Raw genomic sequence first — 144,179 nt, forward strand, 5'->3', positions numbered from 1 at the left:
AAAGGGGGGAGTGTCTGTCTTGTAGTGAGGAAAAGAGAGAGGTGATGCGCCCAGCCTTTTGAGGCAGTAGATTTTCTTTAACTTCATGCAAGTCAATAGAGTCAGGAAGTCAGAAATGGCAAGCATTTACTCACAAATAGATTCAACACTGAAATCCCCCACTTACTATTTAAATCAACTTGTGTGCTTGAGGCAAGCTTGCAGCAAGTCAGTGTGTGTGTGTGTGTGTGTGTGTGTGTGTTAGAGAGAAAGAGAGAGAGAGAGAGAGAGAGAGAGAGAGAGAGAGAGAGAGAGAGAGAGGGAGGGAGTCATGTGGACACTGATCATGGATCTTTTTTGAAGAGTCTCTCACCCACTTTGCCTTGTTTCCATGCCTGGGATAAACTCCAGAAAGTGAACATAGAAGCCGCTTGTAAGGTAAAGATCAGGAGTAAAGGGAGAGGGGAGTTGTATGGTATGGCATTGTATTGTTTATTTAGTAGCCACATTCTAGCCTAAAAAAACTTCCAAAGCGGCAGAGAACATGAATGCATGTTATTCTATAAATACAGAATAAAAGTGCAATACAGAAAATGATCAATCGAAACAATATAACATAGTGGCAGGATTTTCAATGGCCAATGCTGCACCCATGGGGCAGGGAGATGTTCCACTAAGAGCAGGACCAAGGAAGGTACTCCGTACCAGAAGGTACTGCATTTCCAGCAGACTTAGACAACCACTTCATTCCTGCATCCCCGCCCTTAAGTACCCAAGTAGAGAGGAAAGAATGGACAGCAGCTGTCAGAAAGACAAGCAGAGGGCAACAAACAGCAGCCCTGCAAGTTTGGTCAAGCTAGATGCTCATTTTACATAACTCACAAGGCTTCGTGGGTCATCTAAAATTGATCCCCAGCTTTTCTGCCATGTATTTTTCATTACTTCTGCTCTCTGCCTTACAAGGCACTTTTGTGTTCCAACTGGGGAAAATAGGGATGCTTAAGGAATCTTTTTGAATCCCAGCACAAACAGACCTGATCTGCTTCTCCTAGGCTGTTGTGCAGATTCGGAACATCATTGTTCATTAGATTTTCATACTTCTCTGAATGTTGCAATACAGTCCTTAAGAAATATTTTGAGATGAAGATATAACCCTAACCCTCCCCAAGACAAATCAAGTTTTTGAGCTATTTTTAAGGAAATACACCCAAAAAAATCAACATTTCTGACATGGGTTGCAATACACCCGGGTTTCCCCAGACATTTTTACCGATTTTCAGAAGTTCCACCAGGACACTATTTCCGACAGGCAAATCCCAGATATGTCTGGGAAATACCAGATATATGGTAGTCTTTCCAGTGGTGTTTAGACCTTTTCCCCAGCCCTACTACAAAATACCAGGGCTTGAACAAGGGACCTTTTGCCAATTTAGTATTACTAAGAAATAAGACAGAGGTTTGCAGAAGTACAACACACACATTAAAAATGTGCTGCTGAAAACACACACACACAGCGTCCAAGGAGGATTGATCACGGTCAGTATCCATAGGACCCTGAGTAACAGTTGGAATCTTGAGTAAAACAGGAAACTGGGTTGCGGGACATATCTTGGAGTAAGGCATGACTGGCTTGAACCCTGAACAATTCCGAGCACAATTCAAAGTGTTGGTGCTGAACTTTAAAGCCCTAAATGGCCTTGGCCCTGTATACCTGAAGGAGCATCTCCATCCCCATCATTCAGCCCGGACACTGAGGTCCAGCACCGAGGGCCTTCTGGCGGTTCCCTCACTGTGAGAAGTGAGGTTACAGGGAACCAGGCAGAGGGCCTTCTTGGTAGTGGCACCCACCCTGTGGAACGCCCTCCCATCAGATGTCAAGGAAATAAACAGCTATCTGACTTTTAGAAGACATCTGAAGGCAGCCCTGTTTAGGGAAGTTTTTAATGTTTAATGTTTTATTCTGTTTTTAGTGTTCTGCTGGGAGCTGCGCAGAGTGGCTGGGGAAACTCAGCCAGATGGGTGGGGTAGAAATAATAAATGGTGGTGGTGGTGGCGATGAACAAGAACACTTCTGTTTAGAGGTGAGGCTATATTGCAGTGTTTTGTTCTAAGCCCCACTTGTAAATATTGTAGCAGTGTCTGAATTGAAATGCAGCACCTGCATTTCATCAATGTTGTGAATTGCCTTGTATGCATGTGTGTGTGCACGTACGTACACACACACACACACACACACACAGAGAGAGAGAGAGAGAGAGAGAGAGAGAGAGAGAGAGTGTTTCTGTAACAGTACCTTTTCCTCACAGGATTTTGCTGTGTAAAGGGCACTAATTCATTACACTTCATAGCTTTTTTCTTGGATCACACAGAAAAGTGCTGAACTATTGTAGCAGAGCCAAATTTTCTCTACAAAGAAATCTCTGCCACTAAAATAATTTTTTTTTATTGTATGAAAATAGTAGGGGTGGTGGATAAGAATGGTCTTTTAAGAAAGGTCACTTCTGCTGCAGTTGGTGAAACATGAAATCTTTGGTATGTTACTCACATAAACCACTGTTCTAAAATGCGAGTGGATCTGTAACCTCAGAGATTAATAATATAAAAAATATTCTCTTTCTTTGGTTTGTTTGTTGTGGTTGCTTTTATTCGGGTGATGAAAATAGAACAAAGCAGACCATGTTCAAACAGCAGTTATTCAGTAGTCTTTACAGATATTGTCTGAATCTAATTGGATTTTAATGAAATGATATTTCCTTTGTGATAAGTACATAAAAATTATGTTTTTAATTAACATCACAAGGTATAAGCTATAGATACCAACCCTCAACTGAAATAATATTACTTTAATGTTTGCTTCATTATAAAAAGGACAGAAGTAATAACAACATAGCAAGGAACTTGTGTAAACTGACTGGACAATGATTGCTGCAAATCACTTTCCTTGCCAGGGACAAGTAATGTTGCCAGTGATGGGCTAGCCACCCTCCATTTCCTGTGACTTGTGGCCTGATCCTATGAGCTACTGTGGAGGGGGAAAAATGGGGTTAGGAGCTTGTAACCTCACTTGCTGCAAAATTGCAGAAACTGACTTCTCCATTCCATTTTCTTGCACTATTGCTCTGGGAGGGCTGCTCATCGTCCTGTTTAGCAGGAATGTCAAAAATATTTTCTGTGGCGCACTGAAGAGCTCTGGGTTGTTTTAAAACACAAGGTTTTGGGGTTTTTTTAAAAAAAGTGAAAAGTTTCTTTTAAAAACACTTGCACTATTCTGTTTTCACAAGAGCAGCAGAATGCAGAGCTCACCACAGCTCCACTGGCAACATTTTGGACAGTTCTAAGGTATACTGGAGACCTGCAAGGACACAAACAACCCATTATGTGCCTGTGCTGGCAATGATGATGAAAGCAGAAACTGCAGAAAATCTATGGACAGATGAGTATACAGTGGTACCTCAGGTTAAGTACTTAATTCATTCTGGAGGTTCGTTCTTAACCTAAAACTGTTCTTAACCTGAAGCACCACTTTAGCTAATGGGGCCTCCTGCTGCTGCCGCGCTGCTGGAGCACGATTTCTGTTCTCATCCTGAAGCAAAGTTCTTAACCTGAGGTAGTATTTCTGGGTTAGCGGAGTCTGTAACCTGAAGCGTATGTAACCTGAAGCATCTGTAACCCGAGGTACCACTGTAGTTGGGATTGCACCTCTTTTTTCCATTGTACCCAACCCCAACCAGTGGGGTATTTTCACCTGCCTGCCCCAGAGACGTTCCTTCATGGCTTTTCCCAGTGCCTTCATTTAGCGCTCGCTTTGACTCCCATCATTTATTCATAACAATGCACTTACCATTAGACATCTTGTGGCATCATTATATGAGTTCAGTATAGCTAAGACATTTTATAAACTGCTGTGCCAGTGACACTTTTATTAAGTAAAGTGAATGTTACTTTTTCAGGAAGAGTAGTAGCAGGCTCTTGTAATTACTAAGACTCTGTCCTATTGAGGGGGCAAACCTGTCACCACTGCAAGGATTTGGAGAGTAACAAAACAAATGTTATACAGAGGCATGAATCACGAATTGTCTTGTGATGCGCAGATTTCCAAAGACGCTGCTAAGTGTCATTGTTTTTTTCAGTCTTTCCGATTTATAGCAGGAGTTAAGCACTGGCCTGTGGAGGCATGGAAATCAGATATTTGATTCCAGTTAGTCAAATCGAAATTGTCAGGGAGGCAGGCTCTCTGTGTGTACACTGAAGCCAGGAAGTGCGAGGGTCTTCTTGGAATGTGTTTCAAGACAACTGATGGGCTCCTATGCATGTTTATATAGAAGGTATTCCCGCTGTTTGATAAGGCCTGCTCCCAGGTGTGGAAGAAATTTGGTCCAGTTTGCATTTAAAGGTGAAACCCCCACCGAACTGGCACAAAAATACAGGACCTGGAACACAGTGATTCTTCAAAATTCACACCTCTCTCAATTTTGCAATGCATTTTTGCAAGCAATGTGTACAAAAATGCATACACTAGCGTATGGCTTGCATGAAAATGCAAATATTAGTGAAAACAACGTATAAAATTATTAAATTCAAGAAATTGCTTTGCAAAGGGTCTATAATAGGCAAATTGCATGCAAAAAGGGGTATATTAAGGGAACTAAAACATGGATTAATTTCCATGAGGACTCTTTTTTATCAAATTGGATGTGGAAATCTGGAGGTCCAACAGTTACCTCCACTTATGGAAGAGGTGAGGAGGTAATTTTGCCCATTTCCTTCTTCTTACCGCAGCCCAGCTCACTGACACCCCCCCCCCATCTCCAATGCCATTCTGGAAGGTTTTTCAACCTGTTGTTGTTGCTATCATCATCATCTTTGCTTTTTATGGAGCTCCACCTTTTATGGAGCTCCACCTTCCATTAGCACCCTTGCAGAGGCACTACAGGAAGGAAGGAAGGAAGGAAGGAAGGAAGGAAGGAAGGAAGGAACAAGTAAGTCTCTGGCCAGAGTACTGCTACTGTACCAACCACTGAGGTCACTACTGGCATCATTGATCCACATTAGCCTGTTAGATATTGGCAAACAGCAAGCAGAGGCAGAGATCACAGGAAAGCTTCAGGAGGCAGCAGAAGTTGTGACTTATCTGATAATGCCAACCTGGATGGAAGTCATCTGGATACGGTTCATATCCCCCTCAGATGACCAATTCATTATCAAAAACATTGAGTGGCATTTTGGGCAGTCTAAAGATCTCCATATGTTTGACACCTGGAGAGCTTAGAAGAAGTAATGTGAATTATTTGTGTCCCTGGCTGCACTGTTTCCATGAGATAATCTATTTCACGAGAACTTCAAAAGCTAGATGAAAGTCTGTCCCTACGAGGCACCTCAAGGGACTATGATGCTAGCACCACTCATCATAACTTTGCTATCTCTGTGATTATACATTCCATGAAATGAAATGTTGATGATACAATTTCTATTTTTTTTTAAGAAAATGAAAAAACACACACCTGGTATCCACAATCAATATTATGCTTTGCTCATTTCAAAATAGCACAGTGCTTTCACAACTGGCAAGTTCAGCTCATTTCTTGACTGTGGTGAGCTTCTTCATCTTTTACTTTGCCATTGAGGTTTAAGAGTACTTATTTTTCAGATTGCTTTTCTGGTTTAATCTTCAGTTTAATACTCATTGAAGCATTAACCCTGATTACTTTTATTGATGTTTAGAACATTCAGTCACAAGGGACCTATCTGCTTAAAATAAGAGCCCCACCCCCATTCAACAGATGGAATAAAGCAAAATCTTAAGAAATCTACACGTTTTTTTTGGGGGGGGGAGAATAACCTTGGGCCCAAATACATTGCTCAACAGCACAGAGCATGTAAGTTGTGCTCTCCCTAAAATGTATTTCAGATTTTTCAGATGAGCATGTAGGCAGCTCCACATTCTTCCACCAATGGTGGCTATGGGTGGCACATGTTGGTTTGTTTTCATGCTGTGGCTGACCATGAGAGAAAAGGGCATATAGAGATGTAAACCTGTCTGCAGGCAATTCCTTTACACTCTTATAAGCAAACAATTCAAAAATCAATATATTGACTTACAGATAACTAATGCAGTCATCTGCATGCTAAAGCAATCACAATACATTTCTTTAGCTCCAGCAGATAGAAGGATCCTGAAATGCTAGACTGAACAACGTTTCTGAAACCTACTAACCATCACTGAATAATAGTATTTCATTCCAAAAGCACTGGACTCTTGCTTCAAAAATAGCAGAGACTTGAGACACTTTATAACAACTAGAAAAACTTCATTCCCATCTTATCTGGCTACTGAGTAGCTGTTTTAGGAGACCTAGAATTGAAATTCACTTAGAAATGTTATTTTGATCTTTCAGATTCCCTAGCCCTGTTTAGGGGACAATAGTGAGGAACTTGTGGGATACACTGTTTGTCTAGTTCATCTGAATTTCTGTTATAAATGACAAAAAGACAACTCCTGGGAGACTTATCAAACAATTTAACCCCTTTATTGGACAGGTTGAACGCATTGATTTCAATAATTCACAATTCACTTTTAAAAGATGCCTTGCAGGGTCTTCCTATTAACAATTAAATAAATTTGAATTATTTCTTTCCACCATACTGCATATTAAAAGCTAAAGGTACCCCTGCCCGTACGGGCCAGTCTTGCCAGACTCTAGGGTTGTGTGCTCATCTCACTCTATAGGCCGGGAGCCAGCGCTGTCTGGAGACACTTCTGGGTCACGTGGCCAGTGTGACAAAGCTGCATCTGGCAAGCCAGCGCAGCACACGGAACGCCGTTTACCTTCCCGCTGGTAAGCGGTCCCTATCTATCTACTTGCACCCGGAGGTGCTTTCGAACTGCTAGGTTGGCAGGCGCTGGGACCGAAGGACGGGAGCGCACCCTGCTGCAGGGATTCGAACCACCGACCATGCGATCGGCAAGTCCTAGGCGCTGAGGTTTTACCCACAGCGCCACCCGCGTCCCTATACTGCATATTAGCAATAAGCAAAAACCTTTGAGCACGATCAGCTGAGAATGCATTTTGCAGAAGTCTCATTGGAATAACTATTATTTTCAATGGGATTGAAATCAAACGTTTTGCTTATCTGAGAGTGGATGTCGTGGGGCTGCCCCTATGCTCACGGCTCTGCAACTGTGAGCTCTGGAAATAGGAGACAGAAGGCAGTCAGGTCAAACCGACTCTGAACCAGACTTTATATCCGAAAGGTGTTCATCAAATGAATCAGGCAAAGATATGGAAATTCTTCATACTGGGGCCATCAGGAAAGTGTGGAGTTAGCATAAATCCTCATAACATAATTAAACCGAAACATCAGAGCCATGGTGGACTTGAACCACAGGAGCTAGATGGGAGTCCTGTTCCTTGAGCCACTGCATCCCCATGAAAAACAAGATGTTTCCTCATTATAAACTGTGTCCGATGGAGTTTTGTTCTTAGTATGTTCATGGCTAAGTAGAGATTCAAGCCTAGATCTCCTTAGTCCTAGTCAAGACACTCTAGCTATTACACATTGGTTCTTTACCTTGCTCTAGTGTTCCCCAGCATAACAGATCATCCACCTTTCCTTGTCCTTCATATACTTTACTCACCAATAACAGGCTGTGCAGGAAAGTGGCTACTGCATGCAACTTACAGTCTCCCCTCCATGGTCTGGTCCTCTCTTGTCTCTGTTTTCATTTCCTGATGCTGTAATGTAAACCTGTTCCTGGTTCCTTGGTTCCACCAGTTTTGCTGTTCACTTCTCTTTCCACACTTTCCTTGCCTTCCTGGATTTTTTTTTTTTTTTGAACCTGCCTCTCTGGCAACTGTTTCACCTTAGAGTTTTAATCAGGCACCTGACCCAACAAACAACAAAAGCCTCAGACTTCTGGAACCTTCTCCAGTTCCTCTGGGAGGCTCTGATCCTATGGAGTGGAGGCCATAGGACCCCCTATTCAAAGCCATTTCCAAGTTATATAGCCCCATGAAGAGGTGCCCTTCCTTCAAATATACTTTTTTTTCCCCCAGGAGAGCCATCATCTGTGAACTGTCCCTGACTTTTTCTTTTTATAAACAACTTCTTTGTTGGCTCCATCTTGCATGCCTAAAGCTCTGGCTCTGTGGTACAGAATGGAACCTTTGGAAGTTTTGCTCTGTAAGGATTACTTGCTGACTAAAGGGTGCTATAATCGGTTTACACACTTAGCTATTGATTTAATAAACCTTGAGACCTTCTGCCAAGTTTTCTCACAAAGTGTGTGTGGCTGTTCATTCGGGCATGTCTTCTGCCATCAGAGTAGCTAACAACTGGAGATGAGCCACTTTTCAAAAGCCATTCGCTTCCCCACTCTTTTTATCCATGATGGGCGCCTTGCCCGCTTGTTCTCCAAAGCAGGATATTCCTATCACATTGCCAGAACAGGAAGGAGATTAGGGTGCTCTTTTAACCAATTAATCCTTCAAATATTTCCTCTTCTCTCTCTCTCTCTCTCTCTCTCTCTCTCTCTCTCTCTCTCTCTCATTTTCAAATCTCTCCACTATAAAAAGTTCATTGAAGGATGGGTTCCTTTTTATAAAACCGCTATTGTCAACCACCATGCATACCTCCGGAAAAAGAAGAGAGAGGCAAAGGCTGTGATGCTGTAACAGATGGCACCTTCCTCCCAGAGACTAGGGACTTATCTTTGTCAGCAGCTAAAGACCTGAGGTGAAAAGTGTTTTGCTGAACTGGGACCTCAGCACTGAATGTCATGGGCTCCAACCCCACAGTTCATCCAAGAAGGATTAGTCGTATCAGCAACAGTTTCAGCACCAAAAATAGAGAGTTAATTTAGAAGACAAGGGGAGCTGATAAAAAGCAGGCAAATCTACAAAAGAGCAGTTGTAGAAGTGACTGCTACTGTGCTTGGCCTGTTTTTCCCCCTCCACTCCTTCTCTGCACATGCTATTAAATGCTCGCAATTAACACAAAACACTGTGTTGAAGGTTGAGGTTGTGACTTTCCACAAAGCCAGAAATTACAGAGGTAGGAGACCGACTGTAGTCTAAGGAAACAGTGAAATCTGAAGAGAATATTCTCTCTAAGATTGCTGATCTTGCTCAAGTGGCATGCATTATAAAATGGAGATTTATTTTATTTTATTTTTTTGAAAAAAAGGAAAAATACAAGAACCACTGTATAAAAAAATGGTGTTCATAGAGTGGTTTGTTAAGCATATAAAAGTATTTCTGAGGTCTGCTAATTCTCAAGAGGGTCAGCAATGAAAGTAGAATCTTTTCAGTGGAATATAAACAGAAGATGATGAGGGAATTAAAGGGGCTGGGAGGAAATTTAAAATCTGGCCAAACTACTCTTTTGACTGAATATTACTAATACACCCCAAATTAAAGGCCCAAATGTATTTGCTAGGTTTTTGTGTGTACACACACACACTGACAGATAAATAAACAGAATATACCGGTAACCCATCTATGATAAGTGCTAAGTTACTCTACTCTTGTCATCAGCATCAATGCAGATCAGTCACTATAGAAAGAACACTTATATTGCCTGATGTCAGTTTGTTTCCCTGGAGGCAGTTCCCGTGTTTGGCTCAGTGTCACTAGGGGCTGCATGCATGAGTGTACTAAGAGCGCATATCAGCCTCCTGTGTGCAAAACTGGAGCCACTGAAACCAACAATGGGGCCACCACTGACTTCAGTGGGCTCTGGATTTCATAGAATCACAGAACTGTAGAGTTGGTAGGGACCCCAAGGGTCATCTAGTCCAATCCCCTGCAATGCAGGAATCTCAACTAAAGCATCCAAGACCTATTCTTCAACTTCCAAGGTCAGAGAGTCCACAACCTCCCAAGAGAATCCGTTCCACTGTCAAACAGCTCTTACCACCAGCAAGTTCTTCCTGATCTTTAGTTGGAATCTCCTTTCTTGTAACTTGAAGCCATTTGGTTGGAGTATGTGGCGTTTGCCCTCCTAGGTGACATCATGCTGGGTCATAAGGAAAGGGTTAAATGAGTGTGAAGTGATTGGCAAGTGGGAACCCAAGGGGAGGAGTTAGAGTCAGAGTTAGTGTTGTTAAGGAGTCAGTCGGGTGTTAGAGAAGAGAGAGGGAGGATAAGTCTGTGGGTTGGGATAGTTTGATGTGAGAGAGTGAGAGAATCTGTTAAGAGGAGTCAGATAGACAGTTGGGATAATCAGTTCGGAGTTATTAGGAAGGTATAGGCGGGTAAAGAAACTAAGATTAAGAAACGGACAAGAAAAATTATCTGAAACCATAAACTTGTTAAGGCTTATAAAATAAACTTGTTTATTTGGATTAATGTTAACAACTGTCTGGACTCCGTGTGTACCCGAGAGAAACGGGTTGATGGCAGCGGGGAAGCAATCACAGTGGTGGCACAGGGATCAACAGACAGTCAAACGTCTGGGGACCCTGTGTGATCGCCACAGAGTCCTACCCTGAATTGGGTCATTGAGACGTGAACATTATTTCATATTCAGCCTCTATAATTATTTCCTATGCAAGCTGGAAATAAGGTCTGTTGGCCCAGCGTGGCTCATATGTTCAGGTCCTGCTCCCCATAGGCATCCGGTTGGCCACTGTGCAGACAGAAAGCTGGAATAGGTGGGCCTTTGGTCTGATTCAGCTAGGCTTTTCTTATGCACTTATGGAAACGGGACAGAATGGACTTAGGGATGAACACATGCAGAAGTGATATGAACTGGGAATAGTCTGGTTTGCTCATCCCTGGTTTTAGGAATAGCACAAGCACCCCTAGAATTGTGTCATCCCACTTGGATGTCTGGGCCATTGTCCTTTCCATGGGGAGCAATCCATGAACAGCACTTTGTGTTCGAGAGCAGTATGAAAGCCAAGGTTTTAAGGCTGCAGCCTTAAGCATAAGAGAGATGTGCCAAGTTTGTGAGAAAGTGATGAGCAATGTTGTTAAAACTATGACATAAACAAAGTGCAGAGTAAGACAAACTGTGGAAGAAATCTGTGATAGAACTTAAAGCTTGCAGTTGCATCACTCCAAGCATGTTTCCTGAGGAGGAGATCCAGAGAGTGGTTCCTCGAAAACTTCAATATTTACCACCAGCTTTTAATATAAAAATAGCTGTGAGTGGCAACAGTCTGTCATCAAACTTTTCCAAGTTCAGGGTGGAAAGCTGCAAACTTTGACACCTAGTTAGCGAGGTATATTTGCAAGCAGTCAAAACTGACTTGAAACCAGCTGGATCTGTCAGAATAATTCCTGCCATCAAACATCACTGAGTTAACTACCAAAGCACTTTCACAGGGTGGCTTCAAACATGAATTTACCTCCCTACCTTTAAAAAGATAAAGCATGGTTTTTGTGTCGCAGTGTTTGGTGGACCAGAAAGGCATGGGGACAACCTTTCGACAAACACTTGCTGGGTTTTTTTACCTGGGAAAAAATTAAATAGGCATATTTCATTTCCCAACTGACCCCAAAAGTGTATATATTTTGTGTTGATGGGCAAATCGATACTGATGAAATGAGGAAATTTGGTGGCTGATTTAAAAATCGAAACTGGGTGTGTGTGTGTGTGTGGAAAAGTGATAGTCACCAACTTGGGTGATTGTAATAGAGGATTATCATGAAGGATAAAGTTATCAATGGCTGTTAATTCTGATGGCTATGCTCTACCTCCACTCTAAATGCAAGTTGCTGGAAACAGCAGGAGGGGGAAAATGTTGCTGTTCTCAGTTCCTGTTTGCATCTGATTCCACAGGCATCCGGTTGGCCTTTGTGAGAACAGGTCGCTGGACTAAATGGGCCACTGGCCTGACTGAGCAGGGTTCCTCCTATGTTCTTAAGTTGCATTGCTTTGTTTAAACAAATGAGAGAGAGAGAGAGAGAGAGAGAGAGAGAGAGAGAGAGAGAGAGAGAATTATCTGAAGACAGTCCTACAGTAAGCACATAACAGGACATAGGTTACAAAATACACTTCTGCCGGGCTGATCTGAAAAGGCGCATTATCAAGAGATCTACGCTTCACTGCTCTCTTTCTCTTTTTTGTTACCATGTTTCCTTTCTGTGAGTAAGTGGACTTCAAAACAAAGACAAAGGAATATTCACAGAATCATACAGTATTACATATAATAGACTATTCCAGCTAACTGATGGAACGGCTGTTAAGTTCTTATATTTCTCTAAACTGTCTTTTTAAAAAAGGGGTGGGTGGGAGGGAAGAATGTCCTGTTGTTTCCCCGTCCTTTATCCATTCCACCACATGCTCAGTTACTCCTGGATAAATACATGAAAGACCATCGATCTGAAGGAACTTGAAGTTTTCAAGAACTTAAAAGATAGGAAGGACTGAAAGTGACTTGCTCTTTGATTTGCATTTGAATTGCTGCTCTCTTAGGAAGAAAGCGCTGCTTTCTGATATCATGTGGAGTAAAATAGCAGTTGTCATATCTGCGCATTTCTAATTTGAAAATAAATATTTTTCCCCCCTGGCACCTCAGAAGAGGACTCATCAGTAGCAATAGGAAAGATGCAAGGATATTTCTGTCCCCAAAATGCCTGCACCAACTCCCTACCCTGCAAACTTTTGGCCTTCCAGATATTGTTGGACTGCAACCCCCATTAGCCCCAGACAGCACTGCCACTCCAGGATTATGGGAGTTGGAGTCCCAACAACATCCAGAAGTTCACTGGTTCCCTATCTTTACCACATGATCAAGTGTGGTGTAGTGGTTAAGAGCGGTGGACTCATAATCTGGTGAACCGGGTTCGCTTCCCCGCTCCTCCACATGCAGCTGCTGGGTGACCTTGGGCTAGTCACACTTCTCTGAAGTCTCTCAGCCTCACTCACCTCACAGAGTGTTTGTTGTGGGGGAGGAAGGGAAAGGAGATTGTTAGCCGCTTTGAGACTCCTTAAGGTAAAGGTAAAGGTACCCCTGCCCGTACGGGCCAGTCTTGACAGACTCTGGGGTTGTGCGCCCATCTCACTTAAGAGGCCAGGGGCCAGCGCTGTCCAGAGACACTTCCGGGTCACGTGGCCAGCATGACAAAGCTGCATCTGGCGAGCCAACGCAGCACACGGAAACGCCGTTTACCTTCCCGCCAGTAAGCGGTCCCTATTTATCTACTTGCACCTGGGGTGCTTTCAAACTGCTAGGTTGGCAGGCGCTGGGACCGAGCAACGGGAGCGCACCCCGCCACGGGGATTCGAACCACCGACCTTTCGATCGGCAAGCCCTAGGCGCTGAGGCTTTTACCCACAGCGCCACCCGCGTCCCGAGTTGAGACTCCTTAGGGTAGTGATAAAGCAGGATAACAAATCCAAACTCTTCTTCTTCAATGCTGAACAAGCTGTTACATGGTGGATTCTGAAACCAAGCACAGGATCCCATTCGGGAAGTGAATCCTCTTCAGAAAAATCTGGAAGGTCAGCTGGAAGGAGGATCCAGGTCTCGAACTCGGAGTCAAGCCAAAGGCAGAAATTCAGTCCGTGGAAAAGAGTCTGACTCAAAGGAACATGGGAAGAACAGTTGGAGATGCAGAGACAAGCTGGGTTGGAGGAGGCATGGATATCCAGGAAGTGAAGCAAAAAGACACACACTGTGGGAGGAAACAACACCTGTTGCTTAGAGCTAGAAAGCATGTGAAAGGGGAGGTCTACTACCAGTTCTCCTGATAGTTGACTAGATTAAAATATACCTAATTGCTATAGACTCCCCTTTGCTATATATAAATGCAATGCAATTAGAAATATTATATTAGAAATTTTTATAAATTCCCCTATACCCCCCACTTCCCTTCACCCATGTGTGATCTCAATATTTTTTTACTTCTTCGATCTTGTTGTGTTGTTACGTGGGAGCCAGTTGAAGTTAAATCCTTCGAAGACAGAGGTCCTTTGGCTGGGTTGGGACGATATGGGGGGGCAACTCCCATCTCTTGCGAGGGCGCAATTAGTGCCAGCACCGTCTGTTAAGAGTTTGGGTGTAATCTTTGACACCTCCCTTTCAATGGAGGCACAGATTGCAGCTATAACAAAGGCGGCATTTTTTCATCTCCGCCAAGTTAAGCAGTTGGCTCCTTACATCTCTCGTCCTGACCTAGCCACGGTGATCCACACGACGGTCACCTCAAGACTGGATTATTGTAACTCGCTCTACATGGGGCTGCCCTTGAGACTGACCCAGAAACTCCAGCGGGTGCAGAATGCCGCGGCGAGACTCCTTACGGGGTCCTCGCTGCGGGATCACTTTCACCCAGTGCTATACCAGCTGCACTGGCTCCCGGTGGAGTACAGGATCAGGTTCAAGGTGCTGGTTTTAACCTTTTAAGCCCTATACGGCCTAGGACCCTCGTACATACAGGACTGCCTCTCCTGGTATGTCCCACAGAGGACCTTACAGTCTCCAAACAAAAACATCCTGGAGGTCATGGGCCACAGAGAGGTTAGGCTGGCCTCAACCAGGGCCAGGGCTTTTTTGGCTGTGGCTCCGATCTGGTGGAACGCTCTGTCACAAGAGACTAGGGCCCTGCGGGACTTGACATCTTTCCGCAGGGCCTGCAAGACAGAGCTGTTCCACCAGGCCTTTGGCCAAGGCACAGCCTGACTCCCTCCTTTGGCAATCTTCACAGAACTCTAGCCCAATGGTTGCCATCAATTTCATTTGAACTGATTTTATAATGAATTGATTTTAGAATGCTGTATTATTTTACTGTTGTTAGCCGCTCTGAGCCCAGCTTTGGCTGGGGAGGGCTGGATATAAATAAAATATTATTGTTGTTGTTGTAGTTGTTGTAGTTTAATAATTATTCAATTGATTCTTTTATTATTTCCTTGCTTATCCCTGCACGTTTTACACATTATCTATTAATATCTCCTGATGTCTTTTTGGTCCAGTTTGAATAAGGACCCCAACACTGGGAGGTGGGAGCGGGGAGAGGATTTTAACTTTGGTCCCCACCCCGTTTCCTGGCTTAAATTGCCCATAACTAATAGCTACAGAGGGAATTTGACTTGAAAGTGATAAAAAAAAGTTATCAATAGTAACAGATGAGGTACAATTACCAACAGTTGTATGGTTTTATGTTCTAATGTTGTAAACCACTTTGATTTTTTTTAAAAAAAAGAATAGTGGTATATAAATATTTTTATAAACAATTAATTTTTTTATAATCAATAAAAAATAATAAGGAGCTGATGTAGCAATCTGATACATACCTTTGAGAAAGCCTACTACTGAGGACTTCCGGGTTGGCGCCATCGTCTAATGGCGGATTCCCTCCGAGCTCCGGAGGGAATCTGCTCAACAGGGGTCGGGTTCTGCCGCGGCGGCGACGCGGGGACCCTTAGAAACCACAGGCGCTGAAGCCTGTGGACCTGGTGACTCGGTGGGCACCATTTGCGCGCCCCCCCGACCCGCAAAGAAGCCTTTTTAAAGGCTTCAGAACAGGGGACGGAGGGAGGTGTGGTGCTGAGAGTTTGACTGCTTCCCCTGCTGAGTGAAGCCGCATGCCATGGACGGAGAGCGTTAACTTCTTCTTTTGAACTTTTGGATCAAAGTAACGACCCGTGAGTAACACGGTAATTGGACTTAAAAGGGAAAATTACTTCTGGGAATTCGGCAAGATCGGGTAAGGTGCTAAAAAGGAAGTCAACCTGCCCGCCTTGTAAACATCGTAAAGCAAGGATTTTATTACTAAGGTTGTGTGAATGTCTTTTGTTTTTTGTGGGAAAGCGCAATTAACTTTATATTGGGCCAATTTAAGTGACTGTGCTGGAGGATAAGAGAACGGAATTCACCCCTCCCCCAAAACCCGGGAGCGATCGGGCAGAGAGCCTGTGGAAGAGGTTTATAGACTTTGACAGCTGTCAAATTAGCTGTCAAAGCTGGAAAAAAAAAGGAGAACTGTGTCTTTGCTGTCTTTGCTGGTTACATTTGATACAATTTGGTAACAAATTGTTAAAAACAAAGAAGAAAAGGTTAATTTGTCATTAAGTAACTAGAATCCCTCTAGAGGGGGTTCAGGACATTACAAAAATGGCTGTAAGTGGAAAAATACTGGCTGAACTGGAAAAGACCTTTCGTCTTTTGGGAAATCTACAGAAGCAGACAGATGTTTTGACTATGAGTGTAATAACAATGAAGGGAACAGTAAACAAAATTGCTGAACCTGGAAAGGATATGATTCAAGCTCCTGCAGATGAACAGGGAAGTGTTGTTGCTGATACAAAAATCCTTATAGCCAAACAGGAGAAAGAGTCTGAGTCATTTGAGATGCCATTTAAAGAATATGAGAAAGAAGGAGGCGCTGGGATGTTGCAGATGGCTAAAGAGAGCCAGAGGCCTGTTAAGTTGGAAACAATTGAAAATAAGAACATGACAATGAAAGTTTGGCTGGAAGCGAAGAATGGAATCTGGAGAGATCTCCTCTTATGGGGATCTGAAGACATATGGAATATAAATATGGACAGTACAGAGTTTGGAGTCTTTGGGACATTTGAACTTATGAGAAGCAAGAAACAAGATTTTGGCTCCATTGTTAAATATGGAGGTCTGGCTGGAAGAAATATGGATTTTACTGGAACAGAGCCTCTTCGAGATTCGGAATTTAAAATAAAGGACTATCAAGAAAACCGGCAGAGAGAAATTGAGGAGGGTTAAGTGCCTCGGATGTGAGATCGCCAGGCTGATTTTGGATGGACTGATGGACTTTGGTTGGGGATCGAAACCGGGAAAGGGGGTGGGAGGGCTTCGGGAATTTAAAGGGTGTAAAAATATGATTCTGTTTTAATTAAGTTGGCTTTTGCCACTAACATAAAAATGGGGAATTTGGGGAGAGATTTGGGGCCGACCTTAGCAAAAGATTATCAAAAATAAGTGTTTCGTGTATAAAGATTGGGATTTTTAAGTTTAAATAGGTTAATTAAATTGATGGAGGAATTTAGGGAAAGTATATTAAGAATAAGTTTTGAAATATAAAGATAGAGGTTTAGAAGTTAAAATTTGTTTAAGACAATTGAATTAGAGGAAATAAGGTAAAGTGGGGGGGATAAAAATTGCTGAGCTAAAAATTGGAATTGGAATACAAGAAGGGTAGGTGTGGGGAAGTCAAGGAAATTGGGTATGGAATATAATTATGGTAAACTTTTTAAATTGCTGTTTTTCTTTTTCTTTTCTTTTTTCTTTCTTTTTTTTTCTTTTTCTCTTTTCTGTTTTCCTTTGTATTCTTTTTTGAAAATTTTAATAAACATAATTAATATAAAAAAAAGAGAAAGCCTACTACTGAGTTTTAGTAAAGGGCTGTGCCATAACTTCACTATTTCCAAAAATGCTTATCTCAGCTCGCTTTGCCACAGAAATTCAATCATCACCTGATAAAAATAATGAACTCAGTGTGCTTCTCTGCCTCCCAATTCTTCCTCACAATGACCCTGTGAGGTAGGTTAGGTTGAGAGGCAGTGACTGGCCCCAAATCACACAGCGAGCCTCATGGCTGAGTAAGGATTTGAATTTTGGTTCCTCAAACCCTAGTCCAGCCCACTAACCTACTAAACCACACATACATGGTCCAAAAGTTTGTCTTAAAACAGTAACACTTTACTTCAGAAACCAACAATGGTTTGCTTAAAAAAAAGAAGTGGGAAAGATCTGTTTGCATTTTTAAAATAAGAAAACTTTGCAAAAGAGCGCTACTCTAAATTATGTTAAATATGCCTGTCCTCACATTTTGTGCCTTAAAAAAATAAAATGCTGGAAGTTGCCTTGTATTCATATCATTCAGCTAGATGGGATTCATCCGTCCCTTCAAAAGAACTGTAAGTAGGTAGCCTATCTTTAAAATAAATAAATAATACTCTCAGTGCTGTGTAATCTCATTTTCACTCAGGCAGCTATATTCTGTGATGTTTTTTCCGCCCCTCCCCTCTGCACTCTCCTCTGGTATATTAACAACAAAGTTTTCTCAGGCCAAAGTTTATCAAGAATGAATAAACAGACCTCACTCCTGTATAGTTCCTGGGTCTAATTCTCATTAACTGGGAAGCTGCATTAACCTGTTCTGGCAATGTAAAAGGGCCCCGAGGTGAGAATAAATGCAATTTGTACCCACTTTAAGGCACTTTCCCATTGCCAAAGTGGTGTCACGTTGTCTTAGCATAAATGAAAATTAGACCCACTTTGGAGCTTTTAATGTGGTACTACTCATGTTTCAATATAGAACATTTTTCCTTTTTAGTAAAATCAGGGTAATAAGGGTCTGAAAGGTGTGCAAAGCATATGGCAAATAAAGTAATTTCCCTGTGAGTCTGCGATATTGCCATTTCCCTTAACAGTCTTGAGTCTCTTTCATAATAGAAGTTGCTGAGGGCTTAGAGTACTAGAAAATATAAAATACCTATGGGACATATTCCAGTACTGTACATTAAATTTGAGGATTTTACATGTGATAAAGTATGTCAGTGTTGCTTACAGGGAATTCCAGTGATACCTCAGCTTTCTTGGACTTATTATAAATCCTTTGTTGGAATTATTGCGGCTGGTTCAATAATTCAGATTAGCCCTCATGTTTATTAATGCTCTACATCTGTGCAAACAACATGTCAAGCAGAGAGTTTATTGTAATTGCCTGAGCAAACAGAACCTGAAAGAAGCAATTTCCAGTTACAATGTGCTATGACAAGTAATGAGGTAATTGGCATTCTGTCCTGATTACTTCCACCTTCCTTTTCATCAGGTCTATATTGTGTGTGATAGATAGTTTTATAAGAAATGAAGGTGTTTGATAATATGGTTTGCTGCTGCTTAAGGTTAGTGATTAAAGACAATCATCATTTTCTCTCAGAGATCTTATTAGCTTTAACATTATTTATTCATATGTGTAAGATATAGGCCCCAAACCTATCTTGTGGCACTATAACATACGAGTTAAAAAAAATAAATGTGAAACTCAAGTGCAAACAGCGGATGTAAAAATAGGTTCTAGGTTTCCAAGGATGAAAACAACAGAACAACTTTTCAGTAGTGGGGAAATCTCTATAGTAACAGGAGGAGATAGAAAGAGCAAAATAAACGTGTTTACAAGTACGGTAATGTGATGTGTTTTATGTGGGTACACTCTTTTGACATGCTCAAAATTGTAAGCGATTTCATTCATTCAAAGCCTGACTACCTAGAATTTGTCAGATGATAAAACACATTTGATTTTTATACACTGGGAAAGGAGAGCGGGGAAACTTTTGTGCGATCCTGTTCATGTTTCTTCGGAAGTAAAGCCTAGTTGTGTTCAGTGACGCTGACTTCTAGAAAAGCATGCATAGGCTTGCAGCCTCAGTCTATTTGCAGCCTGTGTCACCTCTCACATCTGTTCACCCATAAGTTCATCCAGCCTCGTCCTGTTTAAATGCATTTTAAGCCACTAACTGCATCAGAACATTCCAGAAGTGTGAAATCGAGTGGATAACTAAATTCTGATCCACACATTCATCCTAGAGGTGCAGAGCAGGGTCAGTTGATACTGGAATTTGTAGAGATTGAATTCGTGCCTCCTGAATGTTGTGAGAACATTGAGCAGACACCCCTTTCATACTTAGTCATTTCCCCCTTTTTATAATGGAAGAGTCTAATAGATTTTAGTCTGATCACTGGGTGGGTGGGGAGAAGTTTGGAAAATATGCCTACAGTCTTTTAAAATACAGTGGTACCTCAGGTTAAGTACTTAATTCGTTCTGGAGGTCTGTTCTTAACCTGAAACTGTTCTTAACCTGAAGCGCCACTTTAGCTAATGGGGCCTCCCGCTGCTGCCGCTGCGCCACCGGAGCAAGATTTCTGTTCTCATTCTGAAGCAAAGTTCTTAACCCGAGCTAATATTTCTGGGTTAGCGGAGTCTGTAAACTGAAGCGTATGTAACCTGAAGTGTATGGAACCCAAGGTACTACTGTACACAAATGTGAAGTTTTGGAAAGACCGCAGTATAGCGCTATGACAACCATTCTGTCAGTGCAAGCATTTAATCTTGCCCGGGCACCCCCAAACTCGGCCCTCCAGATGTTTTGGGACTATAACTCCCATCATCCCTAGCTAACAGGACCAGTGGTCAGGGATGATGAGAATTGTAGTCCCAAAACATCTGGAGGGCCGAGTTTGGGGGTGCCCCATCTTGCCAGACCGAACCACCCCCTCCTCTCCTCCCCTTGTGCATTATTCTGGTGGGTCTCCTGACCCCCCTGAGCCAAACTGGGTGGAGGCACAGAGGGAATGGAGGGAGGAGAGCACAGGTTACACAGGTTGAAAGTGGAGCTGAAAGATGGACTTTCTTTGTTTAATAAAAACTTTTTTTAAAAAAATGAGCCACATTACCTGTAGTAGAGTGGGAAGAATGTTCATGTGGTAAAGTAAAGGTAAAGGGACCCCTGACCATTAGATCCAGTCATGACCAACTCTGGGGTTGCGGTGCTCATCTCGCTTTATTGGCCGAGGGAGCCGGTGTACAGCTTCCGGGTCATGTGGCCAGCGTGACTAAGCTGCTTCTGGTGAACCAGAGCAGTGCACAGAAACGCCGTTTACCTTCCCACCGGAGTGGTACCTATTTACCTACTTGCACTTTGACATGCTTTCGAACTGCTAGGATGGCAGGAGCAGGGACCGAGCAACGGGAGCTCACCATGTCATGGGGATTCGAACCGCCGACCTTCTGATCGGCAAGTCCTAGGCTCTGTGGTTTAACCCTCAGCGCCACCTGCGTCCCGTTCATGTGGTACAATTCCACAATTTTCCTGGAATGTATGCCACATGGGTAGGACTTGTGAACTAAACCCTTTCATTCCCATGCCACCACCAGGATGAGATTTCTATGCTCACACTCCTAGAACAATGCAAATTATACCTTGGTGTTGCTCAGGAATGAGGAACCTGTGGTCTTCTATACGTTGTTGAAACTCAGTGCCCATTAGCCTCAGCCAGATCAACTGCTACTTGAGAATGATGGGAGCTGAATCCAACAACATCTGAAGGGTTGCAGGTTCCCCATCCCAGGTGTAGCTTGCTTGCACATCAGATCAGCTCAAGACAAAGTCGCCTGCCTATTTGTGAAAGTACCTGACTTTAAATTCCTAAAAGTGCTTTTCTTAATACTAACACGTTTGTCCTTTTTCTATTCCATTCATGTGGTTCAAATCAGTTAAACCTCTTCTCGAATATTCTTTAAAAGGCTGCTGTGCTTGGATCCTGGACCACGGTTTTGCAGTGACATACAAATATAGGAGTGCTCCTTTGATCATCTCTATGGACAGGGTTAAAAACAGTGACATGAATAAAAGTGTCAAGGGAAACTCATCAGTCTTGTATAAAGTTCAGAATCTGTTGTCAGAATCTGGCCAGAAATCATTTGTTGCTTATGGAGGGATGTTGCAATAAGGAAAAGAAAATGTTAGTGTAAGAACAGTGCTTCTCTCTGCAAGTATTTTACTTACCTTTCTGACCCTCATAGTCCAAAAGGTCCAATTTAGAAACTTGCCCTATCATGTCTTGACGGCGAGCATTTAAGCATCAAATCTAAGTTGCAAGAAACTCAACAAGAATAATACGAAGCCCTGATTGCTATGCAAAATGTAAGATAGCATATGTTTAAATTCGACATATGCTAATATGTTCAACAAAATGTTGATATTTTTCCAAATATTGCTTGCAGCAAGAACTCACACAATTTTTATTCCATTTTTATTAAGCGATTGTTGTCTTACGGAACAGAAGTGTTCCTCCAGAAAAAAATATATATCATAAGGTTTATTTGTCTGGGTGTTTTTTTTTTTGCTTCTGTTCTGTTTTGCATCGCTTAAAAAATAAATAAATAAATAAATAAAATCCAAAGGGAACCCAACTGAATAACCTTCCAAAGCACCGGTGTCAGCTTTCTACATTTTGAGAATGGCCCTTGGAGATTATTGATCAGAGCTTTGGGGAAGGAAATAGGAGTTTTCCTGCTTGTAGATTCATTACTGAAAGCATGCGAGACACCACCAGAAACATAGCTGTACCTGAACTACTGTACATTATGTGCATCCACTGGGATTTGCTCCCTTTTATTATCAAAAGCAGTAGGCATTTCCTCAATTGGTAGGAAGGCTAAGGCTTGCAGGTAATGGAGCTTCAAATTGAATTCTGGATTTAATCCATGCTGAGTTGCCAATCCAGCTCTTTGTATCCTTTGCCAATAGCTTTGGCTCAAGTGAAAGGAACAAGCTTTGTTCTAAACTGGTGCAAATTCCTTGGTTGCTGCGATTGTAGCTTGTTCAAAGTCAGTGATCACATATGTGAGTCTTAAGTAGTGCCGGGCAGAACTTGGCAGATTCAGTTCACAAGGGGTTTAGTGAAACTTTCTTTGGCTTCAGCTCATGTGGGCTTTGGATTAGGGATGCAAAACTTCAGTAATGTCAAGGAAGATGTCATTTATATACATGCATATCTTAGGGCTCTGGAAAATACTCTCTCATGTTGATATTCACTTCGAAAGTAGCACGTTAAATGGAATTAAGGATATTACCCCCCCCCCCAAATGCTCACAATGGGTGGTATCCAACTCAATTTTACTCAGGGTAAAAGGTAAAGGTAAAGGGACCCCTGACCATTAGGTCCAGTCGTGACCAACTCTGGGGTTGCGGTGCTCCCCTCGCTTTATTGGCTGAGGGAGCCGGCGTACAGCTTCCGGGTCATGTGGCTAGCATGACTAAGCCGCTTCTGGTGAACCAGAGCAGCGCACGGAAATGCCATTTACCTTCCTACCGGAGCGGTACCTATTTATCTACTTGCACTTGGACGTGCTTTCGAACTGCTAGGTTGGCAGGAGCTGGGACCGAGCAACGGGAACTCACCCCGTCATGGGGATTCGAACCGCCGACCTTCTGATTGGCAAGTCCTAGGCTCTGTGGTTTAACCCACAGCACCGCCTGCGTCCCACTGACTGGAAATTGTAGTCCAGTGTTTGCCCCAAATGGACTTTTCCTTGACATACCAGCTTCCAGGGTGGGTGGGTGATATGAGTTGGAGCAGTTATGTGCATGCATGTACATGTGTGTGCTTCTTCCTGGGCTGTTTCTCTGCTTCACATCATCTCTCCCAATACAGGTTTTTTTTGGGGGGGTCAGTGCCGGCGGAGGCTGCTGAATGAAAGTTATATACAGTATGCATTCAAGCATAATTTCTAGATCAGTGTTTCTCAAACTTGGGTCTCTAGCAGTTTTCAGACTACAATTCCCTTCATCTCTTACCACTGGTCTTGCTAGCTAGGGATGATGGGAGTTGTAGTCCAAAAACAGCTGGACAAATTTCGGAAACACTGGTTTAGATGCGGCAACAATTATAGGGGAAGGATGGAGAGAACTGTAGAAAAATGTTTCCTAGATGGAGGTTTCTTATCTCATGCCTCTTTCCCAGTTGGGGAGATTGAGAATGTAGCTATTTAAACATGAACAATGCAGTGAGCAAGACAACTCGACGATGATGATGCTCCAACCACAATCAAACCCAACTTCAGGTCTGAATGAAATTGAGGATCTGATATACCCAAACCCACATAGCAAAGTGCAGGTGATAAAAGAAGTTACTCACCTAATGAATAGCCAATAGCTATGGATTTGTTCTAGTGCAGATTAATGATGGGGGATAAATTCAATTCAGCTTGCATTGAAAGCTGAACCTACCTAGTTTGCGCTTTCCGGTGCACTACATGAACCAAAACACAGGCATCCTTTAAAATTTGTAATTTCCCGGATTTTACAATGCAGTTCTCCTGCCAAATAAAATTTACAAAATTGCATACTAAAGCATGCATTAAAATGCGTTTATTAGTGAAAATAACTTACATGCATTATATTATGTAACGTTTCTCTGCAAAAATGCTTATACCAGGGGAAATTGCACTCAAAAAACCCAGAGGTGAGAGAACTCCCGAAATAGTGGGCATACCTAAGATTGCTGTGGGGGGACGGGACAGAAAGCCATGACGGGGGGTTAATAGAATAGAGAAGCAGTGGCTGGTGTCCACCAAGATGGGTGAGTCAGAATGCAGGGAGCCCATGCAGTAGGCGGAGCCTGAGCCAATAACTGGCAGAGCCAACTAATTCTGGTTTGGTCTCCATCCTCTGTTCTACTGAGTTCGACACAGGTAACACTGACAATGAGAAAGAAAAAGCTGTAAGATGGTGCCACTTCCCTGACTGGTTGCAGGCAAGAAGGCTGACAGGTAAGGGTAGGCTGAGGTTGGTGGGGCAGAGCCCCACTTGCTCCAATGGATCAGCCCTCACTGGAACAGAGTACAGTGGTACCTCAGGTTACAGACGCTTCACATTACAGACTCCACTAACGCAGAAATAGTACTTCGGGTTAAGAACTTTGCTTCAGGATGAGAACAGAAATCGTGCTCCGGCAGCGTGGCGGCAGCGGGAGGCCCCATTAGCTAAAGTGGTACCTCAGGTTAAAAACAGTTTCAGGTTAAGAACGGACCTCCAGAACGAGTTAAGTTCTTAACCTGAGGTACCACTGTATTCTGAAAAGCATGGCTCAAGAGCATTCTACCCTGTAACATTTTGTTGTAGGTCCCACTTGTAATATTATAATAATAATCATTTTCCGTGCAGCATTTAGCATTCCAGTTTTCCAAGAAGATGTTTGAAGCTCAGTTCACTTTATTTTTTCATTTTTTTCATTCACCATGCTGTGCAATGATTCCATTGATATTTGTTCTGCACTGAGCTGCAACCTAACAGCAGATAACCGTCTTTTTGCTCTCTTTTTTAAGTTGAAATCTTTTTCAGTGCAAGATGTTGGTTCTGTTTGGGTCCTAATAATGCAAGGAAGTAAAAAAAATAATTTAAAAAAGGAAGTGGGGGGGGGGACAAATTGCTCCAGTGTAATATTAATTTTATGACGAGCCACTGAAAATCCTTGCTGGATTGAATGGAGGCAAGAGTGGCCACTGTGGTGAGGCAGAGCTCCTCACAGACGCATCACTGTAGCAGCTTACCTAGATGGCAGTGAAATGCGAGCGATGTGGGAAAGTTGGGACTGCGATGATGCACCAGTGGCAGCACAGGATTGGCTGTGCTGGTGTATCTATGAAAGAAAATAAAAAATGTCCTTCATCCCCCAAAAAGATAATATACAAAAGTGACAGAATTCATTATAAGCAGGTCCAAAATATAAACAAATTAACTGCTTCGTCATAAAAATAAACAAAAACAAAAGACGGCAAGGACAATTAGAATTCCCAATTTAACCAAATACCTGTGTAGAGAAAAGAGGATATCAACTGACCGAAACAACCAGATGGCCTTAACAACATTTCCTGACCCTCATCGCTCACCTGGGGCAGCCCACTGTCTCAACTTCTTTCTCTCACATAACAAGGGCAACCTAACATGTTTCACCACCACCCTGCTATCCAACTTACTCAGGCTCTCACCTCTTGGCAAGCATCCATAGCAAAAAACCTCCCAACCACCTTTTCCACAAAAACAACAGAAAGGGGGGGGGGGGACCTGGGTTGGTTGAACATGCATTGGATATGGCAGCCATTCTGCCAGTGTAACAGTGGCAGATCTCCCCTCCCTGGCATAATGTGAGTACATAGGATTCATCTGTCTGGTGGTTATGTATTTGCTATGTTTATCAGCCTCATCATTGGGGAATGGCTTTAGTGTGAAATGCCAACACATTTTCAAATGGATTGGTGTAATTGTTTTTTACAATTTGTACTTGAAGGGCAGGATATGACATTTACAGTGGTACCTCGGGTTACATACGCTTCGGGTCACATATGCTTCAGGTTACAGACTCCGCTAACCCAGAAATAGTGCTTCAGGTTAAGAACTTTGCTTCAGGATGAGAACAGAAATCATGCTCTGGTGGCGCGGCGGCAGCAGAAGGCCCCATTAGCTAAAGTGGTTCTTCAGGTTAAGAACAGTTTCAGGTTAAGAACGGACCTCTGGAACGAATTAAGTACTTAACCCGAGGTACCACTGTATATACAGAGCATAAAAAATATTTCAGCTAGAATTGCTACTGCACCGGATTCCCACAGCTTGGAGGCCTTTCATTTCCCACACACGCCTTCCATTGTGGGTTCCCCCCGTATTTCTTCTTCTTCTTACAACAATGAGATCAGTATCAGATAAAAGGTACACCCTGTAATTTGTGAGGACCGGTGCTACCTTTCTGCCTCAGGCATAAAGGGAGTTCATGCTTGGATGAAAAGGATCTTTAAACTACGAACTTGAGCTGCTGGAATCACCCACAATTATCCCCTTTGCCATGCAGCCTGCCTCCTTATAACAGCAGGCCATGTTATAATGCATATCAACATTACAAGCTCACAAAACAAAATATCTGATAGTGCCTAGCCTGAGGACACAGGGTGCAGTCATCTTACTGAAGCTGAGCAGGTTTAGGTCTATACAGGAAACGCCTAAATGGGAGACTGCCGAAAAACGCCACATATGTTGCCGTGACTTCCGTGAGGGAAGAAAGCTGGCATATCAAATATCAGATACTTTTCATTTAGTTCATTAACACAAACTGAATGTAAAAAAAAAAGGAAAAGAACTAACCATAATGCAATAATGCAAATAGTATTTGTTGGATCAAGTTATTTGAGAAATCTATAATCTAGAAATCTGATTTCAGTTGTTGAGGAAATGTTCTGATGGAGTGAAATTAAGCCAGCCTTAATCATTTTAACGCACCAGTCTCTCATGATTTGTTCCTATGATACTGCTAAGTAGTTTGATAGGTTGCTGAAGAATGTTCTGTTAAATAAGTAATATTTACAAGAATTTCTCTCCATCCCTGCAGGGATAATAGAACATTATAGCAGTTCCCACACAGGAGAAAGCTCTCTACTTTTAACTCCTGCTTCTGTCAAATCTAAATATCATTTTACCTCTCTAGAAATATCAGCCTATTTATTCAATACAAAGTGGTTATGCAACCTAAAAGCCTGTGGAGAAGAACTGAGAGGGGATGTATATTTGTTTGAAAAACCCCTCATGGAACATTCCAGAGAGACTTCTTTCTGCTGTGGGAAATACGGTTGCTCTTTTAATCTATGGACCTAACGCTATCTTTTGAACCATATCTTAGAAACTACTAATCACAAGAGGTCTAAACACCTAAGTCATCTACTTGAAAGGCATGCTTTCATTTAAAAAAACAAACAAACACCAACAACGCATATATAAAAATGTGAAAACTCTTAGCTGTTTGTTTATTCTGTTGTAACAGTAGGAATAATGGTGACACTTATTATATTTATAGCATACTTTGTAGAGAGCAATTCATGCACAATTTCCGCTCTGCCTGTTAGTCTCTGGGACTGAATTTTATTTATGTTTTAAGTGATCTTCTTTGTATGTATCTATAGATAAAATCAATTAAAAATGTGAAAAATAAGAGTTACATTTTCAGCCCTTAAGAGAGCAAGCCTACAGCCAGATCTGCCAGGGTGAGTGGTGTTAGGGATCCAGTGGATCTCTGGCTACACCGGCTTCGCTCCCTCACCCTCAGCTCCAGTAGAGATATGCTGGTGTGTCTGTCCTGTCCCCACCCAGCCAGCTGATCTGAGTTGATCAAGGCTGCAGTCCTAACCTCAGTTACCTGGGAGCTGAGATGGGAGAGAAATTTGACTGTTTCCTGATAAAGAAAAGCTGCCTTTCTGCACCAATACAAGAACGAAAACACAGCCACAGCCATTCTTGGAAATCCTAGGCTCCACATTTTGCAATGTGCTTCTTCAGCCAAGCAATGTGCACAAAAATGCATATAATTGGGGTAAAATGTGCATAGGAATTCATAAATAATAAGAGTAGCATGTTAGAGGAAATTGCTTTGCAAAAAATGTATATACAGTGGTACCTTGGGTTAAGTACTTAATTCATTCTGGAGGTCTGTTCTTAACCTGAAACTGTTCTTAACCTGAAGCACCACTTTAGCTAATGGGGCCTCCTGCTGCTGCCGCGCCACCGAAGTACGATTTCTGTTCTCATCCTGAAGCAAAGTTCTTAACCTGAAGCACTATTTCTGGGTTAGCGGAGTCTGTAACCTGAAGCGTATGTAACCTGAAGCGTATGTAACCCAAGGTACCACTGTATTAGTTAAAATTGCAAACAAAACAATGTATATTAGGAGAAATCAACACAGCATGATTTCATGAGGACTTCTTTTACCAAAAAAATTTTTCAAACTATATAGAATGTGGAGAACTGAACTTAAGAGTGGAAGAATGAGAAGCTGGGATAAACCAAAATAGATGGATTCTCCCATCCCTGCTGGAGAGAAACCCCATTTGATGAAATAGCTCTTAGATCTGAGTAGACAATCTGAGAAGTAGGGATGCCCTGAAAGCCTTTGAGACTGTGTATACTCCTAGGGAAAAAACCCAAAACCCTTGCTCCCACCATCAATTCTCCTTCCCTAGAAAAATACCTTAGGAAAAGTAAAGGCTTATGGCTGAAGTTCCTGCCATGGCTATAGGCAGGGCTGGCCCTAATATGAGGCAGCTACAGGGAAGCAGATGTTGGGAAGTGGTAGTGAGGCATCAGAGGACAGAGGTGGATCTGCCATGTGGCCTGATATGCACTCCTTAAACGAGCCTCCTGCCCTCTGGTATAGTGGAGGGTGTGGTCCCATTTGTCAGTGTTGAACCAAGATTTGACTGCCAGTCCAGTCAGCTTCAGTATGTGGAACGTAGGAAGGGGACACTAACAGTTGCCTCAGAGAGCAAAATGGCTTCTGCCAGCCTTGGCTTCTAGCATCCAACCTGGCAACCCCATGAGGGAGATATCTGAGCGTCTTTGCACACCTTTCAGAACTTCTTATGAGGAGGATTGCACAGCTCAGTAATGAAGCATAAGCTTTGCATACCATTTTTTTTCAGGTCCAATCCCTAGTATTTCCAGTTTAAATGACCCGGGCAAGATAGGTAAATAAATTCAGCTCAGTATGACACATTTTCATTCCCCCCCCCCCTGGAGGCATTCATTGCACTGGTCCCTGAGGGACCGTCAAGTTCTCACACGCCTCCATTTTGAAAATTGCCCACATATTTCTGCTCTTTGCTTTCTGTTCTTTAGCCAGTTACTGATCTGTAAAAGGCCCTCTCCCCTCATCCCATGAATGCTAAGGTTTTTTCAGGAGGCTTTAGTGCAGAACTTTGTCAAAAGCTGTTTGGAAATCCAAGTGTCTACTAAAAAAACCCCTGTCCATCCGCTTGCAGAGTTCTTAAAGACCTCTAAAAGATAAGTGAAATGGGACAGGGGTCAACATATGTTCCAGAGAAGAGGATCACACTTATATAGATCCCAACACATTATCTCTGAATGTCCTGGTACAGTTTGTACACTGGAACTGGCAGTTACGTGGTTATTCTTTTTTCCTTTTTCTTTTGAAAAATGCTATTCCCAACACCTATTTTGTGGCATTTCCTTTTCTTCTCTTGGTGCCCTTAAATCGTCAGCTTCCTTCCAAGTTTTGTTTGTCACTACAGCAAGTGGGTGACATCTCCTCTTCTGCCAGCTCCTTGCTTTCTTTTTATTCTTCTGGAATATGTTTCATTCCTTCCCTCTTTCTTGTTTAGGCTAAATTAGCCAATGAACAACCTGACCCAGCTGCTCAGCTGTTCCCTGATCTGCATTTTACTTCTTAATGAGCTCAGAGTGACAAGCTATTTAGGCTGCTTGTTCCAGCATCAGTTCTGACTCCATCTGTAACTTTAGCGCCACTTCTTTGTCAGCAACGCCAATTTCAAATATGTGCCTTTCTCATTTGCAGCATTTGAGCAGTAACACCCACACTGCACACTGTATGTTCTTCTCTGCCTTGTGCTGCTTGTAACCGTTTTTGAATGCCTTAAGACTCTCGCTTGCCAGCATCTGCTGAAGCTTTGCCACTGACCATCTTCTTCTGCAAAAGTGATGCCCTCTTTGGGTAAAAGGTAAAGGGACCCCTGAACATTAGGTCCAGTCGTGACTGACTCTGGGGTTGCGGCGCTCATCTTGTTTTATTGGCCAAGGGAGCCGGCATACAGTTTCCAGGTCATGTGGCTAAGCCGCTTCCAGGTCATGACTAAGCTGCTTCTGGTGAACCAGAGCAGCACACGGAAACACCGTTTACCTTCCCGCTGGAGCAGTACCTATTTATCTACTTTCACTTTGACGTGCTTTCAAACTGCTAGGTTGGCAGGAGCAGGGACCGAGCAATGGGAGCTCACCCTGTCAAAGGGATTCGAACCGCCGACCTTCTGATCGGCAAGTCCTAGGCTCTGTGGTTTAACCCACAGAGCCATCTGTACCCTCTTTGGGTAGCCCGCTACAAAACAACAGGGACTTGTATTTGTCTGTTCTCACTTATCCCCTACATATTAACCGTATAACAGACACTCTACTGGTGCTTCTATATTTCTATAAAAACTTTAAAACTTCTCTATTGGGCATAATATTGAGTTGGAAGCGTGGATAAAATTATGGAAGGAGGGTTTGAGATTTACTGGATGTATGGCTTTGAAGGAGAATGTATTAAAAATGATGTATAGATGGCATTTAACACCAACAAAACTGGCTAAAATGTATAGAAAGAGAGATAGAAGATGTTGGAAATGTAAAGAAGTAGATGGTGATTATTTTCATATGTGGTGGACCTGTGACAAGGTTAAAAAAATTTGGGAATCAATCTACAATGAACTTAAAAAGATATTTAGGTACACCTTTCCCAAAAGACCAGAAGCTTTTTTGCTATGTCTAATGGGAACGGAGATTAAAACAAAAGATCAGAATTTGTTTATGTATGCCACAGCCGCCACAAGAACCCTACTGGCCCAAAAATGGAAAACACAAGATTCATGGAAAATGGAAAACCAACCATTCAGGAGTGGCAGGTGAAGATGACAGATTTTGCGGAACTTGCCAAATTGACAGGGAGGATCCGGGACCAAGAAGACCAGAGATACAAGAACAATACTTAAAGGAGAACTGTAAAAACTTAAAGACACTAGCAGGACTGGAATACCTTCAATGTAAAATAGCAGAGATACAAGAATAATATACACGATAAGAATCTGATAAATATACCAACTGTAGGGAGGGAGGGAAGTCAAGACTCGGCAGAGTCAAAGGGAATATATTGTGATAATAAGGACTGTTGGAAAAGGAATATTTAAAGAAAATAATAAAAATTTACTTGAAAAATAATAATTCTCTATTGTACTTTTAAAAAAACTGTCTGAAGGGCTTTGAAAGCCATATCTCTTTAGCATCACAGCAACCCTATGAAAGGGGCCACAATCGTTCACATAGTTGAGAGGGTTGTCACCCATTTATACAGATGAAGCAACAATAACATGCAATCCACTGGATACTGAGGTGCTAGGATTTGCAACCTGGGTACTAGCGGGGGCTGTCCAGTCTTTTTTGTTTTTTGTTTTGTTTTTTAAGCAACTTGAATGCATATTGCTGCTGATGGGAGGAAGGTGGTAGTTGACTGGAACCAAAATACTTCCTGTAATGAAACCCAGAGTCAAGTCACTCAGGCTAGTCTAGAAGTTTTATTTCCATGCTTGCATCTCCTGTGATAGTGTCACAAACCCATGTGTTCAAAGTTTGGCCATGAAAATATTCCACTTCCATGTCATGTCATGTCCACTGCATGCCATTGTATAGGAGCTCCTTATAATGCAAAACCTGGAGCATTAAGCCAGGGAGCGGACTTTTTCATTTCAGTGCTCTGATCTGAGGTGATTGTTGCTTTCATCTCCATCAGTTTTCTCAGTTTTTAGCCAGGCGTCTTCTTTGTCCCACTTCCTTTGCCAACCATACTTCAGCCTGGCTTCTGAGGCCACCTTCTTCATAGCATGCAAGCCCTTAATGTTGACATGTATCCCTGGTTTGATATTAGATTTTTCTCAGAACCCCTCTTGTCTCAATTTCCAGCCTTTGTTCATGATCTTCCAGTGATATCCCTCCATCCCACAGCAGACAGTTTGGGATGTTCAGGAATTGGAATATTGCACCAGGTTAGCCAATTAGTGTTCCCCAGTCAGTGTCAAAGACTTCCCTGAAACAAGCTTAATCTAAAATAGATACTAAATAACACCCCCCCTCTTTTTTGTTCCCAAACCCATTATGTTGTTGGTATTTTTACTTTTACAGAAAGGTGAATTGGAAGCTTCATAGTATAGCTGGCATCTTCTCAGGAAAACTATGAGGAAAATTACATTGTTTTCACAACTGGTATAAACTGAATATTTAATGTGAAGCTTATGCCAGGCCAATGAGAAGCCCAAATCCTGCAACGTTGGACATGTAAATCTTATAGGTAAACACTTCGATATTCATTGTTCATAGTGATAAAGTACCATTCTCTTCTGTGCATGTTGTTTTGCATCTGTATTTCTGGGATACACGCACTTTTCTCTTTTGCGGCCATATTTATTTCTATCTTGCTGAGGTAATTAAATACAAGTAAGTGTAAATTGACATGGGCTGAAGTATATCCTAACTCCGTTAGCATTCAGGCGTGATGACTGTGGAGTTTATTTTTATTTATTTTATTAAATTTCTATACAGCCATCCATCCAAGGATCACAGGGTGTTTTACAATATTAAAACACAAAAATACATAGCATATTAACAAACAATAGCAATAACCCCCTCCCCAGTTGCTATCAGTTCACAGTCATTTTGAGACATCATGACTTCAGTGGCCACCCCCTCATGTCCTCCTTAACTCTGGGAAGACAGAAGTACAGAGGAAGCTCCCTGCCTGTGCATGAAAGACTTAAAAGCAGAGATGGGGGAGAAATTTGTTTCAGTTAGCATTTAAATTTGAATCTACCTCATTCACACACTAAACAAAAAAATCACAAACTGATGTGGAGAACTGAAGAAAGGAAAAATGAACAACTGGGAGAAACCAAGGGTGGTACTCCACCTACTTTTACTCAAAGTAGACCCATTAGTAGACCGAGTAGACTCGGTCATATTCATTAATTTCATTGTGCCTGCTCAGAGTATCAGTTAGTGGAGTTCCATCCAATAACTGAAAGAGGCTCTTGAAGCTTGTGGTCCATGAAGGATAGGGAAGTGTGAAATGGCACAACCAAACCTTTGCTGTCATGTAAAATGGACCCTGGAAGAGAAGGGCATTTCTTCACAATAACCACCAACTAGGAATGGAGGAGAATACCTAATTCACACTTCCCCCAAACAATATGCAGACTGAAACACATCTATCCTTCAAAATTTGCACATCTCTGATTTTTGTGATGCAGTTCTCCAACCAAGTTGTGTGTATGAAAATGCATATGTTAGTTTGTTTAATTAAAAAATGCAAACTAATGATGAACTGAAGACTGGGGGGGGATATATGAGAAGCTGAAATTAAGAGAAGCTGAAATCTCTACCACCAACCCATAATCTTCCCCCTCAAATCCACAAAAAAACAGAGACTATTTTCAAAATAACTATGCACCAAACACGTGGTAACAGATCTTCTTCACAAGCCATTCTTCATAAATTCCACAAATTCTTTTCCTCAGCTGAGAAGGTCTGAGTTTCAGGTATGCAGCGCTGGGTCATCTGCAGGAAAGGAACCCTCAGTGAACTTTCCTGGAATAACCTCAAGCTGAGATGTAGAAGGAAAGCACAGAGTCGGCTCAAGCTATTAAATATATTCTAAAACCTTTAGAAGATGATTGAGAAGGAGATATGAATATTTCAGCGTTAACACCTTAAGTAACACTAATCGTTAGAATTAAAAAGGTCATGCCAGAAGAAAATTAATGCTCACAAATAGGCCAGTGTGCCAATGACAATATGTTGCTTATTACTGAGTTTTTGTTGCTCTTGCTGCTGCCTTTTCCCCTGTGGTGAACAGCCAAGTCTGGTAATGTATCAGAATAGCACGGGAATGGAAATAGCAATCTAGAAAGGATCTCTGATCTGCAGGCGTCCACATGAGTGTAATTTTGAGGGATCATTGAACACAGTTCTGCCTCCCCCAGCCACATATAAGAGGGTACCTGAGCTCAAACTGGAAAAAGCAACAAATGCCAAGGAACTTGCAGGAAGCTACATTGGACTTAAGGCATTTGCACAGCAGGACTGTGGCTGAGAGCACATCCTTTGAATTAGGCTCCAGCTTCAGTCCCTGGCATCTTCCGTTGAAAGTTTTAGCTCCCCAAAGGAACCCTCACCACAAAGGATTAAGCAGGCAAAGAAACAAATAGTAGAAAAAAAGTACTATATCTACAACGTAATGGATTAAGGAAAGAGAAACTAGGAAAGGAGAAAAAAACATGTAGAAACAGGGGGTAATATGCAATGATATTATGCTTGGAGCAGACCCAGGGGGAACCAATGGCTGCTTTTTTGTATTGCTGTGTTTTGAGATTTTTATTGCTGTTTCTAACCGATTTCAGTGTAAATCAATTTGGGTTGTTTTTTAAGAAAAGCAACTAAACAACAACAACAACAGTGATGATGGCTACATTCTACTTCTCCAGTCTAAAGCAGTGTGCCTTTGCATACCAGTTGTTGTAAATCACAGTTGCGGTGCCTGCTGTTGCATTCAAGTTCTGTTTGCGGTGTTCCCAAAAGCACCTGCTTATTCTGGACTGGATGAGCCCTTGGTCTGATCCAGCAGGGCTCATTTTTGTCCTTGTGGACTTAAGGAAATTAAATCCATTTATTTCATGGGGTCTACTCTGAGTACGACTGAGCAGGATATAACTCAGGGAAGTGTGCAGTAGCTAAAAGGTAGAGAACATTTGTGTGATATTGTGCTGAAGCTGCCCTTACTGGCAAATTGATCCAGAAGAAGTGACTTCTGAGCCTAGGTCAGGAATTCTACATTAGATTAATAAAAAAAAAAAATCTGTTGCAGCTGATGTTTTAAGTTTCAGGTGTTCTTGAAAAATTCAAGGATTTGAGGAAGGAAGACAGCACCTTCTCAGTAAAAGGCAGAGAATCTCAGAATCAGTGCCAGGGTCATGCCAGACCTATGAAGCCTCTTTCTTGTTGCATATCACAACTTCAATTCCACTATGTTTTGTTTCATTTATTTTTAGATTGGGGTATCTGCTGCGCTCTTGCCTTGGAGTTTTCAAAGCATGTTCTACAAGCAACTGGCAAAACTGTGTGACCGCTCAACTCATATAGGGAACATAGCAAATAGGGATGCTTGATAAGTAAGGGGGAAGCAAACTTGGACTGTGAAGAGCTACCAGAATTCAAAAATATGAAAACATGCATGCAGAAGAATGTGTTAATCGTATTGCATATTTCACAAAACTATGTATTTTAGCGAACTTATATGCAGACAGTTCGTAACAATCTGGTCTGTAGCAACAGAATTTGACTTGAAAACACAGACAGAAGAGAAAGATGGAAATCTGTCCACCCTTAATGGCAAACACATTTTACTGAAATTAAGTCCTAAGAGTTCAGATGAAGGCATGCTTGCAGCAAGCCCTCAAAACTGAAAGTTCAGTTGCCTCTTTTCCAAAATTGACAGTCCGACTGACTTGTGAATTTGAGGCTTGTGTTTTGCAGGGCTTTTCCAATTTGGCTGTTTTTGTAGCTATTTGGGAAATTTAAATAATTGTTCTGAGTAGCTAAGCAAGCTTTTTTGGAGTACAGAACATTTTCAGCCGCCCCTAGAATTGCACCTTCCTCTTTCACCAAAGGGGTTGCCTTGCTGATCTGACACTGTGGACAGGTCTGGTATTAATTTCATATTGCTTGGAACAGATGGACATATAGTCCAAAAATGACTGGAAACAATCGTTGGTGGTGAAAGTGGATAGGTTCAAATCTGAATGCTTAAGACACTCCTTCCATGCATGAATTTTCTGTCCAAGTGAAGTTTTCAGAGCTCAGATTTTATTTGGAATTATCTGGAAGCAAATGTCCACGATATGGGACACTGAAACATCTAGGTTGTAATGCTAGATGCTGAAAGCTACCGTACTTTGATGCTGATAGATGCTGATAGCTACTTTGATGTTAGGAATGATGCTTAGTCACTTAACTATCAAACAAGTGCTTGCGCCAGAGATATCTTTATTCCCATCTAGCACTGTCACATGTCACATGAACATAGTTGCTATCTACTAAAATGCAACACGGCCTGGTATTTATGCAACCTGGAAACAATGCTGAATTGTCATTAACAGTGCATTTTTCCTCTGTGGAGCCACATTATTTGAAAGAGTTTAAGTGAGTTTGTGATTCTCTCCCCTGCCTTTCCAACCACTAAAACAAAAAATAGATAATAGTTTGACTTTGTTTTATTCTATCAGTTTGGAGACAACAGCTCTGTTACTTGTGAAAATTTAGCCACATTAGTCCAGTGACCAGGCCTTGACTTTTTATTTATTTATTTTAAGCATTGCAGCATAAATGCATATGCAAAATAAATGCATTCACAGTAAGGCCTCCTGGCATTTTCCTCTATGTTTTCTCAGGAGCTGTATGCTGTTACAGCCAGTGAGCTTTGGAGGGGAAAAATGGTCTTCTGTGTTGCTTTATAGTCCTCTTGCATTAGTCAGTTCTTCTAATAAATCAGATACAAGTTGTGACACGTTGCTAATTCGATCACTAATAACCTGCTCAAATTGCAAATCTATGTCAGCAGGTTGGTGTTGATTAAGTTGTAGTCCTCACTAACATATTGTTTTAAATGACTGATAATTTTTATTTGCTGCTGCGATAGGCTGCCTGGTCTATTCTCTCTCTCTCTCTCTCTCTCTCTCTCTCTCTCTCTCTCTCTCTCTCTTCTCTCTCTCTTTCTCTTGTAAGCTTAGAAATTACACAAATGCCCCAGAGGTGGTCTGCTGTAGGCCTTTCATTTTCTGTGTTGTTGCAAATAGAGCCGGTAGCCACTAGAGGGGAGGAGACTGCTGGCTTTCCCCAAGCGTTTCCACCGTAGAGCATGAAGGTGAAGAAGCTGTCACAGAACCGGTTGCCCAAGAAAAAGCTTTTAAAAGATGGTGGGATGAAGGTTAGTACAGAAAAAAAGGTGTTTTTTTCCTTAACGTGTGCAGTTATTCCTTTCTCTTAACATAGGATCTTTTAAAATATCTCCTAACCTAGTGAAGCAACATCTCCAGTTATGAAAAATGCTCTCTGCGAGAAAATGCTTTAAATATAGAAAGAGATATTTCGATGCGTCCATGTTTGTTTGTTTCTTCGCACATATAAAAGATTAAACTGAAGAGTTGCTTAACAGGCTGTAATGTTTGGAATTTGATAGGAAATGAGAACTCTTTCCCAACTGTTCAGTTATAGCCTCACTTCCCTTCACCCAGAGGAGGGGGGAGAGTTTTGAAGCTGTATAGAAGTAATAACTACTTCAGCCTGGTGAAAACTTCGCTGCCTTTCTCAGGATCCATATTAATCTTCTACCCTGTGATACACAAGACCTCTCTAATGCAGTACTCTTAATTTTGTCTTTGCCTCATGCTTATAGATAATTGATCGGCGGTTTGACCTTTTATGTGTTTATTTGTGAAAAAGAAGAATGCTATTCGTCGCATTGTTAAAGAGCTATAATGTAGAACTGTGGCTTGTTACATTTACTCTCCTGAGTGTAATTGCACTAAGATCATTCAGTTTCCATTTGGAAAGCCAGTGGCAATTACTGGAATACAATGTATCATGCATTTGCTCACTGGATATAAAACGTATATACTAATTCGCAATAAAATGTAACAGCTGTCAGTGCATTTTCTGCTCTGTTACTTCAATAAATTGGAACTCTGACTAGAAAATGGGAATATTGCATTTTTACACACTCCGTAATGTGTTTGCTTTTCGCAAATACAATTTATTTTTTTCTTGGAATGAAGAGGGGAAAAAACCAAACACCCCACGTAGCTTTGTTATTACTGCTAGTGGATAAATATTCTTATATCAGAATGAATTACATATAGAATCTGTAAAGAAGTGATAATATTTCCTGTATTTTACTGCACCCTGTCTCCAGTAAACAATATGCACTTAACCAACTTCTGTCATATGTTAGGTTTATCTTGTTTATATTGTAGTGGCAGAGTGTGTGTGTATGGGGGGGGGGGAGTTTATTTTACCATACTTTCACAGGTGTTGTGAATAGCTAGTTACCATTTATTACATGATGCTATTATGTGTGAGTGCACACTTAATAAGTACAATTCTTTAATGAAATAAAATCGTTGAGGACTTCTCTCTGTGTATGTATATGTGTGTGTGTACATGCATTGCCACACATATATGTATATGCAAATCCTTCTGCAAGCTAGCTAACAAGAATTCTTGATACTCTTTTTTTAAAAAAAGACTCTTGAGTTTTGTTTAAAATAAAATTCCTGCACATTTGTGTGATTTTGTTACTGGAGGTCAGACTTTTCACAGATAATTAGCCTTTTACACACTGTGAAATCAACCTGCATTGGTTTATTTGGCTAGACTCTTTGCTTCTGTTCTTTATTTCCCAGAAGGTTAACATGCTGAAAATCTAGCTGCAAGCTCAGAGTACTGTCTCTTTGTGTTGTTAATTATCCCGTTGCATAATTATTAATATCAGGAGCAGGAAGAGGAAACAAGTATACCAAATAGTCGTGAATGCTAGTGTTCTGGCAGGAAGCAAGCCTTGCATTAATAAAATGTGCCTCTGCCAATATCAGAGAAGATAGGGAGTGTTCCTTGTTAAGGATCATTTATTAACTGAGATCATCTTTTAGTTCGCCTTGGGGTAATGACTAATGTCAATGGCAAATTTCACAGTTGTCTAGAGAAATGAATTAAATTTGTAATAAAAAGCCCTTCGGCTTGTAGTACATGTTCATTTATTGGAGTAGTTGAACTAGGAGAACTGTAAGGCAACCGAGAACATCGGCTTAATTTTCCTTACATATAATAGTGACCTTTCGCTCTGTGTTGGGAAAAGTTGCCTATTATAGGCGGGCGAGTTAAATGAGAAGTTCTCTCAAATGCAAGATCAACTAAGTAACTGTGGTTACGTTAAACAACCCTTGAGCTTGAGAGATTATTATTTTTTTGGCAGCGACAAGATCCTCCTCTGTGTACATTTCTTCTCCTTTTTAAGCCTTTGCTGAGGTGGTTTTGAGATCGGGCCACGCCTAGGAAGATCCCAGAGGCATATAGAAAAAAGTTGCCAGTATTGATTAGCTATCCTTTGCCCTGTGGTGATCTTCTTCTCTCTATCTCTGTCTCTTTCTCTCATAGATTCTATGTTACAGCATAGCTGAGGGTTGAAAACTTTACTGCCTCACAATAATTTATACCAAAAGGCTATTTGATTGACTGGAGGCTTACTTCCGAGTAGACATGTATAGGAATGCATTGTAAATGAAGACATTACATTCATCCTGCGTAACAAGATCATTGGGACCTATAGCATTTTTTTAAGGTTGTGAGATTGTGAGTGATGCCTGACACACTTTCCTGGAATCACATGACTGCAAAGGGAACTTACAGTTATCCTTTTTAGTACATATAGAAAATCTATTGATTCCCCCCCCCCAAAAAAAAAAATCATAGGAAGGAATTTATTTGTAGGAATGTCAACCCTCAAAGAGATTATGGTCACAATGATTTGCTATGATCAAGATCCAAGCCATCTTTATATGTATTTTGGTAACTTTATAAAAAGCTTGAAAATACAATCCTAAATATCACCTGAAGAATGTGAAGCACCAGTTGAGTCTATTAATTTATTTAACTCGAGTGACATGAAATAAAAGTGAATGGAAATTGGTAAGTGCTTTTTTTTAAAAGAAAAATGCATTTCTATAATGCTACAGTGCTGCAGAAAGATCATATTTATTATCTATGCAAGTATATTCATTGATTTTCCCCACCACATCTTTCTAGAATATCCAGATCATTTATGAAAGATGTTGGACCCCACTTGATTTTGCACTTTTCTGAAGACATGAAATAACATTAGTTTTCCCACATTTAATGAGACCCAAAAGAGTCTCAAGTTTTGCACCCAGATTTCTTAAGCCATAGATTAAATAAAGCAAAATAGGCTGCACAAAAAAGGAAGGGTTTGCACAGATAATGTCTACAAATAAATTGAATGTTTTGCTTACATTAAGTTGCAGTGACTTTTCTGCAAGGAATTGGTTTGCTGTGATCAAATCAGAAAGGGGTCAACTGATATATATATATATATATATATATATATATATATATATATATAGTCCATCTTGTGATTCATGTACTTGCTAGATTTTCAAAAACAACTTTTAAAATGAATGTTAATGGTTTTCTTGCAGACCTAACGGTTTACAGAAGACTAATCTTTCACAGGATAAAGTTCATTGTTAACATAACTTACCTTTAAAAGAAAACACTAGGAGAATTTTACTTTTCTGAATCATTGGGGGGACTTTTAGAATTGAGCACCTGAAGAGAAATAGGCTCGTGTGTTTAAAAAGAACAGAAAATATTTGGTGTTATGAAAGGGTCATATATCTATACCTTTATGAGACTTGGCAACAGTCTCACAGGAAAAAAGAAAACATATTCGGATGCCAACCTGGGTATGCTTACACAGCAATAATTTCCAGTGGCCTCAACAGGATGTACCTGCATGTCATTCCTTAAGCTTAGAGGGTCACTGCATTATAAGCCTCTAAAACGAAACCCAAACTGGATTAATGGTCCACATGATCATTAATATTTAATTCAAAAATTTCTTCTAATATATTCTATGTTTGACTATCCAGAAATGCATTCTGAGTACTTCCCCTCCCCCATTCTTTCCAGAATGGAAATCCCATACGCTCTCCTTTCAGAATGAATTCTCATAAATTTCCATCCTCAGCAGTGGTGAATTTACTACACTTGAGACTCACATCCTTGTGTTGCCTAAAACAGAGGATGCTCTTAAAAATATATATGAGATGATGTAGTTTTTACAATATTGCCCAATTTTGCAAAACACAAAAACCAAAATCAATCACAGCATCATTCACTGAAAATAAATCTTTTGTTCTTTCTAGATTTTAAAATAAGCCTCCATATGTGTCTTCAAGAATATACGTCAGTATGTCTGACAGGGATGTGAGCTTTTCGTTTACTTTTTTAACAGACGGAAAACACACGTACAGCCAATGCTTCCTTTCCCCAACTCTCTCTGGTAGTTGTGTATCTGTTCCACTGACCCTAAACACCTTTGTGTCTGGATTCTGTTTGTCTAAATAAACTTATTTCCTGGCATATATTTTTTAGCCTTAGAGCCCTCCTCCTCCTCCTCCTCCTCCTCCTCCTCCTCCTCCTCCTCCTCCTTCTTCTTCTTCTTCTTCTTCTTCTTCTTCTTCTTCTTTTTGCAAGCCCCGAAATGCTTTATTTGAGGGAGAAAATAAAGCTGGAAAATGCATTTGATCGACATGCATGTGTACACCTCTTTACTTATAACCGTGGCACACAATTAATATTAATTTTATGGCATGCAGAAGGCATAATCAAGAGGCTATAAGCATGCTGAGACTTCTTGCAGTACAAGACCAGTAATCTGCTGAAGTTCTTAGTTCTGTTACATCATCTTAAATTCAGTGCAAGTTGTGAGTAGTGGTACCTAACACCTGTCATTCATCTGTTTATCTGAGTCATATATCGATTTTGCTGATAGCCAGTTTTGAGCGATGCCATAGTGCAGTCCTCAGAAAATGTTGAGTTCATATTTTATTTCAGCGGGTGTAACTCTATTCCTTTTTGGCATCAATGAAAAAAAAATTATATTGATTTCAAACAAGCAAGAATCTGAGTTGCAGCTCTTTTGTATTATGGAATGGTAGATATCATTTAAGGGATCTAAAGAACCTGGAAGACCATTAGACAGACACTGAGTCTAAGTGGGCCCGTTAGATCATCGTTTTCTCCTCTCGATCTGGGCAAAATTGTAACTGACAGCGCAGACTTGAATACTTTGTCCTTTCCAATTTTTAGTGTCATTTGTTGATGTCTGAAAAATCTGGCCGTGAAAGCAAAATTGGTCATTTATATTGTGGCAACACCATGGTCAAAATGAGCTTTCACCTCTCCTCCATCTCCCAATTTTCACACACTTTCATAGATAAAAATGTGATGCACCTTGTGTGAAAATTGCTCATTTTTCAGAACATTTCCCATAAAGAATCCATATGTACAGTATCAAGCCATGAATGAAAGCAAAGTGGGTGGAGCTGTCCCAAATGATCCTCTCCCTCCATCCCTCCACACACACACACCCCGTGCTGGTATACAATTCCCATTTATTCAGAGAGAGGCAGTTTTAGAAATGTTTTGAAAAATGCAGATGTGCAATGCATTCTTAATAGGAACAGGAATAGAGTTTGCACTCCCCTTTTAACCACTCTCTCACCTCGGCCCTTTTCAGCATGTAACCTTATTCTCTGTGGTATTACTTGGATGGAAACCAATTAGGGAACTGCTCAGACAATATAAATGCATACAGATTAGTACAGATTGAACAGTACCATTGCCAACTAATCATACAGTATATAAAGCCTTAAACAATATAGATATTAGGGAGTGATGGGGAACCGGATTTATATTGTCAGGAAACTGAGCACAAAAATGCAAGCTGTACAAACTATTTATTTAAGTAATAAATAAAGTATGGGTCTGTTTTCCTTGTTTGCTCTGTGGCAATCTTCCCATAAGTAACCAACTTTGCATTCTGCATTGCTTAATATTTCTACAGCTATTTTTCTCTGCCTTTTTATGTGTGTGGTGGGGAATCACTTTTGTTCTTTTTTAAAAAGTGCCTGTCTATTTCTTGATTCAGACATTATGTTTCTGGCATGGTATGTTGGTGTTGGAGTGTGTGTGTGTGTGTGTGTGTGTGGTTGCATTCCCTGTCTATCATTGCAAAAATGTTACCAGATGTGTTCTTCCGTGTCCAAATCCTACTACTGATGTGGGCTTTCATTCACATATCGTACTGACATGTTGTAACTGTCATATGTTTGGTGTTGTGGCAAGAAAAGACACATTTTATGGCTTATGTGGTCTTCCAAGGTGTTACTGAGTCTGGTAAGAGTGGCAAGCCCTATGTATTTTTCTAAATCGCTTTTCGTGTGTGCAATTGACTAGAGTCGGTTATGATGCATTTTTGCAGCAGGAGTCTGAAGTTGTTTTGGTGGGGAAGCAAACACATGCATGCATGAGCATTGCAGGTAGCTCTTTCTATATGCATGCAACAACACTGGATCAAAATAATACATACTTGTAATTGGGCCACTGCTACAAGCCATGGGGCAGTTTGAAAACAAACCACATGATAGCACCTCTTTGGTCTTTTCCATCCTCACGTTTCATCCACTTCACATCAGTGACTGGATGCATGTCTCCCCATGTTTTAGCATTATTTTCCTTGTTGAATGATACCAAGCACATTCCAGATCTGTTGTCCGTCTGAATACAGTCTGAGGAAATGCAGTCCTTGGAGCAGATTCTTTTGGACTCTGGTACCATTGGGGGCATTGCAGTGCTCCTGCTTCCTGAATCTCCTAGTTAACATGAAAAGCCCTGGACCATGGGAGAAGATTCTCATTTGTCTTTCTGGGGCACCTTTCCTTTGCCCCACACCACCATCTAGAAACTGGGGTAATGGCTGGTGCTGAACAGAGAAGCATGAGCTCTTCTCACACTGCCCATGGCTTCCCACATCAACAGAGTGCATCAGCAGAAAGAGGATAAAAGAAGGCAGAAATTTAATTTATATAGATGTTCCCAGAGGTGGAAAGAAGAAAGAGTCCCTACCAGAGAGGAATAGCAAACTAAGCTGATGGGCTATGCTGAAATGGCAAAGCTGACTAGAAAGCTCAGGAACCAAGAGGACAAAAACTTTAAAAAAGAATGGGAAAAAATATAATTTACTTAGGAGACCACTGTAAGCAGATAAAAACATTAGCAGGATTTTCATACAACTTGTAACAGGTATTATGGATAATATGGATGAATATAAAATATAGATTAGGAAATAATATGTAGCTGAAAATGTTCACATTAGGACACATGGAAGGGATCTTTATACGGATATGCATTTGGCACTGTTATAAATTCATTTTTGTAAAATCAAATAAAAATGAATTTAGAAAATTATATAGATGAATGGATATATAGGGAGATGCAAATTTCTACATAATTGACTACAAGCTAAGTAGGAATGCAGTGCATCTCATTGCAATGGGTGAAGACCTGGTTGTGAGGTGACCTGGGGGTCTGCTCTGTCTGCTGCCCAAGTGCTGTTGATGGTCACTTTCTCCCTTCTTGTAGTTCCTTCTGATTAAACCAGACTTGGACTGGACAGCCCTTGAAATAGAGGGCACCTTCAAACAGAAAACTGTCCTTTGTAAAATGATATGACCTTTCTAAAACAAGGCCTCCCTAGTCTAGCAGTATGGGAAGTTGTGATGCTGTACCAGGTTCTGATGCCATCGGGGTATAATGCAGGAATGGCTGGAAGACTCTTCACATATTGAGATAGCATCTGCTTTGTATGCAGATAGATGTTCTCTGGTTCAATCTCCAGCATCTCCACACAGAACTGGGAATGTCTAGTACCTGCCAGCTGGTGTCAACAGTTCTGCGCCAGATGGACACATTTTTTTTGACTCAGTATAAGGCAGCTTTCAATTTTCCAGAAGGACATCGCAGCCCACATTGCTTACCTGGGTCGCGTAGACCTGTACCACAAGGAGTGGCGCCATCACATCTATCTTTCCCAGTAACCAAGGGTTGGGCACAGTTTGGGGAGCTGAAAGCTCAAGCCACAAGCTCCTGATTCCAATTAGCAGCTCAACATGATCAGGGCACCTAAACGACCATTCACCATTACTGCACAGAGCCCCTACGCATCAACAGGAGCTCATGTATTGGACTATCTGCTCAAAGAACAGCACACAATGCATAGTTGTTGCTGTTTCTAAGTGAATTCTGGGGTAGGGCTAAAAGGACAGTCCCATTCCCATATCCTCCAACATTTCTCTGATGAAAATAGTGAAGCCCCATTCCATAATGATAATTTTACCCCACACATCTTACTGGGTTGAGAGAGCCAGTGTGGTGTAGTGGTTAAGAGCGGTAGACTTGTAATCTGGTGAACCGGGTTCGCGTCTCCGCTCCTCCACATGCAGCTGCTGGGTGACCTTGGGCTAGTCACACTTCTTTGAAGTCTCTCAGCCCCACTCACCTCACAGAGTGTTTGTTGTGGGGAAGGAAGGGAAAGGAGAATGTTAGCCGCTTTGAGACTCCTTAAAGGGAGTGAAAGGCGGGATATCAAATCCAAACTCTTCTTCTTCTAGCCACTCGGGGCAGCTTCCAACATATATAAAAACATAACAAAACATTAAACATTATATATATATATAAACCTACTTCTTTATACAGGATTGCCTTCAGATGGCTCGGGGGTTGGATAATGCAATACCCTCCAATATTTCTCCAATGAAATTAGGGACATCCTAAGGAAAATTGGGTACTCTGGGATTAAATCAGAAACCGGTACGGCTTCTCTAAATCAGGGACGTTCCTGGAAAATAAGGACACTTGGAGGGTCTGTGACTCCTTCATTTACATGCTTATGCCTTACATGTAACATGTGAATTTGATAGGAACTATTTATACTTTCAGAAGACCTGAATAATAATTTAAATGATGTAAGCTTCCTGGTAGCAGAGGACCAGGGAAGTGGGCATTTTCACTTCTTAAATAAGTGTCATATTTAGAAGGCAGGAAAAACAAGCTGTGTACAAGCTCCCATTCACTCTGCAGTGTGCTTCCACTGCTGGTGAGCTGTATTCCCTCTCTTTCCTGTCTCTAGCCTGTTGTTTCTTATGAAATATGACATTTTGATGCATTTTCCCCATACCAGCTTCGATCCAATTTGAGAAGAAGAATGATTTAGCTGCATTTTAAGAAGTTTTATATATATATATATATATATATATATATATATATATATATACACACACACACACACACACACACACACACACACACAACCACTGTTTCCTTCTCTCTTTTAACAAAACGTGTTTGTTTTGTTTTATAAAAAAATTATGGGCTCCTTTTTCAGATATTGGTGACCGCTTTAACCAACAGGGTGTTGTTTTTGTTTTTTGCACATTCAACACAGGATGCGTAAAATTCTTCTAAGCGTGTGGCAGAAAGATAACCAGAGTAGATAGAGGTGAACTTTTAACAAGTGGCAAATTAGCAGAGTCTGCACGTGATCCTATGGTAAACTGCTTCTCCGTAATTTCTGGCCAAGTGGTAAGGAGGATTTTCTACGCATCAAGTGCAGATGTGTGGTAAAAAGAAAGTGTGGGGGGGAGGTCCCATGTATCTGTGAGACAGAGGCCTACAAAGTGGACTGTTCTCATATTTTTCGCTGCTTCAGGAATAGCTGGGACATGTAAAGGAAGGATTCAGGGATGATCATGGACAGATTGAAAGAACAGAGGGATATTAAGCCTTGACCTACTAATGCAGCTGAAAAGGGGCACCTGAAAGCTACCCGTTGCTCTCCTTCTGTTTCTGGCTTGCATTCACATATTTATTTTTTATTTTTGAAAGCAATACATTTCTCCTGCAGTGGCTACAGCCTTATTTCCATGCAGGCTTGGAGATATTTCTGTAGGAAAAACTGCAAGCCACCTTCAAATGGAAGCTATCATGTAGCAGCAAGCGCTGAGCATTATAATTAGTGCACAGGCCTGCATGAGAAAATACTGCAGTAGAGGGTTTCCTATTGCATTACATTTGATAGGAGTGAACGCCTCAGATGGGATATTAACAATATGACATCTCTTTAGATTTGATAGGACCGTGGTTTCTTTTTTCTTTTTTTTAGCTATTTATTTTACTTGGTTGTGCATTCTGCTTCATATTATTTCATATTTGCATATTAGAAGAGTCACAATTTGGAGGGATGCGGGGAGATAAGCTTTGGTCATGTCTCCCTTGCCTTCATTAAATTTGCTTTCAAATAATATTTTGGGCTGATTTGGGGAGGCTTTGGTTAAGCTGCCAGAGGGCTGCGGTTTAATATTTATGATGTTCTTAACTGTTTAATTGGATCTTAACTTCCATTTTAATGGGCTGTAGTAATTGTTTTTAATCTACTGTTACCCACCGCGAGCCTTCCACATGGGGTGTGGGCTATAAATTTTAAAGGAATGCTATTGTTCTTTTCCCTTTTCAAAAATAAAAACACCATAAGAAAACATGGCAAAAGCTTGAAAGCCCATAAGGAACTTGCAGCATTATTCATAGCCAGTCACCATTAATATTTCAGAATTATTCAAGGAATATCTTAGTTTCTTCATTCCAGTGCCAAATTCTTCATTGTTTCATAAACGAGGCACAAGGTTTGAAATAGGAAGTACTTACTTTTAAAGGCTCATATTATACTTCTGAAAAATAATATTCTATTAGCTACTCATACCTCCAGTTAAAATGATTTTAAAAATGAACTCATATATTTAAAAGTTTCAAATTTTGATGGCTGTGTGTCAGTGCAGTTCTTTAACTTCAAAGCCCAACAGCCTATATTCTTTTAAGTTAAAAAGTAGTAGTTTGTTTTTTGTGGTGTTTTTTTTTTTTTTTAAATTGTATTTCAATTCAACCAAAGTAGAAGATGTGAACAAAACAAGATGAGTTATAGCATGGAGAAAATATCTGTCATCTATGAAAACAACAACAGCAAACTACTCTTGTAGCAGTGTTTCTGAGAGAGAGAGAAATGAAAATTGTTTACTACAGCATTCAGGAAGAGGATGATTACAGACTATGTGCTACTTTGGAGTCTTTTAAACTCCTGCTTCAAAAAAGAAAGGAGGGATAAGTAACTTGTAATGTTACATTTATATTACTTTTTTGTTTTACTTTAATTATATTTTGCTAGAGAGGGAGATTGATGCCTGTAGTCTGTTGGGGAGGAATAAGCCACAGAAAAATCCACAATACCTACTAGATCCTGTTGGCCATTTTATTACATGACAAAAAACACTTAACTTGAAGAAGTTATGTAGTGGAATTCTGGTCAGTGCCGAGTAATGTTTGTCTTGACTTTCTCTGTGGTAAAAAATCAACAATTTGTGAAATTCTGAATATTTAGCTCTATGTGCAGGCTGTAGGATGGGCTTTATTAATACATCACCTGCAACTCATATGGCACATCTAACACCACTCTAAGGCGTACCAAAGTCCCTGGAGTGGTTTTTGAGGGGAACTGTGGCTGAAGCTGCAGAAAAATTCTGTGACCTGACTCATGTGTAAACCAATTCACTTTCCTCATGCATGGGGAATCTTTGGATCAAGGCTATTATTTTTGGTTAATTTATTGGGGATGTTTAGGTAGAGGAAATAAACTGATAATGTAATCAAGTTACCTAATATATATAAAAGAGCTGGCAGAGCATTTATATATTTAAAAGTTTCAACCCGGACACTGAGGTCCAACTCCAAGGGCCTTCTGGCGGTTCCCTCACTGCGAGAAGCGAAGTTACAGGGAACCAGGCAGAGGGCCTTCTCAATAAAGGCACCCTCCCTGTGGAACACCCTCCCATCAGATGTCAAAGAAATAAACAACTATCTTACATTTAGAAAACATATGAAGTTTTTAGGGAAGTTTTTAATGGCTGATGTTTTAATCTATTTTAAATCTTTTGTTGGACACCCAGAGTGGCTGGGGAAACCCAGCCAGATGGGTGGGGTATAAATAATAAATTATGATGATGATGATTCTTAAAGTCCAGTGATCCTTTGACTCATTTTAAACTTTAAATCCCTTTTTGGGATCCAAGCGTGGCCTCTTTCATCTGGGCTAGTGAAACAGAAGCTCTGTGTCATAGTACAGTGGTACCTCGCAAGACGAAATTAATTCATTCTGCGAATTTTTCATCTTGCGAAGCACGGATTCCCTGGGTATTAACGGTTTTAAGAAAAAGGAAACAAACTCGCAAGACGTTTTTGTCTTGCGAAGCAAGCCCATAGGGAAATTCGTCTTGCGAAGCAACTCAAAAAACGAAAAACTCTTTCGTCTTGCGAGTTTTTCGTCTTACGAGGCATTCGTCTTGCGAGGTACCACTGTATAGCATTATACAGGGAACAACAGAAGGCTTGTGTACATAGAATTTAGAAATAGAGATGCATACCCTCCAACATTTCTCCAATGATAATAGGGACTTCCTATTGCATAATAATAATCATTTTATTATTTATACCCCACCCATCTCACTGGGTTGCCCCATCCATATATGTTGGTGTCTTCCAACATATATAAAAGCATAATAAAGCATTAAACATTTTTTAAAAATTCCCTATACAGGGTTGCCTTCAGATGCCTTCTAAAGGTTGTACAGTTGCTTATCTCCTTGGCTCAGGGGTGACATAACTCCATACCCTCCAATATTTTTCCAATGAAAATTTACAGCTTCTGCAAATCTGAGACTATTCCTGGAGACAGCGGAGCAAACTTTGGCTCCAAGCTATGGGTGCCTATTTACGTGACATCATGACGTCACGTTGCAACATGACATCATGCACACCCCCTGGCCTCTGAACCTGGCATCCGGTGCCACTGGAAGTCTGGTTCTGAGGTCTCGCAAGGCCTCGGACAACATCTCTGAGGTCTCATGAAGCCTCGGACGTGACTTCCAGTGCTTTCCAAGGCACCAGATATTGCGTCGGGGGCCTGCGGTGTGGATGCTGAGCACCCACAACAATTTTTTGTGGGTGCTCTTCACCCAGAACCCCCTATAGTTGGTGCCCCTGCCTAGGAAATAGGGACACTTTGAGGGTCTGCAGATGCAGACATCGAATTTTGTTCTCAAAACCTAATGCTAACTCTAGAAATTTCTCAAAAGTTATGGAAATACTAATTACAGCAGCAAAGCAAAATATTGTATTTTTATTTGCCCTTACACTGTCCTGATGTGCCAGCCTAAAAAAATGGCTTGACAAGGTCAAGGTCAATGCAGGCTACCAGACCCTTTTGCGGGGCTTGCTATCTTAAATGACAGCCCCATTGTTTCTGCCATTCAATGCAGGAAGTAAAAGCATCAAGAATAGCAAGACTCTGCTGATGTGGATGGCAGACTGGGTTGGTCTGGTGGTCCACAGCTTGTACAGATCTTCCTAAAATGCCTTTTAAGCTTAAACCTATGCAGGTCTATTTCAGTTCAGTGGGGCAAGGTGTATAAGGATTGCAGTATCCATCATGTTATTTTCACTGGTGAATGCAAGTAAATAGTCCATTCAAGAAAATGTTCTTCCCCAAAATGCTTTCCTTCCTACCAAAGATGAATAACTATTCAACAGATTTTAGCATTCCTTTTCATGTATTACTATGAGGGGGAAAGAATATCTGCCGCTTCCTGGGCGGCCTAGGACCCTCGTACCTACAGGACTGCCTCTCCTGGTATGTCTCACGGAGGACCTTACGGTCTTCAAACAAAAACATCTTGGAGGTCCCAGGCCACAGAGAGGTTAGGCTGGCCTCAACCAGAGCCAGGGCTTTTTCGGCTGTGGCTCCGATCTGGTGGAATGCTCTGTCACAAGAGACTAGGGCCCTGCGGGACTTGACATCTTTCTGCAGGGCCTGCAAGACAGAGTTCCACCTTTGGCCAAGGCACAGTCTGACCCCCTCCTTTGGTAATCCTCACAGAACTCTAGCCCAATGGTTGCCATTAATTTGATTTTGATTTGATTTTAAAATGAATTGATTTTAGAATGCTGTGTTACTTTTATTGTTGTTAGCCTCTCTGAGCCCGGCTTCAGCTGGGGAGGGCAGGATATAAATAAAAATTATTGTTGTTATTATTATTATTATTATTATTATTAAACAGAGGTGTGTACCATCCCTCTGCTAATATGTACTGGAAGAGAAGACAATATATAATATATTTCAATATGTGAAAGGTTTTAATAAATCAAGATTTCTGACTTCTTTCTGGTGCTGAACATTCATGTATGTAAAGCCAGACTCTAGCACCTCACCATAGCTCTTGGCATTGAAACCAGCAGTGGCACATAAGACGGGGCAACACAGTAATGGCTTCTGCTCTGTGGCAGGGCTGTGTTTGCTGTGGTGATGTGAGGTGGCAGTGAGGCTTTGGGAGCCTTAGGGTTGGTCCAGCAGTGTCTTACAAGTGCATGGGTGGGTGTGCACTTGTGAAATGACAACACAGTCAACTCAGATTCCTCTGACCTCATTGCCACCGTGCCCCATCCCTATCTGCCACTGCACTCTCTCACATGCCACTGTTGATTAAAACCCAATGAGAGCATTCATAATTTGCTCATCTTTTTTGTGAGGCACAATGTGGTTATGCAAGAGCATTTGTGCTATGCATCTGAGGGCAGAGAACACAAGGGGTTGATGTGAACATCCAAATGGGTTCTGAAGCTGCAGATGGAAACCATAGAGGACTCTGCTGGTAGTGCTTATTGAAGAAGAGACTATTCCTCTAGTAGTGGGAGTAGAATGTACAACTAGTTTGCTATGGCTAAAATGCTTCTGTATTTGTAGTATCTGTCTGAGCCCTGCAATTGCTATGGTTTTCAGAAACAGCCAGAGTATAACGCTGCAATGTTTATATAGACGAGACCCCAGAAACATTTTGGCTAATATATCTGAACTAACCCAACTAGGGATGGGTAAATCTGTCAATTTAGGTTTCCACATAGGTTTGCAAAAGAAAACCTCAAGAAAAATCAAAATTTTGCATGCAATTTTGCCTGCTGTGGTACATTTCTACATGTTATTGTCCACTAGTTTTATACATGCTTTCCCCTAATGTGCTTGGAGAACTCTATCATAAAATTCAGAAAAGTGCAATTTTTGAAGGACAGCTATGTTTTCATTTTGCAAGTTAGGTAGCATTGCATGAAAATGTGAACCGGACAAAATTATTCCCCAAACCCTAATTAGATCTTAACTGTACATATTAGTTTAGGGCATGGTGGACAGAATCTAGTGTAGTGCCTGTAGTTTGTTCATTTTTCTAGAGCCCTCAGGTCCACCAACCAGAGCCAAGTGCAAAATTGTGATTCAGCCAGGTGGACTTCCACTAAGAATTAAGGAACAGGGTTCACATATCCTTTCATACAAAAAATCCTCCCCCTGCCCCACCAGCATTTTTTTTTTAGTAACTACATTTAGGGTGAGAAGGAAAGCCTTTTTAGTTGCTGCTATTGTTAGACATTAAGAATCAGGGAAACTTTGCCAATCTACAGTAAATCCTCCAGAGATCTATTAGCAGATCACAGTCTATCTTCTGCACACCACCAGAAATGGCTTGCTAGGAGAAGCAGAGCTGCTGTGTTTGCTTCCCAGCAGATGGGTTGTTATTGCCTACATAGAGGAGGAAGGAGAAGGGTGAGGTGGTGGAGAGGTTGGCATGGTGCAAACACACTGGCAGAGCCAATCTGGCACTACTGCCAATGTATTTTGCACAGCACCGCTCTTCCTGCCACCTCATGTTATCTCTCCTCCCAGTAAACAACAGCAACCCATCTTCCAAAGGCTAGCATAGTGACTCCAACCCACCTAGTGAGCTGATTCTGGTGCAGGGTATATTTCTTACACATTTTGCATGGTTGTTGATCAGCTTTGCAAAGAAAAGCACCTTTTATTATTACTGAAACACAGGCACCACTCATTAGGTTAGCTTATTTTGAAGCAAAAAGGCAATTAGATCTAAGGTTACCAATTAATTTAAAATACTCGCTTAATAATTGTAAGGCAAATGTATTTCTAAGCCAGTAAATTCCAAGTCATGATGTTATGCGTAACCTTAACTCTGACCTTGAGTGATAACTCCTTCTTTCATTCATGCCCATGTAAATCAGGGCTAACTCCGTTAAACTGTCAAAATGATGTGAATGGAGATTCACCCCTACACCTTGAGTGTTGCATGCATGCTCCAATCATTTTAGAGAAGTTTCATATCTTTGACAGCAAATGAGGAAGTAGTATGTTCTAAACATCTGCTTCAGTATATTTCATAGACTACGGTATTTTGACATCTGTGTCTAATTTTTGTAGCAAAGACAAGGTAAATTTGCATGTTGCATGTTTGGAAAAGAATCCATGCTGGATAGTACTATGGGTCAGGAAAACAATCTATACCGAAGAGCACATTTTTGGCATGCATTCTGAGAGAGAGAGATCATATATGTTTTTGGAAACATTGTTTAATTTTGCAAAACTTGATTATCTGGTAAACAGAAGCAATGTTGCAAAAAGCAACCCAAGAGACTTGTGTATTTAGTTTTAGAGACAAATTAAAAGCAAATGTTAACACCAATAAATGCCTTGAAAAAGGAAGGTGTAGCAACATTGAAACTGAACATAGTACAGCACACAGTTGAAGTTCAGAGAAAAGATTTTTAAAAATCTTTTCTCTTATTTTGTGTTTGTATTCTATCATCAGCATCATATTTATATCCCACCTTCTCCCCTGACAGGGACTTAAGGCGGCTTACAGATAAAATAGAAATAGCTAAAACCATGGGGGGGGCACAATCATTAAAATAAATATATATTAAACATTCTTCTCTCCTAAATGATGAAATTATCCACTAATAAGGTATTTTAATTCTGGGATGAAGATCCTTAGCAACTATTGTGTGGACCCAACTGAATTTCATCATGAAAATAACAAGCTGGGATTTCATTTTAATTGGATTCTTACTTTATTTTCACACTGCAATTCTAAACATGCCTGCCTGAGAGCAAGTCCCAATGAAATCAATAGGACTTACTTCTGAGTAGACATGATTTTGTTGTTGTTTAATTTCTATCCATTATTGATATCTTGAATTGACATTAGAATTCGGAGATGAGAATTTTTATCAGGCTTTTGGTTTTTCTTTTTAGATACTGAATTTTTTTCTGTGTAGTAACAATAATGACCTCAGGAATTTTTTTATATGTGTGCACCAAATGTTATTGCAAGCAAACTGGAAAGAAGAAATATGGGGATAGGACTGGAATCTAGTATTCCAATGAACCATTTTTGTATAGGAACAAGGGACTATTGCCAACATTCACTATTAAAAGCAATACTTTGGTTTTGATGTTTAGAAAATGTTCTGATACCTGTCACGTTATAGTAGAACCCTGCCTCCCACACTTTCCCCATCAGATTACCGGTACATTTCATTTTCCTTTTAGATCATATCCCATCCATGTAGTGAAATGTATCATATTTCTATCCTTGATCCCAACATGCCGTTTTAAAGCACACACTAGTACTATCAAAACGATTATAAAAGGGTCATCTCCTCCATAAAGAGACTGACCGAGAGAAGACAGAGCTGCTTGCAGAAGAAAAGGAAGATCAAGAAATAGGTCTGTGACAATGGCTTCTTTCAACCAAGCCACCAAACAGGGTTTAGATGATGAGCAGCTTGCATCTGCCGGCAACCTCTTTCCCTTCCCTCTTCAATGGTTTGTGATCCCAGTATGTGGGCAAGCTATGGTTTGCTTAACCCTGGAAGTAATTAGCTAAGCTGTTTGAGAGGTAGAGACAAGGGGAAGTACAGAACATGTCCCCTGGCCTTCAGACCATGGTATGGAGGATCTTCTGAACAGAGCCACTAGCTTTTGGTAGACTGAAAGCGGTATAACAATGCCTTTGTTGTCCTTGGTAAACATATTTTCATTCCCATTTCTATTGTGGCCACAGTAGAAACAGGTTTTGTAATGTGGAAAGCTTCTTTGGCTAGAGACCATAGAGGAACAGCTGAAGAACTATTGCCTTCCATTATTTGTTGAAGTCTTCTCCTTCTATCATGCCCAGAATATATATGTAGAGGCACAATAAAGATCTGTGCTGGGGAGTCGCATTATATCATCTTTGTTGTTTTTCTTTTCTTTTCTTTCCCCCCAAATCCTTTATTATTTTATTCACATAATATACATTCTTTACAACAAGCAACTCCAAAATGAACAGACAACTCCAAAATAAAATCATATGTAACGAAACCATAAGTCTCATGTTTTCATTTGCACTGATCTCCTCTCTGATACCTTTAGTTGATATTTCTTGCTGCTTTCTGCTTTCCTTATAGAATCTTTATAAAAATTTAAATCTCTTAAATCCTATACCAATCTTTAAGAATTTCAATTAATCCCTTCACCTCCCTCCCCCGCAGCCCAGTACATCCCTCCACCCGTGTGCGATCTTCTTTACCTACTATTATTTTTGTTATTGTTGCGTTATTCACTTTATTTGTTATTCCATCCTTAATATATTATTATCCTATCTCCTTGCGACTTTTAAAGTTTTGCATATTAATTTTTAAGACATTAAATCATATTTTACTATCTCCGTATGGAAGGGCAATGCACCAGATCCTGCTGAATCCTGGATCCTGAGCCAAACTCTGAGATTTGCCTAGATTGGATTGAGGCACATTGGATCGGGTCTACCTAGAGCAATTTGGGGCTGTCAAAAGGTGGGAGGGGTGACCTGACAGCAAGGAAGAAGGGAAGAAGATGTGCAGGGATCCTGTGTGTCTCTCCTCCCCCCCCCACCTTCTTGAACCAGTTTGGGGTCCGGATCTGAGTTGGGTTTACTCCTGGAACATCCTGAGTCAGACTGGAGCCACAAATCACTAGATCAGGCCTCTAATTTGGTCAGGGGCCCTGGACACACTTCTACCATCTAATCTGCTATTGTCTACTCTGACTGATCGGCCTCAGAGGGCTTCATGCAGAGAGTCCTTATCATCTACTGCTGTCTGAACCTTTTCCCCTCACCATAGCTGGAGATGGCTGGGATTGCATCTAGAGCTTTCTGTGGGAAACATGTATGACCTACCAGGGAGCCATGGTCTCTCTTAAAGGAGGGATTGCTTCTGTACTACAACATGTGGTGAGGGGAGGTACTGAACCATTTTAGAACTCACTCATTCTAGAACTCTTTCCCAGTCGGGATGCTGCATTCTCTAGTACAGTGGTACCTCGGGTTACATACGCTTCAGGTTACATATGCTTCAGGTTACACACTCCACTAACCCAGAAATAGTGCTCCAGGTTTGAATGAATGAATTACAGTCATAGACCAGGATTAAGAAAAGCATATAGATAAAAATAGCAGTTGGGATTTTTGACCGATAATTGTTAGTGCTTCAGGTTAAGAACTTTGCTTCAGGATGAGAACAGAAATCGGGCTCCAGCGGCGTGGCAGCAGCAGGAGGCCCCATTAGCTAAAGTGGTGCTTCAGGTTAAGAACAGTTTCAGGTTAAGAACGGACCTCCGGAACGAATTAAGTACTTAGGTACCACTGTATTCCAAGTTGGGCCTTTGTACCTCATTGTGATACTGGGAATGTGGAAAGGAAGAGCAGTGACATATTTTTATTTGGCCTGAAATCTCCCTACATTTCCAAACTGTTCAGGAGAAGAGAACTGCAAGGTGGGAAACCCCTTTCAGGAATATTGTGCTGTGAAATACGGTGCCACCGACTGAAAATAAGGTCAAGAACCACTGGAGAACTTGATCAATACAGAACAGCTCAAACCATGCTTCATAATATCTACAGTGTTGTTTGTTGTAGAGAAAAATAAATAAGAGCCAGGTCAGAGAGTGAATAGCTTTGTAAAAAGGAATTGGTGTTGTCTGAGTACTTTTTGCCCTCGCCTGAAGCTGCTTATAACAGGAGGTAATTCACTGGCTGGTTCGGCATTGATTACTTGAAGGAAGTCTTGATTTTAAGATATGGCTTTTATCATTTGTGCATTAAAAATATTATTCGGACAGTGGTAGACCAGGCCCCACATTTCCTGGCTGTGGAACAGGAAATTGAGGGATATTATTATTTATTAAGAATATTTGTTACCATCACCACCCTGACATGTGCACTCGTATAAAATATCAATGCAGTGTACAGATACAAATGAATTAAACACAAAACAGCATAAAAACAATGGCTCGAATTTTTATTAAATTTTAAAATCTTCACATATAAATTCCAGATTTCAAATTTATTATACCTTTCTCTTTAAACTTTGACTTCCCATTTCTCCCAAACATTTATATGAGTGGCTTATCTTAAGAAAATTAAACACCTGAATAGACCTGTTGGCATAAAAAAAGAAATGCCTAATGGTTAGTAGCAAGGAGGCCTACTGAATCTCTTCTGAAAGGGCGTTCCATAACATGGGACTGGTAATACAACATGCCTGACTTGTAGTAGACACAAGTTGGACTTCTAATATGAAGTATTTCATAGGGGAGTCCTTCCATCAATTGCAGTGCTCCTTGGTGGAATAATGGGGAATCATTGATTTTTATTCTGATTTTGTTAGGGACATGGGAAACTGCCTTGTATTGAGTAAAACCATTGGTCCAGCTAGCTCAGTATCGTCCCACTCATTGGAATCATATTTCCAGGGTTCCAGGCAGGAGATACCCCCCAGAACCTTAATGGAGGTGCTGGCGATTCAACCTGGGGTCTACCGCTAAGCTACAATTCTTTCCCAACTTTACTAAATGCACACAGTATCCTTATGGCATTTAATGAGAAACAGAAAAATGCAATGGCCATGAAAGATCTCCTTTAAGTATTTTCTTTCATTATTTCAAGTTATAAATCAAGTTATTGTTTGTTTATGCATCTACTTACGGACTTCAGGGACAGAAAATGAAGGAGTGAGGTGCTGTCTACAGCCACAGAAGACTTTGCAGGGATTTTGTATTCAATTATTTCACTTCCTCCAGCATTTCCCTTGGTGAGAATTTGGATTTAGCTAAGGATCAAATTATATTTCTTTCCCTCCACGTTTAGATCGCACGGAGGCATGGAATGGTAATTTTTGCTCCATCCCCGATCCCACATAAAGTAACCTCGTCATACGAGGATGGCTTTGTCATTTTGCTTTACTTTATTTTTTAAAAAGGAATTTGTAAAAAAAAAAAAAAAAGTGACACACAGGTCAAAATCAATATGTATCTGAAAGCCTTTGTGGCAACAAAAGATGGAAGAACTGCTTTGAGACAAAAAAAAATTAAAACAAACACTGCAATTAGCTTTTATTTAGTCTTTTTAAAAGAAAGACAATGATTTTCATTTCATATGGAAATGTAGATTTCTTCAGAGTAATTTCATGTTCTTTTTGGTTTAAAGGAACTTTTCTCCTTTGATTACTGAGATATGCAGTTCTCTCTGTTTAACACGTAATACAAAATCAACGTACTTCCCCCTCCTTCCCCCCTGCAAACAGTCAGCAGAAATTGTCTTCTCAAATGCCCCGAGCACAATAGCATCGATCTCAACTTAAGTTGAGAGTTGTTTTGTGCCACCTTCTCCTTGTCACTTTCCGCTGTCATTTGTTAAGATATCAGCTCTAAATTATTAAACCATTTTACGAGTATAAATAATTCACTAGTCAACAAATAAAAGTGACAGCTAATTAATCAGGGTCTGTACATGTGCTAAGGTGTCATGCGCTAGTCCGTGTTGGGGCATGAATCCTGCTGAGGTCCACATCTTTGCCATTGCCACCTCCCGTCTTTTTCCTTTCACCTCTTAAAAAAAAAGAACCATTGTTTTCCTGTGGGCTTCCTGATTAGCTGGAGGCCTTGCACTTTCTTTTCCCCCTGCTTGCTTTATTTGTCATGATCTCAACATGTAGGCCAAATCTTGGGATGAAGGGGGAGTTAAGGGGAAACCGTAATTGACAGTTGGGATTTGTATAATCTTTGAGGTACTTGTCACAACCTTTGGCAGAGGCAGGTCTTGAAAGGGAAAAGGTTGGCAAGCATCCTAAGGCATCTCCTAGGGCAGTGTTCTTCAAGCTTGGTCCCCAGATGTCATTGGACTACAAGACCTATCCTTCTCAACCAGCTTATTCAGTGGTCAGGAAGGCTCAGAGTTATGGTCCAACAAAATCTGGGGACCCAAGTTTGAAGAACATTGTTCCTAGCAAGATGCAGTCCCAGAGGCTAGTGTAGTTTGCCTATCCTCCAACATTTCTCTGATGAAAATAGGGATGTCAAATAACAACAACAACAACAATAATAATATCCCACCCATCTTGGATATTCCAGCTTCCAATTAGCACAATAAAAGCTTAAGCATTAAAAAACTTCCCATTACAGAACTGCCTTTAGATGTCTTCTAAAGCTTGTATAGTTACTTATCTTCTTGGCTCAGGGGCAACATAACTCCATACCCTCCAACGTTTCTCTGATGCAAATAGTGTCATCCTAAGGAAAAGGGGGACATTCCAGGATCAAGTCAGAAACTGGGAGGGCTTCTCTGAATCTGGGACAGTCCCTGGAAAATAGAGACAGAGAGTCTGAGCTTGGGTTTGGCTGCTTTTAAAGTCTAGTGTTTAGTGGGTTGGGGACACTTGAACTGGTTAGATATCCTCACTCATTTATAGGATATGGGCAAGGGGAAGCAGGATGTAGTGTTGGTTTAAGGCCACATTAACTTGGTTTAGGATGGCTGCCTTTATTATTATTTGTAGTTTATATAGGCCACTTTAATATGCTTTAAATTTCTAATTTACTGCTTCAGTGTGAGCCAACCTATCTAAAATCACCAGTACGATTCTGGCCTGAGCAGAAATTTCCCCCCACCCCCTCCATACATTTCAGGGTTCCCATTGTCTACTGTATTAATACTGGCCTCCATGGTTCCTATTCTGTACATCATAAATGTGGTGCACCTACCAAATGGAAAAATGGACAAGACTCATACTGCTAGCCAGTTGCAGTTGATAAAGATTTTATGGTTACCTTTAACGATAGTGCCTAGTTTTAGCCACACTCGGGAGATCTAGGAAGATTTTATTTTGTGTGTGGCTTATTCAACAGAATAGCTTCCACGTCATCCAGAACAGCAGTATAGCCTTCCTAACTGAACCATTTTTGTAGTGCTAACCTATGTGTATCTACTCATATATAAGCCCCTTAATTTCTATTAGGACTTACTCCAGGACAAGTGTTTACAGGGTTGTGGCATCAGTGATCCGAATGAAGCCTTTTCGGGATAGTTTTAGTGCATTGCATTTCAAATTGAAATGGATATTTTACTTTACATTTTGGCTACATATGGCGCAAGATGTATAGTTATTTGTTCTGACATCCAGTTTTGACTGAATTTTGAACACTAAGGATTCCTACCCCTGGCTCAATTTGATTTTGACTCTCAAACTTTTCAGCACTCAAAGCCCCCTAAAATAATGGGAATTGCCAAAGTTAACAGATTGTAAGATGGGTTACACTGTAGCAAAAATAATCAGCAATGTGTTGGTTGTTTTAGTTTGTTTGTGTTTAGTGTCATGTTTAGTGACTAAGGTTAAAGTCTTATGTGGAAGTAAGCACCATTGAACTTAATTAGACTTGCTTTTGAGTAGACATGTATGGGATTGTGCTAGAATTTCCAAAAAATACTTGTTGAAATCTGTTTCTTCACCTGCAGTACATGAATTTGGATTAATTCTAACATTAACTTTGGAGTGTGAAGGGGATGCTACTATTAATCTTTCTTGTATGCATTTGCCATCTCTAGAAGGATTTTAGATATTTGCATGTTTACTGAATGTGATGATATGCAAATTTACGCAGCACATTGCCTCTAACTTTGAGGGTGTTTTCGTAAGTGACGTTAAGAGTGCCCGTTTTGACTTTAATACATCACTGTTGATGTAGAATGTAAAGTAGGTATTTTTCATTCAAACCATGCTAAACAGAAATGTGTCTAATTTATAAATGATATGGTGGATATAATGTATTCCTATTCCTTAAGAGTGTGTGTGTGTGTGTGTGTGTGTGTGTTGCAGTCTTTGTAAAAAGAATAGCACAGCTTCCGGGCACTCCCATATGATAAAAAATTGAGAATTTTCTAAGAAAAGAATTCTTAGAAAAGTTTCTAAGAAGATGAAATTATTTTTGAAAATGATGTCAGAGCAACCTGTGTCGTGCATCAACAACATGCTGAAAAATATAGAAGAATGTATTTTTTGTAGCAATCTGAAACTGGGCTAACAATAGAGTTTATCAACCATAGCCATGCAAATACTGAATTCAAGCAGAATAAAAAATATGGTATGGTAAATGCAATGAAAAATGAAATATTTTCGGCATTTGTACTGCAGGTGAGAAAACCCCAAACCAACCCCATTAGTGAGTTGTTCACAACTATGGTGTGAAAGTTAATGGACAGAATGCAGCTAAAACAAAAAAATTTTTTCCTTCCAGTAGCACCTTAAAGACCAACTAAGTTAGTTCTTGGTATGAGCTTTCGTGTGCATGCACACTTCTTCAGATACACTGAAACAGAAGTTGCCAGATCGCTAAATATTCTCAACCAATTCCATTGAAATGAGTGGGCTTTGCACTGCGGAAATTCTTGGTGGATTGTGCCTAGTGTAAATACATTTTTAAAAATGTATTCACATTTCTAAAGAGGAAAAAAATGCTTTGCCACTTTGGGAACATTTTGGTATTTCTGTTCTTGTGAAATGCATCTCTGAAACACACCTAGCTGCTGTTTTCTGTAACTCTGATGGAACAATAAGAAAAATCTGTCTTACATCACATTGCCAGAACCAGTATGCAGACCTTGAAATCACCTCCAAAACCAGCTTCTGCCTTGGTTCCCTATGTCAATAGCTTCATTTGTTAATTCAAAGCTCTAGCACATGAGTAATGGAATGTTCATTTATTATATTTCAGACTGCTTCTTCAATATATCAACATTATAGATAGCTTTTGTAATACATATGGCATGTTGCTTTTTAGCTTTTATTCATTAGACATTTATTTTACATAAAGTAATCATATATCCAGGTTTCTCTTATATCCTAGAGATTTCAGAAGACCTGAAATGCCTTGGGTTTTGTTTTGTTTAAAAAACAAAACACCACACCAAACACACAATCAATCAAAAGTTGTGGCTTTGCTTTGTTTCAGATATAAATGCTAAGTTTGTTCAACTTTCTTGTATTCAAGAACTGCATGCTTCAAGAATTACACTGTGATGAAGAAACAATATAATAATCAGGCTACTAATACTATCAGTGACTATGATAATAATGCTTATGATAGTAGTATGAGCAGCAGTAATACTGTGGTTCCTATCAACTTGAAAATTGTGGTTCCTAACCACTTGAAAATTGTTAAGGGTCTTAGCATATCACTTAATGATTTTTCTACCTGTTGTAGCCATTGTAATGCACTGTGCTAGATGCTGTGTGATTTTTAATTGCATTTTAATTGCTTCCAGCATTTCTTACATATTGTACTTTATTCATTCGAATTCTAATATACTAAAATACAATAAAAAAACACAAAAGAAGCAAGAATGCAATTAAAAACCAGTAAAAATATTTAACGATATAGATCTGCTGGCCTGCCGTCTTCAGCCGCAAATTCACAGGTGCATCGTGGGCCATGCCTGGATTTATCTTGTTTATTATTTATTTATTACAGTTATATCCTGCTTTTCTGCCAAGGCATCTGAGGTGCTTTACAAATTTAATGCTAAAACAAAGAAATGGTATAGAATGTAAATTTGGGAATGTTGGTGGTAGAGGCAGTCAAGCAGAGGCAGGAAATGATGTTGTCTGACTGTCTCCTCAACTCATTTTCTCTTCCCATGGGATGAATGTCATGGAAGACTTTCCAAAAAAAATTTGATTTGAGCATTGTGGAATTGTACTGGGCAACCAAGTCACATTTTGTGGTCAAGTCCTTATTCCATACAGGATCTTTTCGCAGGGGCAGACCTTGGTAATATGCCGCCCTGTAAGAGGCCAACATTTGATGCCCTTCCCAAACTGAGCTTTGGGAAGGATGCATGAGACTCTGACTGGGTCCTCGAGCCCTTCTACCTCCTTCCCAAAGCTCAGTAAGCACTTCTCCAGTTTTAGGAAAGAGGCAGGAGAACTCCAGGGCCCTGACAGAGCCCTCATGCCTCTTTCTCGATGCCAGTCAAGCACACCCAGTGAGGCTCACACTGCCTTAAACCCCCCTATGCTTTTCGTTCTTCATTCATTCTTGCAGACAGGCCCTACTTTGACAACCACTTATATAATATCGAGGGCTTTTTTCCCCAGCCAAAAGTCACTGGAACTCAGTTCGGGCCTCTCTCAGGTGGGCACCAGTGCCATTATAAGAGAACAAGGCAGGCACTCATGGTGAGTTCTGGCACCCTTTTTTTCTAAAAAAATAGCACTGATAATATCTATAACTGGGTTGCACACAAAGCTTCCACAGCCAGAAGGCATCTTATGCTCGTATTGCGTGAAACTCTAAATCCAAAGATGTTCTTCCACTTGAAAAAGAACTTGCCAAATCTCATGCACAAGCAGAAGACTGCTCTAGAAACTACATCTTCTAATATTCGGCAGGCTCACGTCTTGTGCCAGCTGCTGCCCAAACATTTGTAGTACTGTGTTAGCAGCTATTTTTGTTAAGACTCCAACCTATACAAAATAAATCCCCAAGTCAAACTGAATGTTACGCTGCTTCTCCTGAGCAGAGAAGCTGTGGTAGCAATATTTGATGGAGAAAAGACTTGGAGTACTTCAACATCCTTCTCACATTAATTTCTTTGAGATGGCGTACTGCACACTGGCACGGGAGCCCGCAGATGTTCCTAGCCACAAAACATTTACTGGATTGCCTATTCACAAATATTGGTTGCCAGACATTTGTGGCACTTTCTTCAATAGCCTGGGAATATTTTCCACTTTACAATAGCTTCCTTATGTGCTTGCCTGAAGCCAATTCTTACTCACCATGTAAAAGGCTGCTTGCAGCAAGCTTGGAGTTTTTGTCACTTCTGCATGGGTGATTAAATGAATTCAACTCCCACATCACAAGATCCATATTTAGCCTATCTTGGAAAAGTTTAGTTTTCTGTAATTTTCCAGGACATGTTAAATATCTTTCACTATTTATGTCCCTATCCAGAAGATTCAACTATGACAGATAAAAGTCCTTTGGTAGTGACTATTCCTTATGAATCAGTTTACATGCTACATATCAGTGCAGAATGAATAAATACTTCACACACTACCCCTTCAGAGTACTTTTTATGTATATTCCCAATTAATATAAACTGAGTTATTTCTATTGCATTTCTATGCCACCTTTCCAACAAGAAACTCAAAGTGACAAACATGGCTCTTCGTCTCCACATTTTATCCCACAACAATCTTGTGAGGTAGGTAGGCCTGAGTAGTCCAAAATCACCCAGTGAGCTTAATGACTGCATGGGGAATTGATCCCTGATCTTCCAAATCCTACCTAGCACATTAACCATTATGCAACACTCTCTTAGAGAAGGAGCAGCTTCCTAACCCCTTGTGTATATCAAATATACATGCTAGTCTTGTTTCAGTGGAAACTTCATCCTCATGCAATCAGGCTAATGAACTGAAGCCATTTCCCCCCATTGCTTTAGTCAGTAGTACTTGCCTCTGTTTGCCCTGATATGTGGTACTGCATCTTTAAATGTTAATTGGTAGAACAAAATATTTGCATTTATTTAAACATTTGTCGTTTTCCTCCTTGTTTATTTTTGATAAGCGTACTGAGCGGAAATACATAAATTCCTAAGGACGGAAGCATAGGAGGTGATTTTTCACCTTATGAACCCTGTGAAAGGTTACTTAACAAGGACTTTCCAAAAGTGAAATCCTTGCATCAGAGATGGGGAAACCTATTGCCTTCCGGACATTGTTGGATTCCAAACCTCAGTCACCCCCAGCCAGTGGTTGGGAATGATGACAACTGGAGTCCAGCAACTCTGGGAGACATATGTGCTTTACAAGGTGCTATTGAGAACCTCAGCTCTGAACCAAACCTTTTCATCTTCTTAGAATCGATACACTGAAATTCAGCACTGCAAGCTAGCCACTTAAGAAAGTTAATGATATCACATACACAGAAAACAGCAGTGCCAACCTAACGTTGAGACCTTGTATCTGTAGCATTTGAAAATAGCCCAGTCTGGTTTGGATCTACTCTGCACTGTGCAATTCAATTTATTATTTGGGTACAAAGCTAAACTGTTAAATCCAAAGCTCTGTTCTCCTGCAAGGGCAGATCTCACCATTTTGGGGTGGGAAACCAGAAATCTCATTTCTTCTCCTGGTTTCTATTATTAATAATTTTATCGTTAGCCATCATTTTGAAAACTGGTGGCATGGCTAAGAAACCTTCCAAAAATTCAAAGAAATCAGTCCGTCGAATATCATGTGAGGTGATTTTTACCCTCATTATAAATACCTGAGAAAGTCACAGGTGTTTTTCTTCACTATCTCTCCCACCCTCTGTGAAGAAAAGAGACAGAGATGATTTTAAATTGTTTGTTAGGAAAAAGAATGATTGGGAGAGAAGCAGGCCACACCAATAGTCTTCTTCTGCCGTTTGTGCCCTACTCTAACAGAGATAACTCAGAGGACAATGACAACCCACAGGAAGAAAAACTCCTGTTTTATTTACTCTACCATCCCCACCCCAAAACCACTGTGATAGAAGTGCCCTCAGACACAATTCACTGTGATTGAAAGCTAGACATGTCTGTCAAAATGATTCTCCCTCCACCTTAGTCCTCTCCCCTCTACACCCCTCCTCTCTGCTCTTTACCCCTTCGTCTCTCAAGCTCTGGGTGTTTTTCCAGGCAGCTTGGTTTCATTTCTCAGAAAATAAAGGGGGTGGAATAAAGGTCATTTAGCTTTTTGGGAAAACCTGAAACCATGAGGTAACTTGGAAGTTCGGAGTCCTTGATCTCTCTTGCTAATGGTGTGATCCAGTTCAGGGATGCGAGATCATGACTTGAATCACCCCAATGCGCCTTGTCATTCAGGGTCACACAGAGCTGATGGAGACCCCCAACATATCATATAGTGTTAAATTCAAATTCCGTTCTCCAGCATCATAAGATTTCCTCTCTAGAACAAAGCTAATAATTGTACAGAGGTGTGCATCCTGGTTCAAGACATCTTCAGAACTGGAGCATATTCTGGTTATAACTTTGGTCCTCAGCAAAGTCTAGATGGTCAAGGCTTTCATTATTGTCTTTTCCCCGAGTTTAGAGTGGTACTTACTCATGCAGCAAACTGATGCTGACATCTGCAAAAAGAATTTCATAGAGAATTTTTTTTTTTTTGCAAGCTGACACTGCCTTTTTCCTTCAGACCTACAATATGTGCTTTCATTGTTCCCATACCAACTTATGAATATGTTGATGCCTTTCTCCCTCTCCCTCTTTCTCCTATTTTTTTTTAAAGCTCCCATCTGAGTTCTGTTCATCACAGATGTTTAGAAACACAGCTGTCCATCTACAGTGGTTCTGCATGAAAGACCATGGCTGTTGAGTACAAAAGAGGGGATTCAAGCAGATATGCACTATAAATAGATAGCATTGTCTGCCTCCTCATTTTCCACTACAGTCCTAAATTTTGGCATCGGAAAATGTACTACAGTGTCAAAGCAGTTTGTACCTCTTCCTTGCTCGGCATCGTGAAAATTGAAATATGAACCAAATCAGTGTTGTTGCTATTGTTTCGTGACCAATTAATCAAAACGTGTGTTCCCTCTATACCAAGAAGAAGATGGTCATTCTTCAATAGCCATAAATAGCAAGTACACAGGATTTTTTTTAAGCATATGCACCAAACACAGCAGCTTCACTGGTGAAGTTCAGCAACAACCTCAATTTGAAAATCAATTTGTCCTTGAATTTGCTTCAGACAAGTTTCTAATTAATAAGTGACTTTTGTACTTTAAAAAAAAGTCTTAAGTCATGACTATCCATGATCACAAATCTGTTCTAAAGGAGAGAGTGGAAGAGATGGTATCCTTATGTTTTCTGTCAGTTGCATCCAATTCTGGCCTGATGAACCACAATAAGGTTGCAGGATAAGAAACGTATTATTACGTTAAAATGGCAAGTGAGCAAACTAGACTATATGTAGCCCATCTGAATCCTGGAATTTTGGATTTTTTTTCTTTTGCTTCATTTGAATCTACTTCCCGTCAATTCCACTGACTAGCCAAAGTTCCAACATTATGCAAGACTGAATAAAGCTCTCCCCATCTGCATTCACCAACCTATCCATAATTTAAGAAACTTCTATCGTATTCCCTCTTAAGGCATATTGTCCCTCAACTAAGAAGCCCCAAACATTACACCCTTTCTTCAAAGGATAGGAGTAGTCTATCTTCTGTTGTCTATGCACTGGTAACTTCTAGGTTAGATTGCTGCAATGTGTTATATACCTTTCAGTGTGTTTTGGAAGCTCCAGCTGGTTCCAAATTCATTGGCCAGATTGCTGACAAGGACAAGGCAATCTAAGCATGAAACACTAATATTGGCATGACTGCATTGGCTACCAATGTTGAGCTATCAAGCCTTAGGTGGCTCAGGACACCAATAACTCAAGGACTGTCTTTTCCCATAAAAGTCAACCCAAACCTTGCATTTGTCATCAGAGGACCTTCTCCATGTGTCCCTTCTGAGGGAGGTGCAGAGGCTGCCAATGCAAGAACAGGCCTTCTCGGTGGTGACTCCTTGTTTGTGGTGTGCTCTCCCCAGGGAGGCAGTCTTGGTGTCATCATCATCTGTATTTAGGCAGACAAAAACATTTTAAGGGCTTTGGGCCCTTGATTTGGAGGGTATTTTGGCATCACCCCCTTCTTTTGTGTTCATCAATTTAGTCAGGTAGGTTGGTTCTGCTGTTCTATATATATTTATGGATAGGCACTTTAGGTTCCTATTTGATTATTGCTATTATACTTGGTTATAATGCTTTGTTTTTATGTTTCAGGTTGCTTAGGGAGACTTTTGTGAAAAAGCAACAGATAAATAATAATGATAATAGGGTAGTTGGTTTAGTCCAGGCATAGGCAAACACGGCCCTCCAGATGTTTTGGGACTACAACTCCCATCATCCCTAGCTAACAGGACCAGTGGTCAGGGATGATGGGAATTGTAGTCTCAAAACATCTGGAGGGCCGAGTTTGCCTATGCCTTGTTTAGTCAATATGAGTAGTCAATGAGATGTCCTTAAAATGTTGTGGACTACAACTACCATCATTCCTGACCATTGCTTATGCCGGCTGGGCTGATATGTGCTATAATCCAAAACATATGGAAGGCACCACATTGGCTACACCTACTCTAGCCCCTTGATCATGTTGGTTGCCCTTTTCTACACTGATTCCTAATCTACAATATCTTTTGTGAAGTTAGGTAACCAGAACTCTGCAGAGCATTCCAAATATGGCCGCAACAAAAATTTGCATCAGAGCATTATAATGCTGTAAGTTTTATTTTTACATTTGTTGACTGCCACCGGACCAAAGAAACAGAAAACGCATTTCACTTTGTCGTATTATCACTCATTCAAATGCGAACCATGAGTTTTCAACAACTATTACGCTGTTCCTTTATATTCCGAACGTAGGGGTTAGGGTCCATTGGCATTGGACGTTTGTCCCTTTAGCAATACTAACTCTATATAATAAAGTAGTTTATTACAAATCATAGTCTTGCTGCATTGAGGATAATAATATTGTTCAAATCTTTATACCACTTTTCTTGAAAAAAATTGCTTTGACTTGAGCATTTTCAGATCTAGTAACATATAGATCCCCCCCCCAAAAAACCCCTCTAACTAGTGCTGTTACTTATCACTTATGGTAGCTCCGCCCCCCCCCCAAGTGTTATTGCTTTCTATCTATGTCTAACAGTTTGGGCCAATGTTGTTGGATTACGTCTCCTATCATGCCTGACCACTGGCCATGCTGGCTGATGGAAGTTGGAGTCTGAAACATCTAGAGGCTATTCATGCATGTTTACTCAGAAGTAAATGCTATTGTGTTTAATGAGACTTGTTTCAATGAAGCATAGGAGTAACCAGTGCTTTTTTTCTTTAAAAAAAATGTTTAGGGGTACTCTCATTTTCCTACTCATATTGAAATACTGCCCCTCAATGAGGCCAAACTTAGATTCACAAAATGTTTAGGGGTATGCGTACCCCTGCGTCACCCCAGAAAAATAGCACTGGGAGTAACACGGCAGCATGGAACATATCGCAGTATATATAGGGATCACAACCAGAATGCGTTAATTGAAGCTATTCATAGAGTGGAAGATGATGGCTAGCTCCTCATCTCCTAATAGCTCAGGAGTAAATTGCCAAATTTATATGTGCCTTCCAATTTAGCTGTATAATCTAGTTTGCGAACTAATTCCTAGAGACATGTGTTTGATTTCTCAATGTGGCTACTTTATTTTTTTCAAGCTGAATAGGTTTAAGGTACAGATTGCTTTCAAACAAGAGAGAATTTGAGGTAATTGTGTAGATCATTTAGTGCCACATTTGAAGCCATGACTCCAGCAGCAGGAGTATTTTCGAGGCAATATAATCCACTTAATCCAAGGTGTTGCCGAGTTTCTACTTCTCATGTATTTATCTCTTTTAAATTTAGGCATAAGATTTTGGGCATTGGATCTAACTAAGTTCTCGTCAAAGTAGACCCTTTGGACTTAATGGACCTAACTGAGTCACATCCATTGATACTCGGAATATGACGAATGTTGAATACAACCCATCCTGTTGTAATACTATACATCTGTATACACTTGTAGAGGAGAAAGTCCCACTGAACTCAGTAGGACTTAATCAAATATATCTGTTTATCTTTGCGACCTCCTGTAGTCTATTTTATGAAGCAGACAATGCTCTTGGCAGGACTGGAGATGTAGTTGAGGATAGTTGAAACACCCCAAGTTTAGAAATACATTGAAGCGACTAAAATTCAGTCAGATGCCCCCTCCTGTTATCAAGATATTATTTATATTGCAACCTAAGCAGGACTCATGGATGAAATTAAAATGGGATGCTGTGTACCCAGTTATTTGTTTCAGATGCACCGCACTTCATTTACAATTGTTCCACTGCTTACTGTCAGGGGCATCAACTGCTAGGGGCTGAACCCCTTTGTTAGTGTGGGGGTGAGCCCCTGCAATGAAGGAGCGTCTCCACCCCCATCGTTCTGCCCAGACACTGAGGTCCAGCGCCGAGGGCCTTCTGGCGGTTCCCTCACTGCGAGAAGTGAGCTTACAGGGAACCAAGCAGAGGGCATTCTCGGTAGTGGCACCCATTCTGTGGAACGCCCTCCCACCAGATGTCAAAGAGAAAAACAACTACCAGACTTTTAGAAGACATCTGAAGGCAGCCCTGTTTAAGTAAAAGGTAAGGGGACCCCTGACCATTAGGTCCAGTCGTGGCCGACTCTGGGGTTGCAGTGCTCATCTCGCTTTATTGGCCAGTTTTCTGGGTCATGTGGCCAGCATGACTAAGCTGCTTCTGGCAAACCAGAGCAGCGCACGGAAATGCCGTTTACCTTCCTGCTGGAGCAGTACCTATTTATCTATTTGCACTTTGATGTGCTTTCGAACTGCTAGGTTGGCAGAAGCAGGGACCGAACAATGGGAGCTCACCCCGTGACAGGGATTCAAACCACCGACCTTCTGATCTGCAAGTCCTAGGCTCTGTGACTTAACCCACATGTTTAATAGGTTATTGTATTTTAGTGTTCTGTTGGAAGCCGCCCAGAGTGGCTGGGGAAACCCAGCCAGATGGGTGGGGTATAAATAAATTATTATTATTATTATTAATCTGGGCATCACAGTGTTGCCCAGGACAGCTAGACGTAACACAGTTGCATGAGCCAGGAACACGGTGGCTCCTCCTTCTCTTTCTGCTATGGAGGCGAAGCAGGCCTAGGCCCATAGCAGCGGCAGGAGAGGAACTGCCAACCATGGAGGCCAAGCTGCCGTATGACGCCTGCATGACATCCTGCTTGGGAGCTTCCAAGTGATGTCTGATTGGCCACTTCGAGAAAGAGATGCTAAATTAGGTGGGCCTTTTGTATGATCCTGCAGGGCTTTAGTTTTTTATGTCCTCTTCCTCGACTGTGCTTAGAAATGCACCATCTTGCTTGTTGATATAGATATAGATAAAGTTGTGACTGAACTTTCTACATTATACAACTATGCGCAGACAGACAGATCTGTCCTTCAGAACTCTGTGGAAATGGTTTCTCAACAGTCTGCACCCCTCTGGGCTGGAATCTACACACATATTAAAAAAACCCGCTGTGGAAATGGCTTTTTAAAAAGTTTTGAAAAATACATTGAATTTTGCATAGCTCACTGTCGCCACCTAGTGTCATATTTCTATATTTCACTTTACAAGACATTTAAAATGCTTTGTTTTCAGCTGTGTGGCTGAGTCCTAAGATGATCATTTCAATTAGTTTCACCGAGGAAGGAGAAATTCTCCCCCAGTTGTTTCAAGGTGGTGCTCAACAGTAACAGTGGCAATAGCATAGCTTCTTTTTTGTAGTTTGCTTTTCTTTTTTTGCTGCCTCTGCAAGTGAAAGCAGTAACGATCACGGGGCAGCTGGCTAGAATTTTGCCTTCCTCACAATGCCCTGGACCTAGCAGGGAAGAGGAAGGGAGGGAAAGTCGCTAACAAACACAATATGGTAGGAAACCTTCAAAGAAAATCTGCAAAGTTGCCTTTTTTTTCTAAGGTGGGGAGGGGGGTCCATATATTTTCTCAAAAAGAAGTCTTCAGGAATTTTCTTTTGGCTCAGCTCAGTTCTGTGATTCTCATCAATAAATATGAATTCTAAATATGGACTGATGGGCTTATTCATACAGCTGGATTGTTCAAATGGATTGCAACTATATTATTGCAAGTACTTTCTTGCAACTCCTGTGAGTGAGGAATAAGAAATGATGAGTCCTTCCTATGTCTATTTCTCTGTAAGTAATGAATGTCTACGGCAAGTATGAGGGGTTGCATGCTGCAAATATTCACTATTTCCCACTCTAGATAAATATCTAGCACGGTCAATAGGCTTGTGATCAGTTTTAACAGTGGGGGAGAAAACAATCAGTGATTCATTGTGCAAGATATTGTACTAATTAACAACATTTGATTCACATTGCGGTCTGGGCATTTAATCAGGGAACAAGATACAATAAATCCTAGTGACTGTTTTTGACTGGGGAACCTAGTGCAAAAACTAATTTGGTGTTTTTGAATGGGTAATCATGTACATTCCCATGCAGTTTTGCAACATTTTGATTTTTTTAAAAAAAGTTAAAATTTAATTCATATCTATTTATTAAATTTCTAGCTTGCCATTCCTCCCAATGGAGCCCAGGGGAGCATACAGTCCAATAGCAAAGCAATTTAAGCATTTAAAAAATTACATTATGCCCTTCTATGCACTTTATAAGAAAACTACCTGCTCATTTCCTTACTATCTGAAATCCAAACATCTCTGTGCCACCTGCCTTAAGGAAGCTCTTGCACTGAACAAGGTACTTTTTAGTATGTGTATGCAAAGTGAAACAAGGATGGCAAATTATGAACATCCCAGGCATGCTAAAACCAACCCATGTTTGGAGAAAGATGCAAGGGCATCATTAAGAAGAATGGAAATTTGGAGAGAGAGAAATTGAAAAGTTTCACATATGCCCCCATATTATGATGCTTTGGCATCGGACTGCAGAAGATCCAAAACTCACTGTCAGTATCTACATTTGTGCTGCAGATGTGACCAACCACTAAAAGAAAATGTGGTTTCACATCCATTTCTAATATATGTGTGCATAGAAGGTGAAAGAGAGAAGAGGGAGGATGTGTATTGTTTTGAAAGTGTATACAGTCCAGAATGATAATATTTGACAAGATCAAGTGTAGCCCCAGAACAATCTGGGTGAGACTAGATGATCAAAACCAAAAACAAAGCGAAGAGGAAAATTCAATCAGCAGCTGTTGCAGACCCCCCCAGGACAATACGAAAAATATTCATTGAGCAACAACTGAGTTGTTCAAAACCACACAGCACTTTCCCAGAGGGGACTTTAACTGTCCAAACATCTGTTGGATGACAAATAAAGCTACTGTAAATATGGATCAGCAAATAGTTTCCTGGCCAAAAACAGGGGAGGAAAAAACAACCACGAACCCAGGAAAGAAATCCTAGTTGCTGTGTTTTGGAGAAAGCTGCTTTATAGCTCAGAGAAGGCAGTGCTGGTATTGCTTCTTAGGAAAGCAGGTTCAAAAGCATTGCTTTCCCTTAATGGTGGCAGCATGGCTGAGAATATATGAAGGCATCTAGCAAGCTTGCTTCAAGCAAGATGCAAAATGAAGGCACGGCAAAGATGCAACACAGATGGCAAGGAGGCACATATGAAGGAACCCAAGAGAGCTTTGGCGGAGTGCAGGAATTGGGAATCAAAGGATTTGGATGCCGGAAAGGTTTGCTAACCCATGCCCTGCCTGAGTTGTCTTTCTACTCGCAATCCAAGCATTACATGCATTCCTAAGTAATCCTACATACTCACAGCAAATTCTTTCTGCAAGTGTGAATCCTTATGTATATGAACATTTAAGTGCTGGCACGATTCATGCACAAGAGGAAGATATAAGCTGAAATGGGGAACTCCAAGGACACATTTTAGACAGAATCCCTTGGTGGGGAGGTGATGCCCACACCCCCAAAAAAGCAGTCCAGTGAGGGTCATGCAAGAGGGAATAACAGAAGGGAGCTGGAGTATCTAAGAAAAGGCTTGGCTGGCTGGCACCCTTGAAGTGTGGACTTCCTGGATTCCCAACACAGAGATTGCTGCTGGCAACTGACCGAGGGAGGTGGAAGGGAGGTCAGCAAAGTGCAGACGCAGCAGCGGGAGGGTAGGATTGGCTCTGCCTCTGTGCCTGCACTTCACAGACCACCCCTCCCTTTCACCTCACTCTTCCCCCTCTCAGTTACTGGCAGCAACTTCTGTGTAAGGAAGCCAGGTGAGCAACATTGCCCCACTAGCTGCTACCGATTGAGGCTTCCTACCTGTGAACCAGGCAACCTACAATATAACAACTATCTTTTTTATTTTTTTAAATATTTTTAATATACTTTTCAAGTTTATAAAAAGGTAAAGGTAAAGGTCCAGTCGTGGATGACTCTGGGATTGTGGCGCTCATCTCACTTTATTTGCTGAGGGAGCCAGCATACAGCCTCCAGGTCATGTGGCCAGCATGACTAAGCCGCTTCTAGTGAACCAGAGCAGCACACGGAAATGCCATTTACCTTCCCGCCGGAGCAGTACCTATTTATCTACTTGCACTTCGTGCTTTCAAACTGCTAGGTTAGCAGGAGCAGGGACCGAGCAACAGGAACTCACCCCATCACGGGGATTCGAACCGCCGACCTTCTGATCAACAAGCCCAAGAGGCTCAGTGGTTTAACCCACAGCGCCACCCACGTCCCTTTCAAGTTTATACATTTCACTAATTTTACAATCGTTTTGATATTTCAAAACTTGACTTCCTCCTCTTTCTGCGGCTCCTTAAATTTATTTTTACTACCTTCTGCATATCCAAATGAACTTAATTTGCTCACTTACTCATCTTCTTTAAATATATACTCTTATGAAACTGCAGATTATAACAGGAATCCTGCCAATGTTTTTATCTGTTTAAAATTTATCTGTACATATTTAATAAACCATTTCCATTCTTTTATTTAAAAATTGTAATCTTGATTTCTTATTCTTCCGGTAAGTTTTGCCATTTCTGCATATTCCATAAGTGTGTTTTTTTTTAAAATCCATTCTTCCTTTGCTGGAACTTCTGTTTCTTTCCATAATATAACAACAATCTAGAGGGGAAAGGAGAGGAGGAGGTGTGAAAAAAAGACGTGAATGTAAAAACGGGGGCGCAGAATAGAAGCAACTTTAGAAATGGGGAGATGACAAGTGGGATTAGTAATCGCATCAGGGGGGAGGTTCTAAGGGGTTTCGTGGGGTCTGTGCACAAGAGGGTCATGAAGGAAGGAGGCAGCAGCATAGGAATGGGGCTGAAGGTGAAAATGAGGGGTGAAAGGGTAATTTGTGTGCAAGGGGGTGACAGAAAAGGAGGGAGAGGAAGAGACATGGAAATGGGGTTGGAAGTGGCAGGGCAGGTTGTAGAGTGATGTTCTGCAGAGCCACTTCTGCCCTGCAGAGGAGGTGGGGTGCTGTCGGAATCTCCACTCAACCAAGCTGATAAAGCTCATCCTCCTCTGGCCGAGTACTCCAGAATCGCCTCCGACGTGATTGACGACCTGTGCCTCTGATAAGGCTCCAGGCACATCACCCATTCAGCAGAGAATCCAGCACAGGGAAGAGACAAGAAGGTATGCACTACATGCTAGGTTTTATTGCTAAGCTACGCAGACAGAAAAGAAATACACATCCTCTCTCTGTGAAAGCAGAGAGCAACCGAACAACAAAGGAACAGGAAACCAGGAACAGGAAACCAGGAGACAGGAAACCATCTCCTGTCTTCGGTGAGACTTCCAACAGTCTGGAATCTCAGGAATGTAAACAGAGACCTGTGACTCCAAGAGCACTGCACAGTGGCAACACACAGAAACCAACAGGTGCCTGATTGGGGAAATTCCCAGGAGCGTCACCCCCTGGCCAGCCAATCGACTGGCTTTGGGGGCGTGGCCTGCCCTATTTAAGGCAGGCATGGCCGGGGATCTCCCTCTTTTGCTGCCTACCAGCTGTTGTTCTGTAGATGGAAGAGGGGAGGAAGTGCCATCACCTGCCCCGTATATTGAAGGGTAGTCCGATAAAGGATTCCAGGGGCCCTGTCCGAAGCCTATGGAGGTGTGGGCCTAAGGCACCCCCCCAAGCGGTGACCCCGGGGGAGTTCCTAGTTGATGTGCATCAGCAGGACTCCCCCTACTAGTGGTTAACCCTTCAACGGATCAAGCGGACGGGCTGAAGCCGGATAGTCGGTTAGGACCAATGCCTAAGCCAATACTGCTCATCGCCTGTAACCAATAAAGTTGTGGTCTTAGCCCATTAACCTTAATAATTTTGTCGTGTGTCTTTATTTCCACTGGGGGGGGGGACTCACCACGCAACTGTGTGGTGTAGCAGAATAGAAGAAAGAAGCAGCTTCAGAAATAGGGTTGGGAAGGGGGGAAATGGGCTTAGTAGTCCATGAGCTGGGAAGGGGGAAATCTAGGGAAATCCCATGGTGGGGGGTGGCAGGGGTGGCAGCTGGACCAGAGGGGCAGAGTCCCCTCTCTTCCCCATGTCTCTCTGTGTGTACACACACATATATTTGAAAGTGCTTCCTTAACACAGATAATTGAATTCTGTCATATTTATCCTTTGAGCCTTCCCACCAAGGTGGTTTCAAGAAGGACGGAAACGGGAAAGTGCCTTTTAAGGTATTACTGTATTACTTTTCAGTCTGCAGGGAACACTTACTGGGTTTTGCTATTGTCTTTCGGTTTAGAGAAATATTTACATGTGCAGAAAAAGAGAGCTCTCCAGCCTCACAGATAAGAACATTAATGCAACCACTTACATGCTAGATTTATGCATGTCTTTTGAAGCCCATGCCTATTATACTCAGTGTAAATACACATAAGATCTCCAGTGTATCCATTTTTTTATTATTTTATTTTATTTATTTTATTATTTTAATTTAATGTAGAATGGGCCCTTTTAGGGCTAACAATGTCTTGATTTCACTGGCAATATCCAGCATGAGGATCTGCTTTTCTACAATTTTAGGATTTCTATCAAAGTAGGAGGATTTAGGCTGCAATCCTGTATATATCTAATTGCAAGCAGTGAGGTGGCCAAGCTTGCTTGTGATAGCAAATTGTATAGGCTGAACAAAAGGGGATCATCAGGAATTCCAAAAGTATATTTCCAAACTGGGTGAAAAGGCATTAAAATGACTAATGCAATTCAGTAAGTATAAAATGATGCACGTGGGGGCTAAATCCTGCCCCCCCCATTTCATATTTACACTCATGGTGTCTGAACCAGTGGTGACTGACTGGAAGGTGACATCAGAATCATAGTGGGTAGGTGATGGGTGAAGATGTGGCCAAAAGGATAAGAGGAAAATTCCTGTTAGGGATGACTAGGAAGGGGGTTGAAAATGAAACTGAAAATATCATAATACTGAAAATACCAATCTATGATGCAGCTGCACTTGGAATACTGTGTATTTTATAGTACAGCTGGAAAAGGGTGACTAAAATGATCAGGAAAGTGAGGAAAGCCCTTTTGACCAAAAAAATGAACTAGTTCTCTTTAAGATCATCCAGATGAACTTTTTAGTTTATTAACATTTTATCCTTGGCAATAGATGATAGCTAGATAGATGATAGCTAGATAGCTAGATAGATGATAGATGATAGATCAATAGATAGATGATAGATATAGATAGATAGATGATAGATAGAGATAGATGATAGGTAGGTAGGTAGATGATAGATGATAGATAGATAGATGATAGATGATAGATGATAGATAGATAGATAGACAGATAGATGATAGATGATAGATAGATAGATGATAGATAGATGATTAGATAGATAGATAGATAGATAGATAGATAGATAGATGATAGATAGAAAGATAGATATAGATAGATAGATAGATAGATAGATGATAGATAGATAGATAGATAGATAGATAGATAGATAGATAGATAGATAGATAGATGATAGATAGATAGATAGATAGATAGATAGATGATAGATACAGAAGGAGCATCAATAATGTTACAGGCTGCTGTGTTGAAGTCTATACTTCAAAATAAATCAGGACAATACACAAATAATAATAGAAAGATAGTTGTCAGGTGAAGTTCCACCCATAATTGTACTTCAGTACTAAATAGGCTTCCCCTGTTGGAAGCTGTTCCTCTTGGGAGAGAGCAAATCTTAGTTCTACACAAAAAAGCTAACATTTGATAAAGAACATTTTTAACAGAAATGCACATGTATAAAAAAATAATCAAAAGTTGCACAACGCTCCTTGACATAGTGTGTCATTTCATGGGGTCATCTCAAAATCCCATTTACAGTAGAGTCTGAATCTGAAGAGGAGAACCTTGCCACACTCTTGGTTCCCATTAGACCACAGCTTGCAGGAATCATGTCGGAAGTGTTCAGTTTTGTAAAATACCCAATAAAGGCAAAAAGAAGTCTTTTTAAAAAATTTGGCCCCTGTGAAGCTGTATCTCATTAGAAGCTAATGAAAGTGTATCTTTTTTATTATTATTATTTCAGTCGTTCTTGAGTGACTCCAACTTTCCCTGGTGTCTAGCCAATGGAATTCATCTCCGTATGAATGTCTGCATTACTACAACCACTAAGGTGCGATTCATAATTCTGGAAGATCCTTATGTGCTTGAAGAAGCTCTGTTCTCTTATTTGCTAAGGCAGGCACCCCCAAACTCGGCCCTCCAGCTGTTTAGGGACTACAATTCCCATCATCCCTGACCACTGGTCCTGTTAGCTAGGGATGATGGGAGTTGTAGTTCCCAAACAGCTGGAGGGCCGAGTTTGGGGTTGACTTGCTAAGGAATGATGCTTTCAGGTACTGGGAGGTCTTGATTCCATGTAACACTAATTACCTGAGATATTTCCTGGTGCAGCCACTAAACTAGAAGTAGAGTTGTCGTCCAGCCATATCTGGAGGGCACTATATTGACTACCTCTGCATTAAGCATAGGCCTTGATTTCCTTGGTCATGCACCCAGGAGCTACCAATTCATTATGGTGGTGTGTGAAGGCAAAGAACACAGGTTAATCCTCTGAGCTGAACAGCTTTTATTCTAATTCCTTCAGTATCTCCCATCTCTGCGAATCTTTCTGCCTTTCCCCCAATTTAGCATTATATTTGGGTGGTTGGGAGGTGGTGGTGGTGCTGGAACAGGTTAGTTGCGATATTCCTCATGCAGGGTAAGGATTTACATTCCTTTTGTCAGCGAGTAAAAGGTTCCAAACATCTGCAGTCAGAGCCCAGCAGCTTAACAGTTTCGTCCCTGCCCTGACCGCATAATTGTTAAATTGTGCATGTAAAATGGCTTCGGGATATTCTCTGCTACTTCCAGCAGGTTATCAGGGAAAACCTGCCAAAAAACATTGCGGTGTTTATATATCCTTTAGGTTAGGAACTCAAAGGTCAATAGTTGCCAAAAGCGTTTTTTTGCTGGGCAACTGCTGCTTTTCTCAAGCTTCACAACCCGCCTCAGCCGCAGTGATCCTTATAATACACATAAACACACAAACGCACATCTTGCAGACCTTTCTGCTATGACCAAGCAATTTTGGTTTACTCAGGTATTCTATCCCTCTTTTTGCTCCAATTAATCATGATGATTAATTAGCTGCATAAGTGGATATTACATGCTGTTCCAGTCAGCTTACATCCTCTAACATTACTAGTCTATTTCTTTTGGCTATAAACATCCCCAGTGAAACTTATTTTTACATGTAACAATGCAAAGATATAATTACCTTTCATGGGGCACGATTCTCACAGTATATGCATAATGTATGTACTGTTTGCCGTTTTTGCTCTACAGGTAATTTATTGTTTAAAACGGGCACACGGAGGATGGCTGAGCATTCTCAGATGCTAGTCTGGTGCAAGTCTTGAAGTCCTCCGTCTTCAGGGAATCACTTCCACAGAGTTGTTTAGAAAGACAAACACAAGACTTTCCCAAGTTAAATAAACGGAGAGCTCGTCTTTAAAGTACCGCCGGCTCTGTGTTCTAGGATTTATTTCTATTGAACTACTCGTGCAAGGGATAAAAACAACCTCCAGTTGTTGCTTTTTAAAGCACTTTTATCACCTGAAAAGCTTTAATGTAAAAATAAATGGGTACAGAAACGTTTTAGAAATCTCGGCGTATTCCAGTTAGTACTGTGCACAAAATCTGTGGACACTGGAATGAGACAACCATTTATCCAGATCTGTGCAGGGGAAAGAGATACTATCCTGGTAATAGACGTGTCTTCAGAATATGACAGAAATTCAGGTGTCTGACACACTTCTGTGGGGAGGGAATTACACAACCTAGGAGCTGCCATAGATAAAGCTCTGTCCTGGGCTGCCACTTCCACCCCACACCTTTGAGGATGGTGAACCATCTGCTATCTTAACACCTAAGGGGGGTCTCTAGGGAAGGAGGCACTCTTTCATATATTTGGAGCCTAAATCTATAAGTGGCAACAGCAGCAAATGTGTTGGAGTGTAGCCATCATTTTGCATCCTCCCCAATGCCCAAGACTTAATGTTGTTCTGCAGTATTGGAATGGAGATGGTGTTCATCACAAAAGATGGTGGATATCATGCCCTCTGACATTTCTCCAGTGAAAATAGGGACATCCCATTCCATAATGATAATTTTACTATTTATACCCCACAATCTTACTGGGTTGCCCCAGCACTCTGGGCAGCTTCCAACATATATAAAAACATAATAAAACATTAAACGTATAGGATTGCCTTCAGAAGGTTCAGGGGTTGGATAACTCCATACCCTCCAACATTTCTCCAATGAAAATAGGGACATTCTAAGGAAAAGTGGGACATTCCGGGATCAAATCAGGGACGTCCCTGGAAAATAGGGACACTTGGAGGGTCTGGCATATATATTTTTGTCTTTCTCTTCTATCTGAACCAGGAGAAACAGAGGAGGTGCCAAACCAATGTCTGTGGGGGAGTAATGGGCTGGTTGTTTCAGGTGTCTCTAACTTCAACACTTTTATTTTGTTTCTTTCTTTTGTTGTTAGGTGAAGACACATCTGTTTGTCCAGGCCTTTGGGGAGCCCTGAGGTGCATTGGATGCTGAGAGTAATCTGCATTTGCTGTTGCTGCTTTTTGGTTTTATCACTGTGATTTAATTTTATTGTGATTTATATTTTTCGACCTGTCTTTTTATCCATTTTCATATTGCTATTTTTCATGTATCTGTATTTTGAGCCCTGAGACACTGAAGCAGAGGGCAGATTGCAAATGATCTTAATGATGAAGTACAATAAAATATTTGGAGAAAAGTCTGCAAAGAGGCCTTCTTCTAAGGGTTTGAGGAAAAAGAAAAATCTCAGAACTTTTCTCAGAAAAACATCTTGACCCAGTTCTAGTTTTAATCACAGATGCCTGAACTGTCACCCCTGCCATTCCCTCTTCTTTCCTGCAGTGTGGATTATGAATTTGAAGTGACACAAGTACATAATTTGTACAGGACAGGTTTGCTGAAAGACTACAGAGGGGTTAAGGTAAAGGTACCATTAGGTCCAGTCATGACTGACTGGGGTTGCGGCGCTCATCTCGCTTTACTGGCCGAAGGAGCCGGCGTACTGCTTCTGGGTCATGTGGCCAGCATGACTAAGCCGCTTCTGGCAAACCAGAGCAGCGCACGGAAATGCCGTTTACTTTCCCACCAGAGCGGTACCTATTTATCTACTTGCACTTTGACGTGCTTTTGAACTGCTAGGTTGGCAGGAGCAGGGACCGAACAACGGGAGCTCACCCCGTCGCAGGGATTCGAACCGCCGACCTTCTGATCAGGAAGTCCTAGGCTCTGTGGTTTAACCCACAGCGCCACCCACGTCCCTACAGAGGGGTTAATTTGGAGCAAATAAATAACTTACGCTGATATCTGCAGTGGCACAAGACTGCTGTGGCTTGGTTCTTTTATAAGACGGCCAGGTCTCCCCGTTGGCAAGATAGCAGTGAAGCTATGCTGAAAAGCTTCTCAAGATCTGAATTGCAATACACCTGTAGTATTCCATGAAACTGGCTTTTGCCTTAGATGACCATGGTTTTAAGTATGTCGTCTGGGGAATCTGTGGCTCTGCCCTTCATTTCAGCGGATTGTCAAGTGGTGCCCAAACTAGGATCTTCACTGGTTGGAAGAAGGCTCCTCAATCCATGGGGACATTTGGAAACCTGAGAAACTGTTGGGGGAGACCTCAGTCTATAGCCGCAAATGTAGCCCCTTCTACACTGCAACTCCTCCTCATCCCATATGTCAGTTTTTAGATGAGAGGTCACCAACATCTCTGGGAACATTTGGAAACCTGAGAAACTGACTGTGGGGGCAACATCTCGCACTGCAACCTCGGCTGCTGCATCATAAGGCAAAACAGGACCAGGACAATGTGGGGAATCTATGTTGGCCCCAGGCACTCCATGTTCTACATCTGGATTTGGGCTTGAACAATCAAGGACATGTGTGGATGCATGGCGGGTAAATTGAAAAGCACAATTTGTGACATTGCACAACATCATTACTAGCCATGGGTCTGCTAAGGCATTAAATGTAGTTTCCAATATACCGGCTTTGTGGCACTTGAGCCTTATATACGTTGATCACTGAAAGCATCTCTATATAAACACACACTAAAAGAATGTGAGATTTTTAACTACAATTTTAAACTTTTTATTTGATCAGCCTCTCGGAAAATGCTTCCAGAGCCATTTAAAAAAGATCTGTTCAAACAAAAATCAGTTCAAATATATTAGGATTGTGTTTCTCTTAATTGCAATGATATCATCAAATCAAATAATATAGTTGATGAGCATTAAAGCAATAAAGTACAAAAGAAAACAAATGGATTGTGATGAGAAAGCTATAGCTGCAGTTTTGTTTTGCTTTTTTAAAAAAAATATGAATCTAAGGAAAGCAGATGAAATGCCCTTCAACATCTGAAAGAAATAAAAAAATGCCAACAGATTGTGATCAGATCTATTTGGTTTATCTATTTTAAAAAAAAGTTTTATACATATTTCTTTGGGGAATAGTTTAGCAAATGATACATAGGATGTGTGCAACACAACTGTAAACAGACATGTAAATCACCTGGCTTGTAATCTGCTCTTTGTTCATGCTTTGTTCATGCTTAAATAACAAAACCAAACGAAAATGTGTACAATTTGTAACAGAGCAGAGAAAAATAGATTCAAAGACTGATTGAAATGTGTTTTATGAATCTTCTTCACTTGTACTTAGTCCATTTATTTCTGATACTTGCTTGCATTTCACATGTGTTCATTAGCATAAATGAATACCTTCAGAAATATTTTCTTCAAAGAATATTTCAATATGTGCACCTGAGTCTGTGCATGTTTACTTAGGATTAAGCCCTGCTACGTTCAATAGGTCTTACTCCTGAGAAGGAAATGGAAGACTTTCAGGGTTTGGGTGCCTTTCATTTTTTCCACTTTTATTTGCTACATTTCCACATCAGTTTGCATTTTTAAAAATTCCTCACAAAAATTCACCATCATTTTAGTATACATTTCTCTTAATAAACACATTTTTGCAAACAATTCCCAGATTCAATGCATTTTTGTACGCTGACAGAAATGCAGGCGTTTTATGAACATTTCCCCCTATTAGTTTGTATGCTTTTGTTTGGTCAGAGAACTGCAAAATTTGGGGGGTGGGGATGCAAATGTTGAAGGACAGCTGAATTTCAGTTTGTGTATTAGCTTGCGAAGTGTGAACCGAAACCTAATTTCTCCTCTGTTCTGACTCCCAAGTAAGCATGCATTAACTCACAGCCTTCAATACACAGGCATGCGTATTGTGATGATCCTTTGTCATCCTACTGAATTGAATAGCATTCTTCCCTATATTGAGGCTGCAATCCTAAACCCACTTACAAAGGAGCAAGCCCTGTGGAACACAGGACTTTAATCTAAGTAAACATGCATAGGATTGTGCCGTAAATCTGTCAAAAGGGCGGGTGGGGGAAGTCATCCTTCTGTAGTGCTTTAAAAAAACAAACAGCAACCCTCAACCACCCCATAATGTATGGATGCCTGAAACATTAACTAGCAAATTTAGTGTTTCTGATATCCTCTGTTGTTGAGCACATGTTGCCCTCGGGTCTGTAACTGAGCTGCACTCAGGCTTTTATGACAGGCCCTGTCTTCCCTTTCACCAAAAGGCAGCGTGCATTGCGGTCTCTGTGAGTGACAGAGAAGGAGCACCTTTCCAGGAGCTCCCGTCGGAGCCTGGGAAAACAAAAAACCCCATCGTTTCTATTGCTCTTGTTCCACCCCACTTCATCCCTGTGCCGGCCGTGCACGGCCACTTGTCACTGACCCCTGCCTTGTCCCATTTTCTCTTCGCCCTTTGAGGTTGCACATGTGCGACAGCGCCAGGCGGCCTCAGGTTTTGAACCTGATTGTACAACATTGTCCAGCACAAGCCATGCAGAAAGGGACTGGCTCAGACTGCAGAGCCGGGACTCAGAGAAGAGGGGAGCCTCCTTTATAGGTGGCCAGCACAGAGAGGCACAGTTCTCGACAAGCGTTATTGTGTTCGTATCTGGCTACAGAGTCACTGGAGTAGAAATTCGGGATGTAAAGCCTAGAGTGAGGGGAGGCGGAGGGGAGAAAGGCAGGCGATCAGATCACTTTTGTTACATATATCTCCTTGGTGCTGTGGTGCAGTTTGACACCACGCTCACTGAGTAGCTTTTGGAAATAAAATCCGCACCTGATCTCGGTTGTTGCTTCCTGAAAGTAGACTGGTCCTGTGTTTAAGATTCAAGCACCTCCTCTTCATTATGGGGAGTTTTCTTTTCTTGTGTGGGAATAAGGAATTGCAGAATATAGTTAGTGGTAAGCAGGGCCGTCCCATTCATTAGGCAGACTGAGACAGCTGCCTCAAGTGGCAGAATCCAATGGGCACTGCCTTGGGTGTCCTCCTCCTGTTGCCGCCACTGGAGAACCAAGAAGAAGAAGAAGAAGAGCTTGGATTTGATATCCTGCTTTATCACTACCCGAAGGAGTCTCAAAGCGGCTAACAATCTCCTTTCCCTTCCTCCCCCACAACAAACACTCTGTGAGGTGAGTGGGGCTGAGAGACTTCAGAGAAGTGTGACTGGCCCAAGGTCACCCAGCAGCTGCATGTGGAGGAGCGGAGACGTGAACCCGGTTCACCAGATTACGAGTCTACCGCTCTTAACCACTACACCACACTGGAAGTTGCATCGGCTTCCGGGTTCTGGCGAAATCTTGCACGATTTTGCAAGGCTCGTGTGGGATGTCGCCAGAAGCCACACCCGGGTAAGTGAGGCTTCAGAAGGGGTGGCAAGGAGGGCGGGGGCACATGGAACATACACTGGGTGGAATCTTCCCATGACAAAACAGGATGGGAACAAGAGTCATTTGGGGAAATGTAAGTTATGGGGTAAATTGAGTATTTAGAGCTAACCGTGAATGCCTCAGGGTAATACATCACACATCTCAGCCTGTACACGACTTTTACCAGCGATGACAGAGCCAGGCCACAGTGACCAATGCTTTGGTAACCTCAAGACTAGATTGCTATAATGTGCTATATGTGGGGCTGCCCTTAAAGCTGTTTCGGAAGTGACGGCTACTACAGAATGTGGTGGGTAGACCACTGAGTAGTCGCCCATTTCGCCAATTTTGAAGGTCCTGCGCTAACCTCCAGTTTGCTACCTAGGTACTCTTGCTGATATTTAAACCTTGGGCCTAGATATCTGAAGGAATACCTGACCCTGTAATAGACTCGTCCATTTGTATCAGAAGAGGCTCTGTAGGCAGTGCTACCATTAGCTGACAGCAACCCACAGTCTCTGCTGTGCCTCATTCCAAAGGAGACACAAACCCTAAGAAAGAGCCTGGAAATCCTGGAATCTCGCACCACTTGGAGATTGGGGTGGCATAGTACATGCATACAGAGCTCTGTGAACCCTCTTGCCGCTTTTTGAACAGTCCCCACACATAGAGGATTTAACCCACGAGTGTACCGGGTTTTCATATCATGGCCGATCAAGTTTCTCCTCCAAACTCCTCCAAGTTTTGCATTTGCAAATGGAAAATCCAAGTCATCTTTGAACATTTGCACTGGCAACATCCTTCAAATTATGCCCCTGTGCCAAGGCATGGGCGCTTAACCCAGTGAATTCACATAAAAGAAAATCAAGACATTGTCCAAATTAAAACGAATAGCCTAAGTTTACGTACTACGGGGAATAAGTCCCTTGTGGCATTTGACCTTGGGCAGGATCTGATGAATGGAGGCTTCTTTCCCCCTCTGCACAGCTGGAATTTGACTTTCACTCTTCCTTGCAGCAGCAGTTCCTTCCTACTCCCAAACAGACATGCTGCTGTTCCGTTTTAAAAAAAAGCTGTTTGCCTATTCAGCAGTGGGAAGTATTGCAGAGAAAAAATAAAGGCAAAGCTCCAGCTTGTGCCTGGGAGAGAAGGGGGCGTTCTTATACCATTATTTGGTCGACAGCCCCCATTTTCCCTTCTTTCCCCTTGCTTTGCCAACCTAATATGTTTTATTTTTATTTTTATTTATTTTCATTTTCATTTTTTATTTTTTATTTTTTATTTTGCCCACAACTGCAGAACTCTGCTCACAAAATGTGCACCCCAGCATTCTGCCAAATGGCTCAGGGCAGCATACATCCCATTTTATGCCCACAGCAACCCTGCGGGGTTTGTTGTTGTTTAGTCATTTAGTCGTGTCCGACTCTTCATGACCCCATGGACCAGAGCACGCCAGGCACTCCTGTCTTCTACTGCCTCCCGCAGTTTGGTCAAACTCATGCTGGTAGCTTCAAGAACACTATCCAACCACTCGTCCTCTGTCGTCCCCTTCTCCTTGTGCCCTCCATCTTTCCCAACACCAGGGTCTTTTCCAGGGAGTCTTCTCTTCTCATGAAGTGGCCAAAGTATTGGAGTCTCAGCTTCAGGATCTGTCCTTCCAGTGAGCACTCCGGGCTGATTTCCTTCAGAATGGATAGGTTTGATCTTCTTGCTTTCCTTGGGACTCTCAAGAGTCTCCTCCAGCACCATAATTCAAAACCTACCCTGCGAGGTAGGTTCATTTAATTTGGCAGACAGATGTAAGCAGCCCCCATCCCCAAATAGAACAAATGGAAGTGAGTGAGAGCTCCAAATGGGATTCTTATTCCTGCCCATCCTTGTCCTCCGGTCCTTCATTTTTGGTACAGATGCAAATTGGACCCCATTTGGGGCAGTTTCCCATTTGTACCAGAATGAATGCATAGACCCTCGCCGTACATTTAAATAGGAGAGGAATTGAGAATATCATAGGTCTGAAGTATGGATTGTGTCATGTTTCAGGTTATTTCTTAAATGAAAATTGGATAAACATCTTGATTGGGTTGTCTTCTGTGGTGGCTTTGCCTTAACATAAATGGGAGTTGCTTCCATTTGCACAAGTCAGAACACAATTTTCACCATTCTCTCACTACCCTCTTCTCCCTTCCCTGCATAAATTCCTCCTAAAGATTGGCAGGAGGGGAAATATTCTGGAACAGACTATCATACAGTGCAGAGGGCTGCAGCAGGCAGAAGGAACCCATAGCACTTGAATGTATTTATATTTACTTACTTACTTTGCCAAACCTTTATTAGACATTATAAGTATAGGCCATCATAAAACATCCATATTATTTTTTTTAAAAAAAACACATATACAAATAAACAACCATGTAAAATATATTATAACCAAGATATAGGTGTGGACAGAAGTTCTTTTTTCCTGAGACAACCTGTTGGTATTGCAAAATACTGCATGTTTTTGGCTGAGATTTTCTGCTTCTGGTTTATTTATTTTTATTTTAAATCCATTCTTGGGCCAACTTTGTGCTATGATAACGTCAGAGAGAAAAACTTAAATTGTTTTTCTTTTCTTTTTTAAAAAAGCCACTTATAAACAAATACTATTAGCAAACCATTTTAATTACCGCACGGGAATGTAGTTTCAACGTAAGCATTTATTAATACATGCTAAGCACTCATTACAGATTTTCATGGAAAAATGATAAAATATTATGTATGAAATGAATCATTAGCATGGACCATTAAGTCCTCTATTTTCATTTAATTGAATTTGTCAGTAGTACCCTCTTTAACTGAAAGCCAGTCATAACCACAAAATTAAATAATAATTAAAGAAACAAGTATTCAAAGAGTTGCTTGGTAGCTAAGGTGCCATTTAACCAAAACATAGCAATTTAATGTAAATTGCCACCCATCTTGGTGCCATGCAGAAAATTATACATCCTGGGGTTCATATATGCCTTATGCAAAGATTTCTACAGTTGTGGGTATAGGTTCCTCTACAAGCATTGCAGATGCTGCTTTCGTTTGCATTCCTGCAGATCTGTAGGACATTTTCATTCCTGCAAAGCTGCATACCTGCATTTTACCACCCGACTTCACCATCTATGGTGAGAACGCCTAGGGCGAGATTACTCCTGGAATACATACTTTTGTATGCGATTGAAATTTTTCTTTTGGCACACGTGTTTCTTGTATACTGGTATTTGAAGGACTCCCATATCTGAAAGATCTGCATGTTCACTTTGTAGGTTCACCCCAAAGAATGTATGCTGAGTAAAGCAGGGTCACACACACTTGATCCCCACCCAGTGTCCCCATTGCCACTAGTTTGGAATGTGCCAAGTAGAAGGTCTGAAGGGGGAGCCCATGTGTGTTCACGATAATATGCATAGGTTCCTCCATGTAGGAACTCCAATCCACAGGTCTCCTGATTGTGTGGAGTACCCTATATGCTTGAAGGCATGCTTGGCAAATCCACACCATGATTAACTCCTGCCCGGTAACCAATATCCCCACTGTGGAAGGACGCGTAGATCCAGAATTGGCCTCCACAGTCACTTATGGACCCATTGTTAAAACTGTGTTTATGGAAGACAATATTACTCAGCTATGAGTGATCGCCAAAGAAGAATGCCTGAATACCTGGGGTGCCAATGGGGGAGGGGCAGGGGGACATGAAGGAGGCAGGTCCAGTGTGCAAGGCTCCTCTCCACGTTTTCTTGGAAAAGTTGTTGTTGCTGTTGTTGTTAGCTGATTTATTATCCATATTATGCCCTAAGATCCCAGGGCAGCTCACAGCAATTTGAAATACAACAATAACATCACAAGACTAGAGTGGGTCCTAAAAATATACACTTAAAGTGGTGAAGAAGTTTGTTTTCAGCATAAAACAATGACTATATACAGCTAAGGTGCCAGAGGAACTCTGTGAGGAGGGAGTTTCACAACTTAGGGGCTGCCACAGGGCATGGACTCTGCTGAGCCATCCCCACCCACAAATTTCTGTAGGTGGTGGAACGACCAAGAGGGTTCCCTCTGCATGGAAGGAGGGAATCTTTCAGACATATGCATTGAATGTACTGAATATTTGGGCTGCCTTTTCAAAAACTGTCCTCAATGTGATATTTCATAATCCCGAAGAGGTAAACTACCACCAACATATAACATCCTGCTTGAGAGATGTCAGGGAACTGCCATCGGAGCCTAGAGTGGAGGTAAGGCTCCCTAACGATGCAGGAGAGGGGACCAGCAGGGAGAGAGAGCAAGCTTCCTTTGAGGAAGGAAATAGGAGGGACACCAGGAAGCAAGGGGAGACTGCGGAGGGAGGGCTCCGAGACTCTTCCACAGAGAGCAGCGGGGAGAGCCCAGGACCTCCGTTGGGCACGCCCACTCTGCGCAGGAGACTTCCGCGCAGAGAGGCTAGACGGAGACTTGGGGTGAAGGAATTTTTATGCTGGAAGAAGTTCAGAAAATGCCCACTGACGGATTCTGCCAGTGACTGACACAGCCATGGAGAAAGGGCTGTCCAGCCAGGGAAAGGTTTAGCCAGGCAACGTTGCCTAGAGCTGCAGCACCCTTTACGCACAAGCAACCCCCAATTCCCTTTACAAGAGAGTTGCACTGACTGGTCAAATTCAAGGTTTTGGTACTATCATATATGGCAATATGCAACTGAGAACCAGGTTACTTGAGAGACCACCTTATTATCCTTTATATACCCAGAAGACACTGCAATCTGTAGGAGAGCTTTTCCTGCAAGTTCCACAGATATCAGACAACTGCTCCATAGTAACTCGGAGCAGTGCTTTCCATGTGGGACATTTCTGTTACAGTCACCCACAATCTGTAATTTTTGGAGACAGTTGAAGACGTGATATGGTACTGATCTTTTACTGTTGTCATTGTGGTATTATGTTTTTATCTTTTATAGCTGCCCTTGATATATTTTAAGTTCATTTATAAATATTAAAATAAATAATGCTCCATAGTAAATACGTACTACATTGGGATGTCTGTGCATTTATCCATGAATGCCACACACCTGAGTCCATGAGAAGTGCCATTAATATCAATGGACTGAGGGAAGATAATTGTTAATATACTCAGAAAACAGTATGTGCATGTACAGCTCCCACCTTGATCCCCAAACCAGATCGAGCTGAAGATAGACAGCTATGTGAATGTTGACCACACCTGACAATCAATATATACCACTTTAAACACTGCTGCCTCCAAGGTAATTTTTTGTATGTTATAGACAGATTTTCTATATGTATATAGTTTTAATTCTATGAATGTTCAATTGGTTTTTCAAAAATATTGCCTTTTCTATGTTTTAAGCGAGTCTTGTTTCTGCCTTGAGTCCTGTGGCATATGTTATGTATGTACTGTATGTATGTATGTATGTATGTACAAATAAATATTAAGTCATGGTTTCCTCCAAACAATCCTTTGACATGTAGTTTGTTGAGGGTGTTTAGAGATGTTAGGAGACCCCCATCCCATCTTTTCCCTTCCAGAGATACAATTCCCTGAGTGGTTTAGCAATCAATTCCTCTTCCCATTGAATTATGGGAACTGAAGTTCTGTGAAGGGAACAGGGGTCTCCTAAGAACTCTTGGTGCCTTTAAGAAAAGTTCTCAGGATTATGAAACATGACTGTTTTAAGTGTTATAAGTGTGCTTTAAGTGCATAGCACAGATGACACAAAGTGTCATGGGCCTGGCAGATAGCATCTCATCCCTGGATTCACCTCCTTCTCCTCCACCTTCAGATCTGAAGCTGAGGAGAAGACAATTTCTGGGCCAGGAACTGCTTCTTCCACCCAGCTCTTCACTAGGCAGAAGACAACTAAGGAGCACAAAGTGGACCAGTTCTGAGTTTTTTAATGTGAACCACGGCCATTTGTTAATTTGGCTGCTTTTATTTATAAATTCCTTCTTGCACAACCAGCAGGGGGAGGCAAGGTGTAAGGAAATATATCTAAAACATCACAGCAGCATTTTAAAAAAAAAAAGGAAAAAGAGAGAGGGGGAAATGTAAACTGACCTATCCAAGGTATGAAATGTAATATGTTTGTGTTAGAGTTAATATTTTGGCTCTCTGTATAGTATCAGTTTAGGAGACTGCAGTGTGCAGTTGCAAGATGGCTGTAGCTTTTAGGCTCATTTTATTTGTGTTGCTTTCCTCAGCTTGAACACAAAACTTCAGTCAACATTAATTTCAAAGTGAGTTAAAACATTATAAAGCCATGCAGTTTCACCTTGGTGAGTTTGAGCTTCACCAAGAAAATTATTTGGTTTAAAATAATAATGCCTTCTGACAAAACTGACTACTTGGTGATATGAAGCAATGAAGAAAATTCACAGCTGAAACCCGTGAGTCCAAATTACTTTCAGGTTTATATATTTCACTGTTCCTTTTTTTTATTTTTCAGTCTTTACTAGTCCAGTTTATATTTTTGTACTAGATATTTATTTAGAACACAACTGACACCCATTCACGCTTCCATTCATTAAATTTTCATTCATTTCAATGGCGTTTTCACTGGAAAACTTCCTGGAGGGTTATTTAAAGAGTTTTCGGGAGCTGCTCATAGACAAAAGGATAAATGGTTGTGAGGAACCAGTAGTGATGAGGGACAGATTCAATTCTGCTTCCATGTGAAGGCAAATGTATCTAATTTGCACTTTGCAAAGCAATGTATGAAACGAAACACAGCCAACCTTCAAAATTCGCACTCCTCTGAATTTTGTGATGCGGTTCTCCAACCCAGTGATATGGAGAAAAATGCATATACAGGGGTAAAGTGTGCATATAAATATGTTAGTGAAACTAACATATATTAGGGAAAGTGCTTTGCAAAAATGTGCATATTAGGCAATATTGCATACCCCCCCCCAAAAAAAATGTATAGTAGGAAAAATTTGTACTAAATGCTAATGGATTTCCAGTAAGACTTAAAAAATACAAAACCCTGCAAACTGGTTTGGAAATATGGAGAACTGAATTCAGAAAAAGAAAAAGAAAATGAGAAACTGAGGGAAACAAAATGGAGAAATTCACCCATCTCCCATGATCAGAAATGTTTTGCTAAAGGTTAGGGTAGTTAAGGAATCACACACTACTGCAGACAAATATCTAATAAAATGAAACTATGTCAAATAAGGAAACTTGCCAAGTAAGGAAAGCACAGGGAAGAGTGGCCAGCTTTGCAAAATTGAAACTTAAATCTCTAGAGCATGGGTAGGGAAACTAAGGCCTGGGGGCCGGATCCAGCCCAATCGCCTACTAAATCCAGCCTGTGGAGTCAGCATGTTTTTACATTTAAAATGCATCTCTGGGTTATTTGTGGGGCCTGCCTGGTGTTTTTACATGAGTAGAATGTGTGCTTTTATTTAAAATGCATCTCTGGGTTATTTGTGGGGCATAGGAATTTGTTCATCCCCCCTCCAAAAAAAATAGCCCGGCCCCCCACAAGGTCTGAGGGACAGTGGACCGGCCCCCTGCTGAAAAGGTTTGCTGACCCCTGCTCTAGAGTGTATGAAGTGTCTGAATTGCAAGTCCATGGGCTGTTGTGAGGAAGTTTCCTCCATTATCCAGATTTGGGCAACTATTAGCCCAACTAAAATCCTAAAATCCATGTAAGTTTCACATTTTATGGGAGAAAGTGGGGGTTTCTCTGTTGCTCTTTCTTACCTTAAAACAACCAAGTATTCTTGCTTGTTCCGTTTTTTTAAAAAACATTAACAGCTTCACATCAGCTGGCTTAGTTTTCCTGGCACTTGTTCATGATGGGAGGGAAAATCCTCTAGCATGAGGAACACTGGTGTTTTCCTTACACTGAAAGGTTGGAGACATTGTGTCACTTTTTCTACATGCTTGCCTGCAGCATTTTTTGAAAAAAAAATGTCTGGGTCACCATGAACCACTTCAGTGGTCCTTGATTCAACTCACCCAGCATTGTAAAGATCCTGCTTTGATTGGATAAACCCCAGATCCTTCAGAGGCACCCCAGATCACCTCCTCTAAAACACACACATTCACACACAGAGAGAGAGAAAATATGGGAAAGATTAATCCAATGAGCCCCCTCAATGGAAGCCCCTTACAAGAACTTCCATTTCTACAATGGGGCTTTCTCTCCCTCTACTCCTCCTTCCCCTGAAATTGGCTGGTGGAGGGGATTGGGAGAAACTTTGGAATAGCACATGGGGAGAGGAAAGATTTTTCAGTCTGGCAAGCTGAAATGCTTGCTGTGGTGGAATGATCACCTCAGCATGACACTGAATAATAATAATAATTTATTATTTCTACCCCACCCATCTGGCTGGGTTTCCCCAGCCACTCTGGGCAGCTTCCAACAGAATATTAATAATAATAATAAAGCGACAAAACATCAAACATTAAAAACTTCCCTAAACAGGGGTGCCTTCAGATGTCTTCTAAAACTCAGTTGTTGATTTCCTTGAGATCTGGTGGGAGGGCGTTCCACAGGGAGGGTGCCACTACTGAGAAGGCCCTCTGCCTGGTTCCCTGTAGCTTCACTTTTCTCAGTGAGGGAACTGCCAGAAGGCCCTCGGCACTGGACCTCAGTGTTCAGCTCCTTCAGGTGCACTGGGCCGAGGCTGTTTAGGGCTTTAAAGGTCAGTACCAACATGCCAAGCCCATGAATTGTGCTGGGAAACATGCTGGGAGCCAATGTAGGTCTTTCAGGACTGATGTTATATGGTCTCAGCAGCTACTCCCAGTCACCAGTCTAGCTGAAATCCTCCTTAAATACATGTGTATATACTATGTTATTATGCAAACATTCAAAAGACTTTTGACTGCATAAGTAAGACCGGAGAGATGGACTACATATACTGAAGCAGGACAAACTGAACTTGAAGATCAGCAATATGAGAAACTGAGAGAATCCAAAACTGACAGACTCGTCCAACCCTAGCAAAGAATGATGTGAAGGAGATAAGTACAGAGGAAGGTTCTTAAGGGATTCATTCAATCTTTACAAATTCCCCTATGAAATCACTGACTAATGTGTGGACTGAAACTTAGCTATCCACTGGGATTTCACACTTCTCTGAATGTTGAGAAACAGTTCTCATCAGTTTCAGAACATGAGAATGTTTTCAAATATGTATTTTTAAAGAGGACATCTATTGAGATAGACATCTATTTGCAAAAAACACACACACACACAGGTGTGCATTTTGATAAAGAATGCACATTTAAATATGTATTAAACTTGTGGAGAGAGAGAGAAATTCTCAAAACTTTAAAATTCATGAATCCATGCAGAAACTGAACAGAACTATGGGTAAAAATGTGCAAAAGTAACATGGAGCTGAAAGATATATTTGCCCAGCCCTAGAACAGAGTGTGAAACATATCAAACACAGCATCTTCCTCTGCGATTTAGGCTTATGGAACTCGTAGCCTTTGCTATGATTCCCATAAATGCATTTCAGCTTCAAATGTTGCTCTCTGAGCAAAGCCCTTGGGAGCAGCCTTGCTTAATGACACAGAATCTGACCCCATGATTCTTCCAAGCCAAGATTTTGCCTGCGTAATTAATTCACTGGAACTTACAACAGCTTTCTTATCTTCTCAGCATATCCCAGAAAATCTCACTACATGATCCTAAACCATGCCATTTACTAAATTTATGCACATAAATATAACATAAAGAAATCAAATGCTATTATATATTCCCTTTGTTCCTTTATGTTGATACACTCTATACAAAAATATTTAATACACTTCTGAAAAGTACGATGCCAGTGATAAAGTCAGTTTACAGCTTCATAGATAATTTATGAAAGTTTTTAACAGTGATCTTTAATGTCATAACAATGTGACAATGTGAACATTCATGTTTGCATAGTGTCCACATACAATATGAATACTGAATATTAATATGAAATGAGAATTTGATTTCCCACCCCCCAAAAATGTGCTGAAAAAGTTACAACTGACTCTATTGCCTATGCATATTACACCATGAAATGCTAAAGCCTTTTCCTTAATGCGGATTGTTTCAGTATATTAATAATAAACTCTTGGCATACTTGGAATGCAAATGGAATTGTAGTTGTTTGGTTTTGGGCTTTGCGTGTCCACTTTAATCTTAAAACAGTGGGTGAGTTAAAATGGGCAACATTTTAAAATACAGACTGCCTCTACTGCCACAGACACATGGCATGTTTTGTTTTGTTTTTGATTCAAACCACACATTGGCATGCTTTTAAAACACATGCTCACAACCATCCACCATCTTTCTTTCATAAAAAGCAGCAGAGGCTGATCAAAAATCAAGATCATGGCACCAGCAGAGGGGTTTTTTAAACCCTTTTTTCCCATTCTGTTTTGTGCCAAAAATCACCCACCAAGAGGTTGCTGTTTTCTCCAAATGTGTGTTGTTTTTGCTGCATTAGCAGCATCCAAGTGACCTATCCAGGGCTCAAGCAGTGTGTATGGAGGTTCTGGACTGCCCAGATGACAAGACCCCCTCTTGACCTCGTTGATGTGGCCCAAAGGAAAGCAGAGCAATATTTTTGGCACCAGCTCGGTTGCAGGAGTTGCTGGAAGGAGGCATTTGAGGCACCAGCCAATCTCCACTCCAGATATCTGTAGGGTTTACTCCAGGCTTCCTCAGCCTCGGCTCTCCAGATGCTTTTGACCTACAACTCCCATGATCCCTAGCTAGCAGGACCACTGGTCAGGGATGATGGGAATTGTAGTCTCAAAACATCTGGAGGGCCAAGGTTGAGGAAGCCTGGTTTACTCCTTAGCCTGATCTTTCCCCAAAGATATCCTTCAAGGCAGCAGAAGTTTAGTATCAGAGTTTTCCTTCTCCTAGTTGGGCTACCTTCGATGGTTGATGAACACTATCTGCCCCTCATTTCCCTCTGCAACATGTGCATTAATCACGTTCTTGACCACTGGACCCACAATTGGTCTCATTTGCCCAATCCACCAGAGCATTTCAATGGAGGCAGCAAATACAGCAAAGTAGTGTGCAGAGTTCAGTAGTGTTGTATGGAAGTGAGAGCTGGACCATAAAGAAGGCTGATCGCTGAAGAATTGATGCTTTTGAATTATGGTGCTGGAGGAGACTCTTGAGAGACCTATGGACTGCAAGAAGATCAAACCTATCCATTCTTAAGGAAATCAGCCCTGGGGGCTCACTGGAAGGACAGATCCTGAAGCTGAGACTCCAATACTTTGGCCACCTCATGAGAAGAGAAGACTCCCTGGAAAAACCCTGATGTTGGGAAGGATGGAGGGCACAAGGAGAAGGGGACAACAGAGGAAGAGATGGTTGGATAGTGTTCTCCAAGCTACCAGCATGAGTTTGACCAAACTGCGGGAGGCAGTGGAAGACAGGAGTGCCTGGCGTGCTCTGGTCCATGGGGTCACGAAGAGTTAGACACGACTAAACGACTAAACAACAACAACAAGTGTGCAGAAAAGTTTCCGGAAAATAAAAGTTGGTAATCTTCTTAGCTAACATGGCTGAAAGCAGGAGACTTAGTCATGCATATCTGGCCAGCTTGGAGAGAAAAAGCTAACATGGCTGCATGGGCCACTGAAGGACCAATCTTAAAAACCTCCCAAAAAACCTTGACAACCTTTGCTTAAAGCAGCCCAATCAGTTTAAAGCAGCCCGCCTTTAATTCTGTGTTGGAATAAGGATAGCCAGTGATTGTCATTATTGCAAAGATTGCAAATGGAACCTGCATGCAGAAAGGATTACACAGGGCTGATTTCAGCAATCCCAAATCTTCTTGTTCTCAACAGATCTACATGAGCACCACTTTTCTCAGAGTTCCTTGCTACTGACATAAAGCAGCTCTCCAGCTCTGCTCCGAAATGATCAAAATGACTTACAAATAAAATTCCTCTTGTTAGTGTTGAGATGAACTGGGCATGAAGAAGCAAGGTGATGACACCATAGCCCTTCTATAGATTTCTGGGTTCAAAATTGCAGTTGACTGCTTTGAAAAATGGAACAGTTCATAAGCTGGAAAAGACTTGTGCCAAATAAAATACAGGTAAGAGGATTTATAGCAGAAGCTTAAGGAAGGGGCCTTGGAGTCTCCTATTTCTTAATGCCACATGTGTACTTGATTCCTCCTGTTTATTTCTTGCAGCTGCAGCCTGTGCATAAGAACCCAGTTCCTCAGTGATCCTTGTTTCTTGAATTCTAGTTGGCTTACAAAAAAGAGGAAATGACTGGTAAGGTAAAGGTAAAGGGACCCCTGACCATTAGGTCCAGTCGTGACCGACTCTGAGGTTGCAGCGCTCATCTCGCTTTATTGGTCAAGGGAGCCAGTGTATAGCTTCTGGGTCATGTGGCCAGCATGACTAAGCTGCTTCTGGTGAATCAGAGCAGCGTACGAAAATGCCGTTTACCTTCCTGCCAGAGTGGTACCTATTTATCTACTTGCACTTTGACGTGCTTTCGAACTGCTAGGTTGGCAGGAGCAGGGATCGAGCAATGGGAGATCACCCCGTTGCGGGGATTCGAACTCTGACCTTCTGATTGGCAAGTCCTAGGCTCTGTGGTTTAAGAAAGCAAGGCTCTGATTGCCCCACTGAGATGCTTGACTTACCCATGGGAAGTTCAAAACACCACTTTGCAGTGCCATCATGGGCTGGAGTTTTGCATGTGTTAAAGTATGGTTCATGTGGTCCTTTTAATAGTTACTTTTTATTGCCTTTCCCCTTGTATTCATACTTTTAATTGTCCAGCTCAGAAAGAGGATTTCAGATTGAAAAGACCACTTTATAGCTTTATCTGAATGTCAAAATTCTTTCCACTGAGAGCTGTCCTTTAAACTGAATGCAGCCCTATTTGGTGATAGAACTGGTATTTATTTAACATGCACAGCATAGTGTTCTCCATCTGAATGGATTGGGGAATATTCAAAAATGTTCAGATAATTTAGAAGTTCAGATGAATGATGTTGCTATTGAGGTCCATGAAGGACACGGCAAATTGGTGACCGTTTCCTTCATTTATTACTGTTAATTTGTAATGCTGAGGTTTTTCACGAAGTCAAGTCACAAATCCAATGCTCACTTGATCATTATGAAGCTATACAAATGTTATCAAGTAGGTCAAAAAACAGCCACTGAGCTTCTTTCTTGAATATATACATGATGGCCGAAATCCAACAGAGCTTTTTTCCCATTGCTATGTTCTGTATTAAAGCTACACCTACTGGTTTTCTGCCCATTGGACATTGCTAAAGGCACTAGGAGTCTCTCAGAAAATTCAACAGTGAAAAGATCTTTGGGATTTTTGAGGCATCTTGTTCTCCTCTGTGAGAAATCAGATGCTGGGCACTTAGATGGACCTATAGTCTGTTCAATCAGGTCTGTTCTCAAGGAAATGAGATAAACAGTGGCAAATGGTACACTGGTGGTAACTAGAAAAATAGTTTGCACATGCATGAAGGATTTGAATAGACTTGGGATGAGAAAGATCGGCAGGCAATGGGACCAACAGCATCTTGGGTCCAAAACTTCCAGCCATTCTGCTGGAACAGCCAACGGGGACATAATCCCCTGCCTAAAGAGAGATTGACTGTGTCACTGGGACATGTGCTGCGTTTGTGTGTTGTGAGCCTAGAATCATAGAATTGTAGAGTTTTAAGGGACCCCAAGGGTCATCTAGTCCAAACTCCTTCAATACAGGACTTTCAGCTAAAGCATCCATGACAGATGGCCATGGATGGATGTCTTGTCAGGAGTTGATAAGAACATAGGAGCCTGCTTTATATGGAGTCAGGCCATTGGTCCATCTAGCGCAGTGAGTGGCAGCAACTCTCCATGGTCTCAGTCGGGGATCTCTCCCAGCCTTACTTGACCTTGCTTGGGATTGAACCAGGAACCTTCTGCATGAAAAGCAGATGCTGTACAACAGAGCTTGGATCCTTCCTCAACTCTCTCCACCTATGGCTGTCATCATCAGCCCAGCCTCTGTCTGATGAGTCTTTGGAGATCTTGTCACTGGGCATTTTTGAATGGCATATTTTCTCCTCTCATCCCGGAATGAGCAAGCATAGGAGACAGCTACCATCCTGCTGACAAAATGGCAACATCTCTTTTTTTCTTTCCTCCCACCCTCCACTACCAGTGAACTGGGAGTAAAAGATTGTTCTGTTGGTATCTTTGATGCAACACCATCAGAAGTGTGAGGTTACCAAATCATCATCATCAAGTTGATTAAATAGCAGGAAAATTATTTCTTTCATTTTGGGGTGCAGAACTTTTAGATTCTTGCAGACTACAAGTGACCTTGGAAATCTAGGGGGAAACTTCTTAATTATTTATAGTGGACCCTCTGGATACGAACTTAATTCGTTCCGGGGGTCCGTTTGCACCCCGGAAATTACATAAATAGAGTTTCGCTTATGCTCATGCACGCAGCACAATTGAGCACTTCTGCGCATGTGCAAGGCGCACAGAGCACTTCTGTGCATGCACGCGCAGCAAAACCCAGAAGTATACACTTCTGGGTTTGCAGTGGCTGTAACCTGGAGATTCCGTATCCAGAGGGATACGTAAGTAGAGGTACAACTGTATAGGTATATGTATATGTAGCATTCCTACTTTTGGCATTATGGTGGGAGTTGCTGGCACACGTCCAGTTCACCACATGAAAATCTAAGCTGCCTGTATAAGTGCAGAATTTAGCACTGGTTCCTAAGGTTTTGCTTGGCACTTTGCCAGAGATGTTATGTATTTAGCTGGGAAAATTGCCTAGGAGTTAATTGAGAGGAAAACACTAATATACATCCTCTGCCACCAAAAAGGGAGGGGGAAATGCAATGGCTAAGGTGTGCGTTGTTGATCCTTGATAAGAGCAGAGGCGTGACATCAAGAATCATCATGAAACTGATCCCAAAATGGAACAAACCCTTTGAGAAATACCAAACTGGAGCCATTTGCATTATCGTTCCCTTTTCAAATTTCTTTAGCTTCCCTTATTACCACTCTACTGAACAATCTCCTCTTCCATAAATATATCATGGCCGTCTGTTTAGAAAAGAACAACAAACAGGGGGAAGAGCTAAAACTCAACATTTACTTGCATGATTGTCACACACACAGGTTGATATAAATTATTTCGTGGTCCATGCAATTAATTGAAGCATGTTGCTGTTGTTGTTGTTGTCATTTCTACTACACTTGTAAAAAAAAAACTTTTAAAAAATCTAAGCTGAGTACAGATATTAAAATATAAGATCCTTCTGTGCCCAAGGACTCGCAATCTAATAGGTGATGTATAAAAGGGAATGGGAGAAGGGCAATGACAGGCCTAGATAGCATCTTGAGAAGTAGAGACGTCACATTGACAACAAAGGTCCGTATAGTTAAAGCCATGGTTTTCCCAGTAGTGATGTATGGAAGTGAGAGCTGGACCATAAAGAAGGCTGATTGCCGAAGAATTGATGCTTTTGAATTATGGTGCTGGAGGAGACTCTTGAGAGTCCCATGGACTGCAAGAAGATCAAACGCATCCATTCTTAAGGAAATCAGCCCTGAGTGCTCACTGGAAGGACAGATCATGAAGCTGAGGCTCCAGTACTTTGGCCACCTCATGAGAAGAGAAGACTCCCTGGAGAAGACACTGATGCTGGGAAAGATGGAGGGCACAAGGAGAAGGGGGCGACAGAGGACGAGATGGTTGGATAGTGTTTTCGAGGTTACCAGCATGAGTGTGACCAAACTGCGGGAGGTAGTGGAGGACAGAGGTGCCTGGCGTGCTCTGGTCCATGGGGTCACGAAGAGTCGGACACAACTAAACGACTAAACAACAACAACAACAACATAAAAGGGGAAAAGCATGAGGAGGGGAGAGGAAAGCTAACATCAGAGCAGCTCTTCTCCCAACATCCAAAGGAAGGGGACAGATTTGTCATGATCTTATTTTTGGGAAGCAGGAGCAGCAATCTCCTGGCAGCCCTTGGTCTCCAAGCCAGTGATATTTAGAGAAAGAGATCATCCTTGCAGGGCAACATGAATTTTTCATCACTAGGCTTCCCACATGTCTACTTAAATTTATTATTTGGGGACCATCCATAAACTAAGTAACGTCCATTTAAAAGCAGATTTTCTCTCTCCTCAACGGCAAGACCTCAGCTGCAACTCTGTCTGGCCCTTGGGATCTCCTATATTCACACCCTCTCCAGCCCTTCTCCATGGTCTCCTTGAATTTGCCTGGCTTGAAATACAGTGGTACCTCAGGTTACAGATGCTTCAGGTTACAGACTCCGCTAACCCAGAAATAGTACCTCAGGTTAAGAACTTTGCTTCAGGATGACAACAGAAATCACGTGGTGGCGCGGCGGGAGCAGGAGGCCCCATTAGCTAAAATGGTACCTCAGGTTAAGAACAGTTTCAGGTTAAGAACAGATCTCCAGAACGAATTAAGTTCTTAACCCGAGGTACCACTGTAACAGTGATAGTGGCTAAAGGATAAAGAGGGTGTGTGGGTGTGTGTAGAAACCATACTTTCCAAGGCAAAAAAACTGAGATGCTATATTCCGGGGCTACACTACTGTGCAAGACCACAGCCACCCAAAAAATGCTTTTGGGGGATGAGATCACAGCACTCAAAATGGCTGTCATGCTCTTGCATGAAAAAACCGATGTCCCAGTTTTTCTGGGACAGTTGAGGGGTATGGTAGAAACTAGCCAATAAAGGTAAATGTTACATCCATTGCTCTGTTCAATTTTGCCTTTGACCACACCCATGTAGACCTTTTGAATTATGGTGCTGGAGGAGACTCTTGAGAGTCCCATGGACTGCAAGAAGATCAAACCTACCCATTCTGAAGGAAATCAGCCCTGAGTGCTCACTGGAAGGACAGATCGTGAAGCTGAGGCTCCAATACTTTGGCCACCTCATGAGAAGAGAAGACTCCCTGGAAAAGACCCTGGTGTCGGGAAAGATGGAGGGCACAAGGAGAAGGGGACGACAGAGGACAAGATGGTTGGATAGTGTCTTCGAAGCTACAAACATGAGTCTGACCAAACTGCGGGAGGCAGTGGAAGACAGAAGTGCCTGGTGTGCTCTGGTCCATGGGGTCACGAAGAGTCGGACACGACTAAACGACTAAACAACAACAACAAATGTAGACCTACCACCACCACACAGAATGTGGGTGAAGAGAATGTGGGGGGTACCCAAACCTGCTCCACTACTCTCATTGGATTTCACCTCTGTGGGAATCATAAAAAGCTTATACTTTTAACTGGGCTATTTTTCTGACCTACTTCAGCTGCACTAGGGATGGTCTGAGCATTTCAGTCTTCCTGGTACTCAATTGTAGGTCTATCTATCCCATTCTGCTCCATCTGCTGGCCTCCTGCTGCGTCTCATCCAGTTGTACACATTTTGTGTGCACTTTTTTGTGTAAGATGTGTGTGGGGGGGGTTTTGTTCAATATGTTTCAATGCATTCGCTTGTGAAATAAGCCGTTTGCACATATCTTTTATGTAAAGTATGTAGGTCTATTTGTGTGCACTTTTGTGCAACAAGAATGCATTGCAAAATTCAGAGAAGCGTGCAATTTGTCTAGGAGTTGTGTTCTGTTCCACAAGCAAGCTCAGGAGCACGAAATCAGGTTGGTCCACCGCACAAAGTGAACCAAACAGATTTCATACCCATCCCTCATCTGAACTTCAACTTGTGTCTGACTTCGGGTGACCATGTTGACACATGCAAGAATAAGAAAGGGGCAGGGAGATATCACGCCTACTGAGCATGCTTTGTATTTGTGGGGCTGTTTTGCCCCCATCTTGCGATTCCTTCCCTTTCCCCAGATATTTTGTTGAATACCCTGAACCTCCCTCTTGTGGGTGGGTGGTGCTGTTTTGGCTACACAAAGGTCCAGAAGGGGTTTGCTGTTTGTCTATGAATTGGCTGTAGGACCTGTGGCTCTCTGAATGACTACAATTCCCATCATCCTTGACCTTTGATTGGCTGCCTGGGGCTGATGGGAAATGTAGTCCAGCAACAAATGAAGGGTCATGGTTCACATGCACTTGGGGGAGGGGGCAAAAAAAGAACAGTATGACCGATACTGGCTGAACCTAGCAAAAGGACCAGCAAGCAAACCTCATCTCCCCACTACCCCCCACAAAACTAGCCTCATGATATGAAGGGATATACAGTATATTGGCATAGCCCCAAGTGCAATAATGTCGGGAGAGAAGAAAACCAGCATGTCTAAAAATGCACAGCTGAAAAGGATTCCGGCAGTATGATGAAGAATCTGCCGTAAGCATATGGGCCATGCTTCAATGCAGCCCCATTGACGGATTACAATTAATGGAAGATGTGTGCCTTAACTCTGGCTGCTAGCAGTAGCTATCTATTCTCCTCCTATGTTTTAAACTCCTGTTTAAATCTGCGGCTGCATTAACTACAAGAGATTTTGCATATAACTCTGCTATGCAGAACAGCCTCGGACTGTGCATGGTGAATCAAAATCTTTGCAGTGGCTTTAAATCCGATTTTAACTTCTTCTTCTTCTCTCTTTTTCCTTTGGCAAACTCTTCCCTCCCCCTCTCCCCGAGTTTATTTAAGCTCGGTAAGTAAAACGGCTCCTAAGCAGCAGCGAGCCAGCCTGCAGCAAGCGAAGCCTTAGTAGTTAATGACAAAGCACATCTGTAAAGGGGAATCATTTTGTATAGCGGCTATTGTTTCCTCTCGGTGGAAGGGGCTTGGGAGCCTAGGGATATAAAGAAATAAAATTGGGAGCACATGACATTTTTCTTATATTTCAATCATGACCAGCTGTCTCTCCCCCCCTTACCTTGTACATGGACAGTGTGGTTTGTTGCTTTTTGGCTACAGCAAGGTTAAGAAGACACAATCAAAGTGGAAACAATGATATTTTGCTACTGTATGAATTCCCCCTCCATTCACTTAATCCTGCTCTTATGGGGACCTTGTGCTGAAAGCTGATCATTTAGGTGGGCTCTAAATAGAGCCAGGAGCTTGAATTCCTGCCACCAGCCCTTTTTTATAATGAAAAGGCCTTAATGAATGCTGGTAAGTGGTAGGAATGTGTGACCAGCTGCATCAAGGCAGGTAATACAGCTTGGATTTAATTGGGGGCAGGTATGGGAAGGCTGTATTACTTTAATTGGTGAGAGGGGTTTTCTAAATGGAAAGGACAAAGTATAATGGATAAATTGTGCCGTACAATAGCACTTAAGCCGGGATTGTATGCATTTGTTAATCTGTTGAGGAATGAGGCAATTCTAAACAATTTTCTCAGTGAAACCAACTCCAGAGAGCTCGTCCCCTTTTTGTCCTCCCTTGGGAAAATGCGAGATTGAAACAGAAAATACCTTTACTGAGGCAATCATTTGCCACGTGTGGAAAGCGGATACAGCTGTAAATGGCGAAAAAGGGATCTTTGTAGTACAATAAAGGATGGGAAAAGAGATAAAGTTAGGGATAAGAGAGGGCCTGTCATTGCGTCCAAAGGAGGAATAAAATGATGACATTTACAGTGACAGATGAGACTGTAAAGAGAACTCAGGACAATTTAGAAAGGGGAAATTTGATATTTAAAAGAAAGGGCTCTGATAATTAAAAGTAGTGTTACATTAAACTGTTACGCATGTCATTAGTGACAGAAGGGAACTGGTGCCTTTTGAAAAGTTAATGATTCGCATAGACCTGCTCATGAAACTTTGTATTTATAGTGAAGTTCATCTGCACACTGAATACATAGAAGCTGGTTTCATCCCTCCCCAACCCCATCATTTTTTAATTTTTTAAAAAAAGTCATAGGAAGTGTCTCCTGTCATCTGTACACTGATATCAGTATGTATGAGGTATTGTGTGTGTTTTGTAAGTACTACATTTGCCCATGTGAAGACAATGGGGGGGAGGCATGACATACAAGGAAGATCTCCTGCACATTACCCATCAGAATAATGCTCTTGCATAATCCTCACTCATTTTAACTAATTGTGTCTGAAGCAGGTTCTCACATATGGAAAGAAGTGCCAGTTTGCTCATTCCCCAGCTAGTCAACGTTTTGGAATCAGCAGCATTTGTGACTGTGACACACAAAGTATAGAACATTTCTCTGACTGCTCCCGTGGTTTTCCTGCAACATACCGTACGGGATTCAGAACCAGTTGTTATGACTCTTCCACAACGATGAATTAAGGAAGCACTTGTAACCGAGTTCATCTAATGCGACATTTGCTCCTGTATATTTCATTACAGGTGGGGAAGCCAGGGGGAATTAGATACCCCTTCAGAGTTCATGTAGGCCTAGCAAGGGGAGGAGAAAAACAAAACGAAGCATAACGTGAGTGCCGAGTGAGTTTTTCCCAGGATCCCCAAGTGGGTTTCATGTATTGCTTAATGCTGAAAATGAGACAGATTCAGCTTTCTCTGCAAGTTGCAAAGGCTGAGTTATCTTACCATTGCTATTGTTTGCGGCTACAAGGAAAAGCACAAAGCTACAGGCATTCTTTATCCGAAAAAGTCTATTTTGCTCCCCCTCCGCTGCTGCCCCTGTGTGTTTCAAGGGAGGGGTGGACCTCCTGACAATGAAATCTGGCTTAACTAAAGACTTGTTAACTTATCCTGTATAGGAAGCACAAGTGAGTATGCTTGTTTCTTTGGGATTTTGCTTATTTGTTTACTTAATGTCTTTGTATCTCATCTTTCTCCCAAGTTGAGATTCAAGCCGGCTTCCAACATTTTAAAGCAGCACCATAAAATAAAAAGCAAACTAGTCAAAAGCAACAGTTTGAAACACATCAACATGCATTTAGAACCAGCAAAATGCAGAGCGAAATATAGTTTGCTCCGACATCAGCCCAGTGATCAGCATCATCTGCACCTGGGTTTTCAAAGGCCTGTCTTAACATGAAGGTATTAGCCTGTTGGTGGAGAGATAACAAAGAAGGAGCCAATCTAACCTTTCTTGGGAGAGAATTCCACAATATGGGAATAGCCACAGAAAAGGCTCTCTCTCTCTTGTCAGCACCAACCATGCTTCTGATGCTGATGGGACGTCTTAGCACCTGGGCAGGTTTGTATAGGGAGATACAATATTTCTGGTAGTCTGGGCCAAAGCCATATAGCATACCCCACAAGCGTCCCAGAACCAGGACATCACATTTTTTTCTCGAGAGAACAGTGACCATTTTGGGGGCCATGATCTCATGTGATTTCTTGCAATCTCATGTGATGCCCCAAAACATGTGTTTTTGAGCGTTGTGCCCCTCAAAAAGCAGCTTTCTCAGGGGGAAATCATGGCACGAAATTGAGCTGCTACCATATCTTAATGGAGATATGATGATGGTGTTAAATATTCTACCAGAAGATACTTATCAGATGTCAGAATACCATGGCATATTCACAGTGGTATATTTTGGTAATTTTAGATTCTGGGCAACAGCTTGGAGGAGTTTTTTTTTTATTTTTATGCATTCCTGCTGCATTTTAGGATCCTCTGGCAGCTATAGTGGAATTCTGTCTACAAAGCCTGTTGTATAGCTCTTCTTAACCCTTACAAGGAGATTGCCTAGTAAGCAGGAATCATGAGTGTTTTCATGGACTCAGTTATGCAGTCAAGCAGGTATGACTTCAAGCACATCTGTGGAACTTATAAAATTGTCAACATCAATGTGTCTGATAGCAAACAGCAGATACAGCAGTCCTTGACCTCAAGTTAAAGATTGGGGCAAACTACAGTTTGAGGTGCAGAAGGTGTTCAGAGGAAAAATTGAATATGATTATTAGCCAGCTATATTGTCGAATACTTGTTGCTCAGTCCATGCAGGTCTGAACCAGTAGGGGAGATGGTCAGGTGGCCCGGGCAATGTTTACCTTACAAGTAACTACAGTCACCAGATAGGAAATACTGGATCCCAACACTAAAATAAGAGCAAACTTCTAGATATCAAGCAGGAAACAGGGGTAAGGTCCAAGACAGGTTCTGGAGCACCTAGGACAGTTTGGAGACACAAGAGAGAATGGTCTCTGATCAGAACCAGACTAAAGGATTTCACAGTTGAGGGACCAACATTAAGGTGGTCCAAAATTCTCCCACAGGTGCATTCATGCCCCACAAAAGGGGGGAATTTTGGTAGTTTTTAGAAAAGCAGGCTCATTCTTTTGAAGGGCTTTTATTTACTTTTGTTTTAGTCCAGCAGTGGGAAATCTTTAGCTACATGCTAAATTAAATTCACCGCCCCCCCCCCCACTTTGAGTCTGAGAGGCTATTTCAGCAAAGCCCTACCCAACTACCATAAACCTGAAATATTTATTTATTTATTTCCCACTCATCTGACTTGGTTTCCCCAGCCTGGGCAGCTCCCAACAGAATATTAAAAACACGATAAAAACTTCAAACATTAAAAACTTCCCTAAACAGGGTTGCCTTCACATGTCTTCTAAAAATCAGATAGTTGCTTATTTCCTTGACATCTGATGGGAAGGCGTTCCACAGGGCGGGCGCCACTACCGAGAAGGCCCTCTGCCTGTTTCTATGTAACCTCACTTCTCACAGTGAGGGAACTGCCAGAAGTCCCTCGGTGCTGGACCTCAGTGTCCGGGCAGAATGATGGGGATGGAGATGCTCCTTCAGGTATACTAGGCCGAGGCCGTTTAGGGCTATAAAGGTCAGCACCGATGCTTTGAATTGTGCTCGGAAACATACTGGGAGTCAATGTAGGTCTTTCAAGACCAGTGTATATGAACAATGATGTCAGTGGTGGGACAGAGGAGCCAGGAGGCACAATTCAGGCCCTGCTGATCAGCACAGCCTGCAGAACTCAGTGCCAAAGATTGGGTCTTGAGAAGCCCATTGCATTGAGTTCCAGAAAGCCCTGATGATCAGTCAATGAGGTGGCTCTTGACGTTTGTTTGTTTGTTTGCTTGCTTGCTTGCTTTTGTTTGTTTAACACCCCTGAGACCAACTGTGGGCTCTGCACCCACTCCTCACCTGCATTTTGTGTGCTGGAATGCAATGGGGAAGTTTCTACATTGCCCCAATGTTCTCCCATGAGAGGAACTTCTTTTATGTTCTTTTGGCAGTAGGCAAAACACTCTTTCTATCTTCCCAAGCTCTTTAGAGACAAAAGATTCAGCCAGTCCATGACACCAGGCATCATGGCCAATATAAAGGATGGTGGAAGTTGTAGTCCAAAAACAGGTTCTCCATTCCTGTTTTAGATGAATAGCCTAAGCCAAATTGTATGTAAGCCAGTTTTCCTGGATAATTATGGAGCAGTCTAGGGATGGGGAGTGTCCTGCTCATTTTGAACTTTTAACTTGTCTCAAGCACAGCAGAAGAAAAAGCACTTAATTTTCAAACTACACTTTGCGTGGCACAAGTCGGAGCATCGATAACGATCTTGTGCTGCACCTAGAGATCATCAAAGCAGGAATCTGGGATGAGGATATTTAAACAAAAGCACTTTTGATCTCTTCTGAAATGTATACTGCCAATTTTAAAATGAACAGCAGGCGATCCCATCAAAACAGACGTTTCCATTCTCTTACACAGCCACGTAGAGATGCATATGCACTCACACTTTTTTCATTCACAATATTGCAGACACTTGCTTACAGGTGGGGCTCTTTACCAAATGTAACAGAAGGAAACTGTTATATTTATTTTACCCTGAGATGTACAGCGCAATTCTGTTCAAGTTTATTCAGAAGGCCCACTGTGTTCAGTGTGACTTACTCCCAGCTCAGGATGGGGGAGGAACTGGATTCAGGTGATATTTAAATGTGAATCTTCCAGTTTTGCACTTTTGAAAAACAATATGAGAACCGAAACACAGACATTCTTTGAAATTCACATGGATCCGAATTTTGGGATGAGGTTTGCCAACCAAGCAATGTTTACCCAAAAAAATGAATGTATTTGGGGAAAGTTTGCATAGAAATGAAGCTATTGAGGAAAATAACTACCAGACTTTTAGAAGACATCTGAAGGCAGCCCTGTTTAGGGAAGCTTTTAATGTTTAACTGACTATTATATTTTAATATTCTGTTGGAAAGCGCCCAGAGTGGCTGGGGAAACCCAGCCAGATAGGCAGGGTATAAATACATTATTATTATTATTATTATTATTATTATTATTATTATTATTTATTATACAGAAACAAATGCATAGCATTAGGAGAAATTGCTTGCAAAGATATGTCCATTAGTCAAAACTGCTTGTTAGAAGACATTTGTTCCGAAGAATTTTCATAAGAATGCATTTTTTAAGTTGTGAATTGCTGCAGAAATGTAGAGAGGCAAATTTAAGAGTTAAGCAATGAGGAACTGAGACAGCGAAGAAGGTCAGGCCCTACCATCCCGCATCCCAGGCTTGTACACATGGCCTCAAACCCCACATACATTTACTCAAAGTAGCTCCAGCTCTCCATGACTGGAGGCTGATTGTCCTAACAGGAGCATGGAGAGCTGCGAACCCATAAATACTTCCACCCTATTTTCTTGGTGGCATTTTCTTCTCCTGTATTCATCTCTGTGCTGGCGTGAATTGCTGATTGTGCTGTCTTCTACACAGCCATAAGCCTCTGAAAAGCCCTCTCTAGCGTCGGGAGCCTTTTGGCACCATCTCTTTAGTTTTTGCGAGCACAGAAGACCTCTGAGTTTTGAGCCTCTGTCAGTCACCTTTCACAAAACGCAGTTGCAGTGCTGGAGAATATGGAGGCAGCCTTTTCCCACTGCTGAGAGCAGCAGTGCCTGGAAGATGACCACATTTGCATAGTGCTTGGGGTTTTGAAATAGCCCTTTTTCCAATTCTTTGACTTTTTGGTTTTGTAAAAAATCTAACTGCGTGGTGGTCTTATACAACATGTTTCCTCTGGAACCGAGACTTAAAAAAAAATTAAAGTTGTTAGGGGCAAGGAAGAGTAGAAGACTCTAGAGTCCTCATTGGCACAAGCACTAATGACACCTATAGACCTGAGCACAGGCCTGCAAAAAGATGGCTTCTAACTGCAAGTCTTAACACACACACAAAAAAAAATAGTTAGGAATATTCTGGAGGAGACCCAACTGCCTGTCAATAAGGCGAGCAGTAGTTTCAGATAGACAGCACACTTCAGACTTTCTAATGGGGGAGGATAGGAAGAACGAACTGCCTAGCATTGGGCCTAATTAGTCAGAAAGCAGATTTGGAAGAGCTGAATTCAACAGGATGCAAATTTCTCTACCAAACTTCAGATTCAGAGTCGAGTCCCTGACAACAAATATCCCAACCAAATAATGCGTCTGGTGGAAATATATGAACTTTAATTTCCTTCCTTCTTGTTTAAAACCAGGGTATGTGTGATTTAAAGTAGTTGACATGACAGATGGAAAACCCCAGAAATGTTGCCTGAATAATACGCAGTAAATTTGTGTGTGTGTGTGTATGTGTGTATCACTGGGGAGTTCAGAATGCAATAAGATTCCTGACTGGCTCTGCTGCTTATACAAGGGACAGGGGGAAAATGTATTTATGCTGTTTCCCTCGGAAATGTATCAGAATGTGCCTTGCCTTTAGCACGCTGCAGTTTTATAAACAACCAGCACACTGCAGTTTCTTAACAGTTAACACATCATCTCTCCAAATGGGGCTTGTTGCAAGTGGCAATGTGCCCTGCACGAAGCTAATGAGCAAACCCCTGCCTAATATTGACAATTAATCAGGCATAAAAGCTTCTAGGATCAGGACCCATTGCCAAGCAAAGGAAGCTCAGGGAGACTTCAATGAACCAAGATAGGTGAACAAATTTGTCTAATTATATAACCGTCTCATGAACAAATTTCCCACCAAAACACTTAATTATCTATAGCATAAGCAGCTATGCATCAGCCTTGCGAACAGAACAAGGGTGTTTTTTTCCCGGAGACTCCCCCCCCCCTCTCTTTTTGTAAGCCATCTACCGTGAGTAATAAATTGAAGGAAGTGCTATTATGTTTCCTCAGCAGTCTTCCTCTTTTAATTGGCCTTGTATAATGAAGCCAAAGTTTTAGCAGTGGCTAAAGTAAATGAATAAAGTAAATGAATAATGGTTACAGAATAAAAAGTGACTGTCAAAGATGGGATGTGAAATTATGTCATCACTGTTGAGATTTCTTGTAGCATTTTTTGCTAATATCAAATTGCATGGATGCGTTGTATGTTGTTTTTTTTTTAGAGAGAGGTGCCCCTAATTGTTATTTCTAGATCCATTCCCTGGATGCTGTCTCAAAACAAAAAATTAATCTCTTCCTTGCTCCCTTGCCATCTCACAAGATCTGGATTTATTTGTTTTTCATGTCTCCTTCCAGTTAAAATCATGGTAGCAAATCTTTTTTTCCTGGACTCGTCAGCACAAGGTCTGCTATGTTACAAAAGAGTCTGTGATGACACCAAAGGGGGAAAATAGTTTGCACCAAAACTGCTGTTTGCTAGAGAAGAAAGATTTGTGCAAAGATGTGATAGTTTGGCATTGAGTCTCACACAAGTAAATTGGCTGGTTTTCCCAAGAAACACTCTTGTTGACTTGTTTTCCCCCCAATGTATCTGGTGACAGCATGAATCTATCGTAGATTTGTTGGAACTGCTGTGTGATAAAACACACACATACACACAAACCTGTATTATGCTCTCAGATGTGTTGTTTATACAGTCACATTGTTCAAAGTATTGTCTTAGAGTTCCCAAACACGTGAACTAGCCTTGCGGTGTGTGTGTTTTTTTATTATTATTGGCATTCACAAAGTGATATTTGAAACAGAATGCAGAACAGCCGTACATACATCCTACTGGCGATATAGTTCGACACATCTATTTCATTCCTTTGAAATTGATTATAATCAGGATCCAGGTTAGCTGCAAGATAAGTAAACCAATTAAGATGGATAATTTTGCCTTAAAAAGTGAAGTCCCATTAACAAAGGCCAAACTGGATGTGGCGTTAAGCACATCATCACCCTCTTGTGTGATTATTTTGAAAAATAAATAGATGTAGCAGGAGGAATGGAGGACTAAATGAAGACCATGATATGAGGAGGAGCTTTGACCTTTTGCCCTGCCATGGTCCTAATCTACTATTTTACCCTGGGAGGGAATGCAAATGAGAGTTGGGGGGTGATTTGGATTAGAACCGTGGTGAGGGCCAAGGGCTAATGTCCCTCCTGGACTTCCGGTCAGCGCCAACAGACTTCCGGTCAGCGCCAGCGGGACTTCCGGTCAGCGCCAGCGACTAATGGCGGATTCCCTCTGAGCTCCGGAGGGAATCGGCTCTGCGGGGACTGGGTCTGGCCGCTGCAGCGAAGCGGGGACCCGAAGAAATCACAGGCGGTGAAGCCTGTGAACTTGGAGACTCGGCGGGCTCCATTTGCGCCCCCCCCCCGCTGCGAAGGAGCCTTTTTAAAGGCTTCGGAACGGAACGGGGGTGAGCGGCGTGGGGCTGAGAGTCGTCTACCTTCTTCACGGAGTGAAGCCGCATAGCCATGGTCAGAGAGCACTGATTTCTTTCTGGACAATTGGAATCTAAAGCAACTACCCGTGAGTAGGATCAAGCAAATTAATTGGAGGAAAATTTCAGTAATTTTGGCACCGAAACGGGAAGGGTACAAACAGGAAGTCTGCCTTTCCGGCTTGTAAATAGATCAAAGCAAAGAGACTTTAAAGCTGTAACTTTGAAAGACGTTCTCTAAAGGTTTAAAATCCAACACCAAAAAAGCGATTCCCCTCCTGTTTGCAGGAGTGGAGGGGAGAAATTTGAGCATTATTTACCTGCAAGAAAAGAGGGAAGTAAAGATATATCTGCTGCCTCTAAAATCTGGGAACGGACTGCCTATGACAGGGAAAGCCAATCAGTGGGAAGAACTGTCAGCACGTTAAGGGTAAAGAATCCTGATATAACTCTGTGAAAGATACACTGTTTTTAGAACTGTTTTTGACTATAAAGTAACTTTTAAGGACACTGAAATTGTGGCTTTTAAGGGATACCGGGGACCTATAAGGACCAAATTTGTTTTAAAAGTTGCAAAGTGAAGTTGGAAGTGTGTCCCCCTAGAGGAGACTATGTTGCAACAACAACTAAGCCACTAAGTAACCAAGCTTGGAAAATTCCTCTTCAAAACATGAGTTTTGCATGAGAGTGTTATGGCAAATGAGAAAGGTAAGATAGAGCTGGCACAGGAAAAAACTACCAGGTCCGGTAGACAATACAAGACTGATATTACACATCAGAGAAGGGCTTCAACATCCAGAGCAGCAGGCACAGTAGGAACTGCTGCTTCGCAAGCAAAACCAAAAGCTATGTCATCTGAAGATTTATTGGCTCAGGCACTCGGCAAAATTAATGCATCTTTGGAAAACTTAGCCAAACAGGTTGCAGAGACAAATAAACAAGTAGCTGAGGCCTCAGCAAAAAGTGACTTGAACACTACAAGTATTAATGAACTGGGAAAGAAGGTGAATTCTAACACACAGTTCATTGAAAAACTATTGGAGGAATCGGCCTCGACTCGAAAGATAGCAGAGGAAGCTAAGGAAATTGCAACCGCTGCTCAAGAGAAGAGACCACCGGTATATAAGAAACTAGAGGATCACGACCTAACACTGTCTATGATTGAATTACAAGGAAAGGAGAGAAATTTAAGAATCAGAGCAGTACCTGAAAGCGAGAAAGACAACCTGGCAGACTTCCTTACAAAGGAATTTACAGATTTTTGGCAACAGGACCTGGGGAAAGAAGAATTCAAGATAGTGAGTGCATTTAGGCTTGGTAAAAGACAAAGAAAGAACAAAGCAAGAGACTGTTTGATTACCTTAAGAACAAAAGAAGAAAGAGACAAAATCTTGAATCTGCACTATCAAAGAACTCTGGAAATTGAAGACTCATTCGTGGAGATCTTTAAGGATATACCCAAATATATTTTGGATGTAAGGGCCTACTACAGAGATCTTGTTGTTCTATTGAGAAGAAACAGAATACTCTTCAGGAGGGAATTCCCCCAAGGTCTATCCTTCAAATACAAAGGAAGAAAAATAAGAATAAGGACAGTGAATGATAAAGACAAGTTCTTGAAAGACCACGAGGAGGATCTACAGAAGGAAGTGGAATCTGGTGAGGAGCCAATCACATCAGGAAAAGGAATTTTAGACATAGCAAACTTATCATTTGGACTCCTTGGCCCAGGGAAAGACACACCACCGACAGAAGAAGAACAACAACTCGGTGCAGTTGGAGGGAAAACTAAGTAACTCACCATGGCTCTGCAACTTCTAAGTTGGAATTGTAATGGACTTAACTCCCCTCGAAAGAGAAAAGGTGTTTTTCATATATTAAGAAAAGAACAATTGGACTTGATTTGTTTACAGGAAACACATGTAATGAGGCTACACAGGAAAATACTTATTAATAAGAGATTGGGACAAGAATTTATTTCGTCTGATAAGGTCAAAAAGAGAGGAGTGGTGATATATGCAAAGGAGAAATTTTCACCGAAATTAATTTTTAAAGATGAACAAGGAAGATATTTGGCAATCAAAATTCAATTTCAAGGAGAGAAATTTCTGATTGTAGGGGTGTATGCACCGAACGAGGGGAAATCTGAATTTTTTAAGAAGTTGCATGAGACTCTTTTGGACTATATGGACTATAATATAATTTTGATGGGGGACATGAATGGAGTTGTATCTACAAACATGGACAAGGCACAAAAACAGGTAGTCACCAAAGATGGTAGACTACCAAAAACTTTCTTTGAATTGACTGGCAATATGGACTTGATTGACATTTGGAGAACTAAGAACCCCCTGGGGAGAGAGGGAACTTTCTTCTCTGAAGCTAAGATGACATGGACTAGAATTGACCAAATTTGGATTACTAGAGGAATGGCACCAAAGATAAAGAAAGTGGAAGTCTGCCCTAAAACTTGCTCAGACCATAACGCTGTAAAGATGGAGATGAAGCAAACAACACCCGGCTCCTTTAGATGGAGGATGAATGACACCCTATTTAGAGATGAAGAAGTATATAAAAAGGCCCAAAAAACTTTGAGAGACTATTTTGAAATAAATATGACTACTAATGTTGAAAAAAGAGTAATCTGGGATGCAAGTAAAGCTGTGATGAGAGGGTTCTTGATACAACAGAACGCAATAAAAAAGAGAAGTCGAAATGAGAAAAAAGATAAAATTTTGGAGAAAATAAAAGAAGGGGAGAAAAAACTGAGAGTAAAGCCAAAGTCGCAGGAGATTTTGAGAGAAATAAAATTATATCAAGTACAATATATGGAATTGATGAATCAGGAAATAGAATGGAAAATTAAACAAATGAGACAGAAGACATTTGAATCAGCGAATAAATGTGGGAAACTACTGGCTTGGCAATTGAAAAAAAGACAAAAACTAAATACCATCACAAATTTGGAAATAGAAGGAAAAGATATACACAATCCAACTGAGATTAGAAATTGCTTCCAGAAATACTTCAAACAATTATATGCACAAGGGCCACAGAATGAAATGGACATTGAACGCTTTTTGAAAACAAATGGATTACAAAAAATTTCACAAGAAAGCAAACTAATGTTGAATTGCAAAATATCTGACCAGGAGATAGAAGGTGCCATTCAAAATATGCAATTAGGCAAGTCTCCAGGACCGGATGGGCTGACTTCCAGATATTACAGATCTTTGAAAGAGTGGTTATTACAACCTTTGAAGGAAGTCTGTAATGAAATTTTGGAAGGGAAAAGAGCACCAGAATCGTGGAAAGAGGCGTATATTACACTTATACCGAAAACGGAAACTGAAAAGACACAACTTAAGAACTACTGTCCCATATCCTTATTAAATGTGGATTACAAAATTTTTGCTGATATTTTGGCTAAGAGACTGAAAAAAGTATTGATTGAGGAGATTCATAAGGACCAAGCGGGCTTTCTACCGGGAAGACATCTATCTGATAATTTGAGGAACATAATTGACATTTTGGAAAAGCTAGAAGTGAATATAAACACTAAAGCAGTTCTGATATTTGTGGATGCAGAGAAAGCTTTTGACAATATCTCTTGGAGTTTTATGAAAAAGAACCTACAGGGTATGGGGGTAGGCCAAGGCTTTGAGAATGGTATAGGTGCAATATATTCTGAACAAAATGCTAAATTAATTGTAAATAACGTGGTTACAGAACAATTTAAGATAGAAAAAGGGACACGACAAGGGTGCCCAATTTCCCCATTGCTTTTTATATCGGTCCTGGAGGTCCTGCTGAACATGATTAGAAGGGACCGGTTGGTTAAAGGTATACAGGTCGGAGCTAAACAGTATAAACTGAGAGCATTTGCAGATGACCTAGTTTTGACGTTACAAGAGCCAGAATCTAGTACTAAAAGAGTTTTAGAACTAATTCAAGAATTTGGTCAGGTGGCAGGATTCAAATTGAACAAGTCAAAAACTAAGGTTTTAGAGAAAAACTTAACATTGACTGAAAGAGAGAAGTTTCAGAATGAAACAGGTTTAACTGTGGTTAAGAAAGTGAAATACCTGGCGATTAACATGACAGCTAAAAATGGGAATTTGTTTAAAGAGAACTATGAAAAATGTTGGATGGAAGTGAAAAAAGATTTAGAAATTTGGTCAAATTTGAAGCTTTCCTTGTTGGGTCGAATTGCAGCTATAAAGATGAATGTATTGCCTAGAATGTTGTTTTTGTTTCAAACATTGCAAATTGTGGACAAGATGGACTGTTTCAAGAAGTGGCAGAAAGACATTTCTAAATTTGTCTGGCAGGGCAAGAAGCCCAGAATAAAATTTAAGATATTAACTGATGCAAAGGAAAGGGGTGGATTTGCCCTGCCAGACTTTAAACTTTACTGTGAATCAGCAGCGTTCTGCTGGTTGAAAGACTGGCTGCTTCTTGAGAACACAGACATTTTGGATCAAGAAGGTTTTAACAACGTTTTTGGGTGGCATGCATATTTGTGGTATGACAAGGTTAAAGCTCATAAAGCATTTAAAAACCATATTGTTAGGAAAGCATTGCTTAATGTTTGGATTAGATATAAAGATTTATTGGAAAATAAAACCCCAAGGTGGCTGTCACCAATGGAAGCGAAAGCTCAGAAAAAGCTCAATATGGAGGCCAAATGGCCGAAGTATTGGGAAATTTTGGAACAAGAAGGAGATAGACTGAAACTGCAGAGTTTTGAGAAACTAAAAAACAAAGTGCAAGACTGGCTTCATTATTATCAGATAATGGAGGCTTACAATTTGGATAAGAAAGTTGGCTTCCAGGTGGAAAAATCTAAATTGGAAACAGAACCCAAAACTAAGATTTTGTCAAAAATGTATAACTTGCTGTTGAAATGGAACACTCAGGATGAGACGGTCAAATCTGCTCTGATCAAATGGGCACAAGATGTTGGACATAACATTATGTTTGCTGACTGGGAACAGTTGTAGACCACTGGGATGAAATTTACAGCATGTAATGCCTTAAGAGAAAATATTATGAAAATGATATACAGGTGGTACATGACCCCAGTCAAGCTTGCAAAAATTTACCATATGCCCGACAATAAATGTTGGAAATGCAAAGAAAATGAAGGTACATTCTTTCACTTTTGGTGGACGTGCCCTAAGATTAAGGCTTTCTGGGAAATGATCTATAACGAATTGAAAAAGGTATTTGAATATACCTTCTTGAAGAAACCAGAGGCCTTTCTCTTGGGCATGGTCGACCAGTTGGTGTCAAAAAAGGATAGAACTTTCTTTATGTATGCTACAACAGCAGCAAGAATACTTATTGCAAAGTACTGGAAGATGCAAGATTTACCCACTCTGGAAGAATGGCAGATGAAGATGATTGACTGCATGGGATTGGCAGAAATGACTGGCAGAATCCGTGACCAGGGAGAAGAGTCGGCGGAAGAAATTCAAGGACTATCTACAGAAATATTGTAAAATTAATGAATGTTGAATGATGTCGGATAGAAATCAAGGGGTTTTTAGCTGTAATGCTTTGAGATAAGGATTTGCTGAATAAATAATTTGAATTGGAACACAAGAAGGGGAGGTATGAGGAGGTCAGGGAAATATGTCATTGAAAACTAAGTATTGCGAATTTTATGTGTTTTTAAACTTTTTTGCTTTTTTCTTTTTGTTTGTATAAAAATTGGAAACTTTAATAAATATCTTTTTTTTTTTTAAAAAAAGGGCTAATGTCCCTCCTTAATGCCACAGTTCCAATTTGGACACACACACATATACACACAATTTGTTTGTTTTTCAATAATTTTACAAGGGCTATTGACATGACTTACATTACATCCAGTTTTGTCCTAGTTTAGCTGAAATCCAAGCATATACAGTGGTACCTTGGGTTAAGAAATTAATTCGTTCTGGAGGTCCGTTCTTAACCTGAAACCATTCTTACCTGAGGTACCACTTTAGCTAATGGGGCCTCCTGCTGCCATGCCACCGCTGCGCAATTTCTGTTCTCATCCTGAAGCAAAGTTCTTAATCTGAGGTACCATTTCTGGGTTAGTGGAGTCTGTAACCTGAAGCGTCTGTAACCTGAAGCTTCTGTAACCCGAGGTACCACTGTAAATATAAATGGATTAAATAAATTTCATGGACAACTGCTCTGTCCTGTGGATGCATGAGGTCTGGAGAAATCACCAGAATAGCTGTTGCTGGAGAGTACTAATGGGAGAGGCCTATTTCTTTCCAGGCTTGTTTTGGGGCTTCTTGCTTTCTACTGTCAAGCCAGAGAAACAGGTATCGAGCCAGAGAAACAGGTATCGAGCTTTGATGCCACCCCAACCCTCTAGATGAAATGCTGTCACAATTATAGGTGGTACCTGGAGCTGAGTCAAGTAAAAGTCACCTTGGACTGACAAAATACCCCTTCCTATTGCTTATTAATGTTGCATTGAATGATTGTGTTTTGTTTTCCATTACAGCCAGCCAAAGGTAAAATTAGGGATGGAGCGAGAAGGCTAATTCCACCCCACTGCAGTTTCTCTCATGCTCATGTTGAGCCATTTCATTCTGCAAATTTGTCAAAAGAACACACACAAAGCCTGCATTTAAAGTGTACTCACTATTTATGTAAAACATGCAATTCTCAATGCCTTTCCCCATAAATTATGCACATTGTATACATTTGTAAATGCAAAACACTCATTTTTATGTATAATGGGTGTTTTAAAATGTAAGATACTTATTTTTTATGTACAATACTTACCTTGGGTGCACTTTTTGCACACTTAATCTGCACTGCAAAATCCAAAGAAGTGTGTCATCTGACTGACTGTTGCATTCTGATCCACAAGCAAGTTCAGGAGTGTCAGGCTGGGTCTGTCCATTGCAAAAGGAGGACCAAACGACTTTCTTCCCCATCATCCCTACTGTCATGCAATATACCTGACAACCCTCTCTGCAATCAGGACAGGATGGCAAGCAGCATTCTTCACAATAAAGTGACTTGACTTGGAGATTAGGGTTGCCATATTTCAAACAGTGAAAATCTGGATGGAAAAGTTGTTGAGCTTTCTGAGCGAACAAACACACACACACACACACACAAAAAAAAAAACCATTTCTGATGTATTTTTATGGAAAAACGGGAAAAACAGCACTAGGTCGGATTTTCCCAAACACTTCCCCTATTCCTGCCCGGACACTGCTGCCGACTGCCGGACATATGCCAAACCTGTTGATAGTATGCATAGTATATAGTATATAGTACAGTAGTCTAGTTTCTACACACACTCACACATCCCTGTCTCTTCAAGGAAGCAAGAGGCTTTATCAGTACTCAAGGACACATTCCAGCCAAGCAAAAATACTCAAGAAGGGTAAAAATCAAAGCTGGTGAAAAGTGATCCAGCTGAGGAAAGGCTGTGGTGAGAACAGAGTCACTGGCAGCAATGCCAGGTATATGGAGCAGAGGGGGCTTCAGCTTCCCCAATATTTTTTGGCAGGGGACCACCAACCCCTGCTGCTGCCATTTGCTCTCTGAGTGCCCCAGCCACAACCTCCACCCAGCAGCCCAGGAGCCAGGCTGAGGCTGGGACGAGTGAAGCAATGATCGCCTGCACTCATCCCAGCCTCCATATGACTGGGACCAGCATGGGCAATCTTTGCTTTGCTCATCTCAGCTGCAGCCTGGCTCCCGCCTGACGCATGCTGAGTGGCATCCATGTCACATGACACATCACATGACTGCATCCTCTCAATGTGGGAGGCAAGTCAGTGCCCCTGGTCACTGGGACCAGATTAAAAAGTGGTGGAGGCCCTTAGGTTCCCCACCTCTAGTGTAAAGGATTATTCTCCATCTTCTGAGACCCTTAAAAATACATGCCTCTTACAGTACAATCCTGTACATGTCTTCTCAGAAGAAAGTTCCACTGAATTTAATGGGTCTTCTTCCCAAATTAATATAGGGCTGAAGTCTTAATCCAGTAAGTAATATCTTCTTTCTTTCATGTTGTTTAAAGCCCCCCTTTTGGTCTCTTTTGTCTTGGCTTGGCATAGTCTCATTGTTTCGGCCTGTCCTTTACAGGATTTACCTTCCAGACCCCTTATCATCTTTGCAATTCTCCTTTGAATCCTTTCCAACTTGTCAACATCCCTCTTGAACTGTGCTGTGCAGGGTAAACAGACAAACCTCACAGCAGAACAACTGGGCAAATAAGGAATTTCAATGATGTGATAAATGTTTGAATAGAATAAGGTGGCTGATAGAGGGCGTAAATCAAAGCACACCACAAAGAGCTCGGCAACATATTAGATCAACCACACTCACTGAAACATGTTTGCAACATCCAGACTGAGTATAATTTGAAAATAATGACTCACATTTCTTTCAAGTTTGGCACCATTTTGGAATGGCTGGATGGATCACCATTAAAGAGAAGGAATGACATCAGCAGTATATGCTCCAGGCTCCGCATGCAGAATGGGTAAAACTGTGGCAGAGACACATTTGACTCATGGGCACCACAAATGCCCCTCAGGGTGTAATTTTATACCTATTAATGTGGCATCATGTCCCTTTGAACTTCGTGTGGCTTACTTCTCAATAGGCACGTCTAGAATTGCATCATAAGAAGAAATGCTATCTGCCATGTCATCTCTTGAAGTTACTTTCTTGGTCTGAAAGAGCTTTAATGTGTTTCTTGAAACACAAGCAGCTGTCTAATGTGTTCAGCATGACAACTTTTCACTTGTAGGTTGGATAGCATCATTAGTAGCATTAGGGATTGGTTGCAGCTGTGAGGGTATTGGCGGCGAGCCCCTTTGCGGCTCGGGTGGCGGTTAGGCATTGGATTCATGTGTGTCAAGGGCTAGGTGTGGCCATCGCCTATGCTATCTACCGTGGGTTATTCCGTTAAAGGAATCTGGCGGTTGTGTATTCCGTCCGATGCCTGCTTGGCGGGAGGCCATGGCACGACCCTCGGTGACATCAGGGGTGAGCCTATAGTTGGATTAGCATCAACAGGCTCCACCTACTGTTGAATAAACCCACCTCCTATAGTCATCCAATGCCTAAGCCAATACCTTTTCACTGCTGTAATCAATAAAGTTGTGGCCTTTTCTTGCCCATTAATCTTATATCACGTGTCCTTGTGTGTTTATTTCACATGGCGGGGGTCGGGCCCTCGATCCACAACTTTTCACTTGTAGGCAACCTGTAAAATGAGGGTGGGCACGGCTTTCCAGTTGTTGTTTGACTATAACTCCCATCCTCCTTGACCACTGGCTCTGGTAGCTGGGGCTAATGGGAGATGGAGTCCAACACTATCCAAAGAGCTGCAGGTCCCCTTTCCCTCCTATAGGAGATAAGGGGAGCATCAGTCTTCAGATGACTTCAACTATCAAGTAGATAGTTTCAATACTATTACTTTCTTTACTGTAATCAGGTGGTTCAGCTAATTGTGGGAATTAATGAAGCACTGATTCCATGATCAACTGACAATGCAGTTGAACAATATTTGGAACTGTGTGGAAGATGTATCCATTGTTTGAATATGCTTTCAGTAGGTTCTCATGAAGAGATCTTTCTTGGCCTATAGCCACCTGGGATGTCAAAGCCGATAGTTTTGGTTCCATATTCACATGTGGGGCTAGGAGCAAAATTACTCAATACAAGTATCAGCAAGCCACCAAGTGGTGATTTAGGACCTACAAGATTATATTTTTGGATAAGGTGCCTGACCAGCCACTCTGGGCTGCTCCCAACAGAATATTAGAAACACGATAAAACATCAAACATTAAAAACTTCCCCAAACAGGGCTGCCTTCAAATGTCTTCTAAATGTCAGATAGCTGTTTATTTCCTTGACATCTGATGGGAGGGTGTTCCACAGGGCTGGTACCACTACCAAGAAGGTCTTCTGCCTTTGCAACATTAGTGTCTTACAACTCAATGATTCTCCAACTGAGAAGCTCATCCCTATACGTAGTCACTACAACACACTGCACACTACAAGACACACATTGTCTTAATGTGGTTAAGACAAATGTCTGCAGTTGCTTGCATCCTGCCCAGCCACGAACAACAGCTATTGGATAAAAGTTCAGCAAGAAGTTTCTGGATGTAATAGAGAGAAGGATATTTCTTTCCTTCTCACTTATTAAAAATGTCTAAGTCAAGTTTACTTGTACTCTTTCCTTCTCTTTCTTAAGTCACCTTTCGGGTTGAGATAAGAAATGTAAAAATTTAGCCCCTGAGGAATGGATGGATGAAGTTAGCAACTGAAAATGGAATACAGAAACCAACTTTAACTAGAGCTTCCTTGGTCTGTAAAGATATAGAGGGAGGGAGAGAGAAAGATGTGCTTCTATATGGCCTATATATAGCCACTGAAGTTATTAGAATAGTTATGTCATATCTATTTAGCCTCTCTTTATAGGAAAAATATTATGGGAACCCTAAATGGTATGGTACACAAAATATAGAACTCCGAGCTTAATGTCGATTAATTTTTAACAAGAATTCCTATGCAGTAGGCAGATAGTTCCCACATTCCATTGTGATTGACAAGCCTGACATATGGAATAGTTCACAAATTCCCAGGTGACTGACAGATGGAGAATAGAAAGGCGGATAAAGTTGCCTAGAGAGCTGAGGACGATTTCATATTCAGCAGTTTTGATCAAAAGGATTCCAGATCTCACACTAAATTTAGCACCGCTGGCAATTAGAGACTGATTTATTCCGTCCTTTCATGTGCTGGTTGACAAATGGAAAACAAGCACAAAATTAAAAAATAAGTTTATTTCCAGCATTTTGGATATTTAAAATGTGTGTGCCTTTGTTTGTACATAAATTAACATGAGATGAATTTATAGTGAAATTAAATCTGAAATGGAGATGCGAGCAATAAATAAGAGCTTTTTATGTATCTTTTGGGCAGAACAGGTGTTTGAATTAGGAAATACTAATATGTTTAGCAGCATGGCTCCACCTTTAGCATTAGGGAGTTAATGCTTCCCTAAATTTAGAATAATCTTTCCACAATTTAGGATTCTCTTCATGTGCTTCCAGCATAGGTGACCATCTGTAAGAAAACACTAATGCCTTTTCCTCTAATAATGATGAAAATCAGTCAAGCCCTACCCTCATGTTTTGCTAAACATACAGTGAGGCAGGCATTGGTGATGTGTGCACATCAAAAACTGGATTTATTCCACAACACGTTCTGATAGACATCAGCTACCAATCCAATACAGATTTAGGTGTGGTTTTAAACCTATTGGAATCAAGATATTTGATGAAAGCTGCACACAGAGATTAGTGCATTAAACCTTTCAGTGCTGATGGGGAAATACAACTTTCCAGATATTGCTGTGTGCAGATTTCTCTGTGCACAGATATCTCTGTGTACAGATTTCATCAAATATATTGATTTCAATAGGCTTAAAACCACACCTAAATCTGTATTGGATTGGTAGCTGATGTCTATCAGAACGTGTTGTGGAATAAACTCCAATCCTCATTAGTCCTACCAAGCATGGTCAATGGTTAGAGAAGGTGGAACAACAACAACTGGAAGGCCATAGGTTCCCTATTCCTGCCCTTTAATGATAAAACAAGCTCCTATTCTGCAATAACTTTTACTCGAGGGTTTTATCCAGCCTGGTTTTACACAGAGTAGACCCATTAAAATTAATGGGCACAACATAAGCTTGGGCATTCATGCCAATGGGTCTCCTATGAGTTGCATACAACGCAATGTCTCATTTAATGGTTGCATTTGTTTTATAATCGTGTAATTTATTGTTGCAACGAAATTGCTCCATCAGAGCTAGGATTTCTCCTAGCCCCACATAATGTTCTCTCGCTTTCCTCCCCCTGTGCACATCTGAAATCTGTTATGGGGATTCTCTCAATCTCTGGATTTGGGGATGGTGGAAGCAGAGGTAGATTGAGGGAAGCACAACTGGTTTGGTTGCACTGGGCACAGGATCTTGGGGGCACCGTTGGGGACGCCAAAGCTATGATTTAGAATGGAGTGCAAGAGGTGGAGGGGGGTTGAATTATGGCATTGCACAGGGTGCTACTGAAATTTGAGAGCCCAAGGTCCTCCATTGGGGGGAGATGGGGGGCAGGGAAGGCCCATTGCATTAGTGCTAACCATCATGCTAGTGCATTCATTTAGTTGCGTGCCACCCAAAACTTCCAGAATCTGTAAAAAGAAGTCAGATAAATAACATAAGCTCGCCACAGAACAAATACACTGAGCAGCAGTGAAGACAATTATTAGATTTTCCAATTTAACCAAATACCTAGTTAAAGAAAACAGGACAGCCAGCCAACTAAAACAGTCAAGCGGTTTTAGCAGCAGCTCCTGCCTCATCTCCAACCTAGGGCAGCCCTCTCACTGCCCTTCTGTCCCTTGTCCAAAGAGGTCCCACTCTGTGCCAACTCTGGGGCTTATAAGCAGCTTAGCATCATTCATCCCTGCTCTCCAGCCCATCCAGGTCCTCACCCCGAAAGGCATGAAATGTCACCTTCAAGCACCCGCAGCAAAGGCTTCTCGGCCTCCTTTCCCACAATGCCAGCGATACATTTGGTGTACCAGTTTTGAGCACTTTTAGTAGATTTCTTTCAATTTAATGGATTTTTTTATTGTATATTTTGTAGGTTACTGTCCCTGCAAATTGCTTCAGGGCTCTTTTTGGCAGTGTGACACGATACATAAAATGAACAAACCGAACTGAATGGATCTGAAGAGTGTTGCCAAATGCGTGTCTTGAACTCTCGTTCGGCTACTCTCGTGTTTGAAAACAAGGAGGCCGTTCAGACTTTTTCTGTTGGCTTCCCCACAGGTTTTGCACACTAGCATAAGGAAAAGTCACATGGGGAGTGGCCCTTCAGAAAGTAGAAAGCCCTTTGCTCCCCTGTACATCTCCCATTCATTCCAGTTTCCATTAGCTCCAGTCCGATTGACCAATGGATAGGAATTATTGAAATGGAACAGGTTAGTCATCCTGCTTTAAGGAAATCCTCAGCTATCGTAAGCAACACAATATCATCACAAGAACCAGCAACTTCCCTACCCTTTATTTGCAAATGCTGGCACATGCTTGACCAGTTTCTGAATGGTTGAAAAGGGAAGGGAGAATGAATCTGAAACCACAACACCACAGTCCATTTCTAGCAACAAATCAGTTCTGAGTCAGATCATTAATCTGTTTTTCATTATTCAACCAGCTGGCATTTTATAGTCGCTCGCATTTGAGCTTCCGCGGAGTCCCACTGCTTCACTTTGTTTTGGTTAAACTCGGCAATCCTCACTTGGCTATCAGATATTCTGCTATCAGTTATGTCAATAGAAAACGGGCAGGATGCCATTAAAGGTAAAGCATTTCATACCAGAGACAGAGTTTCTTGGCTCCCATACACCCTGGTATCTTCATGTTTCTGATCTTTGCATTTGTTTACAGACGCCTCATAATTTTCCTGAGAAGCTACCCTTCCTAGTTTCACTGTGTGAATTGGGGGGTGGGGAGAGAAGGGGGGGGGAAACATAGGGAAGGTTACTATCAGAGCCCTTCCTTCCCTCTTGGCCCCTTTATTTTTCTCTCTAGACATTATATTGTCTATTTAACTACTTAATATTGTTTCCTCCCTGTCCACCCATCTGTTTATTTTAGTTGCTTCTTCCTCTCTGCTGGCTTCTGTATAGACTTCCCCCATATGCCTGCTGACGATGTGAGCGAAGATGAATAACTAACAATCACTGGAATGCACAAATAACATGATATTCAGAGGCTTGGGGCGGCGGCAGTGGATTCTGCATGTGCTGGTTATTTCGAAATCCAGGTCCACTTTGTGAGATGCACAATCGATTCGTTCATTTCAAGTATGCAGAACTGGTATAGTTATGCATGATAATGAGAGAATTTCTCACTGCCTGTGATGGAAATAAGGAGGTGCTTCTTCCTTCGAGTTGGCGGGGTATCGGTCCTTTTCTTGTAACATCGAATACAAATACCAGGCTGAGTGCCTTGTATTTGCAGTTCCAGTTGGTCCTTGGGGAGCCACCTGTTTGCACATCAAGCGGACCTTGGGAAACAGAACATGGCTACATATTTTCCCCTGCTGAAAAAAGTTGGGCAAAGAGTGATGCCTACAAAATAGAACGTGGCAACTCTGAGACATGAGATTCCCCAACAATGTACTCCTGCCAATACAGGAAGACCTGGCACAGCGGCTTTACGGACCGGTGATGCCTCCTTTTACCAGGATCCAATGTGGGCCATCACTACTAGGATATGCCCCGGTTGGCAAGGGGCCTTGTTGCTCTCCTTGCCAGTCAGGAAAATGGTTCCAAGCCTTCCTGCAAGATTGGCCAAAGGCAGGCAGGCTTGCAGGCAGGTACTCCCTTGCAGTGGGCCTGACAGAGCAGGTAGGCCTCCCTCAGGTCCCTTCCCAGAGTATTTGAGACAGCCTGCGCTGGCCCTGGCACCTGGAATCTGGCCACTTTGAGACACAGGCTTCCCCAACAATGTATCCCTGTCACTAGGGGAAGCTAAACACTGATAGCTTCCCCCACACAAACACACCTGTGGAATATGTCAGCCAATAGGATGAGGCTATGCAAATGAGCTACTAATAAATTTGGCTTGACTTGTTTGAGTGAACCCTGATGTCTCAGTATCTTTTTTAAAAAGGGGGTTATGATTGCCTTTTCTCCTTGGAAATGTCTGTGTTTGCTTGGTGGCAGGCAGGGATGCAGCTGAATAGCTACAACTTTATAATTTGGGATTGGGAAGCCATGCAATTCAGCGTTCCCCTAAGAGCCATTATCCTTTGATTTTCCTTTGAGCCCTAAAGATTTTTTGTGTGAGCTCGAGCTACACAACTGACGATGCCAACAAATCTCGGCAGTACCTTTAATCTGTCATAGTCTATGGATTGTCAACTAATCAGACACACAGAAATTGCTTGTTTTCTGAGGGCCATCAATTCCTTAGGATGCAGACACCCCCTACCCTGAATATACTGTTATGTCTGCCGTGGCTGCATAAACGTTGCTTTATATGGCAGGTGCATGTATGGGCTTGCACCCCGACATGCATATGAGATTGCTAAATGCAACATGAAGAGCCTTAAATCATCATAATGTATCAAATAAATGGAGGTATAGCTAATTGCTAGCATGGTGTACTACTTAGTTCTGCACTAAATCATTGCAATCAGTTTTCGTAATACACACTTTTAAGGATGTAAATGATGGATGCGTAAATTATGTAAATAAGTAAATTTTGGAACTTGGTACATCTTCATCATTCAGAACCAGCAAAGAAATAATATGGGCATCAGAATTTGCCTTGGAGCCAAAAAGCCGCCTCAGACACGCCCAAGGGCTTGAACATGCCTGGGGAGGGATTTGATTCCCTTTCTTTAAATACCACCCCTCTTTGCCACAACACAAACTCTTTTTCTTCTTAAGTGTTCTTAATTAAAAAGTGGTTTGTCATGTGACATGAAGATTTACCCTACTGGAATCTTGTAGATATGCCAATAAAGGTTCGAGAATTTGAGAGGCTACCGGCTTCTCATTCTTCCTGCTCTTTCACCCTTTCATCATAGGATGTGTTTTCCACACCACCAACCCTTCTCTGAAGTCCTTCCAATTTGTCTCTATTTTTCAACATCTGACTGGTCTGAATAAAAGGACAATATAATATAATTCATCCCCGCATTCAATTTTATCATTTTGCAAATGTGTGCATTCAGAATAATACCTTGCCGGAGGATCTGCTGGAGTACAAAAATTATAGGCCTCTGTTTCAGGAAACCTCTTATTTGAAAAGAAAGAAATAAATAAATCCTGCTATAGCTTTCCTTTAAAAACAAAACAAAACCCTTCAACAGAGTTAAACAAAGTGCATACTGTTAAAAAGAAGGGGGAGCACAATAAATTGTTTTCACGCTGTGGCTATGTACACCAGGTTTCATCCCTCAATGGATTTTTAAAGGCTGGTTATTTGTTTGTCATAGAAATGATGACTGAGGCTGAGCTGCAGTAGACAACACTATAATAAAGTGAGCAAAATACCTCTGAAGGATAAGGCAAAATTATTATGGTGCTATTATGGGAGAAATAAAAAGAGATGCGGAAAGTGAGCGGTTTCTGTGCAGGTGGTTTGTATCTAAGCATTTTGTGGGCTTCAATGCCATGAGTCAGCTGGCCTCTGATTTGGAGCTGGGATACAGAAAAATTGCAGACACGGAACTGTAGCCCGGTGTCAAAGCATTCGGATCCTCAGCTAAAGGGGCAAAACACAAGATTGTTCTTCAATTTCAAAAGTGATTCAGTCATCGGATGACAGCTGTCATCATCCACTGTTTTTGCTTCCTCCTCACAACCTTCCTGGCACTGAGAAGCAACTAACAGAAGGTTATTATGATCTATGGACCACAAAATAATATTAATGTAAGGATTTGTTTTTTTAATCAGCAGTGTTCTAATACTGGAAGAATAGAGCGTGTTTTTCTATAAAAAAAATAGAGAGGAAGAAGATTTGATTATATAAATAGCTATTTCTAGGGTATTTTTGGCACGAAAGTTGTACTCTCTAATTTTAGGCAGAAAGAAATCTCAGCTGAGAATACATTATTTTCCATCAGCAGCCAGAGCTCCATTTGAGCACTGATGTTTTAGAGCTCAGCTCAAGGCAGCAGCCTAAGAGCATTACATTCTGGAACCTCAGCCTGGGCTGAGCTGTCAGATGCAAATGTTTCAGAGCATGTGTAGAGTGCTTTCACATCACACAGAAACTACAGCAACCCACCTTAACATGGTAGGTGGTTTGATCCCCAAATAGTCTTCCTCTGTCAAAATAACTCTTCCCCTGACAGAAGAACATGTTCTGGAGGAAATCCAGTTATGGAAACCTGATCTATGCTGACTGGTAGTGGTACTTTAAAGTTTTGTATGCAAATCATATGTCCTACCACTAAACTGTGATATTTTTCCACACTGTGTATTTTTATAAATCTCTCTAATGTCCTCACTTGAGCTTTGTGTTTCTTTCCTAAAGAAAAATGTTTGAAATGCTTTTGGCCTTTCTTCCTGCAAAATCTGTTCCATCCCCTTGATAATTTGGGTTACCCATTTCTTCACCTTTTTAGCTCTACAATATCCTTTTTTGAGAAGGATGACATAGTGTTTCACACAATGTAGACAGGTGCTACATCACAGGTTTTTTATATAAAAAAAAGGAGAATGATACTGGAGGTTTTATTTTCAGTTCCTTCCCTAATAAACCTCAGCACAGGATTGCTTTTTCCATCACTTCTGCACACTGTGTGGAGGCTTTCATTGATAGATCCTCAAGATCTATTTTCTTGGGACTCACCCCCAGTTCAGATCCCATCAGTATTTATGTGAAACTGAGGGATATATTTGTTCCAAAGTGCATCTCTTTGTACTTAAAATTTGCTTCACTCTAAACTTACTCACAAAAGGGACACGGGTGGCGCTGTGGGTTAAACCACAGAGCCTAGGGCTTGCAGATCAGAAGGTCAGCGGTTCGAATCCCTGCCACGGGGTGAGCTCCCGTTGCTCAGTCCCTGCTCCTGCCAACCTAGCAGTTTGAAAGCACATCAGAGTGCAAGTAGATAAATAGGTACCGCTCCGGCGGGAAGGTAAACGGCATTTCCGTGCGCTGCTCTGGTTCGCCAGAAGCGGATTAGTCATGCTGGCCACATGACCCGGAAGCTGTACGCCGGCTCCCTCGGCCAATAAAGCGAGATAAGCACCGCAACCCCAGAGTCGGTCACGACTGGACCTAATGGTCAGGGGTCCCTTTACCTTTAAACTTACTCACACATTCCTGGTAGTAAGTATCATTGCACTCAGTGGGGCTTACTTCAGAGTCAATATGTTCAAGATCCCACTGTGAATCTCCTGTGCTGTCTTGTTATCCATTCACCCAGTTTGGATAGATCCTTTTGGAGTTCTTCACATTCTTCTTTCAACATCCTGAATAATTCATTGTCATCCAGAAACGTGGATGGCCTCACCATGCAACTCTGATACCAAATCATTTTTTTGTTCTGTGACAGCAGTTCAGGAAAAAGTCCCTTGAGGGAAGCCTCCCTGCTTATTTCTCTACATTGTAAAAACTGTCTATTTTTTCCCATCTCCCGGCTTCCTTTTCTTTCACAATCAACCAATGCATATCGGAATCTGTGCCCTCATTGCACGATAATGGGCAGAGCAAACCATAGGAGACCAGCATGAGGTAAATTATGCCAGAGTAATTTACTGCTAGTCCAAACTCCATTCAGGAGTGGGGCTACTGCCAGTTCAGCTATCCAGAGCCTGGCAAAGGGAAAATAATTTTTTTAAAAAATAGAGTTTGACTATCACCACCTTTTTTTGCCAGTCTGACTTCAGCCAGGTTGCTAGGTCACATAACCTACTTTGGAATAGGGGTTCCCCCTGACCATCTCTTCCTCCACACTGCTTTTTTGAGACTGACCCTGGCCTCAGCTCAGCTGCACTGACAGGACAGAGGACGTCTGCTGGTGTATCTCCAGCAGAGCTGTCATGAGGGTTCAGCCAGAGATTTGCCTGCTCTAAACTCTGCTCATCTCAGCAGATCTTGAGTTTGGATTACTCCCTAAGTTTTCTCCAGAGTCTTTGGTGAGAGATTTAGCCAAAACATGCCTACAAGTTTGCCTCTTCCTATATGTTCATTCTCTCCAAAGAATTCTAAACTTTAGTGAGTGAGGCAGGACTTCTCTTTATCAAAGGCATTTTGATTTTTCCCTGTGCAAGGCTTACTGTTCAGGCAGGGGAGATACCTTAATCATGAAGGACCACTTACCTGCAGATGAGGTGAAGTGGCAGTTGCAGCCTAGCCTGCAATTCCTCTGACCCAAAGTGGCCATTGAGGGAAGATATCCCCTCCTTCTCTGGCCACACAGGTTCCCTTGAGGACTACACTTTAAACAGACCAGTCACATACCCTCCAACATATCTCCAATGAAAATAGGGATGTCCTAAGGAAAAGCGGGACATTCTGGGATCAAATTAGAAACCGGGATGACTTCTGCAAATCCTGGACTGCCCTTGGAAAGTAGGGAAACTTAGAGGGTCTGCAATCACAGGCTCTGCTGGATTTATAGTTTATGAGGGCTTGGCTTGCTGGCAAACCTGCATGAGGACTTCACTCAGGTCTGTTCACTAGGGATAAAAGGAGGCCTCACATGGTAAGCTGGTCGCAAGCATGTAATTTCCTCATTTTCCGGGATCCTTTTATTTTTAAAAATGGTGTTGCATTAGCTACCTCTCAATCATCTGGTAAAGAGGCCAATTTTTGTGACAAGTTGTATATTTTTGTTAGAAGAGCAAAAAATTTAGATTTGAGTTTGTAATTTGTCAGTGATTTGTAATTAGCTGGGGACATTTCTCTCTTTGCCTCCATTTGCCTAAATTCTTTAGATTATTATTATTATTTTCCTAACTGATTCAGTTGTGTGTGGTGCTCAACATCTTCCACAGTGAAGACTGGCACAAAGAATTCATTTAGCTTCTCCATAACCACTCTATCTTCTTTCAGCTACTTTTTCATACTTCTGTTGTCTAACAATTCAACAACCTTGCTAGCAGATGTACCGTATTTTTCGCTCTATAACACGCACCCGACAGTAACACGCACGTAGTTTTTAGAGGAGGAAAATCCGTAGGCATGCCACCCGTAGGCATTCCCTCCATAACACGCACAGACATTTCCCCTTACTTTCTAGGAGGAAAAAAGTGAGTGTTATGGTGCAAAAAATATGGTATTTAAAGAAACCTGTATTCATTGCTTTCATGTTTTTAGGCATATGCTCCTCAAATTGTTCTCCTTCTTGTTGTCCTCTGCATGTCCCCTTATATTTGTTTTGATTTGGTTGGTGCTCCTTTGTATTTTCCCCAGTTAGTCAAGTCTTCCACTTTTCAAAAGAAGTCTTACTGGCTTCACTGTCTTATAGCTTCATTGACTTAGCTTGTCAACCACACTGGCATCTCTTGGACTTCCTAGTGGTGATAGTTTACTACATAGTTTACTACTCAGAGGACTACATTTCCATCTAAGGAAACTTCTGAGCCTGAGGAGGACACATGCCAGCATGGTCAAAGGCAAATGTGGGTGGAGCCACAGGTGTGACTCTTACCTTTGTACAGGAGGCCACATTCCAGCCATACAGATGTCAGAGGTTTCTACACATGTGTGCGTAGGAATGGAACACACTTTGATTCAGGCAAAAGCAATTGAGGAAGGTATTGAGGAGCATTAACAAGGACCATATACTGGGGAAGGGGCGTGGCCCAAGGAGAGTCCGGCGGACCACAGAGAGACAGGCACATTTTTGGCATGAGGTTCCCGACCCCTGCCTTATCTAACCTGTGGCATGTCTCTTTCCTTTAACACTCTGCTACAGAGTAAGCTCCTGGTCATGTGTAAGATACCCAAAACACATTTTCTTCTACATCAGTGCCACTCCAGGTCACAAGATGAATAGCACTGGTGTTGAGAAGTTCTGTATCAGGCATAGGCAAACTCAGCCTGATAGATCTTTTGGGACTACAGCTCCCATGATCCCTAGCTAACAGGACCAGTGGTCAGGGATGATGGGAACTGTAGTCCCAAAAACATGCCTGTTCTATATGTCCTATATGATCTCGGGCTTCCAACAGCACTAAAGCACTGCAGGAAGGAGATGTACTGTGGCAGCTATCATGTCACATCAAGAGGGAGCTCCTCTATTTCCACTGTCTGTAAAGTTTCCATGAACTATATCAAGTTTCTGGAGCACTCCAAACATGGTGGGTGAGGCAGCAACATATGCAAAGGTTAATCATTTAACCTGTTATTAATTCTCTTTTAATAAATTTGTTTCCCCCCCTTAATCTGCTATTCACTTGATCTCTAATCCTACTCTTGAGACCCCTTATTGTTGGTGTGTAAAAATTCCCTCCCTCCTCCACCCTCCTCCCTTTGCCATCTACACTGTGATCTTGAAATTAAACAGCTTGAATGGAAGATACATTAAATATGGTTTCATGGGATTTATTATGAGAAACTGTCTTTGCAAATAGCCCTGTTTCATTTGATTCTGAGGAGTAATTGGAAAATGAGTGAATAATTATTTTGTTCAGATCTGATTGCCGAAGAAACATATACATCCATATGTTCCCCAGTAATGAGAAACTCTCAGGTGAAAGGGGGCATTGAGAAGGCTAATTAAAATAGCTGGAAAATATTGTCTACCACATAGCACATAAAAAAGAAATTGTTAGCAAACATACTTAAGGGTACTATTTCCATCACCAGGCATAAAAGTTCAAAATGCTAAGTATATTTTTCAAAAACAACTGCAACTCGCAAGTGATGCAATCTAATGAGACCGCCTATGGCCAACAGGGCTTTCATCTTTTCAACCACCTTACTGCAAATTTCTTTTGATAACCCATAATATGGGCAGGTTGTTGATAGAATGATGGCCCACTGGAGCTAGCCACCTGCCTCTCTGAATTTGGCCAAGCTACTCCTTATGGGAGGGACGCGGGTGGCACTGACGGTTAAACCACAGAGCCTAGGACTTGCCGATCAGAAGGTTGGTGGTTCGAATCCTCACGACGGGGTGAGCTCCTGTTGCTCGGTCCCAGCTCCTGCCAACCTAGCAGTTCGAAAGCACGTCAAAGTGCAAGTAGATAAATAGGTACCGCTCCGGCGGGAAACTAAACAGCATTTCCGTGCGCTGCTCTGGTTCGCCAGAAGCGGCTTAGTCATGCTGGCCACATGACCCGGAAGCTGTACGCCGGCTCCCTCAGCCAATAAAGAGAGATGAGCGCCGCAACCCCAGAATCAGCCACGACTGGACCTAATGGTCAGGGGTCCCTTTACCTTTACTCCTTATGGGTAGGTGTTATTTACATTAGGATGGCCAGTTCCAGGGAGTTCTTGGACCGCTTCTCCATTAATCCCCATCTGGAATGCTGGGAGTTGTAGTCCAACTGTTTTTGATGCTATGTGCACCCTCACTGATCCCACAACAGCGAACCGCCTACGGTAAGCCTACAAGCATATTTTGTATTTTATTATTATTATTATTTAACACGAGCATAATAGTCCTCTCCCACTGTTGTTTTCCAGGAACATGTATTCAGATGGATGGTGCCAATGGTATAATAATAATAATAATAATAATAATAATAATAATAATAATAATTTATTTATTTACTTGGTTTCCCCAGCCACTTTGGGCGGCTCCCAACAGAATATTAAAAACACGATAAAACATTAAAAACATTAAACAGGGCTGCCTTCAGATGTCTGCTAAAAGTCAGATAGTTGTTTATTTCCTTGACATCTGATGGGAGGGCATTTCACAGGGCGGGCGCCACTACTGAGAAGGCGCTTTGCCTGGTTCCCTGTAACCTCACATCTCGAAGTGAGGGAACTGCCAGAAGGCCCTCAGAGCTGGACCTCAGTGTCCGGGCTGAATGATGGGGGTGGAGACGCTCCTTCAGGTATACTGAGCCGAGACCACGTGGGTTGCCAGCACTCAGGGCTGTGTGGAGGGGTTACGTGGCAGAAAGGGAAACAAATGGAGTACACATGCGCATTAAACTACCTAACAGCGTCCACATCACCCAGCAGATCACAGCTGCAGAGATAAGAAAAGAAGGGTCACTCAGATAACACAGCGAAAAGAAGAAAAGAAATAAAGGAAGTCACACATGGGTGGAGGGAAGTCAAGATTTATGTTTTTATGTTTAGTTTCTTTTGCAATTTAAGTTGATATTTCTTTTGGTTAATGTATGTTTAATTCTTTGCTTTTGTAGGAAAGAAGGAGTTGTATGTATTATAAATTCGTTTTGTGTTTTGTTTTGTGTTTGTGAGTATTGCATTTACCAATAAAAAATTAAAAGAAAAAAGAGAAAGAGAAAAAGGGAAGTGTCTGGAGAAGTGAGTCCCTGGTTTGCATGGAGAAGCCTTTTTCAATGGAGACCAGCGATGGAAGCACACGGCTGTATTGAGGCAGCACGGCATATTGAAATTTTTCACTCTTAACAATTTTGCATCCAAGGCAACCGCCCTTGTGCCCCCCCCCCCAAGTTACGCCACTGGATGGTGCCTCTGTTCCTGCATACGGCCATCATGACGACACTGGTGTGGTCATGCCACCCTATTCTGCTTTAAGCAGGTACATTCTGCCACATGATCAGTCACGCCATGGCCACTCCCCTTTGCCACGGGTGTGCAATCGCGATATTTGTTTATTTACAATATTTATTTACAACTTCCGGGTATTTCTTTCAAGGCAATTTTCAGAAAATGAAAATGACAAGTAAGGAAACAATACATGCATACGTTCCAAACAACAGCTGATAAGATGCTTCAAATGCCCCCAAAAATGGTTTTACATGGCTCAGTGGATTAGAAATATGTAAGATAGCAACATTTGATTGGGCACATCTCTCTGGAGAGGGCATTCCGTCACTAGAGTACCATGGAAAAACGAAAACATCTCTCTCCCTTGCTGCAGCAAGCCTTACCTCTGAAGGAGATGGCATTTGTGGAAGTGCATTAGCCAATGATTTAATGTGCGGTCAGCTCTTAGGAGGAAAGGGGATCCTTTAAGTACTTGGGACTTAAACATTTAGGGCTTAAAAGGGTAAGCACTAGCAGTCTGAATTGGAACCATATGTGATTACACATATGGTGGTATCGTTTTAAAACTGGTGGGTTATGATCTGAGAAATCAGTGCAAGTCCCCCCCCGCCACCAAAAACACCCCCCCTCTTTGCCACTGCATTCTGCCCTCAGACTTTTGAACCATTTTTAGGGCTAGCTCACTGCAGTCATCCAGACCAGGCTTGAAATGTGTGAAATCTGTCAGATTGTGGGTTCTCGTTTTTCAGTTCTTCAGTTCCCTTCTCCCTCTTTTCACATCGCTTTGCAATTTATTTTTATAAAGAGCTCGTGAAAATTCGTAGACAATGTAATACAAAATCTATCCTAATACAGTGGTACCTCTAGTTACGAACTTAATTCGTTCCGGACCTCCGTACTTAATCTGAAACTGTTCTTAACTAGAGGCGTGTTTTCGCTAATGGGGGCCTCTTGCTGCTGCCGTTGCACTGCCGGCACGCAATTTCCATTCTCATCCTGGAGCAAAGTTCTCAACTCAAGGTAACTCTTCCAGGTTAGCAGAGTTTGTAACCTGAAGCGTTTGTAACCTGAGACATTTGTAACTCGAGGTACCACTGTACACATATTTTTGTATGCACTGCTGCATAGCAATATTCAGTAATACAATGCATTTTTGTATGTTACGATCGCTAATATATGCATCCCTGTGCACAATTTACAATTGTGTACAATTGTACACTTTATGTGGCTAGAGAACTGCATTGCAAAATTAGGAGAAGTGTGAATTTTTAATAGATGACTATGTTTTCGTTTGCGCATTGTTTCAGGAAGTGCGAATTGGGTAGATTCACCTTTAAATATGAACTGAACTGAATTTCTCCCCCAAAGACATAACCAAAGTGTGGAAAGCTTTATATTCCTTTAGATTAATATTACCCTTCCTCATTTGACAATTGCTCTGACTCTCAAATGACTATGGGGAATTAGACTACCAGACCTGTGGGAAAACAGGGACATTTTTGGACAGGGATTTCGCAGCCCAGCCCCAGCCGTTCCACAATATTTAGGTTTCTATTGAGACTTAAAGACTGCACACATCCGGCACTTTGTTTCCATAAGGAATTGTCTGTACTCTGTCTGGCACTGCAAAAGTGAACAGGGAAGAAATGTCCATTCCCGGCAAGGTTTACCTTCTGAGGCAAAGGTGGGCCAGAGGAGGCAGGAGATAAACAGGCCAACAGAGGTGAAGTGATGGGTCTCAAAGTCACACAGCAGCTGTATGTTAAGCCCTCGGCACGAGCGCCTTGAGAACCATTTCCTAGCAAAAGGCTTCAAGCGCCGTTTTTGTTCTCTTCCTTTATAGCCAATAAGTCTTCTCATTGAGCTTTTACTAGGGGCAATCAATATCCAGAAAGAAACTTCATTCAGTTTTGCAGGAAAATTTATCTCCCTTTTTGTTAGCGCTATTGAAAGCGTTTGCAGCTAAATAAATCCCCAGGTAGTTAGATCTCAAACAGTCAAATGTAAAATTAGCAAACGCAACATCTGTTCAAAACTATTATTTTATAATAACATTAATTGGCAGATGTCTTCAGATGACAAAGTGAAATGTATCTGCCCTAATTTGTTCTTTTCCACTGAGGTGACCTTGTGATCGTTGAAGGAGATGTTCCTAGCAGTGCAGTCCTCTACCCTTCGACTCAGAAACAAACCCCATTGAATTCAATGGGATTTATTTCCAGGTAAGTCTCCACAGGAATGCGTTCTAAAGCAGCAGAAGGCAACAATTCATTGGATTCCATCATGTGGGTCTGCATGATAGGAACAGAGATGCAGAGACTACCAACACTCTGAAAATGACAAACCCAGTGTCCAAAAAGAAATCACATTGTGGAGAAAGTTCCTGTCTCTTCTGCCAAGTTTGGTATTTCACAAGGCACATACAGTTTGCACGGAATTCCTGTGCCAATTCAATTACTGCCTGATTAATGAAGTGTTTCAGGTTTATTTCAGGGGTACTGCTAGCTATTAATTAGCACATGGGGGCCAATACTCTATCCTGCTTTACCCTGATATGATTTGAAAAATCCCAGTGCAATTAAATAAGCTCTATTATGCTTTAAATAGTTCCTCCCCAAAGAAAAGGAAAGTTAAAGACTAGCATGGATTTTAAACTACACACACACACACACACACACACACACACAAATAAAATAAATAAATAAATTTGAATTATACAGTGTGGCCTTTTCTATACTTCTCAGCAGAACAAGACAATGGCTGAATCTAGACACATCCAAAAAAGTGTTTCAGGAAAACACGCTGTAAACCACATAGTGGGAAATCGCGTTGGCAAAAGACGGGACTCCACAGCGCCATGTGGTGTCACAGTGGTATAATGCATATAACATGCTTTTTCTTTACTTACGTAGCTGAGTCCAATGTCACAGTTCGCTACAGGATATCAGTTCCCTACAAGCAGGGAATGTAACAAGGCAGCGTTTTCTGTTCCTACCTGACTTCGTAAGCATCAGACACGTTTCCGTTCTGCTGCAGTTTGGCTTCCATCAAATTCTACGCTACTCGTCATTTAACATAATATACGTAATTTTTTGTGTAAGTTATGCAAGTTATGAATTTAACATCATTAATAGTGTATTTCCCAACCATTCGTCTCAATGCAAACAAAACGGAATCTAAGTAGGGGGTGGGTGTCATTGATAATGTAGCATTCCGGGCAAGAGACAAATAAGCAGACGTGGAAATTTCAACTCGTGTTTCCATTTTCATCAGAATTCTCCACCATCCCTAGCTACAAGTCAAGAATGAAATTTGGGGATTCCTTCAGCATAGGCGTTCCTGCAGCAGCACCTCTCCTTCCAACATCACTGGGGTAGCACATAATGTAAAGTTGTGGGCAAAGGGGAAGGAGACCATGCAGCAGCTCATCTGCTTTCCTGACATCTTGTTGCTTCATGAGATCAATACAATAATTTTGTCCGTTTCATGTTAAAATGCCCCTCCCATGTGTGTACTCAAATCCAAAAACAAAACAACCCTCTCTACTTCTCCAAGGAAGGAAAGAAGGAAGGAAGGAAGGAAGGTGAGTCATGTAAAAGCAGTTAGGGAAGACATCTATAAAGATCCAACTTTAAAAAAATAATTAAAAAAATGGAGTCCACTTTGCTAAAGGGTGTGAAAGAAAATGAAATTAATGTTGATAAAGATGGAGGCTCTTGGTTTCACTTTCATTGACTGGAGCAACAGAGTGCAACTAAGGAGGTTGAAAGGAAAGCCCTTTACTTAATTAAAATACATTAGATACATGAATTTATTTGAGAGTTCATGTTAAATAAAGACAAATGAAATGTTTTATGGAAGGCGATGAAATACATTATTTACTCTGGATAAGTAATTCTCTTCTGTCAATACACCAGAATATATTTAAGTCTGTGCCATATACCTACACCGTTAGGTGTATTAATTATTCTGCTAAGCAATGCATGTGTTTGATTTGTAATATTCAGAATGATTGCTGTGGGGATGATTGCCAGCAAAAGCCCATGATCTGGAATGCTGGCAACGCATATTCTGTGAGTCAAATCAGAATTCTCCTTGCCATATGGAGACTGTGCATAATATGGAACGCTCAGTACCATGTTCAGGAATTCGCTGCATCTTTTCCGGTTGTTTATTGCCTCTCTTGCCACTTTACCTTGCCGCAGCACAAAAATAAACCGGTCAAAGAGATCCTCATAGCATTCTCAGGTCACCGCCAGGATTTTGTGGGAGAGATTCAACGACATACCAGAAATTTAGATTTGCACAATGAATGTGGATTAAAGTGCTCTGTTGACCTGATGCGACAAGTCCACTTTAGAAAAGAAGACTTTTGCAGCTGCAAGAATGATGGGGAAATACGCTGGGAAAGTGTGGGGCTGGACACCTGATTAATGGGAAGATGCCCACAAGCAAACCAGGATGAATGTGTCATAGAACCTCCCCAATAACAAATCAGTATAAATGTCCTAACCCCAGTGAAATCTTTTGTGGGATTGAAATTGCTCCCTTGCGGCTCCAGTTCAAGCCAGTTAAGGATCGACAACTGATCTGGCACATCTTGGTTCCTTTTCATGTGAGGAAATGTAAACAATATTACAGTGCTGATCTCCCTATCCGATAAGGTGATTAATATCTCTGTCATGTTGTATTCTAACCTGACAGCATACTAGTTAAACATATTAGAAAGAAAAGCCCGCAGTAAGGACAGGAAGCTAAAACATGGGAGGAAGATAATATGAAAGAGGGAGAACACAAGCGAAACTGTATGCTGAGCCTAAATTGTTACATTTCAGTGAAACAGGCATAGTAAGAATTCCTATCCTCCTTTTCTACTAGGAGTGGGTGACCCTGTGTCATGGGCTGGTTGGACACAGAGGAATGGTGGGAGGAACCAACTGGGGTACCCCCAAGGGAAGAAGGCTCATAGCCTGGGGTGTGGTGGTGGGGTGATGATGAGTGTTCAGAAGGAGAAGAAGGAGAAGACCAGGAGGAAGAGGTGTCAGAAGCTGAAGGGGTACCAAGCTTTAGTGAGCAGGGAGAGTCTGTGGCAGACAGAACTCCAGAATCAGAGGCAGAAGCTGAAGCAGGAGAGGAGGGAAGCCAAAAAGGCAGGGATGGGTCAGGCTTTTGAAGAGGCACAGGTGTCTCCCTCTCCTGCTGCAACAAGCTCTCCTCGACCCTGGTCTCTCAGAACCAGGAAAGGCATGAAGTGGGAGGAGCAAAGACAGGCATGCAGGCATAGTCTCCCATTGCTTGGGGGGGGGACCATGGAGGGGTGGAGAAATACCTGGCTGTGGGAAGGCGAGGACCTTTAGTTTTGGCAACTGCTTCATGGGGGTAAGATGTGCTCATTAGGCCTGAGACTCCTGTGCAGGTCTTGTTTTGCTAATAAAGAGTTAACACCAGCTTGCTCAGTGTGATTTACTGCTGGCTCGCTCCTGTCACTGTGTCTGTTTCAGTTTCTCCCAGATTTTTGGTTTTTCCCCTAGTCTTAAAATCGGTTCTCCAGATTTCCACATCAATTTGTTTTAAGAAAGAAATGTCGTCATGAAAAATTCATCAGCATTTCCATATCTGCTAATATACATATTTTTGCAAAGCAATTTCCTCTTAGGTAATGCATTTTCACTGATATGTGCATTTTTACGGACACCTTGCCCCATTCATGTATAGGTCACTTGGCTGGAGAATTGCACTGCTGCATCTGGAGAACCAATTCAGGGTGTGGCACTGCCTGGAAGCGTCAGTGTTGCTGTTGCAGAACTTGGCAGGGAGGAGAAGCTAGAATGCATTGTCTCTGCTTGTCATTGGTTCTGGTGCCACCTTCTGTTGACCTCCCTGCCTTCTGGCCCATCAGTTGCCCAACAGGCTTCAACCACTACCGCTGCAAATAGAGAAATAAACGATACATTTCACCTCCTGAAATCTGATGCAGAAAGTTGCAATAAACTAAGTAAAATCTAGGTTCTTGCTTTGCTCCCCCATCCACCCTCCCCACTGCAATATTTCCTCTCTGATCTTAGAGTTACCCCAGAGTTTGGACACTGAGAGGCTGTCTTATTTTGCCCAGCCTGGGACGATGTAGCTCTAAACACCACAGATGCTGTTGTAAGGAAACTCGCTTTTTAACAGCCAGTACTGTGGAGATCAAAGGTTATAAAGCAAATATTTCCTCAACAGTATGGGGGAAGGAACTCTCCTGTGCATTGAAACCAAGTCTCTCCCCTGCCCCGTCTTCCACCAGATTGTTTATCTTCATATTTAATCCTAAATCAAAACTTTTTGCTTCCTTTGAAATCCCCTGGATGCTTTGCCGAGCCAGGAACTCACAGATGCCCCTCAAAAGTTTGCATTAGGCAAAACTGGGTGGCACTTGTTCAGCAGAGTACAGGATTCTGGAAAACAGTGGTCAAATTACAAGGGGAAGAGGACAGCAGCCTTCTCCGTTTTCTAATGGCTTCCTTAAGTACTGTTTTTAGAAGAATCTGGCGGTCGGGTGTCCTGTTTTCTTTACCCAGGCATTGGGACACACTAGAAATGCTAATTGTTGTCCTCACTGCAGTATGTTTTTGCTTCTTTCATTACGGAGCTGTTAATTTGCTTATGTTATATACTGGACTTGTTTTTTGTGGATTCTGGAGTTTTTGTATATTATATTTTTCTCCTGTATATTTTTTATTCCTCTTTTGCTTCATTCTTCCTCATTCTGGGGAATAGTCGGTCAAGAGTGGGTTAGAAATATATCATCAAGATACATGTTTTCCTTATTCAAAGCATTCACACCCTACCTTTTAGCCCCAAAGGCTTCCAGAGTAGCTTATAAGAAATGGCAGTAAGATTGTCCTTGCCCTCAGGCTTAGCATCGAAAAGAACAAGGAAGAAGGGATTGTGTGGGAGGAAGGAAAAGGCTAACTCAGGCAACATTATATAGTTCTGCCTACATAGATTCTGGCTTTCTTGGTGAGCAGCCCCTACCCAGAAAATTGTCTCCCCAATTGGACTTAGGAGCAGAGCACACTCCTATTTCTTGGATTACCCTGAATCTTTCGTTATGTATGTTGGGTGAATAAAGCTGGCTGTTGCTCTGCTACGTCTTGTCTTCTTTCAGTTTTCTCATTCACCTCGCTTTTTCACATGGACCATATGCAGGTGAAGCCTTTTGATCTGTATGCCATACATACAAGGTGTGACCAGAAAGTTCAGTGAATGGTCACAGAAATCAGACAGCGAGAAATATTCGAACATACAGACCTGATAGGCCTTCAGAGTTGGGCCCACTCTGATACAATGCACCATTGACAACGTTCATAGAACTGTTGGAAACTTCTGGAGAAGTCCTCTTTCCGTACTGCTTTCAGTTCCCTCATCACAGCAACTTGGACGTGTGAAACGTTGGGAAATCTGTGCCCTTTCAGTTCAGATTTCAGTTTTGGAAAAAGAAAGAAATCTGGTGGGGCCACAACGGGAGAATATGGAGGGTGGGACAACTCAGTAACCTCAGTAACGATTTCACGCGGAATATACAATTCTTCCACCACCATTCGGATGGACAAATGCCGATCCCGCATCAATAACTCATGAACTCTGTCGACATTTGCCGCCGTTCTGCTCGTCAACAGTCTACCAGGCTGAGGGTCATCTTTAATGTTTTACCACCCTTCACAGAAATGCTTAAACCACTCACACACTGTATTTTGAGTTACAGCTTCATCTCCATACACAATTGTGAGCATTTCATGGGTTTCCGATGCCGATTGTATATTTGAATATTTCTCGCTGTCCGATTTCTGTGACCATTCACTGAACATTCTGGTCACACCTTGTATTTCCGTCATACCCCTCCCTACCAAGACACAGTTCAATATCTCTTTCCTGACCTATCAGTGGTAGTTGGAATTCTGGAAAGGAGAAAGGGATGAGCCACTGACCTCCACTGAGAGCCAGTGTAGTGTAGTGGTTAAGAGTAGTAGACTCGTAATCTGGGGAACCAGGTTCGCTTCCCCACTCCTCCACATGCAGCTGCTGGGTGACCTTGGGCCAGTCACACTTCTCTGAAGTCTCTCAGCCCCACTCACCTCACAGAGTGTTTGTTGTGGGGGAGGAAGGGAAAGGAGAATGTTAGCCGCTTTGAGACTGCTTAGGGTAGTGATAAAGCGGGATATCAAATCCAAACTCTTCACTGCTGCCACCATTAATTACAGGTGCAAACTGCTTTGAGGTATGCTTGTTTGTTTTTTTAACAATCAAGTAGTGTATAGATTTTATGAAACTAAGCAAATAAAGAAGGTTTAAATCCAAGCTGGAGAAGGTCAGAGTTTCAAGAAGTCATTTGAAATTAGGAATGGGTTGATTT

General features: G+C 41.6%; 1 long non-coding RNA gene across 1 annotated transcript; it reads left to right on the forward strand.

Moving 5' to 3' along the window:
• The first annotated feature begins 36,861 nt into the window (after window positions 1-36,861).
• LOC128411806 (uncharacterized) lies at window positions 36,862-82,926 on the forward strand. The gene is made up of 4 exons (XR_008329916.1): window positions 36,862-37,039; window positions 78,206-78,292; window positions 80,720-81,211; window positions 81,565-82,926. It is a non-coding gene; the product is annotated as an uncharacterized LOC128411806 (long non-coding RNA).
• The last annotated feature ends 61,253 nt before the right edge of the window (window positions 82,927-144,179 follow it).

Source organism: Podarcis raffonei, chromosome 4 (genome assembly GCF_027172205.1).
Source record: "Podarcis raffonei isolate rPodRaf1 chromosome 4, rPodRaf1.pri, whole genome shotgun sequence".
Lineage (NCBI taxonomy): Eukaryota > Metazoa > Chordata > Lepidosauria > Squamata > Lacertidae > Podarcis > Podarcis raffonei.